The following is a 114267-nucleotide window of genomic DNA, read 5'->3' as shown; positions in this document are numbered from 1 at the left end:
GCTGGAGAATGTTCACAGAGGGTCCTTTCTGCCTGAGGGGCAAGGAGCAAAGTGTGGGAGCTTGGCAAGCTTCCAGATGGAAAGACAGGAGCACTGTGTGCGGCGGCTGCCTCCTCCAGATGAAGGGAGCAGGTTTACAAACAAACTGTGATTATTCGTGGAAAAATAATAACCTACATTTACATAAATTAATACATTATGTCAGGAAGTTTTGTCATTTCTAGTTACTGTTCTCTCATTTTATAGAGAAGGAAACTGAGGCTGAGGTTAAGTGACTCTTCCAGTATCCCACAAGACAAGCTATGAAGCCTTCCTGACTTCCCAGTCCAATGCTCTGCCCTGTACCAGATGATTTCTCAGTCAGGGAAGGACAGATAGAGACAAGGAGAGGTACACTGACTGGGAACTCCCGGGTGAACACCCCCTTTGTGGATACGGCTTGGCCCCTTCTCTATAACTCACATGCTTGGAGCCCTGGGGTTGGATGTCTCAGAGCTGGGACTATACAACCCCCATTTGCAAAACAGGAATTAAAAAATGCCTGTCAGCCCCTGGCTCTGTAAATCTTAAGGCACCCCAGAAATGTGAGCAATCCCACTCACATTGGGAACGGGTTTGGTAGGCAACATTACACACACACACCTTGAAGGGTCTAGCACCCTCCAAAATCTATAAAGAAATAAGGGGGAAGGAAGCCCAGGGTGAGGGAAGAAGACAAAGGATCCATGTGTGGGGGAAGGTTTAGTAATAACAAGGTAGAAGCAGAATTAAAACAGGGATAGGAAAGGGCTGTGTGTGTGTCTACATATGTATACATAAATACATCTTTTCTTAACGATAGCTTGCTTGGGGGTAGGAAGGATGAGAGGGAAAAAAGAGAATAAATAAGGTGTGCAGCAAAGAACAAAACTATTTACAAGGAAATAAAGAAAAACACATTCATGAACATAATTTCTTCTACTAATATGTATGCTTTCTTGACTGTAATTTGTTGCTATATATTTTGAATCCTCCCTGATGTTCTGCTGGGCACATGACAATGTTTTCTTTTGTCTTGTATTCTTTTTCTGTTTTTCTTATTCTGTTTGAAAGAATAAAAAGAAATTTTAAAAAAGAAATGTGAGTAATAATTAGATCTGGCTCTAGATGACTTAAAAATGAATTCTCTTTCCTGACCATCTACCCCTTGGAGGTGAGGATGTCAAAGGTGTGGGGCTGGCTGATCGATGTGAGGAATGTTACAGCTTTCATTCGTCCAAGGACATCCTGTCACCTGTAGCATGTTAATGTGGCGGCCCCAAACAATTTGGGGAAGGAAAGGGTGGTTGGGATGGGGGAACTTGTGAGCACTATTATTACCTAAGTCAAAACATAACCAGCTTTGCAAACACTATTCACAAAATAGCAAAGGCAAGTGGTAAGAACCCTTGTACAGTTTCTCATGTGGCCAAAAATTATCCCTTCCCTAGCATGCTACAACGTGTCTCTTTGGTCCTGATATTACTGGTACTAGAATTCAACTTTTAACTTTTTAATATTCCCTGGGTCAGTTCTAGAGCCAATTCATATAATGGGACCATGTTTTTCCTATGTTTAGTTGGTGGGCAGCAGAGCCTAGTTTTCCTGAATCCCAATACAAGGTGCTTCTTCACTTTGGAGGATTTCTAGAGGGAATGGCAGCTAGGTGATATAGAGTGTTCAAATCTGGCCTCAGACAATTACTGTTTGACCCTGGGCAAGTCACTTCACCCTGTTTGCCTCAGTTTCCTCATTTGTAAAGTGAGCTGCCATAGGAAATGGAAAGAAAACCCCAAATGGGGTCACAACTGAAAAACAGTTCAACAAAGGCAGTTCAGTGTAGTAGCTGGAGAGCCAGCCCCAAAACCAGAAAAGACCAAGTTCAAGCCTTACTTCTGATGAGTTCTAGCTGTATGACCATAGGTACATCTCTCCCCTCTCAGTATGCTAGGTCCCAGCTTCTTAAACTCATATGGGGACTCATAATACTGTGGGAATTAACAAAATTATGATTTATTATCAGCAAATGTTTGATTTAATAAAATATACCTATTTTTATATACCTATACACAGGATCAGACATTTCCCAGACAAAAAGGGGTCATGACTGGGAAAAGTTTAAGAAGCTGTGCTCTATGTAACTGAGACTTTTTAACATTTCAGAGAACTTGCCTCCCCGCATGGGTAGGAGTTTCATGAAATCCTGGGTGTGAAGTCCTACATCGGATGAGCCCCATCCTCTGTCCAAAGGCTCATGAAAACTTCTTAGTGCAAACCTGTGGCTTTCAGGGAGAGTTTTGGAGAAATGTCAGTAAGGGCAAAGTCTTTGGGAGGGTTTGTGCTGCTGTTAGGATGAGACTCTCCACATTGTCTGGAACGCAGAGTGTCTCGTGTTCTCTTCTTACTCCTTGATTGTCTCCAGGTGCATCCTGATATTCATTCCCTTCTTCCATCTGCTTCCTCATCCTTCCAGCGGGGTGAACTCCTGTCAGCCAGCTCCTCCTCATTCCTTCTCCTCGGTGCTTTCCTGGGACCTTGGCTCAGGAGAGAACTCACGCCCCTCTCCCACTTTTCTCCCTCACACACTCCCAGGCTGGCTATTCACAGACTGACATATAGCACAGCTGTGACATAGGAAATACTGACAGCACCAGGCATCTCAGGTCTAACTGGCTGCACCAACCCCTAATAAGTGATAGGCTATGAATAATGGGGCAAACCAACCAAGTTCAACTTATTCTTTTTGAATTTTCTGCTTCTTTTGAATTTTCAACTTCTCTCTTCGCTTTTTTCTATCAATCATTGGAACAATGGAACTTCCAAGGCCAGTGAACAAGAAGGAATCTGGGTCACTTGACTATGGGAAAGACTATTCAGATACCTTTACTGTTCTACACTGAAGTCTTTAGCTGTAATGTCTTTTTTTCCCCTAAATTGTTCCTGACTTTGATCCTCCATTCCTGGCAGTGCTTCTTCTGCCAGCAGTGTCCTCCCTTTAAACTAAAGTTTTTTTTTTTTCCTTTTGCCATTTTTACCACATCCCAGATTTCCCTTATCCTTCCATTATCCCCCTTGCTCTATTTAGTGGATCTTCCAACCTTTGTTGGAATGTTTCCTAATTACAAGCCAGACTTTTGATATCTTACAACTCCATTCCTTCCATTTCTGGCCAAACTGTATATATTGTTTTTTCTTTTTTAATTCCAAGTTCATATCCTGGGTTAATAGGTCCCAAGTTGAGTGAATAATATCCTCCTTTTCGTAAATATCTAAATTGGACTAAATCATCAAGGTTAGGAGGTGGTGAGTGGAGAATGAGCTGATTGGTCCTATTCAACTCTCTACACATTCCAGTGCTTCCTCCAGAGGGGTTCTGTGTGGGATATTGGGGAAAGGGGAACGTGATTATCTTTGCTCCAAGCTTTCCCACAGCCTGTTTATCATGCTTAAAAGAGCAAGCTTGGCTAAGAAATAGACTAGTTGATCAGTGGAATAAATTAGGTTCACGGGACAAAATAGTCAATAACTTTAATATTCTAGAGTTTGACAAACCCAAAGACTCCAGCTTTTTCAATAAGAATTCACTGTTTGACAAAAACTGCTGGGAAAATTGGAAATTAGTATGGCAGAAACTAGGCATGGACCCACACTTAACACCATACACCAAGATAGGTTCAAAATGGGTTCATGACCTAGGCATAAAGAATGAGATTATAAACAAATTAGAAGAACATAGCATAGTTTACCTCTCAGACCTGTGGAGGAGGAAAGAATTTGTGACCAAAGAAGAACTAGAGATCATTACTGATCACAAAATAGAAATTTTTGATTCTATCAAATTGAAAAGTTTTTGTACAAATAAAACTAATACAGACAAGATTAGAAGGGAAATAATACACTGGCAAAATATTTTCACAATCAAAGGTTCTGATAAAGGACTCATTTCCCAAATATATAGAGAATTGACTCTAATTTATAAGAAATCAAGTCATTCTCCAATTGATAGTCATAAATGATATAAACAGACAATTTTCAGATGAAGAAACTGAAACTATTTCTAGTCATATGAATAGTCAAAATTCCAAGTCATTATTAATCAGAGAAATGCAAATTAAGACAACTCTGAGATATCATTACACACCTGTCAGATTGGCTAAGATGACAGGAAAAAATAATGATGAATGTTGGAGGGGATGCGGGAAAATTGGGACATTGATGCATTGTTGGTGGAGTTGTGAACAAATCTAATCATTCTGGAGAGCAATTTGGAACTATGCCCAAAAAGTTATCAAACTGTGCATACATTTTGATCTAGCAATGTCACTACTGGGTTTATATCCCAATGAGATACTAAAGAAAGGAAAGGGACCTGTATGTGTGCAAGAATTTTTATGGCAGCCCTTTTTGTAGTGGCCAGAAACTGGAAACTGAATGGATATCCCTCAATTAGAGAATGGCTGAATAAATTGTGGTATATGAATGTTATGGAATATTATTGTTCTGTTAGAAATGACCAGCAGGATGATTTCAGAAAGACCTGGAATGACTTACATAAACTGATGCTGAGTGAAATGAGTAGGACCAGGAGATCATTATATACTTCAACAATAATACTATATGATAATCAATTTTGATGGACGTGGCTTTCTTCAACAATGAGAAGGACCAAATCAGTTCCGTTTGTTCAATAATGAATAAAACCAGCTACACCCAGTGAAAGAATGCTGGGAAATGAGTGTGAACCACTACATAACATTTCCAATCCCTCTGTTTTTGTCCATTTGCATTTTTGATTTCCTTCCCAGGCTAATTTTACATTATTTCAAAGTCCGATTCTTCTTGTGCAGCAAAATAACTGTATGGATATGTATATATTGTATTTAACATTTACTTTAACATATTTAATATGTAATGGTCTACCTGCCATCTGGGGGAGAGGGTGGGGGGGAGGAGGGAAAAAGTTGGAACAAAAGGCTTTGCAACTGTCAATGCTGAAAAATTACCCGGCATATATCTTGTAAATAAAAAGCTATAATAAAAAAAAAGAGAGAGATTACAAGATGCTTTGCACAGAATATATACATTTCAAAGAATCTATGAGTTTATTCTTCCAAATACTCCCAGCAATAGTGCTAATTATTCTATGAGCTTATAACTCTTTCACCCTTTCCCATTTATCTGTGTCTTATCTTAAAACTTCATGACACAACACACTGGAGTCTTCCTCAGGCTCTCTTGACATTTTATGGACACCATGGAAGCATTCAGGTTGTATTACCTCTTAACAGATTCTGCAACCAGCTCATTTTCTTTTCTATCATGCATTTCTAGAGTCTCCTGTAAGTTATCTCCAGCAGCTCACAGTTGAGAATGTGCTGCAAATATTTTGGAACTATAGGATACCGGGTCTGTATCCCAAAGAGATCATAAAAGAAGGATCTACATGTGCAAAAATGTTTGTAGCAGTTCTTTTTGTGGTCGCAAGGAACTAGAAATTGAGTAGATGCCCATCATTTGGAAAATGGCTGAAAAAGATTTGGTATATTATTATTTTACAAGAAATAATGAACAGGCTCTTTTTAGAAAAGCCGGAAGACTTACATAAACTGATGTTGAATGAAGCAAGCAGAACCAGGGAATATTGGACAGGATAGGGGAAAAGTGAGCAGTTGAGGAGTAACACATATAACCTGAATGCTTGCATAGTGTTCATAAAATGTCAAGAGACCTGAGGAAGACCCCATCATGTTGTGTCAAGAGGATTTAGGAAAAGACACAGACAAATGGGAGTGAAAGTAAGAGCAAGACTGTATGATGATCAACTCTATAGACTTGGCTCTTCTCAGCAATATGGTGATCCAGGATAATTACAATAGACTTGGAATGGAAAATGCTACCTGCATCCAGAGGTAACTGGACAGAAACTATGGAAACTGAATTCAGATTAAAACATATTGTTTTTACCTTTGTCTCCCACCTCTTACAGTTTTTTCCCTTTTGTTTTGAATTTTATTTCCCAACATGATTAATATGGACATATGTTTAAAATGATTGTACATGACAGCAATAAGATTATATGATGATCAATTCTGATGGACATAGCTCTTTTCAACAATGAGATGATTCAGGCCAGGTCCAATGATCTTGTGATGAAGAGAGCCATCGCACCCAGAGAGAGGACTGTGGGAACTGAGTGTGGATCACAATATAATATTTTTACTTTTTCTGTTATTGTTTGCTTGCATTTTGTTTCCTTTCTCTTTTTTTTTCCTTTTTGATCCGATTTTTCTTGTACAGCACAATAATTGTAGAAATATGTACTCAAGAATTACACATTTAACATATATTGGATTACTTGCCATCAAGGAGAGGGAGTAGGAAGAAGTAGGGAAATGTTTCAATGTTGAAAAATTATCCATGAATATGTTTGGAAAATAAAAAGTTTTAATAAAAAAAAAGATTGTACATGTACAACCTATATCAGATTACTTGTCATATTGGGGAGGAAGGGAGGAAGAAGAGAGGGAAGAAGAAAAATGCAAAAGTGAATGTTGAAAACTATCTTTACATGTAACTGGAAAAAATAAAATACTATTAAGTGAAAAAAAAAGAATGTGTTATAACATACTAACAACCTCCCCCTTCCTCAATATTCACCTCTTCCTTTTCCTCTGGTCATTTTGATTCTGTGGAAATCATTACACTTCACAATTTATAATCATATTTGTATCTTTAATTGCATCAAGTGAGATCTAAAAAAGGGAGACACATTTGCTGGATTTGTTTATCCTTGTCCTACACAGGATTCAAATGAAAGAACTGACAATAGATTCTGAGGATCTCCACCTCGATTTGCAGATGACTTTCCTGATTTTTCTTCAAGTCCCAGAATACTAACAGGACCATTATAATGAAATCCATAACCTCTCAGAAGAGGTCAATCTAATAGTCCACAAATAGAAGAAAAAAATTACTAAAGAATGCCTATTGCACAGGCCTATCTCTGCCACATTTTGGCTGTATGATCCTTGCAAATCACTTAATTTTTCTGTGCTCCGGGCAACTAAGACTCTTTAAGTTGAGGAGAATGTACCAATGTGTGTGTGTGCGGGGGGAGTGAGATGGGGAGGACGGGTGTTTCTTTATCTAGGAATTCCTTATAGCAACAAAAAGCACAGATCTAGTTCTCTGTCTATTGAGTTAGTTTATTGACATTTATATCCTGGACAGGGATAGACTTCATGTGGACATTCATGTGGGCCAAAAATTGAGGAGCAGAAGAGCAGCTTGGGTTGTGTTGGGAAAACTTGACAACTGAATCCTGACACAAAAGCCCAATGGCAGGACAAGTATACTCCCAAAATGTGATCTCATTATTAGATATTTACACAGAGCACTTGGCACAGTGTCCTTCACATAGCAGGTACTTAATGTTTATTTCTTCCTTCTCCCTCTCCTCTGTGATATCAGTTAAAATAGGATCTTTATTTGGAAAGAAGTACATTCTTAAAAGTTACAAAAGCTGAATTTCTTTTTAATTGAAGCTTTTTATTTTCAAAACACTTGCAAGGATAATTTTTCACCATTGACTCTTGCAAAATCTTGTATTCCAATTCCCTTCTCCCCACCCTCTCCCCTAGATGTTTAACATGTTTATTAAACATATTTAAAATATGTTAAATCAAATATATGTATACATATTTATACAACTATCTTGCTGCACAAGAAAAATTAGATCAAAAAGGAAAAAAATGAAAGAAAATAAAATGCAAGCAAACAACAGAAAGAGTGAAAATGCTATGTTGTGGTCCAGACTCAGTTCCCACAGTCCTCTCTCTTGCTGTAGATGGCTCTCTTCATCATTGAACAATTGGAACTGACCTGGAAATTGGAACTGACCTGGATCATCTCATTGTTGAGAAGAGTCATGTTCATCAGAATTGATCATTGTATAATCTTATTGTTGCCATGTACGATGATTTCCTGGTTCTGCTCATATCACTCAGCAACAGTTCCTGTATGTCTCTTCAGGTCTCTCTAAAATCATCTTGCTGCTTGTTTCTTGCAGAACAATAATATTCCATAACATTCATATAACACAACTTATTCAGACATTCCCAAATTGATGGGCATCCATTCAGTTTCCAGTTTCTGGCCACTACAAACAGGGCTGCCACAAACATTTTTGCACATGTGGGTCCCTTTCCCTTCTTTAATATCTCTTTGGGATATAATCCCAGTAGAAACACTGCTGGATCAGAGGGTATGCACAGTTTGATAACTTTTTGAGCATAATTCTAAATTGCTCTCCAGAATGGTTGGATATATTCACGACTCCACCAACAATGCATCAGTGTCCCAGTTTTCCCATATCCCCTCCAACATTTCGTCATTATCTTTTCCTATCATCTTAGCCAATCTGACAGGTGTGTAGTGGTATCTCATAGTTGCCTTAATTTGCATTTCTCTCATCAATAGTGCTTTGGAACACCCTTTCACATGAGTAGAAATAGTTTCAATTTCTTCATCTGAAAATCGTCTATTCATATCCTTTGACCATTTATCAATTGGAGAATGGTTTGAACTCTTATAAATTTGAGTCAATTCTCTATATATTTTAGAAATGAGCCCTTTATCAGAACTCTTCAATGTAAAAATTTTTCCCCAGTTTATTGCTTCCCTTCTGATCTTGTCTGCATTAGTTTTGTTTGTACAAAAACTTTTTAACTTAATATAATAAAAAAAATTATCTATTTGGTGTTCAATTATGAGTTCTAGTTCTTCTTTAGTCACAAGTTCATTCTTTCTCCACATATCTGAGAGACAAACTGTCCTATGTTCTTCTAATTTGCTTATATCATTCTTTAAGTCTAAATCATGAACCCATTTCAACCTTATCTTGGTATATGGTACTAGATGTGGATCAATGCCTAGTTTTTGTCATACTATTTTCCAATTTTCCCAATTTTTGTCAAATAATGAGTTCTTATCCCAAAAGCTGGAGTCTTTTGGTTTATCAAATACTAGATTGCTTTAGTCATTGACTATTTTGTCCTGTGAACCTAACCTATTCCACTGATCAACTACTCTATTTCTTAGTCAGTACCAAGTGGTTTTGATGACCACTATTTAAAGAGTTTTAGGTATAGCACAACTAGGCCACCTTAATTGGCATTTTTTCAATTAATTCCCTTGAAATTCTTGACCTTTTGTTATTCCAGATGCACTGTTATTTTTTCTAGATCTGCAAAATAATTTCTCGGGAGTTTGATTAGTATGGAATTAAGTAAGTAAATTTAGGGAATATTGTCATTTTTATTATATTCACTTGACCTACCCATGAGCACTTGATATTTTTCCAACTGATTAGATCTGACTTTACTTGTGTGGAATATGTTTTGTAATTGTGTTCATATAGTTCCTGACTTGTTCCTGACTTGCCCTTGGCAGATAGATTCCCAAATATTTTATATGATTGACAGTTGTTTTAAATGGAATTTCTCTTTGTATTTCTTGCTGCTAGACTTTGTTGGCAATATATAAAAATGCTGATTTATGTGGATTTATTTTGTATCTTGCAACTTTACTAAAGTTATGAATTGTTTCTAGTAGTTTTTTAGTTTTTAGAGCTCTCTTAAGTATACCATCATATCATCTGCAAAGAGTGACAATTTGGTTTCCTTATTACTCTACTTCCTACTCTACTCTAATTCCTTTCATCTCTTTTTCTTTTCTTATTGCCAAAGCTAACATTTATAATACAATATTGAATAGTAATGGTGATAATGGGCAACTTTGTTTCATCCCTGATCTTATTGGGAATGGTTCTAGTTTGTCCCCATTACATATAATGCTTGATGATGGTTTTAAATAAATGCTTCTTATCATTTTAAGGAAAAATCCATTTATTCCTATATTCTCTAGTGTGTTTTTAATAGGAATTGGTGCTGGATTTTATCAAATGCTTTTTCTGCATTTATTGAGATAATCATGATTTTTGTTAGTTTGGTTATTGATATAGTCAATTATGCTAATAAGTTTCCTAATATTGAACCAGTCCTGCATTTCTGGTACAAATCCTACTTCGTTGTGATGTATTGTCCTGGGGATGACTTTCTGTAATCTTTATGAAAAGCTGAATTTCTTTAAAAAGAATTTTTTTTTTAAGCTGATTTAAGACCCGACCCCCACCATCTTGATGCCTTTCCCCCAATATTAATGCACAGGATTGAGAATTGATTTTAGTAACCCTTCATTGGACTAGAAATAAGGTCTCCCAGGTGTCATTCTTAGTTCTCTCCTGGATGGACATAGCAATACCATATCCTTCTTCTTCTTGAATGTCTTTAATTTGGATAAAACTTCATTTTTCACACACATCTTTCACATGAAGAGTTGCCTTCATGCCTACTCTGTGAGCCTAACAATAACAATCTTTTCCAGGCATACAAAAGTGTACTCATGTCCATGTCGTCGTCTGATCCTCATTATATAATATATATTATACTGGGGCCCTTGTTCAGCTTTCCATGGGCTGATTTGGAATTACAACAGCCAAGTTTAAATTGTAAATTCTATTCTCTGTATTCTTCTTCTGTATTTCCCTGGCTCTCTTGATAGGGCTCTTCTACCTTTTTTTTCTCTTTCTTATTGATGCAGACCCTTGAAGGAGAATCCCCATCTGGGGCCTCTCCCTAGATCCCAGATGATGCAGTTGGGAATAAGGAATAGAGGAAAGTGTGAGAGAAAGAGAGAGGCCAGTTCCCACAGCCCCTGGGGAGGTGGGAAGGCCTAGGGAATCTGCACTGACTTCCTGTCCCCCGCTTCCAAGTGTGAGTCTTTCATGCTGAATCTAAGGAGTGGGTGGGGCAGGTTGGGTGGCTCCTTTTAGGCTTCTGAGACAAACATTAAGCTTTTGGTGGATGAGGATGGAGGGACTGGGGAAATTCAAAGGGCAGCAACAAAGGCATCTAGAGGAAAAGGAAATCTCCATTGGCTCATTGTTCAAAGATCATTTTTTGGTAGGCTTCCAAGATTCACCTCGTTGCCTTCTTGCTAACAAAGGATGACATGCATTTTCTATAGATTCTATGGCCAACCCTGACAGATGCCTGCCTTGGGCTCTGTCCAGCTTTCTGAAACTTATCCATGCATCCCACAAGCAGATGTCTTCCAGGAGGCCTTTGAAAGGTGAGAGGGTCCCAGCTGTTCCTACTTTTCCTCCCTAAACAAATCTCATGGGCCAAGAGCAGTGTTGGAGGTGATCAGTTTCTGAGGAGGTCCCTTCCTTCCCTTCCCCTATTCACAGAGTAATTAACCCCAGCAGCTGAATCTACACCCCCCCCCCCCCCCCCACCCGAGGGACCATACGGTTGCCCAGGATCTCCATAGGAGAGCTCTATGGCCTGGATCCATCAGTGATTCTAACTAAGCAAACAGCTGAGTGTGGGAACCTGAGAGGCAGAAGCAGGAAGCTGTTTTGGGAGCAGCTGGTCCAATGTGCTGTGTCCAAGATCTTATGCCTGGAAGATCTGGCCTTCTGTAACTGGTGTCTGCTTCCCTCCCCCCAACATTACATTTCCCATTTTAGCCACAATACAAGGACGTCTGGCTGTGCTCTAGTTCTTGTGTCCACTGGTGCCCCAAGATGAGCCAGGACAACCCAGGCTCCTGATCACTGCTGCCTCCATCTGTTCCCAACACCTCTCAGGGCCTTGAGTTCAGAGCAAATGGGAGGTGGGGATTAAGGCTTGTCCCCTTCTTATCCCTCCCTCCCCTTGCTCACTTCAGAATCTCCATAAAGCCCAAGCACTGCTGCTCTGAGCCCAAAGTGCTAGCTCTTCTCCAGTTGAGCTTTAGGACAGTGATCACAGGCTGGGGCCCAGCTCTCCAGTCTTCCCTTTCACCACCAACATTAAGGTATGTGCCACCAGCCCCAGCCTTCCCTGAGCTTGAGCAGTCCCCTAATGTCTCTGGGGGGGTAGAATTCAGCTGCATCAGCCCCAGCTGAAGAGGAGAAAAAAATCTAGGTCTTTGCAAGTCAAGATTCAGCAAAAACTAGACGTTCCAATGGTTAGAATCAGGGAGCCAAGCATCTGTTGCTTGGGGCTTTGCTGGGTATTCCAGCAGAGGTTAAAGAAGAGGAGTTAGGGAGCACTGGGGACAAGATTTTTCTACTTTCTTCCCATCACTGGGAGGGGAGTGAAGATTGAGAAGGAAATTAGAGAAAAAGGGAAGGAGGAAGGTAGGATTACAGAAAGCAGGGGGAAATTTGTTCATTTGGACAAAAAACTAATGTATAAACATTCAAAACAGCTTATAAATTTTAACTGATTAAAATGTTGTCTCTTTCTCTCTGATGCTTTGGCACAAGGACCCCTATCCATGCTACTTTCAGGTCCAGTGGGATACATGAAGTTCCCTAAACTTTCCTCCCTCCCTCCCTCCCCCTTCTCCCCACCAATGATTTCTTCCAGACAGATTCATATCACAATCTCAAGGAAGGAGCTGAGGGAGAGGGAGGGGAACAGGGGGGTTGGGGGAAGTTATTGAAAGGAAGATGAGGAGAGGGAGCAAAGTTATAAGAAGGGAGTTGTAGAGAGCGCTAATTGGTGAACATGGAAAACAGCAGACAGTGTGGATCAGCCATCCACTGAAAAGTGCTTGTGGATCCATTCTCCAGAGGGTTGGTGCTTAGCATGAGAGGAGAGGGGCCTTAGTTGTCTGACCCTTCTTTTTCTAGCCCAACAGTCAGGGGGGAGGAAGAGACCAAAACCTCCAAGATTTTGATTGTGGAAGACATCTTTTCAGAGCTGGACCGGGGCCCCAGCATCTGGGTCCAGGACCATGTCTGCGAACAAGGACTGGTGGGTACCCCCTGAAGGCGAGGGCGGCGTCTCTGAGAAGTTACTGAGAAAGTCCAGGGAGTCACCATTGGTGCCTGTGGGTGAGTTGGGGACAGGGATGGGGAACATGGCCATTCATGTTCTTGGAGATGTATGTGAATGAATACATCCAGATCGCCCACCAAACCACCAGGAGCTGAATGACTGGAGTAGGAGTGCAAGGAGAGGGAGCCGAGGGACAAGGGAAACACTGAAGCACCAAACTGCCAAGAGGTGGGAGGGAGAGCAAAACCATAGCAAGGGTCAGAGCAGCAAGCACCCATCCAGGTTTGGGGCGGGGGAGAAGGCACTCTAAAAACAAACATGGAGAATTGGAAAAAGTTGTCAGCAATGTGGGGGTACTGCAGTGACTGGAATAGGATGCAGAGGTGTACTTGCTGAAGTGAGTTAAGGGGGTAAGAGTCACAGGGTGTTGTCAGGGGAGTGAGGGGAGAGAGCCCAGGGCCAGGTGGGTCTGAAGTCCATGGATGTCCACTTCAGCTCTGTCCTAACAGCCTAAGAGCCCCACCCCTGACTGGGGTGGGGGGGTCTCTTTGCACAGGCCTGGGGGGCTGTCTGCTGGTGACAGCTTATGGCATTTACCGGCTAAAGGCCCGCGGCCCTCTCAAGATGTCTCTGCACCTGATCCACACTCGAGTGGCGGCTCAGGCCTGTGCTGTGGGAACCATCATGCTAGGTGAGTAGGCATCAGAGCAAGAGCCCCCACACTTCGCTTGACGCTCTGAAACTCAGGGCTGCAAGAGACTGAGCTCCTTTTCCACCCCCTACGGGTAGTCCAGCTTCCCAGGAGGAGCCACGAGTACGGACTGGCCTTCAGGGTCCAGACTATGCAGGTAGAACCTGCGTTACCACTCAGAGAGGGTAAGGGGGGAAATGCAGCCAAGTCCAGGTTTACTTCCAGCTAACTGTAGCTATCACCCAGGTACTTTGAAGCCTGAGAAGCTGGGAGAAGGGAGGCAGAAAACAGGGAGAAAGGGTGAGGGGTGGTCAGGTGTTTCGAGCAGCTGCTGTGACTTGGGGCAGAAAGATGGGAGAGGAAGTAAAACCCCTAGGGATCCTGAGAGTGTGGAGCTCCAGGGCTCTGGCTGCTGCTCCCAGGCCAGCTGCAGGGGGCATCAGGGCTCTGAACCCAAGGGGCTTTCTCTGTCCTTCCCTCTCATACAGGTACAGTGTACACCATGTACTGTGACTACATCAAGAGAACAGCACATGATGCCGAGGAGAAGTAGGAGTTGTACGGCGGCTGGGACAGTCAGACTCCCTTAAATGAGTCCCTTGTATGCTTCCTTATAATAAAGTGATTCTGAGGATAAGCAACAGTCTGTTCTTAACACAGGGAAGCACTCAAGTAGGTGGTGGTGGCAGCTGGTATGAGGGCTTACAAGAGGGGGCTGGGAAGGAGGGGGCAGGCAATTAGGACTTTGGCCTCTTAGTTCACAGGATCATAGAATGAATGCCAAAGAGGTTGTTCAGCCCAGCACTTCTTCAACTTTTTCCATTCACAACCCCTTTCTGCCTGAGAACTTTTTCCTTGACCAAGGGTATATGGATATATAAAATGATTATACAAAGCAAATATTTCCTGATAATAAGTCATAATTCCTGACATTCAGTCAGGAGACCCCAAATGGGGTTAAGAACTCTAAGAAGCTGGGGCCTAGCTTTTCCCTCTCATTTTGGAGAAGAGGATCTTCTGACTCCAAATTCAGAATCCTCTACCATTATGCCATGTGGATTCCTAGGAAGGTTTTGGAACACTGAAAATTTAAGCATAAACGGGGCTCTAAATCAGAGATCCCAGATCTCTCCCTCACCTCCCACCCCCACCCCCTCCACAAAATAAATGACTGATAAAAATGTTAATTTAGGAGAGGCTACAAGCCAGAGCCAGCAGGTCCATCTATGAGATTCTGTATCACTTCACCCAAAAGTGAGTAGCAGGTTTAAAAGCAAGGCTGGAGAGATATTCTAAGAAAAGGAAAGGGATGAAAGGGAAAGCACCAGACACAGACCAGAATGTTCTGTTCATTTACAAACAATGTTTGGGTCAAACTTGTAAAAATAAAATCCATATAAATCCCAGGACAGAGCTTCTCAGGGTTAGACATTTTCCTTCTCTTCTTTCCCCTTGAGATCTGAGCCCCACTCCCTCTTCACTCCCTGAGGAATTGAACTAATAAGCAGAGGCCATGGAAAGACCTAAGAGGTCAAGTGTTCCTTTCTTCCTGGACAGTGTGTTGAGATGGTTTTGCTGACTGTGGAAAAAGTCAATAGCATTTCTTCTCTCTCCTACCCCGCCATGAGCAACATCAAAGGCAAGACCTTGTTCAATACACCAAAGTGGGGCCTCCCAGGTTCTGTTATCCAGGAAGTGCTGCCCATGACGGAGAGTATGGGGAGCTACCAGAAGCATCACCCCACTCACATGGGGTAGTTGAGAACCACATCCTGCTTGGCCAGCTCCAACAACATAGGATCATCGAAGAACTTGCTGATGCTTACATCCTCACTCAGACCCTAGAGTTGGGGCAAGAAAGGCCAGAATGAACCCTGGGGGAAATCTGATCTATGCTCTGGCAGCAAGGGAGACAAAAAAGAACCTATGCTGGGCTCAAGCAAAACGGTGGACAAGGCTGCCTGTTTTAGAAAGAGCAATGATTTCTCATAGGGAAGGGGGGTCTGTCTGTCCTGTTATAGCAAGACATTTCCCAGTGCTGCAGCTGTTAGGAAAGTGGTAGGAATTCCACATACCATGAATACCGCTTTATCTAGTAATCCAATGGGAGAGGAATCCAAAATGGACATTGATTTTTTTTTTTACTGAGAACAACGAGTACAGGATGGGGAGGGAGAAACATGTACCTTTCTACGACGGGTTTTGATCATGAACTCCCGGGCCAAGTGAGGGGCTGGCTGTGGCTCAAGGGGACGGATGACAATGCTTTTATCCAATGGGTCACCAGGTACAATCTAAAATAGAGGAGGCCATAGATAAGAGTAGGAAGCCTCCCATGTCCTGGGCTGCAAACCATCTTATCAGAGCCCTGGAAATTTCTCACATTCCCCCAAACCTCACCTGCCAGTGGTGGAAAACAGATAAAGAGAAGGCTTGTCCCTGGGTGTGGGTCCGGAGATCAGTTTCAAAACCAAATGAGTCAATAGCTGGGATGAAGGCTTTGATGGTATAGAGTGGAGAGCCTGGGATAGGTGCATCCTGTGTCACATGGCCTCTGAGAAAGAGAGACAGACAGAAATTGAGCCCCAAGCCCTAGGAAGATGGGCGAGCAAGCACTAACCATTGGCCAACTCTAAATCTATCCCAAAGATTGTTATATCGTACAAAGAGCTAATGAGGGAGAGTGCTCTCAGTGTGCTCCTCCTAGGGCCACAAGACAAGGAGTAAGAGTTGGATTCTAGCTGGAATTAGGGTTAGAGGCTTTCCTCTGAAAGTCACTGCTCTGACTTTCCCCAACCTGGTGGTCAAGTGTCCCTCTCTGGAGATGATCAAGAGTTAAGATGGCAGAATAGAAAAGGATTTCTCTTTAGGTAGCTGAGAAAGCAGGAAACCCTTTGCTTATTTCTTTGAGGAAATTAGCTCAATGTGCTTGGTCTTGAGTGGGGTAAAATGGTTCCTTTCTCTTTCCCTATTAAAGCTGGGTCACTTCTTCCACTGAGTCTAGCCTAGGATACTAGATTTGCTCACCTGCGCCTGGCCAAGACTGTGTAGACTGCAGAGACACAGTCTGCAGGGGCTTGAACTTCCACAAAGTAGTAAGGCTCCATTAGACGAGGAGTAGCCTGCAATGAAGTCAAAAGAAAGAAATCCTCAGCTTGGGAAGAGGCAAAGAAGGGAGACAGAGAGAATGGATGGGCAAGGCTGAGGTGAAAGGCTCTCCATACATATTCTCAACTGTGGAGTGTCTTTGGGAGATGCCCCCTGCGCCACCCTCCATTAGGCAATTTCATACCCACTGTGTCTGCTCCATACCATAAGGAAGGCAGAATAGACAACCCTCCTGGCGGTGGGAATGATCTGGCCTCCTCCCCGGTGCAGTGGTTCTTGGGCAACGACTGCATCAAGGATCTTGAACTTCACATTGCGAATCACTGAGAGTGAAGAGAAATGGGTGGAATATGAGGTGAAAAGGGCCAAAAGTTGAGAAATTCGGGAGTAGTTCAAGTGATGAATAAATCAGAATGATTGATTACTGTGGACACAGCATGTGACAGAAAATCCTTAGAAGGGAACTCTGTTAGACTATGCAGGGGTTTCAGAGAGATGGCCAGTATGTTTTGATCCAGAATCAGAGATCACATCCTCTCCAACAGTTGGGCAAATTCAGCTACTTCTCTCCACGAAGGCCTAAAGCTTGACCTCCCCTCCCTCTGTAGGTCTGGAGGGCAGCTTCTGGATCCGGGGACACAAGGTTCATCTAATTCTAGCCTGTGCCAGGGAGAGGCACTTGGTGCAGAATGAAGGAAGGAGTTTGGAGCAGGGGGTAGGTCTGCCTCCTGCTTTTTAATCTAGCCCACTGCTCAGGTCTCAGAGACAAGGAGAAGCCTTTACTAGTAAGTAGTTGGTGAACTTACGCTCATCACAGAGGGGTCCTTCTCTGGTACCCCACTGGAAACCTTGGACAATGCTATCCTTCACTGACCCCAGCAAAGCTTTATCCACCTGTAGAGAAACATGAAGGCACTTTAGCTACAACTCTTGCTCATGGGAGCAACAGGCTTAGAGGAGAATAAGAGGTAAATCCAAAGTGGTCTTCCATTTCATGAGATTTCAAAGCTCTTCCTAGGATTGGCAGATATCTCTTCTCATCAAAAGCTGCCCCTTCTCCGTTTAACTCTCATGAGTTAACCACCCACCAGTTCCCCTGTACCTCTGAGGGCAAAGTATCATCCACTAGGATGTTGGGGCCAGTGGCGTCAGGGCCAAAGGCCCAGATGGAACGAGCAGCCAGCAAATCCCAGTCATATTTTGTCTGGAAGAACTCTCCTAGCTTCTTCCTGATAGGAAGAAGAGAAAGTGAAATGGAGATGGCTTCACTAAAATTAGCGTTTCTGATAAAACAGATTTTCAGTAGTCCTCCTCTGGAGGATTATAATTACATCTTTTTTATTCTCTTTCTTGTACATTGGTGGGTTATACAGGTAAAGGGAGGGAAATGCTGAAAGAGCACTTCTTTGACTCTACTAACTTCTTCCCTAGGAGGTCAGTGTAATAGAACTAAGATAAGTACCATTTCCCTCTGTTGCCTGCCTTTTATCTATCCCCTCTATCAATTCTGGATTATAACCCCATTCTCACCTGTTCCAAGTGATCTGCACCACTTCATTCTCTATGTCCTCTGCTAGACCCTTCTCAAGAGGTTCAGCAATCATGGTGATTTTGTTTCTGTGTAGGATAAAAAATGGGTTAACATGGAACAAAAGAAGTCAAGAAGGGCTACTCTGAGTTAAAAGGGGGAGAAAAAAAACTTGAAAATGAGTGTCAAAATGATGCTAAACCAATGAGAAACTAAAAGATATGAAAGGAGAAAATAATGTTAAAAATAAAACAAGTATTTTGATCTACTCCCTACTTTTGAAAGCACTTGTTCTTAAAAGTAGGTTGCGTAGTGGATAGAGCACCAGCCCTGAAGTAAGGGGGACCTGAGTTCAAATCTGACCTTAACACTTCCTAGTTGTGTGACCCTGAGCAAGTCACTTAACCCCAACTGCCTGGGGGGGGGAAGGGGGGAGAGGAAGTAGGTTGTGGGTAAATTCTTAAGATCACCATAACAGAGTAGGAAAGCATAAGGAAATGGAGGCGAGAAGACAGAAAGTGTCTATGGGCATAAGCATTGAGGGAGAAGGGGAAACTTGACTTGCTAAAATCATGATGTTAGAGTCCTTCCTTCTATCCTGTGTGGCAGGAGGCAAAACTGTACTTGTGTTAAAATTGGAGGTAATAACATCCAGGTAAGAAGAAAGCCACAGCCCTACTTACTTTTTATTGGGTGTTTCAGCAAAACACTTGAGGGAAGAAGTTTCTACCACTGTCTCACAAAATGTGACAACTGGATCAGCCACCTAGGAAAGAGAAGATGAATGGTTAGAGGGAGGGCTTGCTGGGCTAAGATAGTACTCTCCCATCCAAAAAGCAATCAGTCTTTCAATGCTTGCTCCTCTTAGGAATTTCCTTCAAAGTAGCAACTAACAACTTTAAAAGAATGATACAGAGACAACTGGCTTGCTTGCTCTACTATTAGAAATCCCCCAAAAAGGAAGTAGAAAAGAAAAAGGAAAGGTAGAAATCTTGTGGAGCTTGTTGTTGTTACTGAAATCCTAACACTAACAGACGAGTCTCCAAAAGGCTGACAGAATAACAGGGGAAGGCTGAAGATCCAAAGTCTTTCTTGAGTCTATTCTTTCAAGTGACTGGAGGGAGATCATAGACATTACCAATCACTAAGAGTAACTCAGAGGAACTTTCTATGGAATGGGAATCAGAAGCTCAGACAAATATAGAACTTAAGAAGCCAAAAGTGACTTTAAAAAAAATTGATACAAAATGAAGTGAATAGAACCAAGAGAATATTGCACAGTAACAGCAGTAATATATGATGATCAACTGGGATTGATTCATCAGCAATTCAATGATTCAAACAACATTGAAGGACTTATAATGAAAAATGCTATCCATTCCCAGAGAAAGAACTAATGATATGTAAGTGCAGATTAAAGCATACTTTTAAAACTTTCTTTATGTTTCTTGTATCGGGAGTTTTTTTGGTTTGTTGTCTTTGCAACATGACCAACATCGAGGTATGTTTTGCATGAATACATATGTATAATCTATATCAAATCCCTTGGCTTCTCAAGGGAGTGAGGGGAAGAGAGAAAATAGGAAAGAGTTTGGAATTCAAAATTTTAAAAAGTGAACCTTAAAAATTGTTATTACAAGAAACTGGGGAAAAATAAAACATAAAAAATTTTTTTTTAAAGACAAGGGTGACTTAAGGACAGACCTAGAGATTTGAAGCTAAAAGGTCTGGCTCCCATTTTCTTCTTACAACCAACCATTGCAAATTTGTGATGGAGCCCTCTGAAGCTCAGCCACAAGAGAACAGAGGGAAGTCCAGCATTATTCCCACTGTTACTGTGCTCCCTTGCCCTTTCAAAAACAAGAGTAGAGAAAAAGGATAACAGACTAATTAAATAACATCCAACAGAAGTGGCACTAAAAGAGGAATTCACAAAAAGGAGCTTCTCTTTCCTAAAGATTATCTCAAAAATAAAGCAATTCTTTCTAAAATTTTAGACTGGGTCTCAACATTGAGACGAGTAGGTACAGATGACAAGTAGGTACAGATACCTTCCCATCAAGCTTCTCTTAGTCCCTCAAACTCCCACTATTCCTTTCTATCTTCAGCATTGTTAGAGAAAAATGTAGTTTTCACTGGTTAAAAACCAGTCTTGGACTAGAAACCGTGTTACCAGCCAGAAAAGACTAGGGAAAAGGACCATTATGTTACCTTGATGTCTATCTCTGAGTACATCTTCCGTAAGTCATGCATCACGCAGTCCAAGTACAGCTCCCCAGTGCCCAGGATCACATGTTCCCCAGATTCTTCCACCTGAAATATAATAGCTCTTGTAGAGATCTTGTTCTGGGGATCTACAATTCCAGAAACCACCGATATAATTATGATTAAGACTGAGGAGGAGGAACTCAGTATTTTATTACCTCTTTATAGGGTCAGCCTTTCTTAAAAGATGACACTTAACAAGTATAAGTGATCAATTCAAACCAAACTTTGGCCAGTTACAGTTGATTAGGGTTTAATATCCATGGGACTGTGTTGATTTTTTGGGGAAAAAAAAAAACCAGAAGCAAACAAAAACACAACCAAAAACTGTCCCATGGTCCTAGCTCTAAGCTAGCCTCAGTCAGTAAAGGGAGCATAATTAGCTCAGCACAACTCAGCAGTACAACTAAGTTAAAGGACAGCAACAGATACTTTGAGAGAAAGAAAGAAAAATGAGCTGGTAGGCATTCTGCAGAGACCCTACTAGAGAGCACTACAAGCAGAAATCAGTACCAGAAAGAGATTAATTAGCAAAGTGATAGGCAAGAGATGCCAATTTGAGGGACAAATTTACTTCTGCCTCTTAAGAGTACCAACATGGAGTCTATGGGAAATGAGTCTGTAGGGCCTGGGACTCACCTTAGTAGTGAGGGATGGGTAGCTCTTGTTCACCTTGCGCAGGCCATCCAGCATCTTGGGTAGCTCGGAGGGGTTGACTGGTTCCACAGCAATCTTGATGACTGAAGTAGTATTGAACTTTAAAGGCCGGAAGATCTGCGCCTGAGATTCAAAATGAAAAGATAGAAGGCCACCTGGTCTAAGTGAAAGCTAGAGAAAGCCAAGGTAGCTGTCATAGAACAGAGGATTGGTTCAGAAAAAAGATCCCTTGAAGCCAGTACTAGGTGTTTTTGCCAGAAGGTCAGACACTTCTGAACAGGTTAAAAATCTACTTCACCAAATGGAGGGTCCATTGACAAAAAGAGGACTCCCTGATCATACCCTTACTTTGAAAAACCTCCAAGAACAAAGAGAAATCAGCGAAGTCTACCTTGGTCAAGCCAGTGTCAGAGACCATTTCCTGCTAAGTCTTTGAGTCTCTGGTGCCCACCACTAACATTGCCTTCAAAAACTATAAACATTGATGACAATCTTGGCTGCTATTTCACAAAATCCTACCTCCTCGTTGCCTCGGGGCTCAGTGATAGTTGCAGTCTTCACAATGGGTTGATCCACACCCTCAATTAAAACCCAGTTGCCTGCAGGAACTCGGTTCACTTCAATGTGGTACCTGGAACCCAACATAGTAATGACACAAGTAGAACACATCAAGCAGTAATTTCTTTCTCCATCCCTTCCCCCAACTCCCTCCCCTAGATAGCAAGTAATCCAATATAGGTTAAACATGTACAATTTTTCTATTCATATTTCCATAATTAATGTGCTGCACAAGAAAAATTAGATCAAAAAGGGGAAAAATGAGAAAGAAAACAAAAAGCAAGCAAACCACAACAAAAATGAAAATGCTATGTTGTGATCCACATTTAGTCCCCACAGATTCCATTTTAGAGATGAAGCAGGAATTTCTTGAGGTGCAACATAGAAAAAGTTAATATAACTATGTGAAAGCTACTCAGCAGGCTACTTTGCCTCAGCACTACTCCAGGGAATGTAAGTAGATTAGAAATAAGGAAATGCAGGCTGGGAGGAAGATAGAGGGTACTCCAATCAAGAAATAGACTTCTTGTGGTCCTTGATACTTCTCCTTTCCCCAGGGCATCCATCAAACAAATGAGAGGTAGTTATACCATACCATACCTGTTACCATATTTCATTTACCCTGGGAGGTATAGCAATCACATGTCGTGACAATGGAGTTGAGCTTAGAGTAAAAAGTGATTTTTAGGGTTAAGAGGGTAGGCCAGGAGTGTCAAACTCAAAGCTTAAACAGGGCCAGTAACCATATAGGAGGCCTCTCCCTGAAGTCCACATGATGTAGAAAACCATGTTGACATTTTTTACATATTAATATGGTTTTACTTGTTTTGTTAAGTATTTCCCAATTCCATCCTAATCTGGTTTGACACCTTTGGGCTAGACTACAGAAAAGAATGAAATCCTTCAAAAAACGGTTCAATCAAAATTCAAAAGTCAAAGTCTTTAGGACCAGGGAAGAGGGATTTATACCATTTCTTTACCACTCTGTAGAAAAACAGACTCCCACCATTTTCCCTCAAGAGACAGCCTTCTCCTTATACCCTGGACAGCACTAGCATTGATGCTGCTGCCACCTGGTGGTACCTGGCAACAGAAATCCACAGCCGGCCTACAGTACAGATCTGGGAATCCTCTTCATCCTCCAAAGTATAGTTTTCCCCAAGCACCTTCACAGGCTGCCCAGCATGGATGGTGCCACTTAGCACCCGCCCAAAGGCATGGAATTGTACCCCGTCGTCAGTGCTGTACATCTTGGTGGTATGGCACATCAGAGGCCCCTGGGAGAGAGACAGAGAGCAGTCCTGCTCACACATGCTCTGCAAAAGAACAGTGTCAGCTCCCCCAAGAGACTGGGCACTGCTCTGTCCAGTCAACAGAAAGACTCAGTGAAAACTAAGTGCAGATAGTTTCTCCATGTATTGGAAGGAAAAGAATGGAGCTCTTTCTGCCAAAAACATGATCCTGATGCTCAATTGACTATATCTTCATGTTATGAATCTACTCAGGATGGGATTCAGGCCAGAAAGGCCAGAATGGAGAAAGCAGTGGGAGGGGAAAGGCCTGAGGAAAAGCAGGGAGAGGGAGAGGGAGTGAAAGCGCTGGCTACCCAGCAGATCTACTTACGTCAGGATCACAGTCACTCATGGCCTCACCAAGGTCTGAGTCTACACCCCCAGTGTAAGTATGCTCAATCTTGGGCTTGGCTCCCACCTTTGGAGAAGGTATATGCTGTACACACATATCTACAAAACCTGTAATGAGAAAGAAATAGAGTATCATGATCATCTCCTCTCCTTTGAACAAAGCCCATCCATTCAGAGAGGGTAAGGAATAGTCAGCAAACAGACATTCATCCACCTGGATGTGGGTAGGGTGATCCTGATGATGATTACTAATATTCACCTAGCACCTAGTTTTTTTCCCCTAGTTCCTCTAACGAACGGTTAGTAGTTCTCCACAAGAACACAAAAACTTCCCATCTTTACTTTGAATCCGAAGTGATTCAATGAGCATCTTGCACCTCCAGGGCACAGGTACTTGCTAACCAACAATACTTGTCTGGGGAGTTTCTCTATCAGTTCATCTAAAACAATTTGTACCAGCTTTGGAGCCTGCTCTCACCTGAGATTTTGGTGATTTTAAGTCTAGGTGCTAATGTCATCTATAATGGACAGGCATATGGCTGTGCTGCCCCCAACTGTCTTCTCAAAGGCCTGTACCCAAGCATTTATACAGGGTGGTCAGGTGATCTCTGGTATCTCTGCACTTACCTGTGAACTCCCCAAAGAACTTTTTGCAGACCAGTCTAAGGAGAGGGCGTATGTTCAGCTTCAGCTCTTCTTTGGTCAGATGGATGCCCAGCTCATCCAGGGTCCTCGGGAGACTGGTGTCCACATCTCCCACAACCTATTACAATATAAGGTTACTAATATAATCAATCAAAGCTGGTTCCAGGATGTGACCCCAGAAAAAGTAAGGGGACAGGAAGCTCTGAGGGAAGGCTAATGGTTTTCTTGTCTGGATGCCAAGAGGACAGTATGACGGACAATGGCGAAAGTCCCTCAGATGACATCCTGGGAACTGAGAGGAAGAGCTCCCCTTCTTCCCCCAGAGAAGCAGCAAAGTTGGAAATCTGTGGTCTGCTCTGGTGAGAGGCCCCTGAATGGTCCCTCACTAGGAAAGAACAGAGCGGCTCTCCCAGCAGCTGGCACCCTGCCTCCCCCAGAGCGGGCTCTCAGTCCTGCCACCTTGTGGCTAACAGCAGCATTCTGCGTTGGTCAGGCAATGCTCCACACCTCAACAAATGAGAAGGGCTTCAAGCTGCAAAGCTTGGGAGGAACCAAAAAAGGTCACTTGGAAATGACCACATGATACTTATTGTGTATCTAATTTATATTTTAATATATTTAACATCTACTGGTCATCCTGCCATCTAGGGGAGGGGGTGGGGGGGGAAGAGGGGAAAAATTGGAACAAGAGGTTTGGCAATTGTTAATGCTGTAAAGTTACCCATGCATATATCCTGTAAATAAAAGGCTATTAAATTTAAAAAAAAAAAAAAAAAAAGGAAATGACCACATGAAGCACAGGGCCAGACATATATTACCCTTCCTCCAAACCGGGCTGAACCTCAATCGACCCCAATGAATATTGGTGAATATATAAATTTCTTTCATTAACCCTAGCCGGTCATTCAAAGCTCCGCTTTATTTTGCATGTTTCCTCTCATATCTCTTAGGCTCCAACCAAACTCTGCACCCTTATTCAGTGTTCCCTTAGCTACAATCTTGCAAAGTGCCTCTGCCCTGCGCCTCCAACCTCTGCCTGTCCCTGGCAGTTTGGTTTGAATATGGTGGGCAAGCCTATTCAGGGTTACTGAGCACTCTTCTTCAGACAATGGAGGCCATGGGGAGCCATGCTCATTACTGATGCTGTGGAAATAAAGTTGCTGCTGGATTCTGTATACAGGCTTTGAGTGTTTCAATGAGCCAGGTTACAGAGATGACAAAGACATCATCTCGCACAAATGTCACTTTTTCTAAGATACCTTTCTTGATGCCTTCAGTTATAATTAATCTCTTTTTCAACTAAACTCAGAGCCCTTTGTATTTTTTTTTAAGCACTTAAATTTTAAGTGTACTAAATACTATTCATACTACAAAGAACTGGAAAAAATTAAATGCCTATTGACATGGGAATGACTAAAGAGACTATGGTACATGCATATAGCACATTACTATGCTGAGAAAAACAATGACATCAGAGAAGCATGGAAATATTTTGAATGAACTGCTGTAAGATGAAGTAAGCAGAACTAGGAAAATAATTTACACAGTGACAACAATGTTAATGGAAAGAATAACAAAACAAGTGAAACTGATTTCAAACTACATGTAAAATTATAAGGACTAAGCTTAGCCCCAAAAAAGAGGTATGAGAGGATAACAATTTTATGGGTGTAGAACACTATATATAACATCAGAGTTTTGTGAAGTCAAATAGCTTTACTGAACTTCCCCCTCCTTTTTAATTTTTTTACAATTAGGAATGATTTTCTGGAAAGAAGGTTATATACTTCCCATTAGTTATAAAAGAGAAATAATACAAAAATCAACAATATCAATAAACATTTACTTTTAAAAATCTGTGAACAAATTCATTCATTCTCATGTGATACACCTCAGAAGAGAAAAAAAAAAAATCTGTTCAGCAAATATTACTGAAGCCTTCTTCCATGAAGCTTTGTCTAATTCCATTCCACTTCATTCTGAGTCTTCTCAGCCTCTGTAATAAGTTTCAATTATGCTTTTTTGCATCTATCGATAAGTAATTCTCTTTTCAATGAGATCACAAGGTGCTTGAAGACAGAACTATTGTCGTATGCTTTTCTAATTTTTTTCACACACTTTTCAGCACAAATAGCTGGTAGTCAATAACTATTGGCTGAAATGAATTCAAGGAATCTCAGGGGATTGGCTTCCCCTAGAAGACTGTTCCTTTATATTCCACTTCATCTTCCCTTCCAACTCATTGGAACCTAGTATACAAAGGTGTTCAACAGATGCTCAAAAGACCAACTGTTATCCTAGTAAATAGTAACACATGGTCAGGTAGACTGAGAGACAGAGGAAGCCACTCGCCATGATTATGCTTCCTTGGCTCAGAAGAGCAGAGCAGACCTGACTGAGCAGGACAGGGATGTGAGGCTATGGGAGGACATAGTGACAAATTCACCTCCACTCACCTGAGCTAAGATCTTATAAAGTGGCTCTAAGACAAATTCCACAAAGCTCCGCTGGGAGCTGCTGGTTGGGGCCTTTTTGGTAAACTTCCGCCTAAAGGATGAAAGAAAAGAGAGCTGAAGATCCTCTGAAGGACAAACTGCCTATCATCCAAAGGGTTCTAAAGCTTCTGGTTTGTCCCGGGAGCTCTTCATCCTGGAAGATCAATCTCTGGACTTCTTATAAGGGAAGGGTTCTCCTGCTGACTGCCTAGTTTCTCTCAGAACCTCCATTTATCAGAGGATACTCAGCCCAGCCCAGCCATGTCCTTGTTCCTGACTCTCCAGGCTTTCTCTACCATGCTCATAAGATGGGCACCCATAACTCCTGCCTCCATCCCCCTCTGATTTTCAGTTGCCATATATGTAGTATCTTTCCTATTGAAATCCAAGTTTTTTAAGAATGAGGACTACCTTTCTTTCTGCTACCTTGTGCTTAGCACAGTGCCTGGAACACAGTAAATGCTTAACAAATGCTTGCTGACTTAAAAAGACACATCACCTTCCTGGTTAGAGTCAATGAAGTTAATCTCATTTAAGAAAGAGAAAAGGAGCAGTTTCTGTTCCTGAATGCTTTTGGTTTAACCTTCATGAGCTCTCTTCCTCCATGTCTTCAATGCCTGGGAAGCAACCTCATTGGGAAAGCAGACCACCCCCTGAGGAAAGGGAAATTATTCTTCATGTTACTTACGTTTTAGGATTGAAGTAAATGTCACCCCAGAGCCTCTTCGCAAACTCTTGGTAATTGATGTCACCTATTAAAACAAAGGTAAAATGATAATACACTTTCTGCTTAGAGTGATTGTTTGAATCCGTTAAATCATCACCACTGGCTCCTAAATAAGAGCACCAAGAATCTTCTTTTTCAGATTTAAAAGATTTGGATCAAGGGAAGATGTGGAAAATCAAGACACAAAAAAGCAAGCAATCCAAAGACAATGAGTAAGAAGAGGTAATAGACCAAGACACATTTTGGAGCCCAGTCAACATGAGAATTTGTTTTTCTTGACTATTTGTACTTGTTTAAAAAGACTTTTTTCCTCCACTGTGGGCACTGTGGGTGAGAGGAGAGTAATGACATATGGAAAGGGCACCAGAAAAAAGAAAAAAAAAGAAAAGAGGGCTACTGAGGCTTCTTTGTAAAAGATACAGAGAACATAGAGAAGTAGGCAACAAGCATGACAACTTGAAAAGCTATAGACTGGGTTTATTATATACTTGAAAATTAAAGTAAGCTGCATAACAGAAGTCAGCAGTTTCATGTACAATCTCTTCTGTTCTATTATGCATACAGAAATGTACATTTTAGGTGGTATTTGTTAAATTAATAAAAGTAAGCATATCTAAGTCAATGAGATTATGCTGAGACCAATACTCAACTCTAAATCTCCCTTGCACTTGCTAGTCCCAGCATTTAGTGGGGCATGAAGGAAAAGCTGACACGTCTGATTTTCTTGCACAGATTTATCCACCCCATCTCTCTTCCTCATTTCTCTGTGATCCATGGGGAAGTTCTGGGCTGCTCCCAATTTTAACAACCTTACAGCTATAATCCATCTCATTTCTGCTATGCCCCTATCCCAACTCTGCATGTACATAGGACCTTGTAGAGCCCAGGAAAAAAAAACAGCCATCTAATCAGGAGTCTGCAATGTTTAAAATGATGCCAAAAAACAAAAGATTGAGTTTTTTCTAGTTGGGTTTTAGGCACTGATCTTGATCAAGAAATACTGAATTACTCAGCCCTTCTAAGATTGGATTCAGTCACTATCTCGCCATCCAGTGACCACCCTTTTCCCCATTTGTATGTCTGATTCTCATGGGTATTAATCCTACCCATTTCCTGCCAGTTTCACTTGTATTATTTTACATATATCCTGTATTTATTTATCTGTGATTGTTTCATGTCCTCTAATAAACTGTAAGCTTTCTCTTTTGTATTTGTATCCTTAATTCCAAGTATAGTGGTTAGGCTTAACAAATGCTTGTTGAGTGAGATAGACAATCCACAAATGCCACATTAATCTGCATCAAACTTCACTTTGCACTTGTAGATTCCCCTCTCAAAAATCTTCCTAGCTTCTGATAGTCTATGGAATAAAGTTCCAACTCCTCAGCCTGATACTTAGGTCCTTCATTTGGCCCCTGACCCTGGTGACCCCACTACTCATCTACAGAACTCTGTTTCCACTACACTGGTCTAATCATCACTACCTGAACGTACCATGTACCTTCGTGTGCTTCCCACGCCTGGAATGCCTTCTCTGTTCTCTACTTGTCAGAGTCTTTCCTTTCTTCCAAGTGAAACCCAACTCTGACTTTGGGGCTTACTCCTTCCTCTGAACTCCTGGGTTACTTACTAGTTATGACTACTGATAACATGAATTTGACTCTTGGCTTTTTCTCTTTGAATTGTTATTCACCCCTCTTGCTCATGTCCCAGTCATTCCCAAGGGTTGGGATTGTGTCATCTATGGCTTCTCTCTCTTCATTCCCAGGGCTCCTGCTACAAATGTGTACACTGACAGTGACAACTAAATGCTGCTGGTATATTCCCCTTTCTGGGCTTTCCAAAAGGACACTTTTCCTGCATTAACACTGAGATAGAGAATGGGAAGTTGTCTTTCCTCTGTCTCAAAGACATCATACAGCTACAATACAATTGCAGAAAGGATTCCCAAGATTTGGTTTCATTTTATCTTTGTTCCACCATTGTAAGAGGTTCTTACTGCCTATTATGAGAAGAACCAATCTGATCTTGGCATCCTACATCAGTCTATACTTGAAAAGCCTTTCTGAAATGAGGTCTGATGTTTCCATTCTTCTCTTTTCAACTATTATAAAGAGCAATATTATTATAATATTAAGAACAGTTGGTATAAAACCAACTTTCTGACCAACAGACTATTATATACTCTCCCTACCATTTATACAGAGTTTAAGGAAAAGTGGGCTCATACTTAGGGTATGTCTTCCCATTCCTTCACAAAAATAAATAGATAAATATTGAGAAGCTTAGGGGACTAGGGAGGCTTAGATAAGAAAGCAACAAGGACCAATTTAGGGAGCTGAAGTAAGAGCTCCTGAGAAGCCAAAAAGAATGTAACAATTCAACTAAACACAGAGAAAGAGGATTATACATACACAAAGAAAACCCAATAGAGTCCTTTTAACAAGCACTCTCAGGACACGTGGCAAATTGAACTGAAAGACCAATGATAACAGATATTCCACATGTAAATGATATGCCCCAAAGTACTCTGTTGGCTTAAGGCATTCCTAGCTTCAGGGTATGCACTATACCAGGAGAGTTTTCATTCTAAAGAATAATTCACCTTTTCCTTGTCACTTATACTTCTCTAATATTCATAATTCACTTTATCCCAAGAAGTGGTCTGGGGAAGGAAAAAGGTATTCAAAATGAGGGTAAAAGTCAGAAAAAAGCTCCCAAAGAGGACTCTGGCAAGATCAGATCAGAATGAGAATGAGAAACTCTGTTGAAATAAAAAAGATAGCTTACCAAAAGTGTCAGCATAGATCTTGGCAAAGGAGCCTAATGTGAAGCAGATGCTGTATTGGGAGCTGGAAAAGCAGACATTGCCCAGAAGTGGAGAGAGGATCAAGTTCTCATCAGTGGAATACATGCTGAAACAGAGATGGCCACAAACAGAATGACAAGCTGGTATGGACACTTGGATGATAGGATAGTATTGACACATAGCACGTAGCTGTGTGGGGGACAGTATCATCACACAATTCAATCACCTAAATAGATTTACATAATGATAGAGTTGTTTCCTAACTCTCATTAACTAGCTGACTTCTTGGATATAGTAATGTTATACATAATCTTAGAAAACGTTAATTGCACAGGACTGAGTGAAATGGCAATTATATTAACAAACTTGGAATATTCACTAACGCAAACACTTCTTCCCAGTAGCTAATCATCTGCTGAAAAATTCTCTCTCCTATGCAGTATCATTTTTTTCTAATATTTGTCTTTACCTTGAATATTGAGAGTATCTAATTTTTTTAGACTGACAAATGGAAACATGATATGAACTTAGAACCATGAGTCAGGTTCTCCTCATTCTGTCTTGATGTAGAATTACATATTTAGAATTGGAAAAAAATCTTGGAGCTGGTTAGGGCAGAGCTAATCCAATAACCTCACTTAAAGATGAGGAAACTGAGGCTCAAGGGAATTTATAGACTTGTCCAACATTATATAAATAAGTAGCAGGATTGAGATTTGAATCTATGTTTTGTCTTCAAAAGTCAGTGTCTCTCCATTTTATCAAAGCCTTTCACCAAATTATTTAACCATTTGGCACCATATTTTCCTCTTTTTGCCTACTGACCTAATTGAGCAAAGTACAATTTTATCTAAGGACTTTCCCTGGTCCCTTGCCAACTCAATCAGACATTAAATCTCCTTGCCACTATACCCATATAGATTCTCATTACTATTCTATACCCAAAGTTTTGTTCTCACAGTTTTACACTTACCCTCTCTCTGTACCCCAACCTACCCTTCACAACACTGCCAGACAAATTGCTCTAGTATTTACACCCACCAAAAGTCCCCTCTTCTATAGTAGGTAAACTTTAAACTCGTTATTAGCCTGACATTCAAGACCCTCTAATCTGATGCTACCTTATTTTCCCAGTCAGGATGACATTTACAAGTTTAACATTTCATAACCATTATGCCAACTGTCCCTACTAAGCAATATCCACTAATCACAGCAGTTGTTCTAAACCTTCTCTTCTCTCCTCACATCTCCCACAAGCAGTCCTTCCCTCACCTTTTAGCCAAGAATCTTCCCTTATACTTCACAAAACATCAAGGCAAGTGGCAGACAGCTTTTTCTTTTCTCTCTTTTCTCATCACACATCCTTGCTGACATTATCCTCAACTATGTCCTCCTTCACTGATGTCTCTGATGAAGAGGTAATTCTTCAAGTTCAACACTTCTCCATATCCCTTCCACCCTATCTTCAGCACACTGCTCTATCAGCCTTACTCTAATTTTTTCTCTCTCTGTAAAGTACTAAATTCCTTTCCTGTTGTTTGTAATCGTGCTCACATGTCTCCCCATCCTTAAAAGCCCCTCACCAGCTCTCACCCCATTTCTCTCCTCTTCTTAGCTAACTTCCCTGAAAAAAGTCAACTGATGGCATTTCTCCTCCCTCTCTTCTGAGCCCTCTGCAATCTGATTTCTAACCTCACCACTCGACTGGAACTTTGCTCTTAAGGACTTTTAAATCGCCAAATCTAATGGCTTCTTCTGAATTATCCTCCCTCTTGAGTTCCTTGTGTGTGTGGAATTAACTGGCAATATGGCAGTTATATTCATGGCAATATACCCTTAAAGTATACTTTAATTGTGATTTGAGAATATATAATAACAAATAACAAAAAGTTACAGGTGTTTGTCCACTTCTGTTTCCTACCACCTCTCAATTAGCATTTAAGTATTTCTTTTAAAGTTGATGATGGCTTTGAATTCTCTAATACAAGATATCTGCCTGTATTGCAGTTCTCTAGTATTCTTTTATTTATGGGTGAGATTTTCATTATTAGAATGTACATCTGGATTTCCCCCAAACAATGAAAGAGAAGGTCAGGGAGGGGCATGGGGGGCTTCTGTGGTCAGGACTTTCTCAGAAGCCTTGACTTCCTCTGGGACTCAGCTCAAGAGCCATCTTCTGTATGTAGCCTTTCTAAGGTCCTTCAGCCCCTAGATTAGCATTCCTGTCTAAAGTTATCTTCCATCTATTCTGTACATCTTATAAATTTCTACCTATGTACAGATTATTTCTAACATTTAAATACAAATTTCTTGGGGGCGAGGACTTTTCTTTGGTATCCCTAGAAATCAGCAAGGGGCCTGATATATACTAAGAGTTTAACAAATGTTTGTTGATTGATTGAACTCATTTTGATCCACATATACTCCTATGAGGCAGATTTATCCTCTTCTTAAAGATGAGAAAGAGGAGGTTAAAAGAGAAAAAAATGGCTCAGTCATGGAAATGTTGCTACCCTCCATGCACTCTGTGGTAGCCAACTTCCTCATACTCTAATCCTGTGCATTCCCCCTTAGCACTCTGAATTGCACAAGCTGCAGTCCCCCAATCACCCTCCTCCTTCTCCTCCCCCCCAAGAAGAATGTTGACTCCTTAGGGCAGGGACCACTATGTTTTGTTTTTGTAATCCCAATGCTTGACAGACTAAATGCTTAATTTAATAAATGTTTGTTGGATTAGAAAAGATTTTAGGTTACCTCAACAGCAATAAGGCAGAACAAGTAAAGAGGAATAGATAAAACTATGATATAAGGCAACAGAAACAACAAGAGTTGCAAAAAATCATTTCAGATGCTAAGAAAATAAAAGACTTGTAAAAGTGCTACTCAGAAACAGTTTCGCAATTCCCTACGATGGAACAACCCTTTAATGGAAAAAGCATTTTTATAAATACATTTGGATGACTATTTTACAGAATCCCAGGGCTGGCAGAGATCTCAAAGGGCCTTTCAGTCCATTTCTCTGCTATCACACAGAACTGTACCTACCCCACTGAGCAGAGTGGATGGTAGGAGTGATAAGAATGTTAGAAGTAGCAGCAACAGTAGCTGACATTTCTATAGTCCTTTTAGGTTTGGAAAATTCTTCATATACATGATTTGATTTGAATCTTACAACAATGCTGTAAGTTAGGTGCTATTATTATTCTCATCTTACAGATTAAAAAACAGCTCAGAAAAGTTAAATGACTTGCTCAAGATGACACATCAATTAAGTGCATACCCCAAACCCAGTCTTTCCTGACTTCAGTGTACTTTGTGGGGAAATTCTTTCTGAATCTGTCTGGTTTGAAGTTAGGCCCATTTACAGTTAAAACAAGAAACAGTTACTAGCTGCCCCTTATTTAATATTTGGTTTACCCAAAAGTCCTCAGACTTTTGTTTAGCTCATTTGGTTGAGTAGCAGTGACAACAAGATTGAATTTATGCTTCAATCCTTTCATGGCTAGGAGCTTATATCCCTAACTTTGATCTCACTACCAAAAAATCTCAAAGACTGCACCCTGTCACTTACGGCCAGCAGCGCATCTTTGTCCATGTCAAACACTGACTCAAGTATATTCCATCCATCTCTAGCATTCTTTTACCCAGGCCAAATTGTCCTGATGATTCCTACTACTGTGTAGCTCTGGGTAGTTCCTTCATCATTCTGGATCTCTTCTTCACATGAGCTCCCTTCCAGCTCTAGATCTCTGACCCCGGGAAATCTTCTTCCTTGTGATCACACCAGCTCACCTCCATCCAGTCCTCCCAAACCACAACTTCAGGCGTTAAGGGTGACTATCTCTCTTTTTTTCCCCACTGAGGCAACTGGGTTAAGTGACTTGCCCAGGGTCACACAGCAGGGTTACTATCTCTTAAAAAACCTCAAAAGCACTAAAGAATGGAAGCACCCTCTAGATGGCCTCCCCCATACCTGATTAATCCATTGACCTCATCCACAATGTGTCGCAGTTTGTAATAGGCATCTGTTGGGGGAAGTTTGAGCTCTAAAATCAGCCGGTCAATCTTATTGATGCACACAGTAACAGCCAGCCTCTCCTGCACTGCATGCTTGATCAGTCGCTCAGTGTTCAGCATCACCTAAGGAACACAAGATTAAGGGAATGGAGAAGCCATGAAAATATAGTATGGCTACAAAGGGCCCTATCTTTTAACATGGTAAAAAAGCAGGAAAAAGCTTAGCCAAAAGGAAACATTATTTGTAAATAAATAAATAAATATGCAAACCAAAAAGCATTAGAGAAATGCTAGTTTTTGTTATTATTACTACTACTTGAGGAAGCACCATTATCTGGCAAAGAACTAGCAGCTCCCCCTCCTGGCCATCTCACCAATGGCACATGAGTGAGGAAGTCTAGAAATAGCTGTGATTTTCTAACTACTTGGCAAGTGCCTGAGGAAACCTTGAACTTATCCATCCAAACATCATATTCTTTCTCAGCAGAGCGTTCTAATTTTTACCACTAATTCAATAAAATCATTAATTTAGGATGAAACATTTAAAATCAATTTATACCTGCCTCCCCCTCCAGATTACAATGTTATCTCATTTCTTAAATCATGTTGAATTGCATTGAATACTTAGTCCCACCCCTTTTAAGAAGTGAAGCTGAATGCAATCCACCGTCCTTAAATCAAGGCAAACCTAGAATTTAATCACACGACTATCTTAAAATCAATAAAACTTCTGAATCTTTCTTATTCTTTTGCTCTGGGAATCTATTTGCTCTGGGAAGAGAGAAAATATGAGAAAAGAAGGGTAAGAAAATATTATCTGAAATGTAACAAAAGCAAATGCTTACCCCCTCGGCTGCATCGATGAAAAGCACTACCCCATCAGAGATGCGCAAGCCAGCTGTTACTTCATCAGAAAAATTCACATGTCCTAAAAAAAAAAAAAAATACCGAAAAAGCAATATGTGGGTACAGAATTAAGTGCTGGTAGTTTTATCTGTTTGCAATGGCTTAAATGAAAGTACCCAGTCCTCTTCCTTCAGGACATTTACTGTAATTATAGGAGATCTCAAGACTTATAATTCCTCCTTTCTTCCCTCAACCCAAAGTTTCCCACAATTCTTGAAATCCCCATTTATAAGATACATTGAATCAGTCATCTTCTACAGAAGTCCTTATAAGATAAGAAGGGGTACACAACTGTACCCACTAACATTAGTACAAATAAATTTATTCAACTAGTTGCTCTAGAAAGCAGAGAACAAAATCCCATGAAAAGGGGATAGAGGGTAGTATGATGTACTGAAAGCATCCAAATCTGGAACTCTGTGCCTTGTTCTCCCACTAACTTATTGTTTGATCCTGGAAAAGTTACAACTTACCTACTGGATCTTGTTTGCCTCATCTATAGTTTGGGAATTGGACTGGATTATCTCTAAGGGCCTTTTTCAGTTCTGACACCTATTTAACAAGCACATTTTCTTGGCCCAGGAGGTGTCAAGGGACAGTTTAGAACACAGAAGAAAGGCTGGAGGGGATCCTGAGCAGTATGAGAACATGGTGTTCTGAGCAGGGAGAAGAGGCAGAACTCAACAAGTGGAGATATTAGGGAAATTTGGGTCCTCCAAAATACCCCAACAAATCTGCTCTAGGGATACCCTATATCAAAAGAAAAAATCTACTGGGAAAGTCATGGTTCTCTTCCAACATATGACACTGGAACAGAAAACAAGGAGTACACTGGATGCCTATAATTGGTCAGTTTGTACTAAAGGAGCCCTTTAAGAGATGCTTTGTTTACTAGTATACATAATATGTAAATAAAAATAGTACAAGAATAGAAATATACAAATAATATAAAAATATTAATATAAATAACTGAATATGAAAAATAAAACGTGAATATATAACAATAAAATATATAGCAATATAAATATAAATGTATGAAATGTAAAAATCATATAAATATAAAATATAAAGTAACAATGTTTCAAATGTATATATTGATTATATAATATGTACTGCATCTTTATTATATTTGCTATTACATAATACATATTACATAATACAAATACAAAATTTTTTATTCATTCCTAGGTAGAAGGGATTTAAGGTATGATGGATGTCCACTGAAAGTGTTCTCTTATTACTGATCTCTTAGCTGCCAATCAATGACCTGTTTTCAGTTTTCATTCCCTATGAACCCCTCTACAACTTTTGATACTGCTGATCACTCTCCTCCATTTTCAGAATACCATTGCCTGCTGGTATTCCTTTTACTTTGGTATTTTTCCTACTTAATGTAGTTTTCTTCTCTGTTTTTTCTGTCTCTTTTGCTGGATCCTCCTCCAAGTCATCCTCTTAAACCTTATACCTGAGGGTATCCCTCTGGGATACCTCTAGGTCTTCTTTTCTTCTCCCTCTATACTACCTACTTCACTTGGTGATTTAAATAACTCCTATGGATTTAATTACCACCTCTAAGTTGATAATTCTCAAATCTACTTATCTTGCCTCAATTTTTTGGCTAACTCCAGTCTCACATAGTTCAATAGGCTTTTCTCCTTCACTATAAAATCATCTCACTCCCTTGCCACATAGAACAGTTTGTTCTATTTTACTGCCTTTCAGACATCTTAAACTGAATGTCCAGTAAACAACTTTAATACAATCTGTCCAAAATGGAACCCATCATTTTTCCCCCTAAACTTTCCTGTCCTCCTATGTTCCTTATTACTTTGGAGGGTAATATCATCCTTCCACCCCTCACTCTCTTAACTTTCTTTTACCAGCTCCCCATCCCCATAGCCAAAGTCTATTAATTTCATTTTTGCAATGTATCTCAAATGCCCCCTTCTCTCCTCTGGCTCTGTATCCACTCTAGTACAGGCTCTTGTCACCTCATGAGCCAATTACTATGACAGCCTGCTGTGGTGTCTGTCTGCCTCAAGTCTCTCCCCACTGCAACTCATCTTCCAATCAGCCACCAAAGTGATTTTCCTAAAATGCAGATCTGAACTTGTCACCTCCCTACTCAGGAAACTCCAGAATTTCCCTACGGCCTCCAGAAACAAATACAAAATACTGTTTGGCATTCAAAGTCCTTTATAAAGCAGCACCCTCTTACCTTTCCCATCTTTTTACACTTAACTCACTGACATGTGCTGTACTCTGACCCAGTGACAAAGACTTCTGGCTGTTCCATAAACAATACCCTCTATCTCCAGGATCCAGGCTTTCTGTTCTCTATAGCTGTCCCCTATGCCTGAAATGGTCTCTAAGTCCAAACTAAAATCCCACCTTGCATAAGAAGGCTTCACAAATTCAACTTTAAAATTCTAGTGTCCCCTCTCTGTTATTTATTTCCTGTTTATTCTGTACATAGCTATATATTTGCTTGAATGCTGTTTTCCCCATTAGACTGTAAGCTCTTTGAGAGCAGGAACTGTCTTTTGTCTCCTTTTGTATCTCTAAAACTTAACACACACTATGTGTTAGGTAGTAGGTATTTAATAAATGTTTACTGTTTAGCTGACACCCAAGCATGCACTGGTCTACTCTGAAAACTGAAGGAACGCAAGAATTGTGGCTCAAATGTCAAAAGGTTAAGGAAAACCATATTAGCCACACTAATATACATGGGCATGCTCACTCACCTGGTGTGTCCATGATGTTGAAGAGGTAAGACTTTCCCTTGGTATCTGGCAGGACCACTGTCACTGGAGTACTTTTGATGCCAACGCCCCTCTGAAAGGATAAATTTAGAAGGCAAGATCAAAATGTGAGAGGGCATTGGGGTTGGGGTCATTCTATTCTGGAGATCTTGTCAACTAAGGATGAACTGATAACCCTATTCTCTCTCTAAAAGCTCCCTTATACACACACACACACACACACACTATGTGATTTTTATCCAAGCTTATTCTGCTATAATCTTTTTTTTTTCCTGCTATGATCTTCATAAATTATTTTTCCCTTTCTTTTCAATGAAAGGGGAAGATTCTCTACCATAAATCTGGAAGAATAAAGAGATGGAAGGCAGCATGAAGGTCATCTTATTACATAAATCTAGGTCTAGTCTCTCCTAAATCTCTCTAATGAGGCAACAAATGTTTTAATCTAGTGTAAGTGACCAGTCCAAAGTTAAAAAACAAACGCACAGTGTCTTAAGAAAAAAAAATAATTTTAGTTGAGGTAGTTTTTAATTTAGAGTTTAAAATCTAATTAATTTCATTTCAAAATAACAGGAAACATAAAAGAGAACAAATAATAGGAAACTATCAGAATTAGATATAGTCCATATTTTTTCATAGACATATACTCACATTTGTATCTATATACATATATATTTAGATTCAGAGTGAGAAGTAGCAAAGCACAATGGTGCACTAGGCTATTTGAATAATCCAGGGGAGAGGTACTGACAGCCTGAACTATGAGTGTTGAAAAGGCAGAGATATGAGAGATGCAGTAGTGACAGAATGGAAGGATGTGGTGAGGGCAAGGATGAGGTTGAATGGGCATGGTGAGGAGGATGGCAGTGCCCTCAGTGCGAGTTGGGAAGTTGGGCTTGAGGGATAAGATGATGAGCTGTTCAGGATTTACTGAGTATGAGATCTCAGTGGGACACGACACAAGGCAGAATATTTACTGAACAGTTGGAGGGGTCAAACTCGAGTTCAAAAAGTCACAATAGGCCTCAATATAAAGATCATCAGTATAGAGATAACTAACCCATGAGACTTAATTAAGATCATCATGAGAAGGTATGAGGAGGGAAAAGGGCCCAGGCCAGGTATTCCATTAGGGGCAGGACAAGGATGAGAGGGGTAGTGAAGGAGAACAGGAGCATCCAGAAAGGTCAGAAAACCAAGAGGAACATCATATAAATCAAAGAAAGGTAAAGAGTATCCAGTAATAAAAGTGGTCAACAGCTTAGCATCAAAAGCAACAGAGATGAGAAGTAAGAGAAAGTTCCTGCATTTGGCAATTAAGAGGTCACTGGAGAACTTTAGGGAGAGCAGTTTTAGTTAAGTGATACAGGTTAAAGTCAGACTGGAAGTGGTGGAAGAGTAAGGGGGAGGAGAGGGACTGGAGGCAGTAAGTTCAGACAGAGAGTAGAGCTTAGGCAGAGAAGGGGAGGGGAAGAGGTAGGGGAGGATCAAGTGAAAATTTTCTAAGGATGGAGGAAGTCTGGGTGTGCTTGTGGGCAGCCAAGAGGGAATCCAGTAGCTAGAGACAGACTGAAGATTAGAGAGTGACAACAAACTTCTGAGAGGATGGGGTCAGGAGAACAAGCAGAGAGGGTTGGCCTTGGGAACAAGCCCATCTCATCATCAGAGACTGGATTAAAGGAGAAGAGCAAAGGGACTTCCTTGAGGATCCGTGTGGGACTAGAAAACACACTGGTAGTAGACTCAGGAAGTATAGTTATAGGACTTCTTCCATCACTACTCAGCATCATTGGTCCACGAAGGAATGAAGCAGATGATATACTCAGGAGGTGAGCCTGGGCAAGAAGTACATGGGCCTTGAAGCAGAGTGCAGAGAAGACAGTACAAAGTTCAGCTAGTTAACTACAGAGTTTGGGAAGGAGGAAAAGGGAAATCAAAGCAGAAATTGCAGACAATTGTATATTCATGTCTATCGTTCTCTATAGAAACATGTACATATGTGTCCTTGAGCACATATATGATAAGACAGAAAGAGAGACTGAGAAAAGGAGAGAAAGGAAAAAGCAATTGTTGGAGAGTCAGGGATAGAGAGACAGAGTGCTCATATTTTTAGAGCAGAAGCCCTGAGTTCAAATCCTGCCTGGCCTTGGTTCTGTGATCTAGAACAAATTACTTCCCTTTCCTTACACTGGGCCTCGGTTTCCTCAACAATGAGACTTCATGACCTCTAAGGTCCTTTCTAGCTCTAAATCTATGATACTTTGTATAGTACAATAGAAAGGGTTCTAAATTTAGAGCAAAAAGATAATGAATTTGACACCCAATTCTTCTAATTCCCGTGTGACCTTGGTCAACCCTTTCTGCCTCTGGGACCATGGACTCGGGATTGTCATGGATGGCAGAGGTCACTGAGTGCAGCCTCATTGTACAAAGTGGCTCCAGCTGGGCAAGTGCCCAGGGTCACACCACTGCTAGTACTGGTGTGAGGAGAATCTGGGCTGGGGTCTTCCAGGTTTCAAGCTCATGACTCAATCCTCACATGCTGCCTTGCAAAAAAAAAAAAAAGCAAATGCTTAGGGCTCAAATATATGTGTATGTCTACACAAACACATTGTATGAAGGGAGAAAGGAAAGAAGAACTAAATACATGGATGACAGACAGAGACAAATTCCTGTCCCACTGACTCACGCCACAGAAGAGCTAACCACAAGAGCACAAGTGACATCACACTTGTATAAGGGGAGTGAGGCTAGATTTAGAGCTACAAAGCCTGAGCTCAGATCCTCAGGCTTAGACTTTGGGAAGATTACTTAAACCTCTGTGGGTCTGTCTTATTATCTGGAAAATGAGAGTCTCCACGTATACTATTTACTTTAACAGGCTATTATAAGCAGCAAATGAGAAAATATAAACAAGAATTCTATTACTATAATATCTTGCAACAAAAATATAAGATGTTACTATGAATATATTTCTGAATGTTACACACATGATTATATCCTCTTTGGTGCATAACATCTTTATCTTACATGCTTTTAATATACTATTAATTTTAAAGCTGTGCTGAATTTCTGCAACTACAGGCACAGATGCAGATAGTCTTGTGTTACTGGCTTTAGAGGCCATATCAAATTCAATCAGAGACAGTGCCTTAAAATCTGACTCCCCATTCCACCCTAAACTCTGAATTATGGTACCACAAGGAATTTAAGATTCCCAGGGGAAATGAAGAGGTGTTCTAAGTCACTCCATGGTTTCATCATTCATCCTCATCCCTTATTGATCTGACAACTGCTGAATCTGGCAAAGTGTTACAAGAGAATAGGAGATGGTTCTAAACACACTTACCTCTTGCTCAGTGAAGAGGATGTCTGTGTAGCAGAGCTGAAAAAAATAAAGGGCTCTCAATGTTATTAAAATTCAGATTCCTTGTCCTGAACAAATGATATCCTAACCTGCATAGTACTATAAGGAAAAAAAAAAAAAAAAAAAAAAGGAATTGAAACTAGTGGAGGTCCCACAGTTAAAAACCAGGCATTTAGGACAATATCTGTCCAATTGGAGAGTCACTAGATATGTAAATAAAATACATGCAAGTGAAGAGGAGTATCCTACAGAATAAGGTGTAAAACCTGGTGCAGCCAGATGGATAAAATCACTCCAAGTCACGAAGGGCCCTTAGGAATGAAGGGAACAGAGAAGCCTTCTGCAGGAACTCTGCATGTCAGAATAGTCAACTGGTATTTCCTGAATTTATTAGCCAATAGGTTCCTTGTCACTCATTTTCTCTTCCTCTTTGCTATCCAATGCCTCCCCTGGTCTCCAGGACAGGTACTAAGGATCTTGATATTAAATATTTTCAAAAATACTTTCCTGCCAGCATTTACTGCAGTGAGAGTTCTAGTTACTGTTGTCCTCATTCAGAGATATTTAGATTTCTAGTGAAAACAAGCCCCAATTATCTGTACACCAGTTAGTAATAAGAAAAGATAAAGTGTATAACTCTAGTTATATTAGGAAGAACATATAACACTCCAGGGTGAGAACAGACTGCCAAGTTGGCAGATGAAGATTCTCTATACTCAAATTAGAATTCATACCACCCTCTCAGAGATCATCAGCAGAATCAACAACTATAAAGCAGCATCTGGTAGTTTCCATCGATTTATAAAGTGAAAGGTAGGTGGGGGAAGGAGATGACAGAAAAAACATCAGAATTCAATCTATGTTATCCACAGTGGTAGTTCTACTTACATCTTGGTCATAGCGCTTCCTGATTTCCGGATGAGTCTGCTCTATTAAACAGTCTACAAAACAAGTCTTCAGGGAAAGAGAAAATGAAATCTGTCAACTACATTGGGAAAGGTATAACATCCAATTACTCCCTTAAAAAAAAAACCCAACATAATTAGGGAAAGGGGAAGAGAAGTGATAGGAGGAGAAAAGGCAGTACTGAGGGAGAAAACAGTATTAACACTGAGGCCAGAGGTTAATTTTCAAATGAAATAAGATGAATTATCTCTCAGACAGGTATCCCCTAGGAAATGAAAACTCGTAAAATTTGGAGTAAAGCAACAAAGCAGTTAAAGGCTCAATCTCTCTTCTTTTCTCAAGCTGTAGACACAAGGCTCAGGAAGGAAAATAACTTATAAACTGTGAGACAAGAAAGCTGGCCATTCACAGTATGACAGATCCCTGGAATCAGGAAATTTATTTACCACCCTCACCCCCACTCAATCCATCCAATTTTCAGGGACGAATAATTAATGAAAATGAAGAGGAATCCAATTCCATAGCAGTTACAAGCCTTTCTTACTTTGCCATGGTGGAGATGTCCACATAAAGTCACATTTCTGATCAACTCTGAGTTGTCCATCAAGTCTGCCAAGAAACTGAAAAGAAAGAAGGGCTGGCTTCAAATGGTCTCAAAAGCAGGGGATCTATGCTTCTTGAATTATTTGAGAAACTTCAAACAACCAAAATTATGCACATTTCAGTTTCATAACATTTAGAAAATGAAAAGAAAAAAAGATTTTCTACTTGTGACTTTAACAATCTGAAAGCCTGTGAAAATGAAAATGTAAGCATCTCCTTTATCTATACAGATATTATAGAGGCAGCTAGATGGCGCTGTGATCCATCCACAGCACAGGCCCTGGAGTCAGGAGGACCCGAGTTCAAATTTGATCTCAGACACTTATTGTGTAACTCTGGGCAAATCACTTAACCCCAACTGCCATGTAAAAAACAAACAAAAACAGATATTATGGCACTTAGGATGGAATGGCTCACTAATAAAGTCATTTGAACAGCAGAACTACACCTGGAAATGCATGCTTTGGAAAACTATTAAATGTTACATATATTGCTTTTTATTACAACTATAAAATAACCATATTTGATTGTTTTTCTATATTCCTTTTATGAAATACACTAACACTAATACATCTAAATGAGTGTTGCCAACTTCAAAGAAATTATTCTAATTAAAATCTTCTTTGGAAGTTGTCATTTGGAATTACCATCTGACCTAGGTCACAAGTTGTACTGGTCACAAACTGGTCCCTTTATTTCATAATTATAAGTCATTTGTATGATTTATGGTATGAGGCAGTCTATTACCAGCCTAAGCTGCAGATGTCTGAACCTTGGATTTGGTCAATGGAGAGAATATCTAGTGACAACGCAATTTGACCAGTATGAAAAGGCAACAGTGCAAGTTCTGGTCTTACAGAGTAGCCTGGAGCCCTGGGATCTTAAGTAACTTATGCAGGGCCATAACATCTGTATCAGTCAGAGAAAAGACCTGAACTTGCCTCTAATCTTGTTTCACACTGTAGCTACAGGTGTCTTTTGATTATTTTCACAAATCCACCCTTGAAGATTGAAGATTTGCTATCATTGAAGATAGTGAAGGACAGTGATGCAGGAAAACCACACAAACAACCCAAAGTGAATGTTGCAAAATTACTAAAGACAAGAATGGCTCCAAAGAAGAGACAGGAGGAAGTATTTCTCCCCACTCTTTTAAAGAGGAGGAAGGTCCATAGGTAGAGACTACTAAATGTTTTTCTTTTTGATGTTTTAACCCATTTTGCTGATTATTTTCTTCTTTTTTTTCTTAAAAAAAAACTTTTGAAATATGAGATGCTTCTCTGGGAAGGAAAATATAGGGGGAAATTTAGGATATACAAAAAACATCAATAGAAATTTGTTTTTTAAAAAAGTGACATGATTTCTGAAGGAAACTCTAAAGGAAAAGCTCTAAAAATGTTTGAGCAATGAGAATATCAGTGCAATTCAAGTACAGCCTTAAGTATATTTTTCAGAGTAAGTAAAATCAAAAGCAGCATGCATTCAATGGTCAGGCCCAATGTTTCTGAACATTATGTCCATCACCTGATGCTGTTCCCATTCCAAGTAAAGTAGCTCTTTCATTAGAGGAGGTGAAAACTTTGCTACTTACTCCATTTCATACACTGTGACAGGTAATGTCTGCTCCATCAGAGAGAATTTCTTGGTTTTTACAGGTTTAATAATCGGCTCTGAGGAAGAGATATAATGAATATGGTTATGTTCAGGCAAAAATAAATATAAATGTCTGTTCCTATATGTGAATTAATAATAGCTAACATTTATTTGACGTTTACTATGTGCCAGATCCTCACAATAGACCTGGGAAGCAGAGGCTTTGATTGTTTCCATTTTACAACTGATAAAGATGAGATTAAATTATTTGCCCAGGGCTCCCAGCTAGTAAGGGTCTGAGGCTGAATCTGAGCTGAGGTCCTGACCCCAGGTAAGCAATCTATCCGCTATACCACCTCTACAAATGCATTTTATTCTCTCATGGACAGAAGTGAAGAGAGGACTTGCCCAGGTTCACACAATCAGTCTGTTTCAGACCTCCCGCTGGCTCTTCATGTTCTATTCTATTCGATAAACATGTTGGGAGCATCTTCTACTACTTGTAAAGCACAATACAAAATAAATTTTAAAAATAGCTATTGAGCTCAGAGAACATACAAAATTGTAGGATAGACAAGATGGGCATATAAAGAATTCTGATCTAGATCACTGCATTCTTTAGAATGGAATAAGGGAACAGGATCACATAAACAATTGATGATCTAAAGATGGAAAAACCACACTAATGGCTGTTTAGAAAAAGAGAAAGAGGATATAGGAGCTGAGTTTTGATTTCAGTTAACTGATGAGGAAAGATGGGATTGAAGGGAAAAAAAAAAAAAAGCTCATTCCTGGCAGGAAATTCTGGCCAGAGAGGGAATTTCAGAGCTCATGATCTTGGGCACTCCAAGCAATATGAAACCAAAGATATAGCCATGTGGGGAGACTACTGGAGTAGAAGATAGCTAGAGCTTCTAGGAGCTGAGAACATGAAATTATGACCACAGATTATTAAAAGGTGTCAGGTGGATTGTAAGACTGCCCCCCCTTCCAAATGCTTTCTTGCCTAGAGGAATTAAAATCACAGAAAGCAGAAAAAGTTAAAAAGAATTGGGTTGGTTTAACCTGGAAAAGAAAAGGTTTAAGGGGAGGGGAAGACTGTCAACAACTGTCTCCAAGGACATAAAAATTATTTTAAGGGGGCAGTTAGGTGGCTCAGTGAATAGAGCACCAACCCTGAAGTTAGGAGGACTGGAGTTCAAATCTGGCCTCAGACACTTAACACTTCCTAGTTGCGTGACCCTGAGTAAGTCACTTAACCCCAATTGCCTCAGCAAAAAAAATAAATTTTAAGGATGTAGACAATGGTGGTAGAGACAGAGTAGCATAATGGATAGAGTCAGCTTCTGAGCCTTAAGAACACAGTATTCACCTCTTAAGTGTCAACCAGTGAAGTCAAAAGAAATTTCACAGACTCCCTTCCCCCCCAAAAACTTATCTTCTATGTTCTCCTAAAGAGAGCTGGATGTGACACTGCTCTTTTCCCAAGCAAACAATCTGATTAGATGTTAATAGACCAAAAACCATTTTGCCCAGCCAACCTTCCCTGAATAATCCCACTTAACTTTATTTACTGTATTGATTGGCACTTGCCCTCAGCACACATTCTTGGTTGCAAGTATATCAACTCACTGTTTTATGACTTTAGCTTGTTACTAAGCATTCATTAAGCACTTACTGCATGCCAGGCACCATACTAAGCACTGAGGACAAAGACACAGACCCTATTCTCAAGGAGCTCACACTCTAATGGAGGACAACAAACAGTCATATGAAACAAGCTATGGGCAGCATAAATTAAAGAAAATCAAATTAGAGGAAAGACACTAGAACTAAAGGGCAATAGGAAAATCTTCCTGTAGAAGTCGAGATTTTAGCTAGACTTGAAGGAGGCCAGGCTAGGGAGGCAGGCAGGCAGCAAAGCCTTCCAAGTATGAGACCATGCCAGATAAACATGCCCAGAGCTGGGAAATGTACTGTCTTGCTTGAGGAAAAGCAGGTGGTTATGAGGAGTTCTGAATGCCAAGCATAGCACCATCCTTGACCTCTCTCCTACCTTTAACGATTAAGAAAAGGCCACTGAAGAGAGAGCAATACAGCTCTTCCTAATTCCCTCCAAACAACTTTAAAATTATGAGTCAAACGATTCTGCAGCAACATAGCCAGCAAAAAGTTGGGATGAGACATTTTTCCAGCCCAAGATAACTCAGGAAGGAGATGATAGTGACATTGGGGATAGAGCTAGTCCTGAGAGCAGGCAGCAGCAACACCAGCTTGGGCTTTGAATGTTGCTACAAAAGCAGCAGAAACAGCAGTCTAGTAAGGGGGCTGAACAACTGGTCAAAAAGAGATCACAATGAATGCCTGTGCTAGCACTGGGGACAGGGCTAAGTGCTGTCTATTTTCCTGTGATTCAGTTCTGGGAAGCAGTGAGGACCAGACTATGGAGAAATGCTTGCATGGGAGCAAGAGCCCCTCATGGATGAGGTTTGAGTACAAATCAGGAAAGCAGTGATCATAACACCTTGGAAGCACCAAAAACTGGCTGTGAAAACCCCCCAGAACTATCCGTGAAGACAGCAGGGCAAAAAAGCCTGAAGCTTGAGATAGTTCAAAGTCAAGAAATAGGCTGGAAAAATTAGCAACCAATAAAAAGAACTTGAAAATTAAAAGAGAAAAGATCACTGGGTTTGGACATTATTAAATCTGAAGAATGGTTCTGGTTGAATGATGAAGTTGAAAGCCAAACTATAAAGAGTTAAGAAGAGAAAAGAAAGTAGAGCATTTGATTAAAACAAAACAAAACAAAACACCTTTCTGAAACAAATACTGCTGATATTATTAACCTCATTTTACAAATAGGAAAGATAAGCTCCAGAGAGGTTAAGTGAGTAAGCTTGAGGGAATATGGAGGGAAACAGGAGGGAAGGGTTTGAATCCCAGGTCCCTCTAACACCAAGGCCAGAACTCCTTGCCTCAGTAACCCAGGACTTAGTCCAGGAACACAATGACTTACCCGTGAGCGGCTGAGTGTCTTCTTCTTGCACAATTGTCTCTACCTCGGGGCCATAGACCTCCTCAGCAGTTGGGTAGTATTTCTTGTCCTCATGCAATACCACCTCCATCCCAGGGTGATCATCATCATGGTCTCCTATGTCATCATCATCGTCATCATCATCCATCTGAACACAAAAAGGGAATGAGACTAAGAATGACCAGCACTTTTTTAAATTCAATATGAATGAGGAATAAATAAGGGAAGATACTTTTTTTTTTTTTTAAAGCACTGATCTCATTCACCTTATTACTTCTTGTCAGTTAACCTTAGTCAGTTAGAGAAGGAAGCTAATGTAGCCAGTGTGGCAGCTTCACACACTATACGAACCACATTTCCCTCCATTCAGTTTTCTTCTGTTTATTTTCTGGGCTTTCTTTTTATTCTGTCTCTTTATAGCAAGTACACCTGCTTAAGCCTAACAAGACATATCAACAATGTTTATTACTGGTCACAAGCAGGAATGACCAGATGAAAGAGAAAAAAACTCATGAAAATACTAATGGAAAAACAACCCACAGTATATACCCTCTTGACAATCAATAGCATTGTGGGAATCTCATAGAATATTATTCACTACTTGTAAATTTCTGGAGTGTAGATAACGTATTGAATTCTAGCAGTATAATTATCTACTCTAAGTTCCTACCTGAGATCCACAGACAGGAAACTAAGGTCCAGGTTTAGAACAACTTTACAGTTTCCCTCTCAAACCCTTCTCTCTTCTCAACTAATACTATCAAAGGCACCACCAACCTCCCAGTCATCCAGAGTTCACAGCCCTGATATCAACTCTCACTCTGCCAGAATCACATCCTATCCACCTACTACAAAACCTCTCCCAAATGTGCCCTTCTCTCTGCTCTGGTTCAGACTTTCATCAACTCTTGCTTGGACTACAAGACAGCAGAGAGAGCATTCCAAATGGTGCTCCTGTCCCAAGCCTCTCCCCACTCTAATCCATTCTCTCTCCAGTTAGGATTTCCTAAAGTGATAGTCTCACCATATCACTGCCTCACCACCTACTAAATAAAGTCCAGCGACTTCTTATGACAAAGATTAAATATAAACTGTGTTTGTCAAAGGGCAGTCTTCAAACCTGCCTCCTACCCCCCCTTCGTAGTTTGTCTTCTTACATTTACTGCCTCTTAACTTACAGCTTCACTAGCCCTCATCTGTTCTTTACATCCCATAAGGTTGCTCCCATCTCAGGGACTTTACCCTACCTGGGCCTCCCCATGCTTAGAATGCTGTTTTTTAGTTTCTCTGGTTTTCTTCAATATTTGGTTCAAATTTTATCTTCTACCAGAGGCCTTTCTGGCTCTTACATGTTAATGCTTCCTTCTCTGTTCGTAGTTTATATATACCTAATTATTTTCACATTTGTCTCCTCTAGTAAAATGTGTTTTCCCCTTGCCTGCCTTTTATTTTCTTCTTCATTTTCTTTTCTGGTTTGATTTGATTTTTCTTGTACAGCAAGATAATTGTATAAATATGTATGTATGCATATGTTGGATTTAACATATATTTGAACCATGTTTAACATATATTGGATTACTTGCCATCTAGGGGAGAGGAGTAGGAGAAGGTGAGGGGGAAACTGGAACACAAGATTTTACAAGGGTTAATGTTGCAGAATTATCTATACATGTGTTTTGAAAAATAAGAAGCTTTAATAAAATTTTTTTTTAAATCCTCAAAAAAAAAAAAAAAAAAAAAAAGTATTCTCCATGAGAACAGGAACTGTTTTTTGCCTTTCTTTGTATCCCAACTACTTAGCACAGTTCCTGGCTCATAGTAAGTGCTTAATAATAAAGTATAATTAATAAGTGCATGTAAACTTTTAAATAAATTTTTTTCTTCTGATTTTAACAAATACCAAAAAAAAATGGCCATCTGTATATTTTACACACATACATATTTGTTGTTTGGTCATTTCAGGTGTGTACAACTCTGTGATTGCATTTGGGGTTTTCTTGGCAGAGATATTAGAGTAGTTTGCTATTACCTTCTTCAACTCAATTTACAGATGAGGAAATTGAGGCAGCCAGGGGTGACTTGCTCAGGGTCACACAACTAGAGTCCGAGGTCACATTTCAATTTAGGAACATGAGTCTTCCCGACTACTGTGCCACTGAGCTGCTCACATATATGTATATATTTGTATACAGAGAGCAGAAAAACAGGATTACACACAAAACTGGAGCTCATATATATAGCTTGTTTTTCTTTTTAAGCATATGACTGGATCAATCTATAGCTTTCAAAGCTGTCCTGTTTGTCTGGCCTTCTTTCTGCTCCACTTTTTAAAGATGCCCCAATGACCCTCTTTTCTTTCTTTGCTATCTTCCCCATATCCCTCACAAGAAAAAAAAAAGAAAAAAAAGAAAAGCAAACATCTTGTAACAAATACACATAATTAAGCAAAATAAATTCCAATTAGTTGAACCAGCTAACTTTCATTTAAAATCTTAATAGACAAACCTTGGAAGTTATTTAATCTAATCACAGATAAGTAAATATACAAAATATGTATAAAATAAGTACAAAGTCATCTGGGAGAGGGCATTAATTCCTGGAAGAAGTGTCACTCATGCAGAGTATGGAAATGGAGTGATAAGTTGCAAGAAGAGAATGTCCCAAATAAATGATTATCCAGCATCTACTTGAATATTTCCAATGAGGCACAGTTCAGTTAACTACTGAGGCTATTATATTCTTGAATATGAAAGTTCATGAAAAACGGTAATTGGGTAACATTTAGATTACAGTATATAAATGTATAAGGAACTGTGTAAGATATTTGTATAACTTTATACAATTACAATATAAGGAATTATACTGGAACGTATAGGAATAAGGTATATTATATAATATTCCCATAAGGAATGTTTCAGAAAAGATTAGAAAATTGGTATGTACTGAACAAAGTAAGAACAATTTATGTGATTATGTAAAATAAAATAGAGGCAAATAATTCTAAGCAAGGGAATGACTAATCAGGACTTTTAAAAGACAGAGGATGAAACAAGCTTTCCATCTCCTGGCAAAGAGATGGATTAGAACACAAAGACACAGGTTTCAGAAACAGCCTATGTGTAAATTTTTTTTACTTCATTGTACTCTTATATTACAAGGGAAAATCTTCTATATGGAAGCAGAGGGGAGTGAGAATCGGTGGTAGTAGTAATAATGTGAAAGGAATGTCAACATAATCTATAACATTACAGTTTTCTCTAGTCTAATGCAGCATCAAATAGCTTTTATGTTTATAAATAAAAATTGAATTTTCTATTTCAATTTCCAGTCTTTATTAATAGGGAGGGGAAAATACTTGTTATAGGTATATTTCTTTCATTGTAAACTTGTATGTCTTTTTGTGACTAAAGATGAAAATAAAATATTATACTGTATACACTTTTGAATTACAAAAGTCAACAAAACATTAAAAAATCCACAAATGAAAATAGACAAGGAATGTAGCTTTATTATCATCATGTTAAATTTAATATACTTTTATAGAACACAAACTGTATGTATTTTAAGTTCACAGTTTTATATACTACACTTTTTAAAATTTTTCTTTGGAAAATTTTCTTTGGAAATGTTCATGTTTATTGATATTTGAAAATTCAAATAAAATACAGTAACAACAGAGAGATTCAACTTATTCTGTTCGGTCCTGGAGTAGGTATACTAGGAGGAAAGAGAAGTTATAAAAAGATAAATTTAGACTTGACATCAGAAAAACCGTCTTTGTGATGAGAACCATCTAACCTCCAAAGTAAGTAAATTCTCCTTGGAGGGTAGAAGAGATAGGACTATTTGTTGCATATGAAATAGTTGGAATTTAATCCAGGTATAAGTTGGACTAGGTTGCCACTGAGTTTTCTTCAATCTCTAAAACATTCTTCTGATTCTATGGAATTATCCCAGACAGACTAAAAAACAACTAATAGGTAGGTTTTAAAATTCCAAAACAGGAAGTCAAAATGGCAGATCAGGGACAGTTACCAGCTGAAATCTTCCAACACTCCCTTCCTAATGACTTTAAAATAATGCCTCAAATGAAATACTGAAACAAAAAGTTGGGATGAAATATTTTTCCAGGTTAAGAAAACTAAAGGTATGCAGGAGAGGTCTGTAACATGAGGGTAAAGGTCTGTCTGGAGTTCACCAACACAATTAGCTAAAGTGGCTGAAGCAGCAGCAGCTGCCATTTTAGCTCTCATCCTAGAGACAGAGAGGGGACTAGACAACTGCTCAGAAAGAAATGATCAGATGCCCTTTGTTGACGCTGAGTACAGTTGGGGCTTCCTGGCAATATACAGTTCTGGGTCCCAGTTCCAGGGTGGAGAGGAGTGCTCTTTTTTTTTTTTTGGGGGGGGTGGTGGTGCTAGTGATCAATCACAAGGGAGCCTTGGCCCCAGTTCCAAAGCAAAGAGGAGTTGCTAACATTTGCAGCTGAAGAGGACCCGGGGCCCTGAATAAGGACGAGAGCACAGACATCACTCCACCCTGGAAGCACCAAAAATTTGCAGATGTCCCCACAACTAGTAGATCTGAAAAAAAAAAAAAAGGCAGCAAAAACCACCTGAAGCTTGGCACAGTGCTTCTCCACCTTCACCTTCCAATTTTAACATAAGGGTTAAAGACAAGAAATAGGCTGGAAAACTGAGCAAACAAATTAAAAAAGAATTTGTTCTAAAAGTTTCTAGGGTAGCATGGAAGACCAATGCATAAACTCAGTAGCAAACAACAATGTGATAACAGCACCCCAAAACCCTCAAAGAAAAATACTAATTAGACCCAAATTAAAAAAGAATTCCTAGAAGAATTAAAGAAGAACATAAGTGGTAGAGGAAAAACTGGGGAAAAGAAATGAGAGTGGTACAAGAAAATTATGAGAAAAGAATTAACAGCTTAGTAAAAGAGGCACAAAAGAAATAATGAAGAGAATAACACCTTAAAAAACAGAATCTGCCAAATGGTAAAAGAAGCACATACATGTATGCTTGTGTACACACATGGCCCCCCTCACACCACTGAAAAGAAAAACTCCTTAAAAAATGCAATCTTTACAGCAAGAGTCTCTGATAAAGGACTCATTTCTCCAATATACAGAAAACGGAGTCAAATATATAAGAATATAAGCCATCCCCAAATGATAAATGATCAAAGCATATGAAAAAATAGTTTGCAGAGGAAGAAATCAAAACTATCTATAGGAATATGAACAAGTGCTCTAAATCATTTTTGATTAGAAAAATGCAAATTAAAACAACTCAGGCACCACTTCCAATCTGTCTGATTGGCTAATATGATTTAAAAAAAAAAAGATAAATAAATGTTGGAGAGGATATGGGAAAATTGGGACACTAATGCACTGCTGATGAAGTTGTGATCTTATCCAATTATATGGGAGAGCAATCTGGAACTATGCCCAAAAAGCAACCAAATTTTTCATACCCTTTGAACCAGCAATACCAACACTAGGTCTATATCCCAAAGAGATCATAAAAAAAGGAAAAGGACCTAAAATTGTACAAAAATATTTACAGCAGAGAAACAAATAGCAAAATAATTAGAAATCAGAAATAAAAAATACACTGGAAACAGAAAGAGTTAACATAAAGGGTTTGAGCAGAATCTAATATGCTTTAGCTAAAGAATAAAAGGTAGAAATAGCAAGCATAATCTCAGACAAGGCAAGAGCAAAATAGACCCAATTAAAAGAAATAATCAGGAAGACTATATTTTGTTGAGAGGATTATCAAAAAATTTTTAACAGTAAGTTTCTCTAATAAAGACCTCATTTCATATATAGAAAACTGAGTCAAAGTAATAAAAATAAGAGACATTTTCAAATAGAAAATTGGTCAAAAGATATGAACAAGCAATTTTCAAAAGAAATCAAAGTTATATATACTTAATATAAAAAAAGCTCTAAATCACTATCAATTAAATAAATGTAATTTCTTTATAAGAAATAATAAATGAAGGGCAGCTAGGTGGCGCAGTGGATAGAGCACCAACCCCGAAATCAGGAGGACCTGAGCTCAAATGTGGCCTCAGACATGTAATACTTCCTAGCTATGTGACCCTGGCCAAGTCACTTGATCCCAAATGTTTCAGGGAAAAAAAAAAGAAAGAAAAATAATAAATGCTGAAGGGGATGGGAGAAAATAGGCATATTAATACACTACTATTATAGTTTCAACTATTCTAATCATTCTGGAAAAAAATTTGGAACTAAGCTCAATGGGTGATAAAACTATGTATTCTCTTTTGACTGAACAATGCCAGTACTAGATCTGTACCCCCAAATAAGTAAACAAGTTGTGGCATATGATTGTGATGAAATACTACTGTGCTGTAAGAAATGATAAAGGGATGTTTCAAAGAAACAACAAGACTTATATGAACTGATGCAAAGTGAAATTTGAAATCTGAGAGTTCACTGTGCACAGTAATAGCAATGTTGTAATGATGATGGACTGTGAAAGACTTGGCTATTCTGATCAATACAACGATCTAAGATAATTCCAAAGAATTCATAATGGGAAAAAATGCTATCTACCTCCAGAAAAAGAGAACTAATGAATACTGGGTATAAATTGAAGTATAATTTTCTCAGTTTGGGACACTAATACATTGTTGGTGGAGCTGTGAATGAATCCAACCATTCTGGAGAGCAATCTGGAATTATGCCCAAAAAGTTATCAAACTGCATACTCTTTGACCCAGCAGTGTTTCTACTGGGCTTATATCCCAAGGAAATACTAAAGAAGGGAAAGGGACCTGTATGTGCCAAAATGTTTGTGGCAGCCCAGTTTGTAGTGGCTAGAAACTGGAAAATGAATGGATGCCCATCAACTGGAGAATTGCTGGGTAAATTGTGGTATATGAATGTTATGGAATATTATTGTTCTGTTAGAAATGACCAGCAGGATGAATACAGAGAGTCTTGGAAAGACTTACATGAACTGATGCTAAGTGAAATGAGCAGAACCAGGAGATCATTATATACGTCAACAACAATACTGTATGAAGATGCAATCTGATGGAAGTGGATTTCTTTGACAAAGAGACCTAATTCAACTTCAATTGATCAATGATGGACAGAAGCAGCTACACCCAAAGAAAAAAAATACTGGGGAATGAATGTAAACTGTTTGCATTCTTGTTTTTCTTCCCAGGTTATTTTTACCTTCTGAATCCAATTCTCCCTGTGCAACAAGAAAACTGTTTGGTTCTGCACACATACATTGTATCTAGGATATACTACGACATATTCAACATATATAGGACTGCTTGCCATCTAGGGGAGGGAGTGAAGGGTGGGAGGGAAAAATCGGAACAGAAATGAGCGCAAGGGATAATGTTGTAAAAAAACTACCCTGGCATGGGTTCTGTCAATAAAAAGTTATTTAAAAAATAATAATAATAATAAAAAATAAAATAAAAATAAAAATAAATTTAAAAAAAGAATTAATTAAAAAAATTTTTTTTCTCAGTTTAAGATTTTTCTTGGTTTGGTTCCCCCACCCCTATATGGCTAATATGGAAATGTTTCCATGATTTCATATACATAATTGATATTATATTGCTTGTCTTCTTAGTGAATGGGAGAGGGGGAAAGGAAGGAGGAAAAGAATACTAAAAATAAATAAATAATGAATTTGAAAAAGATAGACAAAATTCCAAAATGTCATATCTCCTGAAAAATTTTCATCACTGAAAGAAGAAAGGAAAGGAAAGGATTTCAGATTCTCTATCTTGGCAGTTAGGTGGCACAGTAAATAAAAGAACTTAGCTTAGCGTAAGGAAGATCTGAATTCAAACATTAAGATACTAGTGCCTAACACACTAAGATGTGTGACTCTGGAAGACCTAGTTTCCTCAACTATAAAATGGAGATGGCAACAGCACCTACCTCCTAGGAGTATTATGAAGATAAAATGAAATTATATCTATAAAATGTTTTGTAACCTTAAAGGCCTATGTAAAGGCCAGCTATTCTTTTTTTGGAGGGAAGGCATTTGGGATTAAGTGACTTGCTCAGGGTCACAGAGCTAGTAAGTGTTGAATGTTTGAGATTGAATTTGAACTCAGATCCTCCTTACTTCAAGGTCTGAGTTCTATCACTGCACCATCTAGCTGCCTACCTATTATTTCCAGTGGCAAAATTTAATTGCCCCCATCCTGGAGGGAGGGAGGGAGAGTAAACTTTATTTTAAAGTAGTCTTACCTCATCAAGATCTTTGGCTTCTCTACCCAATTCATCATCATCTTCATCAGAATCTAGCTCTGGTCCAATATAATTCCCAAACTCATCATAGAGGTCTGTGTCCATGATGCTAAATATCCATAAGGAAGAAAACAAAAATGAGTAATGTCTGGGCAGGAAAAGGAGGATTCTATATGCTCTTTCTTCTGGTTATGAATAACTATCTTTAAACTAGTCTCTATTTCAGAGATTATTCAAAATGAACATGCATCTATTCAGAACTGCTAATTTTTGCCCCTTCCTACTTCTGTTATGCTAGCTGCAGAGCAAAATACAATTACCATGCTGTATGTTTCTTGAAGGCCAATAAATAAAGCTCCCTATATTTCTGTACTATTTCCCCTACAGAGCAGCTCCCTCCAAGCTCCTCCCCCTGTAAGAAATACCAACTTAGCATTAACTATTTTCTAAGATTAACCTGTTTGATGGAAACTTTGTGAAGTTTAAAAGTACTATTTGGCTTCCTAGAATTTTTACATTTTCAAAATACTTTAAGAACTGTTCCCATTTCATCCAAACTTATAAGTTCCATAAAGCAAGAATTGACTCATTTATGTTTTGCATCTCTCCAGCAAACAGCAAAGTGTCTTTCATATAGAAAGTACTTAATAAATATTTCTTCATTTATATATACTGTCAGCGTTGCTTAATTGACTAATTTTTACTCAACCTACTTTTTTTCCTCCCTCTTTCTTTTCTGGCATGGTTAAGTGGATAACAAAGGGATACATTTGGAAGTGCAGGCAATATAAAGACAAAAGACATCAACAAAAAAATTTAAATCAAACATTTATTGAATCAATTTTGAGTAAAGGCATGAACACGCCTCTATGTCCCTTACTAGGCTTCTCCTCCAGTGCTCCAAGGCAATAAAGCATCACTAGTTCTACAACTGGCCCACCAGAACTATATTAGCTCAGGCAAGTCCTAGCCAGGCTAGAAAAATGTCTTATACCGAGTACAGTTCAAGAATGAGATTAACTGAATATTCAATAACAGAGGGTATGTTACATAGTAAATCACCAAATAATGACCTGTTTTATTTTGCTTTTAGCTAGCTTACCACTTAATAAACTTTCTTCCAAAGTTTGTCAGGATTTAAATGCAATGTTTGTATGAAAGAACACATCCTCTCGGTATTGGGGATTAAGGACTCCAAAAGCCTTAGAGTAGTTTAAAACAACTAAAGCTTAAAGATACTATATATATATATATATATATATATATATATATATATATAATCAGTAGCACCCTGAATAACAGAAGCAGACTTTTTATCTGAAGGCCTTGGATTCACTGCTCTAACACACATGATGAGGAGGGGGTGGTCTAGTATAATTAGTTAGACCTGAATTCAAATCCATTTCAGAAACTGACCAGCTGTGTTTGCCTTTGAGAAGTCACAACCTGACAGTCTCATTTTCCTCATCTGTAAAATGGGGATGATAACAGCCACCTACCTCAAAGGATTTCTGTGAGGAACACATGAGGCGACATATAAGGCTCTTTGTCAATCTCAAGGTGCTTTATAGCCGTTAGCTAAGGTGATGATGTCACTTAACTCCTTGGGACCTCATTAGGAATAAAGTACTTAGGACTTGGGAATTATGGGGAGAAGAACCTTAAAGCATTTGGATAAAATACACATCACTGTTTATTTAATTCCACAAATGCTCATTTAAAGTGTCTATTAAGTTTCAGATGCTGAAGCAAACTGCGCGTTTGTGAGGCGTCGGGCTCTGTGCAAAACCGCAACGACAGTTTCTGCCCTCAACAAGCTTCCATTCTATTGTATTCCTTGCATGAAGGAAGAGGCGCGCAGCAGTTAGGAAACCCGCCCACGGTTCCCGCCCGCCCAATCGGTGACACGCCGGTCCCCCCCCCCCCCCCCCCCCCCCCCCCCCCCCCCCCCCCCCCCCAGCTCCGGGCCCGGCCCACTCATGCCCGCTTCTCGCGGGGGCCCGAGGACCGCGGGCTGAGGAGAGTCCGCTCGGTCCCCTAGGCCTCAGTTTCCGCCTCTGAAAGACGGAGGAGTTTATTTTTAAGATGCGCCCCCTCCACCTCTGCCGGCCTCGGATCCCATCCGGTCCCGCGTACTCCCCGAGTTCGGGCCGGTACCTCCTCACCTGCGGCTTTAACTCCCGGATTTCGATACCGCGCTTTCTTCGCCAGATGCGCCGGAGCTTGCGCCGCTCGCTAGGAAGGACCCCCCGGCCTCCCGAAGATGTGCCAGACCGTATGCGACGCTCACCAAGAAGGACCCCACGCGACATCGAGGCCACGCCCCCTTCCGCCGCTGCCCGCCCTTATGCCTGAGTCGCCGGAGTAGGATAGTTCCATTCCAGCGTGACGGGATGATTTGAAGGGGAACCCGGAACAGGTCGGAAGTGAAAGCTTAACGGCCTAGGCGAGATCGAGAGAGCAAACGCGGCGTTCCTCTGATCAGGCGTCTCCGACGGCAACTCGGACGGGGAAGGGCCTCCGGCTTGATCACGTGGTTTTCTTGCGTCAAATGGTTGCTACGCAACCGCCTCGGCGTGGCTGGAGACAGAACCGCCGCGGTAAGAGAGGGAGAGAATCAGTACTTTTCTTGGGATTCGGGGTTTAGGAAGTGGCGATGGCTGGTTAGGAAATTAGGGTCGCCTCCGTCCTGCTCTGCAAGTTCCGAGGCGGTCGGAACTGGGCCAAGAGCAGGACGCCTGGGCTCTGTGGGCCCCCCACCCCGACGCAGCCTTTCTGATGCGCCCCTTTTGGGGGTGGCGGAAGGTCGCGGTGCGGGGGAAGAGCGCTTGCTCTGCAGTCGGGGTCGGAGAGGTCTCCCTGTGTCACCCCGGGCAGCTCACCCCGTGTCTCGCGTGGATTCCCCGGGCCTGGGCGGGGCCCATTCTGAAGGAGCTTCCCAAACAGGGGGACAGATGGGCGCTGGTCTTAAAGCTCTGATCTGTTGGGCCTTGCGGAGGGCAAGGGAGGCCACAGTAGTGTTGGGCTTTGGGGGGGGCTAGCTCGGACTGAGACCGAGGAGAGAAAGGGACTAAACGTACAGTGCGATTCAGGAAATGTTTGTGCAACCAATAACCGGTGCGAGACACAGCCTCTGGGCTGTCCTTAATGGTGGATAGAACACTGGACTTTCAATCAGGGTAACTTGAGTTTGAATACTGCCTCAGACATGTGTGACTCCGGACACTCTGAAGCTCAGTTCCTCATCCATGAAATGGGCACAATTGTATTTGTCTCATAGTGTTGTTGTGAGATATATAGGTTTACACCTATGTGTATGTGTGTGTGTGTGTGTATGGACAATATATGTGTAATGCTTTTTGTAAACCTTAAAGAATTATGTAAACATTATCCATTATTATTTCTAATGAAACAATGCAGTGAGTTGGGACCGTGGACCGTTGCTGCATCTTTTAGATCCTTTCTCTTTAAAATGAAGACATTTAATTTTTGTACTCTTCCCTTGGAGATGAGTGATAATTTGGATAGAGTGCTTCAACCTTTTAGGGTGGCAAAGAGTTATCATGATGAGTAACTTTTTCCCGTAGCAAGGACTCACTGCTGTGCTTCACCTCTTTTTCATTCCCAGGTTCTGGATATGGAAAAGACTGACACCATTGATTTTAAGGCTCTGGAGAAGGAGTTACAAGCTGCAGTAGCTGCTGATGAGAAATATCAGAGAGAGAATGCTGCCAAGTTCCGGGCCGTGGAACAGAAAGTGGCTTCCTATGAAGAGTTCAGGTTAGCTCACGCAACTTTTTCCCAGAGCTGTCATCCCTGCATTACGTGGCCCAGTTAGCCTAGACAGTTACAGCACCACATTCCTTTTGGGGTTCAGGAGCCATGAGGGCAATAGCTTCATACCTTCACATCTGGTGTGATTCTTTCCTCCAATTCTATCTAATTATTCTTTGCCCACAGGGACATTGTCCTTGCATCACACCTGAAGCCTTTGGAGCGGAAGGACAAAATGAATATCAAGAAGACAGTGCCTTGGAACTCTCTTGTGACAAGTACCACTGCCCAAAAAGGCATCACTCATGAGGAGAGCACTGATATTTCCCAGGTGAAATAGCCATTTCATGGTCCCTTGGAAAAGCCTAACTCTAACATGTAGTACTTCTCTTTCTTAATTAACTTTTACAGAACTTTAACTAGTAGAAAGTTTCCCTAGACAAAATTCAATCCAATCAATCAGTACACAATAGCAATATCAATAGTGTGTGCCAGCAGGGGGTCTTCAGGGGCTCAGTGTCCCAGAAGACAATTTTACTAAGGTTCTACTGTACCATAAGGTACAGAACCACTTGTGTGTGTAGTCATACTTACAGGGGATGGTCTGTCTTTCAAGAATTGTAAGGGTGCATATGTGCCCTAGGCATCCTGAGAATCTCAAGGAATTGATCTTCTCTGGGGAAGAGGCATTCCCTAGCAGGTCATTGCCTTGAGGGAAAGCCCCATTCCCCTTGTATTTGAGAAATCCAAATCATTTAGGTTTAGAATACACAGACTCTGGGCTGTGACAAGTACAGGGTAAAGAGCCAATTCATGATTTGGATAAGGAGACAGGCTGTCAGAGCTCGGCCAGTCAGAGATGCCTCTCAGATTCCACCACTCTGGCCAGGTTCTCTGTACTCTCCAGAACAGAGGTGCCAAACCCTAATAGAAATGGATTGTATTGTGTTATATGTTCCCAATTCAACAACTGTTTACATGCTAGCAGAAGCTGCACCAAGTCCAGTTGAGGGAATGAGGACTCCAGGGGCTCAGTATCCCAGAGGATATTCTGCTAAGGACATATGGTATAGAGTATGGTCCCACATAGTGACGTGTGCAATTGGATGAGGAGACAGGATCTGTCAGCTCTCGGCCATTCAGACCTTACCTCTAGATTTCCGAGGCCTGTGGTCAATTTCCCATCTTAAACAGACTATACCTGCTTTTCATAAATGTCCATTATGCAATGCAAAACCCCGTTGTTAATTTCAGACCCTGTTCCCCAAACTCTCCCTTGTGCCTGAGAAGGGGCAAGTTTGAAACAGCCTGTGTCATGTGAGGAAGGGTTTATTTTTCCTAAGATAAATTGAGTCAGTAGAAAAGCTACGAATAGAGCCTGAAAGTATTGACTCCTAAGTGTCCTGGGGGGCTCTAACTCTGTTCACTCTTCCCTTTGACCTAGAAGGGAGATTGTCAGCCTGAGACATCAACAGATTTCTACAGGACATGGCGTCGCTGCCTGCAGAGTGGACCAGAGCGCTACCAGGCCCTGCTGCGGCTTGGGGGCCCCAGCCTGGGCCACCTTTTCCGGGCAGATGTGGGGTTTGGACTTCTGGGCGAGCTGCTGGTGACACTGGCAGAGAATTTTAAGCCAGCGGACTGTGCTGCTGTGCTGAGAATCCTTCTTAGCCTGTCCAGGACTGGCCGTTTTGGCCTCAACTTGAACCTGCTGAGCAGTCCTGAGAGGGAGAGCTGCCAAAAATTATTTCAGAAACTCCAAGGTTCGGATGTGACCAGGCCCACAGAGGAAGAACTGAGTCATAGTGAGCAAGAGCTGCTGAGGCCGTACAGCAGGAAAGATGGGCATGAGAAACTCCTCCAGGAGCTCGCAGAGCTGTACCAAATTGGCTAGGGGTGTTCTCTTTCTCAGGCTACAGGGCAAACCCACCTCGATAGTGGGGGTTTGTTTTTTCCAGACAGCCCTTAATAATGCTGGCCATCTTGCTGTCTGATCCCAAAGTTTTCCTCTTCATCTTGTCACTTCACAACTGTGACAAAAGGTTGTTTCATCCATCCTACCTTTAAGTAGCTCTGTTTAAGCTATATGACTCCAAACAGCCAAAGGCTCCTATGGAAACATTAGAAAATCACAAAAAATTTGGCTTCTCATCCTTGAAACCTATTAAAAATGGCACTGTGGCCTGAAGATTAAAATCCTCCATCCTAATCCTAACCACCGATTCATGCAAACAGAGTTTTAAAATCTATGATTATATTCATTAATGTCTACAAGGATTCACTCCATGCCAATAAAGATATTTTATTGATACTTTGATACCTTATTGGGGGGAATACCATTTTTCCCCAAGAACTGAGTTTTTCTGAGTTGTACTGTGGGGAATCCTGAGTTGTCAGCAGTAGTTTGTGAGGTTACCCAGGCTTTGGAGGGAGGTTCAGACTTGCTAGGCTATAGACATACTTATTTTTATTTCTTTTCTAGGATTTATGAAAGAGAAAAACTTTGTTCTCAAGGAGATAGGATGAAGGTTGTGGGAGAAAAACAATCAAGAAGTATTTATTAAATGTCTGCTATGTTTTTGCACTAGACAATTTAAGAACTTAAACAAAGGATTTTATATTCCATCAAAAAGATTACTATCTAAGGTGGTTAGGGAAGAGATAAGGAAAGGCTTTGTGTAGAAGATGGTGTGGGCTTAAAGTGAGGAGTTCTATAAGGCAAAAAGGCAGAAGGGGCATTCTGGGTACAGGAGCAGGCAATTAAAAAGATACAGAGAAGGGAGATAATGCCAGGTGTGAGAAATATGGGAAAAAACCCACTGGTTTGACCAGATTAGCATGCAGGAAAGGAAGTAATATATATAATGGAGCTGCAAAGATAGATTGGGGCTAGATTGTGAAGGGTTTGAAAAGTTAACCAGAGCTTGTTTTATCTTAGACATAATAGGGAGCCACTGAAGTTTATTGAGTAAGGGAGTAACATAGTCAGACCTGAGCTTAAGGGAAATAACTTTGGCATCTATATAAACCCACATAGTAATGGGAAGTTGCTGGTTTTATGTGGGAGAGTAAAGTTGTAGATTAGGGGAAAGGTGAGTATAATAATGGATAGTAGGAATGACAAATTTAATAAGTAGTTAATTACTTTTATTTGGAATAGCACCAAAATTTTTGGTTCCTAAGACCAATGGATGACTATTATCCTTTAAAAGTGAGAAAGCCATGGGTTTTAAGCATGGGTTCAAGATTGGTGTGGAATGAAATGAGTTAGGAAGACTAATAAAGAGGATAATGTAAAAGTTCAGGCAAGAGATGATAAGGACCTGAATTAAAGTGATGCTTCTATGAGGATGGAAGAGGAGTCATACAAAATTTGTTGTACACATAGATATACATATTAAGATCTGTCAACTGATTGGTTATAGTGTGGAGGGGGAGGCACAGGAGTCTAGTATAGCTCTGAGGTTGCGAACCAAGGAGAATGGAAAAATTATAGTGCCATTGACAGAAGTAGGGAAAATTTTGGAGGAAAGATGAACTTTGTTTTGAACATGTTGAGTAGAAATGCCTATGAAACATCCAGTTTGAAAAGCGAGCCAGGCCCCTCTTCCCACCTCCTTCCCATCTAATTCTGGCTTTATCAGTGGAAGCCTTGTCCACACCAGAGGAGAGACTAGGGCTGGATAAATGGATCTATGAGCCATCTCCATAGAGGTGATCATTAAATCAGGAGAGATGATTTGTTATCAAAAAGAGGAGGAACATCCAGAGTTAAGGAAAGGATCCTGGGGGAGAAGGGAAAGGGGTGAGCCAGCAAAGGAAACTAAGGAACGATCATTGGAGGAGAACCAGGAGGGAGGAATGCTGTGAAATCCCAGCATACAGATCGGAGTATCCAGAGAGTGTGGTGAGCAGCATCCAGGCTTCACAGAGGCAGAGAAGGCTGAAGTGATACCAGCCCATCTGGCCACCATCCTATCACCTCCACGCAGGCATTCTAGAACAGAAGGACTGATTCTAGAATGATTTTATTTTTCATGAGAGAGGGTCAGGTCTAAAAAAATTCTAATTTTCAATTGGAATAGTAACAAAGGAACATTCCCAGCTGGGCTCTGGGTCCTTGAGAATGAAGCTGGGGGAGTGATTCCCTGCTAACCCAACCCTGTGGGGAGCCCCTTGTAGCCCACCTTCTCTTCTCCCTCGGGCTTCCCCAGCATGAGCTTGGCCCATCTCCTGCTGCTGCTTTGGAGCTGGGGAAGCCTCCGGGCTTTCGATCTGGTAGAAAAGGAGAACATTTTTCAGAAGGTCCCGTGTCCCGCCTTCTTGATGTTTGACAACGCGGCTTACCTGGCAGACATGACCTTTGAGCTGCCCTGCCGCTGCAAGCCCGAGGAGGTGACCGCGGTGGTCTGGTACTACCAGGAGCACATAGGGAGCCTGCACACCAGAGTCCTGACGGACTTCGACGGGCGCGTGATGGTGGACTCGGGACAGGTGCGGGTGGGCAGCAGCATGCTGGCGCGCTTCAGCATCCGCATGTTCAGCCTGCTGGTGTTCCGGGCCCAGCCCGAGGACTCGGGGCTCTACCTCTGCGGGACGCGCCACGGCGACTATTTCTACGCCTACGACGTGGACATACAGAGCAGTCAGGAGATGGTGGCGGCGTTCACTGACAAGGGCCAGGAGCCTCGGGAGGACGAGGAGCTCGGGGACCTGCACATCTTCACCACCTTCTGGGAGTGGACGCGCTGCGACCGCTGCGGGGTTCGGGGGGAACAATGGCGGATCGGGCTCTGCTACCTGGAGAAGCCGGGCCTCTCCTCCCGGTTCCTGAAGAACGTGCCCGACGTGGTGTCTTGTGGCTCCCAGGCGGTGCCAGGAAACCTGCGCACCGCGGCGGGCCGCCGCCGTCCGCCCGAGCTGATGGTGCGGAGCTGCATGGTGCCCTGCAGGAAGGAGGCGCAGAGCGGGCTGATGGCCATCTTCACCTTCATCTCCAAGCTGGGCAGCAAGCCCTGGGTTCCCAAAGTGCCCATTCAGTTCCACAAGCAGAGGCTGGGCCACGGGCTCATCATGTCCTGCCCGGGGGCGCGGCCGGAGCACGCCGTGGCCTGGGACAAGGACCGCCTCCGCCTGTACCGCACCAGCTTCCTGAAGGGGGTCAACCGATCCATGAGGGTGTTCATCGACCACGGCAACCAGTTCCACATCCGGTTTGCCCAGCTGAACGACAGGGGCACCTATTACTGCTGGCGAGACGGGGAGATGGTGGCCGGCTTCCGCGTGACCGTGACATCCCGCGGCCGCTACTACGCTTCTCTCTCCGACCCCGAGACCCAGTACGCCCTGCAGGCCGCCTTGGTGGGCTACGTGCTCATCACGGCCGTCTTCGTCCTCATCCATTTATGCCGCTGCTGCTGTTATTTCTTTGTCTGCTGCCCTGAACTCTAGACTTTCCCCTGAGACCTTGAAGACCAATTATTTATTGAATACATTAGTGAAATGTTAGAATTCTAACGATCCTGCACCATGATGGGAAGGAGGCAGGAGCACCCACGGTTGGCTGTAATTCCCCAGCCTACTATGGAATGAACAGTATCATGAGCACAGACTAGGGAAATGGGTCTGGGGTCAGAACCGGGACTTGCTCTCCCTTCCCCTAAACGGGGGGGGGGGGGCTGAGAGATGGGGGCTTAGAGCTTTCCTTAAAGATGGTGGGGGGGGGGGGGGGAGAAGGCTTCATGGATGGCGAGGATCTGTGGAGCTGCTGCTGCTTTTGGAAAAAACCTCAGCCGCCACTGGGTTCTTCTAAGTTTTAAAAACATCTTGTTTGTAAACTACATTAGCTCAGTGTAAGCGGTCCCGAATGATGCTGCACGGGAAGGGAAGGGCAGGAAGCGCTCGGTTATGCTCCCCACTAATGCTGAATGAAGAGTCCTATTAGCACGGATGGGAGATGGAGAGGGCCAGAGGCTCCGGGGTAGGCTGATGTGAGGAGGCTGGCGCGGTCCCCTCCCCGGGGGAGAGCCAAGAGGTGGGCTCCCTTCCCTCCTGTTCCCTGACCTTCCCTTAGGCACATCGTTAAAAGGCAGCTCATTAAAGCCAACTGAATCCATGAGTGCGACTGACAGCATACGTGATAGAGCACCGGGCTGCGCGAGTTCTCTCCCAGCTCTGTCCTGCCGCAGGCAGCCAGGCTTGGCTAGCTTCAAGGCCGGACTCCGGAGGGAAAACGGAGTGGGCTTCTCACGGAGTAACAGGGACACACAGCTCGGGCCTTTTTCTGGGCCGCCAGCTAGGGAAGGTGGTGCTAAGAGACCTGACTCACGGGCTGAGGTGCGAACCCAACGATATTCGTTAGGGAGGTTGGTGATGGGGCACATGTGGGGCCCAGATCTGTGAACCAGCGCTGGCCACCCTAGTTAAAGGGGATGGAGAGGAAATCGGGTGGGCTAAGTGCCCAAGGAGACTGGCCAGCAGCTCTCAGCTGTGATGGAAGCCAAACGGGGGAGACAGCAACGCTTGCTCCTGCCCCGGTTCTGTCCACAGGGCTTCCCTCTCAAACATAACTCAGGTGCTCACTCTAGTGAATGCAAACCGCTTTATTAGGTATCCTCTGCGACTGACTAGGTTAAAGTCAGCAATGGCGAAGCAGCGAGGTGACAGAACTAAAATAAAAAGCCATGGTTGAAGAAAACTCGAGCAAGAGGAAAGGTTCTCCATCATCTTCCAAGGTCCCGCCTGTTAGTGTGAAGTGGGGGTCCTGGAACATATGCCCCCAAGTCACTTCTTAGGCTACCCATATTCCTACACTACCAACCCTTTGCTCAGCAAGACCTTCTACAGAATGCTAAGGAGACACACTGGGCCAAATGCTACATTTAAATCTAAGCCTTTTCAGCCTAATCTTTTCCTCTGATTCTTTTCCTCAGTTTTCCAAGGCTGATATGTGTGGGAGGGAGCGAGCGGTCATTAATACATTAGAAAAACAGCTAATCAGCAATGTGAGAGAGAGGGATAGAGAATAGATAGTATCATCCAAGCAGCCTCTGCAATGTGTAGGGAGCACCAGTGGTACTTAGCATGGGTGTCTATCAGAGAAATTACTGGGGGAAAGAAGCACTCCACTAAATTTGACTTGAAAAACTAAAGTTTAAACTTATACTAAGAAATGGGAAATTATTGACCGTCCTATTTGAATTTATGAGAGAAAAAGGAAGGAAAATCAGGATTGGGTTTAGAATCTAATTTATATAGAGAAGAAATGGGGGGAAATGGGGAAAGATGAAGAGCTATTAGAGGTGGGATGGCATAAAAAGGATTATAAGATTCTAATTGGACAAGAAAGGGGCCTTGGAAAAAGATATGTGCTCCTCTACTCTTGGTAGTCTCTCTCAGTGTACTTTCTCTAACAGAATCTAGCATTTGTAAAAGGATGGTAACCTCTTAATTGCCATGAACCAGAGGCAAGAGGAAGCTAATGAAGCATGAGAGGAGTTCTGGTCTATGCTCTGTCTACCTGACTCCAACTGAAGAAAGGGGGAAAAGGAAGAGAAGGTTTGATTGAACTAGGTTTTCACCCTAGGGCTTCTTAACAGATCAGAATCTCAAGTTTTTATTTGAACTTCTTCAGACCTCTCTTGACCCAAACCTGGGAATTAGCTGGACAGCTCTCTCCCCGTTCCCTCCCTACCTCTGATCCTCTTTCTCCCGCTACATACACCAGAAACTTTCCTACACTCCAAAATACTCTGCTCCCTTTCCCTCCCAATTTGAAGAGCTAAGAATGGAACTCCAAGTAGCTTTCTCCAAGTTTAAGCACTTTCCAAGCCTTACTCCCCTTAAATGGTTTTATTGCAACCATATTTTGGGGGAAGATACTGTAATATTGATTCTCTGAACTTTACTTTGTGACTTTTCCAAGGTGACTTAGTAAATGGCTTGTGAGCCCATGATTAGTTTCCCTAAAGTGAAATGGTTGGGCTAAATAGTCTCTAAAGTCCCTTCCAGCTCTAAATCCATGATCCTAAGTATGAGGGACAATGGGTATGAGTAACAAGGGACAATATATCATATTACCAATGACTCCTAAAGTCAAATATGAGGATATTTAATTCTACCAGAATTCAGAAGGCAAGGGAAAAGAATATTGGATTTGGAGTCAGAATACCTGGGTTCAGATCCTGGTTCTAAATGTAGCTGTGTAACCTGAGGCTCTCTGAGGCTTAGTTTACCCTTCTTTAAAATTGGAATTATAATTCTATCTACCTCACAGACTTATTGCAAGCAAATGTAAATTGTAAACCTTAAATATAAATATATGTGTGAGTTACATAAATGTGAATTATAAAGAATAACAGTACTATCTCTATAAATATCTCCAGCCTCTCCCAGGTCAGGACCAGAAAACAAGAGATCAGCCCCTTGCCTTGTCCTGAAGACCCCTGCTTTCCCCTTGACAGTTTTATTTTTTCTTTTGCAGCTTGATAATAAGGGATCCAGACAAACCCCCCACCCCCACAACCTCCAACACCACCTTTCTCTCTCCTAAGTCTAGGAATGACAGCTCTGAACTTCTTGGTGCTCTGGCAATAGTTGCCATAGAAACAAGGATGTGGGGAGGGTCAAGGGGGAGCAACCTCCAGCAATGTACTCCCCTCTGATTCAATCTCCTCCCTACTAGCCTAAACCAAACTGATTTCTAAACACCTCTCACATCATCCCCTTATGATTAGTACCAGAAATATGGACACTAGAGGTTTATCCTCTCCAGTTAGTAGGAAAGGAGGGACTGAAGAGTGGAGAAATTGTGACTGCCGACGGAAGCCTAAGACAGACAAAGCTGCCAAGATACTGGGAGTGGGGAAAGGGATTTGTTCTATGGCACTTGTGTGCGGTTAAATCTCCTACAACTTCTCACTTAGGGACCAAGGAAACCACTCTATCCCCTGTTGTAGAGGCTCTCTGGAGGAGCCCCAGTTCACACATCTTTGTGCTCCTGTGTGGATTCCTTAATGACCTAGATGGAGAGAAATAGGACATGTTTGATGGAAGAGAAAGACAAGGCACAGTTAGCCCAAATTATCTTCTACTGGCAGAACCTTTCCCCTGACTTAGGAAACTGGAACCTGTCTCCCTAGACTCCCCCTTTCTGCTTGTATCTGAGCCAAATGTGGGAAGAGGACACTCTTCAAATGCCTTTACTCTTCACTGAGATCATTCATCTAATGGCTTGTATTTCTCTGGGTTCATTCAGGTTCTGGTTCTAACACTAGCCTTGTGACCTTGGGAATACCATCTAGACACTTCGAGCTTCTTTTTATTCTTCTTTAAAATAGGGATAATATCTTTGCTAAAGGTTATAGATGCAATCTTGGTCAGGGACAAATTGGGAAGAAGGGGAAAAGTGGGCAGCAATGTGGGCTTCTATCTTTTAATTGCTTTCCCTTCCACATTATTTCTCCCCATGAGACACTAGTCTACTGCTCTCCCCTTCACCTTGGATCCCAGGAAACCCCTAGAGATTGAATTATCATTGTACTGGGCTGATGGGAAGGATTTCTCCCTATTTCCAGTCAGTTACCTCTCCATCACGCATCTCCACTGTCTTTACCACAATGCTTCTCTTGAGATGCCCCTCAGATACAGACTTGGTGTCCAAGCTAGTCTCTGCAGGCAAGAAAAAGCCACTTTTTATAGGCAAGTCCTTCTAGGCACCAGGATCCCCATCTATCTTAGTCTACTACCTATTGCTCAGTCATACAAGCTGAGCTCCAAGACAATATTCCGTTCTCCCACCACCCCCACGGAAAACTATCTTCTAATTTAAAAGTGGAGGACAAAGGTCACTGACTCACAGAAAAAATGAATCAGGGATCATAATGAAGTTAAAAGCAACTTCATTAGTTGTTTCTCCACCTCTTGGGAGAAAGATAAACACTCTACTTGCCTGTTTTTTAAATTAAGAACAGGGAATATAAAACTTTATTCAATATAAGAAAACTTCTTGGGAATATAATTTTCCTTGCAGGCCACAGTACAATATAATGAGAGAGATATGAAAACCAAGCCAAGGTCAAGGGGGGAAAAATAGAGAAAAACTGTGTATATTGGGGAAAAAAACCCAAAATGGGCAACAAAAGACATTGGTTTAATCAAGTCCTGACCTTATTGCTACCTCTCCATGTGGCCTTGATCAGAGTTGACCCTTTTGACTTGAGTTGCATTTTAGTTATAAAATGAGGAATTTGTTCTTGATGATTTCTAAAGTCCTTTCACTTTTGACATCCTATGGAAACGATCTTGGTTGAGTCCTTGGACAATCAAGGATATAAATCTTCTTCATATATGTACTGGAAAAAGTCTTGGACTTACAATCACATGGTATTGGTCAAGTCAATTCAATTTATATTAATTTACTGGGCTTCAGTTTCTTTATCTGTAAAAATGAGACCACTAGACTAAATGTGCTTTTTTTTTTCAATTCTAATTTTTTTTTGAAAAGGCAGCTGGGGGACTTGCCCAGGGTCACACAGCTAATAAGTGTTAAGTATCTGAGGCACTTGGGATTGACACCTCTGTTCCATACAATCTATACAATTTTCTTAAGCATAGATCTGACCAAGTCTTTCTCTTAATAAGTTTCAATAGTTCACTATTGCCTCTAGGATAACATTTAAATATCTGTGGTTAGTTTTTGCAGTCTTTCTAAGCCTGACCAGGCTCTATTCTGTCTTTTTAACTCTATTATATTAATTTTTTCTCTTCTTGTACTTACAGTCAATTTCTTTTCTGTTCCTCACTCCATTCCCCAGTTCCATGCATTGGCCATCTCCCATGCTGGGGAGATGCTGGGAATCCTCATAAAATCCTCTTTTACTTCAAGCACCACCTACCTTACCTGAAGTCTTAGTTGATCTATTACTAATCCCCTTCAATGACCTTGTATTTATTTCTATTTAATTTTTTTAATATATGCTCTGTGTATTCAGAATATATGTATTTGTATTTGTATATGTGTAAATTCTGTGTATGTAAATTATGAATTTATTAACTGGTTTAAATGTAAACTCTTTAGAGTAGAGTTTGTTTTATTCTTTGTTTTTGTCTCTCCCGAGCCTGGCACATAGTAGGTACTTAACCAGTGCTAGTTGATTGATGGATAATTAATTGAGTGATGGAATCCAACCCTTTCATTTTACAAGTTCAGTCAGGGAGCCAAGAGAAATGAAGCCTGATCTCTATTTATATTATGTTGAATATTAAGGATAACTATTATTTTGAGACTTCGTGGAAATTAGTAACTTCTCTTTCTCCATTACCTCATTTGTAATTTTTATCCCTTGCCTTATAATTAATGAGATTTTCCCGGAGTGAAAACATTCTTGCTGTTTAAATGGAAAACTCTACCAAGGCAAATTCCAACTCTAAATCATAGGAAAGTTTCAGGAGGTAGATAGTGGTTGGATGACTAGTCCATGAATCACATTGTAAGTGAGGAGGTGGGATCTGAATCCAAGTCTTTCTCTTCATCGCTGCCATTATGAATCTCTAGCTACCTTCAAGTCCCAGTTCTAGTTCTGATGCTTTTCTTGATTCACTCACTGGCTAGTACTGTCCCCCTTCCAGCCCCATGTTGAAATGATTGTGTATATATATTATATTTCTTTTCTGTGAATATGTCTACTCTTCTACTCCTTGAGGACAAGGCCTGTCTAGCTCTTTTATTTGTATCCCAAGCATCTTGCATGGTACCTGTACACAGTAGGTAATTTTAAAATGTTTGTTGATTGTGCCTAGACTACAAGTCCAGAACTTTATCTGCTATATTACACTGCCTCTTCTTCCCTGGAGTTATTGGAGGAACCCCACATAATCAGGAGATTATGTGAGATGTGGGATGGGGGGCAGTGAGGGAAGCTGAGAGACTGCTTTCTGTACCTCCCTCAGACTCCTAAAAATGAGCCTCAGGTGGGAGAATAGGGACTAAGAGCCAAGAGGGAGACTAAAAGTTATTCCATAGGTCTACTGAAGAAAGATTATCTAGGAACTTCCTTGGGATACTCTGATGATCCCTACAGGGTGCCTATTAGCAGGAAACCCTGGTGCTCCCAATTGCCCTTGAGGTTGAGACTTTGCCTCATAGACATTAGGACAGAAAGATCGCACTTTGCTACCTCAATAGCTGCATGGGACAAACTAGGAACCTTCCTATCAGGGAGCTCAAAGGGTCTCCTCCCTCTCCAAGACTTCAATACCCACCCCATTCCCTTATTCCACTGACCTCTGATTTGCAGATTGGAGAATGTCTGTACTGGGATGGTGATGCTAAAAGGGAGCAGAGAATGAACAATATGAGCAAGAGTGGAAAGGAGAGAAATGCTGCAAACTTTCTTTGCTCTCTGGGAAAGTCAGGGTAGGAAGTGAGGATCAAAACAACCTTAGATGCCTTTATTTGTTTTAGTCACAAATAGCCAGACTTATTCCATCAGTGACTGGGACATCTGAGATCTGTGTGATCTCTCTCCAGGATCATGGAAATGTGTATGCCCTGGTTTCCATGACTTTTGTCTAGCCGCGTGGCTTCCCAGACAGATAATATCAGACACATCTTGGTGGTGAATTGAGGGGATTTTTAGGATCAAAGCACATTTTCTTCTTCTGAGTCTGAGATGACTCCCCAGTAGAGAGAGACCCAGGGAAAAGGGAAAGAGATGACTTTGATGAGATAGAGTAGGGTTAGAAGTTTGGGGGAAAGAGGTATGAGAAAATCCTAAGGGAGGAGAAGGAGAAAGCAGATGAAGAATTTTCAGCAAAAGTTGAATTATGAGTGGAGAAAAGTGGGGAGAAATGGGAGAGAAGATAAGGAGTGATGGGAAGGGTGATGGGGTGTGATGATAGAGAAGGAGAGCAATGATAGGTATGGAGGTAGGTCTTGAAAAAATGGGAAAGATAAGACCAGGGAGGACTTTGGATTAAAAAAACCCCAAAGGTTACAGAAAGAGGAGAGGGAGAGTATTGTTCATGCTAAAAAATTAGATTCTAGCTACATCCCACGTCATTGATGGGCAAGGAGAGAGTCATCAGGAGCCAAATGGGACAAAGAGCCATGAAAACAAAGTCAAAGGGTCCATAAGTTTGGATAAGAATAGAGTGAGTAGGTTAGAACTGGCAGAAACATAACTAGGGCAGGGTGATGGAGCTTTGTCCTAGGGTACCAAAATTTAAATGATAATGATAGTATTGGCATTTTTGTAGCTATGGGATAAATGCACCTTTCCTTGCCCCTTCCCCATGGCAGCCTCCTAGCTACCTTTCAGGGCCCATTCAGTCACTCCAGGGCTTCCTGCCCTGGACATTGGAATGGCTATTTAGGTTCCAAGGACGGACCTCCCGGCGGGCTCCAGGGCGCGGAAGTCTCTGCACCCCGGCCGGCGAGCTTACCGGCTCTCCTCCCCTTCCAGCAGCTTCCTGTAGGTGGCAATTTCGATGTCCAGGGCCAGCTTGACGTTGAGCAGCTCCTGGTACTCCTGCAGGTGCCGGGCCATCTCGTCCTTGAGGCTCTGCCCTTCTTCCTCCAGCCTCAGCAGCGCCTCCTGGTAGCCCGCCGCTTCCCGGGCGTGCCGCTCCTCCAGCTCCCGCATCTGCCTCTCCAGGGACTCGTTCTTCCAGACAAGCCCCAGAGCTCATGTCTACGGGGGACCCAGCCAGGGGCACCTCCCTGGGCACCGCCCCCGGCCCCTCCCTGAGCCCCCCCGGCCCCCTGCGGGACCCCGTTCGCCCCCTTCCTTGCTCACAGTGCCACGAAGGGACTCCAGGTCGCAGGTGAGGGACTGCAGCTGTCGCCGGTACTCGTTGGCTTCGTGCTTGGCCTGGCGCAGCAGCTCCACGTTCCGCGCTGCAGCATCTGTCAGGTCTGCAAACTGGAGGGGATGGAGGAAAGAAAAGTCAGCGGGGCTGGGGAGGTAACTCGGGGGCTGGCACTGCAGGCACCGGGGAGGGGAAAGGTCAGATTCATGGAGGAGTGCCGACAAAAAAGACAGAGGTCTGGTGGGTGGGGGCAGATTCCTGATTCCTTCCTCAGGGCCCTCCCCAAGTTCCATTTACCCTAAACCACCCTCCCACTCCCACCCCAGCCCACTGATTCTCCTGCTTCCATCCTCTGCCCCCTCAGAGGAGCAAAGAGAGTCTTACAAAGAGTATTTCTGTTGGGGAGGAGACAGAGGGAAATGTCCTGGGCCGAGCCAGGGCACCTGGGAGCCAGAAGGAAAGGTCTGAGAAGCAGGCCTACCTTGGACCGGTACCACTCCTCAGTCTCCTGCATGTTACTGGAGGCCATCGCCTCGTACTGGGTTCGGATCTCACGCAGGGCAGCAGTGAGGTCTGGTTTGGTCACGTCAAGTTCCACATGTACCTGATGCTGGGCCAGCTGCTCCTGTAGCTCTCGAAGCTCCTGGATTGGGGAGGGGAGAGGTCAGAGGAAGGACCATCCCCAGCTACTGGATCTGACCGACTTTTCTTTTCTTCTATCTCATTGATTCCTCCTCTTCCCTGCCCAGAGACTGGAGGGTTGGAGATGATAAAGCATGGGGCCTGGGTATGAGTTGGGGAAAGAGGAATAATCATGGCCCTAGCAAAGCTAGGAAAGAATCTAAGGTTCTAAAGCCATGGGATGCCTCCTTTCTCTCTTCTCTTGTCCTTCCCTCTGGGGCATAGGACAAGACTGGCATGGTGATGGTGAGAGTACAGGTGATGAGTACATAGGGTACATAGATGAAATTGTGTGTGTATGTATATGTGTATGTGTGTGTGAAAGAAAGAGAAAGAGAGGGAGAAAGGGAGAGCGAGAGCGAGAGCGAGAGCAAGAGAGAGAGAGAGAGAGAGAGAGGGAGAGAGAGAGATACAGAGACAGAGATAGAGAGACAGGTATAGAGAGAGGCAGAGGAAAAGAGAGACAGAGACCAAAACAAAATGACACAGAGACAGAGAGACAGAGACAGGGACACACACACACACACACACACACACACACACACACACAGAGTCCCAGAAAAATGTGTGTGTGTACATGAGAGACAGGGGGAGTAGAGCGGAGAAGAGAGACAGAGGCAGAAATAAAGAAGGTGATACAGAACTCAAGAGATTGTGTGTGCATGTTTGTGGGAGACAGAGAGGGATATTGTAAGAGTCAGAGAAATAATGAAAGAGCAGAGAGAAGAAAGAAGCAGCTTGCCCATGGCCATGACTATGATGAGCATTATCTACATGTATACATGGGCACATGTGTATAACTGTCCTGTGTGTTTGGGGGCTCAGGGAACAAAAGGAGAAGGGAAATCCTGGTCCATCCTGGTTTTCTCACTTCTTCATGAATCTTCCTGAGAAAGCGGATCTCTTCTTGCAGAGACTCAACCTTCCGTTCCAGATCCAGGCGGGCCAGAGAAGCTTCATCAGCCTCCTGCGTCAGGGAGAGAACAACTAGCTCGGACCACAGGATATCCCTTTCCCCAATGCTACCCCCCACCCGCATACACATACATACACTCTCATTCTCCCTCAGCTCTGCCCCAGCTTCTGTTCTCCAGGGACAGGGCTCTTCACTGGGACAAGGAAATAGGACGGAGGATGAGAACAACAAGGTGGAAGCGGTGGAAGCAAGCCAGGCAAAGAGAAAGGGAAGAGCTTTAAGGAAGATGGATTAGGGAGAGACAAAGGCAGGAATGGGAGATGGGGCAGAGGCAAGGGGCAAGGACAGGCTGAGCATAGGGGGTGCCACCTTTACCGTTTCCCTCCAGCCCCTCCAAGTGCCCAGACCTGTCTGTAAGCTGTTAGATTGTTCTCTGCTTCCAGCCGAAGGTTGGTTTCCTCCTGGAGCCTGAAGGGAAGGGAACACACATTTATACAGTGCTTAGTATGTGCTAGGTGCTTTTTACAAATATCCTCACAACAACCCTGTGAAGTGGATGCTATTATTATCATTCCTATTTTTATAGTAAAGGAAACTGAAGCAAACAGTCACATAATTAGGAAGTATTGGAGGTTGGATTTGAGCTCAGGATTTGGAGTTTGTGATTTCAGGTCCGGGACTCTACCCATCTATTTATGTAGCATAGTGACCCCAAATTGCCCACGAGATATTTGAAAGCTACAAAGAGAAGGACCATAAAAATCCTCTGGGGTAAAAGGAAGTTAAGGAGAGAATAAAATCTTTAGCCTCGACACTGTATAAATGCTCCCACAAAACACACATTGAATAGAATCCTACTCATAGGTTTTCGGGACTGAAAGGGACCTTAGCTGTCAGCTGGTCCCATTGCTTCATTTGCCAGATGAGAAAATGGAGATCCAGAATGTGGGACTTGCCCCAAGTTATACAGCTCGTTAACGGATTATTTTCACACATTATTCCACTAATGCATCTATATCTCTATACACCATGATAAATACACATATAAAACACTCCCTCCCCTCCTTTTCCCTTCCCGCTCTCTCCAATAGTCCAGAAGGTTCTCTGAAGGGGTTCTTCCTATTGTCCACTCAACCTTGGACACCACAGGCCACCTGAGTACGTCTATTAAGAGCATGTGAGCAGATTGTCGACATGGCCCTGGAGTGAGAGCATTTCTAAATCTGGTTATCAGCTTGGCCCTACCCTATCCACTACTCAAACTCCTGCCTAGTACCTCAAAGTCCTATAGACTGGCTCCTTATCCCAGCTCATTCTTTGGACTTTCCATCTGATATTTTCCAATCTATCCAGGTAATCCAGATATCTCTGAGAACATGAGGGATAGTCAGTCTCTAGTAGGGATAAATTAATGAATTGAATGGCTAAAGGGCCGCCAGATTGTTAGAAGTGACCATGAAGAATGATGTGAACCGTGGTCTCACACACATCCTGCCACCTCCCTCTACCCTCACTCTTTAGTCCTCTCCCTTCCTTACTCCCCAGCCTGCCCAAAACTCCTTCTCCTTTCCAGGCTGCCTTCCTTAATTTTTCCCTCCATTCCTCAGGTGTTCCCCTAACACTGATGCTCACAGCTCACCCAAGGGTTCATCCTTGTCTACATTTTGGGTGTATCTTTTGGATGTAACAAGGACACCTCTTCTTAAATTGGGGGAAACAGACCATAACCTCTTAGATTCAGAGTGAGAAGGGACCCCAGAGATCTCTAATTCAGCCCTTTCATTTTGCTAGGGAGGAGACGGAATGTCAGAGGGTCCGACCTGCCCGGGTACCCAGTACCTCACCATAGTATTATGCTCCTGCGAGAGCCACCACCCCATCCAAGCAAAGCTGTGCCCTTCCCGCTCCCTCTCTCCTAGGCCGGCCACTCACTCACTTCTGTCTCAGAGTGGCCAGGTCTTCAGCCAGGTTATCTCTCTCGATCTCTAGCCGGGCACTGCTGGCAGTCAGCTGGTCCAGCTGGAGCCGGAGCCGATGCAGCTCGGCTTGGTAGACGTCGGCAAGCTTGGTGGGCTCCTTTCCCCGAAGCTGGTTGAGCTCCCCTGCCAGAACCTTGTTCTGTTGCTCCAGAAAACGCACCTTCTCGATGTAGCTGGCAAAGCGGTCGTTGAGCTCCATCATCTCGGCCCGCTCGCTGGACCGCGTCTCTTTGAAGCTGGCATTGAGAGCCTCGGCCACTGAGAAGTCAACCCGGGTGGGAAGCGGAGGTGGCATTTTGCTTGGGGAGAGCCGGGCCACTGGCGCCAGGCGGCGGGCACCCGGGAAGCGAACCACAACCTCGGAGGCGTATGAGCGGCGGGCAGAGGAGGTGAAGCGCCGTCTGTCCATGTTGGCCCTGGATCTGCCTGAAGCAGGGGGCCCCGAGGGGGCTTTATAGAAAGGCACATCCAATTCCACCGCCCCAGCCGTGGGTTTTTGGCACTGCCCATGTTTACTTTGGCACTGTCCCTTGGAACGGGATGAGGCATTGGCCAAAGCCCCCTGGGGGAGGCCTCTTTTCCCGCTCTCCCATCTCATTATTCTGCTGAAGGGAAGAGAGAGAGAGAGAGAGAAAGAAGGTCTCCCTGTGCTTGCTGGTGTTTGTATTCTCTGGGGAATTGGAATAAAAGTGTTCTACTGTGACTCACCTCATCATCTTTCCTACTCCAAACATAGGGTTTCTTGAGGACATTCCCTTTTCTGAACAGAGGCCAGGATGCTACCATTCCCCAGGACTTTCTTTCCATCCCTATTTCCCTCTACCCCAAAAGTTTTGGACATACAGCTTGGTCAGGGTCTATCCTGGCTCCTAAAATCTCGAAACAGAAAGGGACCTTCAAGATCTTTTAATCCAACCAGTCATTTTGGGGAAGAGGAAACTGAAGTCCAGAGAGGTCCTCAGTTACATCCAAATTCACTTAGATACCTGGTAACAAAAATAGCACTAGAACTCAGGCCCCCTTGACTTCTGTTCTGGCTCTTTCCATTTCTCATGATCCTGGAACCTTGTCTTCCTTCTTGACAGAAAGGGAGAGGAATGACTTTGGGGGGGGGGTGTGGAAGTTGGTCAAGTATGACCAAGGGGAAGATCTCAGACTCCCCTGGCCTTCTTGCATTGGATCCATGAGCCTCCTCTGCCTGGGTAAGTCCCCTCACCAGAGGCCAGAACTGGACAGCTCCACAAAGCATTACAGATGGTCCCGCTGCTGTGCTGTGCCGAGCTGTCTCCCAGGGAGAGTTCCCAGGGTCCCTTCCCCAGCACTCCATCCTCTCCCTTCTTCCACAAATATCTCACTGAAGATTTATGGTCCTTGAGTTCCCACACATTGAACCCTCTAAGTTCCCATGCAGAGGGGCTAGGGACTGGTACCCTGGGAAGTATGGGGATAGAGAGGAGGAGAACTTTGGAAACAACAAGTTAGCCCTTAAGGTAAACTTTGGCCTTGTTCCTCTCCCCTGTCCTGGGACCTCTGGTTCCCGTCTTGTCTCCAGACCTCTGTGTTCTTGCTGAAAACAGGATTCAGGCTCCAGGCTCTGACTGCCTGGGCTTCTGAGATAGGCATCCCGCCCTGGGCAGCCCCCCACTCCCTCACCCCACCCCTGCCCCAATTATTCTCAGGCTGCTGATTTTTACTAGCCTGGGCACCGGCTGAAAGGATTCTTGTTCTGGGTTTGGGGTTTGGGAGGAGAAAAATGTCTTCTCTCCAGGAGGCAAGGCCGCTTTTATCCCAGGGACACAAGACTGCCAAAGCAGGGTGCTGCCCAGGCCCCGGCTCAATGGGCTTCTCGGAAAGAAGCGGAGTCAGGCTGATGAGCAGTAGGCAGTGGGCTCTGTGCCCACCCTGGAGTCATTGTGCCTGTGCCAAGGTGAGTCATACAGCGGGCAAAAGAGGCTGGGTAAGGGAGAAGGGGCGGGGGAGTGGGAGCAAGGAGACCAAAAGCTACAAGAGAAATCATCTCCAGAGAGAGGCCCCAGCGCCAGCTTGCAGAGGGCTCACCCTCCCCAACTTTTTCCCACCAAGCCAACTTGACTCTCCCCACCAGAGTTTCTCTGAGAAACTTGGGGGAATCTTGAGTCTGTCTCACAAAACATAACATTGTCTCCCATTAAAGCTTGTTCTACAGGTGGCCATGTCAATGGCACCAGCCTGGGTTGGGGTCAGACCAGGGGATTATCCCAAATGCCCATGGGGAGGAAAAGCAAGATGGTGTCCATGGTTTCAGAGCTTATGCTCCCCAAAGATCTGGAGAACTCTGGGTTAGGGCTCAGGAAAGGTTTAGGTTCTTTCCTCTCCTCCCAGGAGGAAAAGGGCCGCCTGGAAGGTATTAGGGAGTGAGTAGCACCGGGAAATTTGATTTCTAAATCTCTGGACTTTGTCATCGTTTCTTAGAGAGAAAATGAGGACATTTTCAGTGAGATTCAGCAGATTATACTATGTATATACTCCTCTCACCAACACCCTGCCAGTTACATCCAAAATAAAGCCCAATATCAAGATGATATCAAGTACAGTCAAGAAGCATTTATTAAGTACCTGCTGTGTACAGTGCCAGGTACTGTGCTAAGCACTGGAGTGACAAAGAATGGCAAAAGACAGTTCCTGCCTCTAAGGGGCTCACATTCTAATGGGTTAAACAGGTACAAGCAATATCTATCTGTCTGTCTGCCTATAAATATAGATATATTTATGTTATTTAAATTATATATAATAATAAATTAATAAATATCTAATACTTAATACATCATGTATTTATTCACATATATGTCATTAGATATGTTTTCACTGGGTATATTCTGTGTTCTGATGTTCACCTCCTGATTGCCCTGCATTCCTTTAAGTCAGTTAGAATCCCATTTCTTCAAGTGCCTTTCCCAGACCTCCATAATTAATGTTTCCTTCTGATTTATCATATATCTAGATTTAGATTGATCTGTCTGTCTGTCTATTTACTTCTGGCTTTCTTGTTTATATATATTTATATATATATCATATATAATATACATTATATATCTACCAGTCTATACATATATATTCACATATAAATTTGTCTTCCTATCTATAAATACATATATACTTATAAATATATCTATAAAAAGAGGCAGAGACAGAAAAAGAGAGCGAGAGAGAGAAAGGGAGGGAGAGAGAAAGAGAGAGAGAGAGACATGATCAATTAGAGGGAAGGCACTAGATTAAGGGGAATCTGGGAAAAGCTTCTTGGAAAAATGGGATTCTAGCTAACCTAAAGGAAGCCAGGGAAGGCAGGAGTTGAACATCAGGACACTGAAGACACCCAGTGAAAATTCACAGAGTTGCACAGTAGAATGTCAAGTTTGAGAAACATCAAGGAAGCCAGTGGAGGGAAATAAGAAATCCCGCAAACACGCTAGGTAGCTCTTCTTGGTTTTGTAATAATCATGATGGATTAGTGACATAGGAAGAGCCTTAAGAAATCTCCTCTGCCTCTCACTGTTTTTCTGAATCACTGCCTGTCTGCCAGTGACCTGCCCTATCACCACATCTGAGGGGTATCTTGGGGAGCAGTCCCCCAGCTTCCTGATTCTTGCCTCATCGCCTCTGCCCTTCCCTGAAGCTGTGCTCTTGTTCCTGCCTCCACCCTATATTCCATTACCAAAATACATGTCACCCAAACAGACAGATTTGTCTCTGAGCTCTACCCAGCAGGACAGATACATCCCAAACTACAGATGGGAACTCTCAACTTTACCTGGCCACTCTCTTTCAAATTGTCCTCTGCCTTCCATCTTGGATCTTTTCCTGACAATATTCTCGCTTCACCCATTCTCTCTTAGTCTAGAACTCCAGCCTCATGAACATCAGGTCAGCAAGGGCAGGATTATGGAGGAAGGCAGTGGTTAGCCGAGGTTAGCAAAGGTCTGGACACTTGGTTATATATACATATATATATAATATTAGAAGTGGAAGGCACCTTAGAGATCATTTAGCTCAGGCACACCCTTAATAAATGCTTGCTGATTTACTGACATCTTGTTCAACCCTCTCATTTAAAAAATAAAAAAACACCTGGGGCTTAGGGATATTGTCACAGCACACCGGAAAGATCTCTGGCTGTGGAATCAGAGGACCCAAGTTCAAATTCTGCCAATGGCACTTATTTGTGTGACTAAAGGAGAATCAAGGTTTCTTCTTCTGTATAATGAGGGTCTTGGACTAGATGACGTCTTGAGAGTTTTTCCAAGTTTAGACTTATGACCCAAGTGAGTTGTCCCCTTGAAGAGACAAAGAACTCAACAGAGCTTGACTGCCTGTAGGCTACAAAGGGTCCACAGGTTCTGGTTGGGAGGAGAATTAGTAAATAAGTGCAGAAGCTGTTAGCCTGGCTCCTTTGGAGACTGACTCTAGAGCCAATCTCTTGGCCAGACACTGACTGAGAGTGAAATATATAGTTGGCAGCTAGATGGCAGTGCCCAGCTGCCCAGACTGGAGTTCCAGCTTAGAGAAAACATCCTTTTTTTTTAAGGTGAGAATTTATTTTATTTTTAGATTATACGTGTACATTCATTTTTTTACATATGTACATATGAGTCATGTTGGGAGAGAAAAATCAGAACAAAATGAAAAAAGCATGTGAAAAAAAAACAGAAAGGGAAAAAAAGTAAAAATAGCATGCATTGATCCACATTCAGTCTCCATAGTTCTCTCTCTGAATGAGGATGGCATTTTCCATCCAAAGTTTATTGGGATTGCCTTAGATCACTGAATTGCTGAGAACCAAGAGAGGAAACATCCTTAAACAAAACCCATTTCATCCTTTACAGTAAGTAACTTCTCAGTTTCTGACTCCAAAGGGGTTTATTCCTTGTCTTTAACACCAAATACAGTTCCACCTGATGTCTTCCTATTTTCAACAATCTAATCTACCCTCAGAGGAAGGGGATCTGCTACCATTGAGAATTGGAAAAAATGTACTTGGAGTCAAAACAACCTGGATTCAGGCCTTTTCTTTGACACGTATCTCTAAGCAGGTCACTTAATTTTTCAGTTTTGCCAGGAATTCCCTATACCTACAAGAGCAGAGATCTGCATATTATTTTATTGTTTTAAATGATCACTTATTACTAACATTTTTAAAATTTTCATTTCCAAATACTTTCCTTTCCTCCTACCCACTCTCTCATTCACTGAGAAGGCAAGCAATATGATATCAGTTATACATGTGAACTCACAGAAAACATAATTTCCATATTAGCAATATTATAAAAAAAAAGACAAGAAAAAATTTTTAAATGAGAAAATTATGCTTCAGTTTGCACTCCGAGTTTATCACTTCTCTCTCTGGAGGTGAATAGCATTTTTACATCACAAGTCTCTTAGAACTGTGTTGGATCATCTTATTGATCAGAATTGCCAAGTCTTTCACAGCTGATCATCATTACAGCATTGCTGTAATGTCCTGGGTTTTTCTCATTTTACTTGGCATTACTTCATATAGCTCTTGTCATGGTTTTTCTGAAACTACCCCCTCATCACAATCATATGTCATAATTTGTTCAGCCATTCCTCGGTCAATAGTTATCTCTTCAATTTGTAATTCTTTGCCATCACAGAAAGAACTGCTATGTTATTTTTATATACATAGATCATTTTCCTTTCCCTTTGATCTCTTTGGGATATAGACTTAGTAGTGGTACTGTTCAGCCAAGGGGTACACAACTTTATCATCCTTTGGGTATAATTCAAATTGTTCTCCAGAATAACTGGAACAGTTCACAATTAAATTAATAATGCATTAGTGTACTTGTTTTCCCCATCCCCTCCAGCATTTATCATTTCTCACAGATGTGAGGTTTTCATTTGCACTTCTTTAATCAATAATAATACAGAGAACTTTTATGACTATAGATAACTTTAATTTCTTCTTCTGAAAACTGTCCATTCATATTCTTTGACCCTTTATCAATTGGGGAATGGCTCTTATTTTTACAACTTTAACTCAGTTGTCTATGAGAAACTTCTTGTAAAATTTTTTATATTACATCATCTGTGGTACCTTTTAGCAAAATGTAGTTTCCCTAATTATCTCTTTCAGTTAAATCTATTTTTGCTTTTGCTTTATCTGAGATCATGATTGCTATCCCTGTCTATTTTTCTTCAGCTAAAACACATTAGATTCTGCTCCATTCCTTTAAACTGTGTATGTGTATTTTCTGTTTCAATTGTGCCTTGGAAATAACATATTATTGTATTCTAACTTCAAATAGATATTGCTATCTGCTTCTGTTTTATGAGTAAGCTTATCTCACTCATAGTAATGAAAACTGTATTTTCTCCATTCCATTTTCTTCTATTTTTTCTTCTTTCTTTTTTATCTGTCCCTTCTCAAAAGTCTATTTTGTATCTGACAATTGCTTCCTTAATCCACTCTGCCTTTTATCATCCCTCCCTTTTCCCCTTACTCCCATGTGTATGTACATTTATGCATGTGTGGGTGTATATGTTCTTCCCTCTTTGAACCAATTCCAATGATAGTAAGGTTCAAGCGTTGCACACCCTTTCATTTTTCTCTTCACTATAAATATTTTTCCTTGCATACCTTTTTAATGAGAAAAATTTCCCCACTCAGCCTCTCTTTTTCCCCTTGTCACCTTCTGTCTTTCTCACTCCTTCACTTTTTAAAAAAAATCATCTCGAATACAGAGAGGTTTGGAGAGACTTACATGAACTGATGCTAAGTGAAATGAGCAGAACCAAGAGATCATTATATACATCAACAACAATACTGTATGAAGATGTAATCTGATGGAAGTGGATTTCTTTGACAAAGAGACCTAATTCAGTTTCAATTGATCAATGATGGACAGAAGCAGCTACACCCAAAGAAAAAACACTGGGAAATGAATGTAAACTGTTTGCATTTTTGTTTTTCTTCCCAGGTTATTTTTACCTTCTGAATCCAATTCTCCTTGTGCAACAAGAAAACTGTTTGGTTCTGCACACATATATTGTATCTAGGATATACTAGGACATATTCAACATATATAAGACTGCTTGCCATCTAGGGGAGGGGGTGGAAGGGGGGAGGAAAAAATTGGAACAGAAGTGAGCGCAAGGGATAATGTTGTAAAAAAAAATTACCCTGGCATGAGTTCTGTCAATAAAAAGTTATTATAATAAAAATAAATAAATAAATAAAAATAAAATAAAAAATAAAAAAATCATCTCAACATAATTGATACATCCCCATTGCCCTCTGTTTATGTAGACTCCTTCTAACTGCCCTAATAATGATAAAGTTCTTAGGAATTACATGTATCATCTTCTTACATAGGAATATAGACTGTTTAATTTTATTGCATCCCTTATGATTACTCTTTCACGTTTATCTTTTCATGCCTTTCTTGAGTCTTGTGTTTGAATGTCAAATTTTCTATTCAGCTCTGATCTTTTCATTAGGAATACTTGGTAGTCTTCTATTTCATTAAATATTAATTTCCCTTTGAAATGATTATACTCATGTAGATTATTTTTGTTTGTAATCCTGCATCCTTTGCCTTCTGGAATACTATTCCAAGCCCTCTTCTTGAATGTGGGAACTGCTGAATCTTCTGTGATTCTGTCTATGATGCCTTGGTATTTGAATTGTTTCTATCTGGCTACTTGAAATATTTTCTTTTTGACTTGAGAGCTCAAGAATTTGCTATAATATTTCTGGAAGTTTTCATTCTAGAATCTCTTTTTGATTGGTGGATTCTTTCAATTTCTATTTTACTCTCTACTTCTAAGATATCGGGGCAGTTTTTCTTGATAATTTTTTGAAATATTATGTCTAGACCTTTTCTTGGAGCACAACTTTCAGGTACTCCAATAATTTTTTTTTTTTTAAGCTGAGGCAATTGGAGTTAAGTGACTTGCCCAGGGTCACATAGTTAGAAAGTGTTGTGTCTGAGGCCAGATTTAAACTCAGGTCCTCCTGACTTCAGGACTGTTGCTCTACTCCAATAATTCTTAAGCTACCTCTCCTAGATCTATTTTTCAAGTCAACTGTTTCTCCAATTTTCTTCTACTATTCTTATTTATTTAACTCTTTCATGAATTCTTGTTGAGCTTGGGTCCAATTAGCACTTTTGAAGGGTTTTGGAATCTGTTTTCACATTGTCCTCTTTTTTCTGAGTTTATGTATTGATCTTCCCTGTATTTCTTTCTTGTAGAAGTGAAGGAGTAGGAACGAAGAGATGTTAGAGATATGTCTATCCTGGCCTCTTTGTGAGCTACACACTGAAAACAGTTCATTATTTTTAATTCCAAATCTCCTTATTTCTCTAATTTTTTTAATCAATCAATTTTGTAACTTCAGAATCATCCTGGACTCTTATAATTAGATTATAATCTCCTGGAGGACAGGTCTATTTTGCTTTTCTTTAGTATAGAAACTTATACATAGTAGACACTTAAGAAATGGCTGTTGTTTTGTAACTCAAACATTTAAAAGACAAATGTAAACAAAAATTTGTTTTAAATATAACTGGGGGAAAATATTAAATAAATAAATCAGATATCAGAAATGTCTATTGTTGATTGTTTGATTGTTTGATTCCCTTTCTCAACTCAAGTAGTCATCACCCCAGTTCGTCCCCGACTCCCCCTATCCCTAGATTATTTTAACATCCTCCTAATTGGTTTTCCTTCTTCAAGTCTTTTCCCTCTCCAATTCATCTTTTCCACAACTGCCAAACTGAAGTATATTTAAAGCCCAGATCTGACCAATAAATGCTTGTTGGCTGATTGATATATTCTCTTGCTTAAAAATCTCACTGAATTGCCTCTGCCTTTGGGATAAAAGAGAAATGCCTTAACTCAGCATTTAAAGTTCTGTACAGTTTGACTCTTATCCTCATCTTTCTAATCTTATTTTATACTATTTATTTATGTATGCTTATTTTATCTCCTTCATTTATTCTTTATTCAAGCCAGACTGAACTATTAGCTGTTCTTTAAATTTCCATTCAGCTTTTATCTCTAGTTTTCATTTATTTGCACAAGCCATTCCTATGCTACAAATACAGCATCTCCTCGACCCTATCTCTCGGGATCCTTGTCTTCCTTTGAAGGCTCAACTCAGAAATTACTTCTTGTGTAAAGCCTTCCCCAGTCTCTTCAGTGGTTAGTATTCTCTCCCATATCAATATTTTCTTGTACTATTGACATATATAGAATGTAGTTTCTCCTCACCCTGTAGAATGTAAGCTCCTACCTGCATGGTGGCACACTCTTGTACCTTACAATAAACATTTCTTATTTCTTTCTTTCTTGGGTTTTTTTTTTTTTTTTTTTGCTGTGGCAGTTGGGATTAAGTGACTTGTCCAGGTCACACAGCTAGGAAGTGTTAAGTGTCTGGGGTCAAATTTGAACTCAAGTCCTCCTGACTTCAGGGCTGGTGCTCTCTCCACTGCGCTACTAGCTGCCCCAGACACATATTTTTAAGGACCATAAGTCCTTGAGGGAAAAGATTATTTTTTTTCCCCTTAAATTTTTTTTTTATTTAATAGCCTTTTATTTACAGGTTATATACATGGGTAACTTTACAGCATTAACAATTGCCAAACCTCTTGTTCCAATTTTTCACCTCTTACCCCCTGCCCCCTCCCCCTAGATGGCAGGATGACCAGTAGATGTTAAATACATTAAAATATAAATTAGATACACAATAAGTATACATGACCAAAACATTATTTTGCTGTACAAAAAGAATCAGACTTTGAAATATTGTACAATTAGCTTGTGAAGGAAATCAAAAATGCAGGTGGGCATAAATATAGGGATTGGGAATTCAATGTAATGGTTTTTAGTCATCTCCCAGAGTTCTTTCTCTGGGCGTAGCTGGTTCAGTTCATTACTGCTCCATTGGAAATGATTTGGTTGATCTCGTTGCTGAGGATGGCCAGGTCCATCAGAATTGATCATCATATAGTATTGTTGTTGAAGTATATAATGATCTCCTGGTCCTGCTCATTTCACTCAGCATCAGTTCATGTAAGTCTCTCCAGGCCTTTCTGAAATCATCCTGTTGGTCATTTCTTACAGAACAGTAATATTCCATAATATTCATATACCACAATTTATTCAGCCATTCTCTAACTGATGGACATCCATTCAGTTTCTAGTTTCTAGCCATTACAAAAAGGGCTACCACAAACATTCGTGCACATACAGGTCCCTTTCCCTTCTTTATAATCTCTTTGGGATATAGGCCCAGTAGTAACACTGCTGGATCAAAGGGTATGCACAGTTTGATAACTTTTTGAGCATAGTTCCAAACTATTCTCCAAAATGGTTGGATTCGTTCACAACTCCACCAACAATGCATCAATGTCCCAGTGGAAAAGATTATTTTATCTTTGTACCTCCAATGCCTTGGATAAAAAAGGCAGGAGTTGAATAGAATTGTGTCATTTACAAATTGGATGAGCATGCTTCCTATGCCTTTATATGTGACTGGCAGTGTCAAAGGCGGATCCCTCTATCTCACTCACCTGATCTCCTGATTCTTATCAATCAATGATTCACCACTCGAGTTCTATTGTTCAACCAATTCTGAAATTCCCTAATTATGTTATTACTTGACTACATACCTCTATCCTGTCCACACAGACACGAATGGGGGGGGGGGGGGATTCTGCCAGATGCTTTGCAGACACCTATGTATATTGGCTTGGTGGTATCCTTCGGGACCCATGTTATCCTTTTCCCCCTTCCAGGTCCTGCAAGCCTTTTCCCGTTCTCCTCATCTGGCTTATTTTTTTCTTTCACCACCCATGACCTGATGTCTAGAGCCTCCTGAGTCCAAGACTGCTGTTCTCAAGTGCATGGCCTATTAGACTGGGGTCTCTCTGAGGGAAGGGATTCGCTTAACTTAGGGGCTTTCTGATGGGAGAAGTGGAGTCTCTCCCATATACAGGAGACTCCAGAAGAGCTCCCGGGAGCTCTCCTAGGTAGAAAGATTCTCCTCAGTACGCTGAGAGTAAGGATTGGTTTCTCAAACCACAAGGCTTGTTGGTAAGGGGACCGGGTCTTTTCCCTCCTCTGGATTCCCATCCCCTTCTAGTTCCCAGCACAAGGTCATTTTATCTTGTTTGTTTCCAGAGGCTGGCCCCGAACTTCCCGCAGAGCTTGTCGGGGAAGGGAAGGGTCGAAGAGAAGATGTGAACAGGCCTTCTCCCTCTTCCTTTCTCTCTAACTCTCCCTGAGCTAATTAAAGACATAAGCTCAGTCACCTTCGTAGGTTCCCAAGGGTGGCAGAGGGGGACTGAAATGCGGGGGAGCTGGACTGGGGGGGGCACGGGCGCCACAGGGGGTTAATAAACTCAGAGACTTTTTTCCACCCCCAATCCAAAACCTTTTGACCCTGCGCTCAGTTTTTAAATTGCTTCTCTCCCCTTCTCTTTCCCAGCCCACTGGCCTCCTCCCTTCCTCCACCAGAAAGGGGGAGAGGTGCGGGGGCCAGATGTGCGACTGGCGGGAGGAGAACGGCGGTAACAGCAGTGGCGGCAGCCTCGGTGTTATTTCCAACCCAGCAGCTCTCCAAATTAACAGGAAGGAGCGAGCGGGGAACTTAGTGCCAGGGGGTGAGCAAGGGAGGGAGGTCTCCGGGGTGAACTGGAAAAAAGCTTCTGTACATCTTCCCAGAGAGACTTCCTGGGAGTCTTCGCTCACGCGCCCCGCCAGCCCTAGGGATAAACTCGGCTTCCCAGAAGGCGGGTCCCCGAAGCCCTGACACGCCAGCCTGGTTCTTCCACCTCCTCCCTCTCCCCTTCCTTCCCCTTGCCTCCACGCTCAGCCTTGACTCTTCCCAGCGGGTGCAGGGGGAGATGTAAAGATTCTTTAGCAACTACTAGCGAGCAGCTTCAGAGCACAACAGAAAGGAGCATTCCTTGAGGAATGGGATGCCCTAGATGAAGGGGTCAGGGAAGAGAGGGTTGCCTGGGAATAAGGTCTCCTGAGTTTATGTCAATCAAATAAGGCTTCCATAATCTCCTTCATCCCCCTTCAGTGAGAGTAGAGCTCCTTGCTGGGTAGGATAATAGGACTTTAGAGCTAGAGGGGTTTTAAAAGATCACCTAGTTCAGTCTTCTCAGGAAGTTGAGATCTAGAGAAAAGAATGATCTGCTTAAATTAAAATGGCAGAACAAGGAAGTAATTCCCAGGGTCTTCTGATTTCCAATCTAGTGGTTTCTCTCCCCCCCACCCCCCATAATAGATAAGCTTAATTGTCTACCATGTTCTAGGCTTTCAGTCAGGTTGCACAGTGGTTAGACCACTCATTGGGCTTGGAATCAGGAAGCTCATTTTCATGAGCAGCCTTTGTGAACATACTTCCTAGATGTGTGATCTGGGCAAGTCACCTAACCCCGTTTGCCTCAGTTTCCTCATCTGTAAAATGAACTGGAGAAGGAAAGGGCCAACAACTCCAGTACCTCCGCTCAGAACACTCCAAAATGGGGCCAGAAAGATTTAGAAATGATTTAACAACAGAGTACCAGGCATTGTGCTAGCACCTGGAGAGAAAAAGGGCCCCAAATGAGGTTGTCCCTAATCGCAAGCAGCTTCCATTAGAGATCTACAGGGGGAGGGTTCAACATGAACATAGGAAAGCAGTACAAATGACTTTCCTCTTGGGAGGGGGGAAAAGGGTTACTACTTCTTCTAGAGGCAATTTATTGGAATAGGAATTTATTGAGTAGGGGAGTGACAGTTAGGTCAGTTTCTTGGTGTGAGAATGTCAATCTGTCAGCTATGTAGAGAATGAACTAGAAAGGGAGAGACAGAAGACAGATAAAACAATTAGAAAGATACTAAAATAGTCCAAGTAAGAGGAGAAAGGGGCTGCACAAGAACAGGGACTCTATGTGAGGAGAGATGCAAGATACATTGTGGGGTAGTGTGACAAGCCTTGGCCACTTTGGATGTGAGAAATAAAGAGGGAAGAGCAGAGGCTGTTAACGTGGCTGCCTGGAAGGATGATGGTGCACTTCACAGAAATAGGGAATTTAGGAAGGATGGATTAGAGAGCTTTCTCCAGAAAAGAGAAGGCACAGAGCTAGTCAGAAGAGGAAGTCATTATGCTGTGATGAAGGAATCATCTCTACAAAAGGTGGGGTGGCAACAAGATTAGATGAGGATGTAGGATGAGACAGGGCAACTTTGCCCAACTGGGGCACCAGTGAATGGACTGAGGCACTGATCAACAGATCTCACAGATGACTCTTTTTGTGTGAGAATAATCCAATCTTGGTGCCTCAGAGCTACCCACGGATGTCACTGCTGGAACTCTGCTGTCAACACAATGCCTGCTTTGCACTTGCTCCCCTTGGCCCCTTGCTGGCTTTCTGTGAGACTCTGCAACCAGCCAGACTTAGTGGCACCCCTCACCAAGTACATTGGGAGGTAGGGGGCTGTGGAAAAAAACCCTAGCACTGAAATCAAAGGACAAAAAAAAGTTCATTTTGTAAAGAATCTTAACACTTTTTGATTACCAAGAGCAAAGCGATGACAGCTGCTTCTTCAGGATTCTAAGATCCTCCTTCCAGCCCAGCTGACTCGTGTCCCCTCTCCCACCTCAACCCCACCAATTTCAGCCCACTCTATTCTACTGATGCTAATTTCTGGCCAGATGTTCTGCCATTTACACCACTGGTGAACAGTCCTTACAATAAAGTTTCATTAAGACTAATGGAGTAAGCGAAGAGGAAAAGCACTGGCCTTTTTGAAAGAAATGAAATTTTATTAGTTTCAAGTGCAAACAGTAACTGGAACTAATGACTAACAAAAAGCTGCCAAGTGAAAGAAAGCCCAAATAAATAGCTCGTTTGAAATAGCATTATTTGCATACTAACAATGTCCTGAAAAATCTTTTTGGTTTTATTAAACAGGTTAAATATACCTCTTGGAATAGTGTTTGTACCATGAATTTACTAAACAAGTCCTTTGTCCATGAAAGAACAAAGGTGAGCTTCATTCCAGGTCTGGTTGAATGACCACAAATTTTCAGTCAACTCGGTCCAAATAAATGAATTTTAACTAAACTGAATTAGCTGGATTTGTTTTTAGTCTGCACTTCCTTATTCTGGTGGGAGACCCTACCATTAAGTACAAGTTTTAGCAAACACAACCTTGAGGGTCACTGTAACCAGAATAGACAGGCACTTAATAATTGATTATTAACTAAAGGAATAAAGAAGGGTGTTTAATAAAAGTCTTGGAGTCTGATTAGCAGGGCTGAATTAGTTGTGTATGCTGCTTTTTAACCCATATTCTTCCTATATTCTTCAAGAGATAAAACTCCAAGTTTATGCAGTTTTCCCCAATCTCACCAAAAGCAATCAAGGAGAAAAGGGTAAATTGGCCTGGAAAGGACACAGACAGAGAGCGTGAAGACAAAAAGGCAAATATTTCTACAGCCCAAGAATTCAGGAAGAGCTGAAAGAGCTGGAAGAAGCCGGAAAACTTTTTTTTCCAGTCACTTCACTTTACAGATGAGGAAATAGATCCAGAGTGGGGAACAAGTTTACTTTGCTTCTAAGTGGCAAATGGATGATTTTTGTTTTTAATATCTAAATTTCTCCATATAATTTTTTTGAGTATTCACAGTTTATTAACTTTTTAGATAAAATTCCAAATTACTTTTCTTTTTCTCTTTCTTTCTTTTCTTTTTTTTTTTTTTTTTGCTGATTTATTTATTTATTTAATAACTTTTTATTGCCAGAACCCATGCCAGGGTAATTTTTTACATTATCCCTTGCACTCACTTCTATTCCAATTTTTCCCCTCCTTCCCTCCACCCCCTCCCCCAGATGGCAAGCAGTCCTATACATATTAAAGAGGTTACAGTATATCTTAAATACAATATATGTGTGCAGAATCGAACAGTTCTCTTGTTGCTCAGAGAGAATTGGATTCAGGAGGTATAAATAACCCCAGGAGGAAAAACAAAAATGCAAAAATTTCCTAGTGTTCTTTCTTTGGGTGTAGCTGCTTCTGTCCATCCTTGATCAATAGAAACTGAGTTAGATCTTCTCTGTTGAAGAAATCCACTTCCATCAGAATACATCCTCATACAGTATCGTTGTTGAGGTATATAATGATCTCCTGGTTCTGCTCATTTCACTCAGCATCAGTTCATGTAAGTCTCGCCAATCCTCTCTGTATTCATCCTGCTGGTCATTTCTTACAGAACAATAATATTCCATAACATTCATATGCCACAATTTACCCAACCATTCTCCAATATAATTTTAATTAAATTTAAATTTCTGAATGTACTCTTTTAAAAATATGTCCACATAATTCTTTTTGGTTTATCCTTCATTTTTCAAGAGGACGATTGGCATCATTATCCCCATTACCAGACTCTCTTCCAGTGTAAGCTGGAAGTTCAGTAGCAGGACAAAAATCAAGCCAATAACTTTGGCTTGGGATGCAATGGATGACCTTGATGATTTCAACCCATCAGTCTTCTTCACAGCTGCTGGAACAAATTTTCCTCATCCACTCATTTTGCCAAGGAAAGTCTCCACTGCTTCAGGTGTATATTCTCCTAACTCACTGATGAGTCTGAGGCCTATTCATTCCCCTCAACTTGGTTTAATCCATCTGCTGGGATTAATGCCAGATTAATGCCTCATCTGCTGAGGCATTTTTCCAGGGTGTGGCCACTGTCCAAGGAGAGTCACAGTGAGTGCCAGGTGGAACCAAAGGTAGATGAGTAGCCCTGAGAACTCCTCAAAGCCTTAAAACCAGGGTGCTAGTTCTCCCGGAACATCCCACAGAACTCTTTAATTGGTACAATATTGGGATTGAAATTTCCTCTACTCCATGCAGCTGTTTTCTGTGACTCACAGGCTAAGTTACCCTGAAGCATTAAGACTAAGCAATCTTCCCATGATCACACAATTACTTGTGACAGAGGCAGGATTGGAACTCAAGATTTTTGAATTCTTGAATTCTAAAGTATTAGACTTCTAGCCATGATGCTATATATATATAAAAGATATTTATCTAATACTCACTACATGAAAATCGCTGAAAACAAAATAACCTGACCTACCTCTCGATGTACTCACTGGGGCTAGAAAAACCATCTGTTTTCAAGTTAACCCTTATCTGGTATTCCATCACTTACTAAGCACACATGGTTTGTCTGTGATGAGTAGCTATGTGGGGGGGAGTTGTTTACAAGTTTACCATCTACTAATATTGACAACAGTTCCTTTTGTGGTGGCAAAGAATTGGAAATTGAGGGGATGCCTAACAATTGGAGAATGGTTGAACAAGTTGGGATATGTGATTAAGCTGGAATACTATTGTGTTGTATGAAATGACAAGCCGGATAGTTTCTGAAAAACCTGGGAAGTCTTATATGAACTGATGCAAAGTGAAGTGAGCAAAACCAGGAGAACATTCTACAGTCACAGAAATATTGTCAGGATGATCAAAGGATACTCTGATAAAGACAGTTACAAAGGATCCATGATGAAAATTGCTAACCATCTCCAGAAAGAGAACTGAGGAACTGTGAATGCAAATTAAGCATACTTTTTTTTGGTCTGTGTTTTCTTTTGCAACATGTCTATTATGGAAATGTATTGCATGATTTCACATATATAATATCAGATTGCTTGTCTTCTCAAAATGGGAGAGGAGCTAGAGGGAAGGAAAGAATTTGGACCTCAAAATTTTAAAAAATGAATGTTAAAAAATCTTTAATTTAATTGGGAAATATTTAACAAAATAAAGCTATATTTACTGTCTACTTTAGTAAGGAGAACACATGCACATAAGAATGAAGAATACTTTAATATATATGTGTGAATATTAAGTATAAATTGATGACAATAAGAGCATGGGAGAGGAAGAGAAGACAGTTTCAAGGAATCAGGGCCAATTAATTAAGGTATGCGAGATGAGGAGCTGTATTGTCAGTTGATCAAGTCCAGAATTCCAGGACAAGCACGGGGAGAAAGAGCCAAACTGATAAGCACAGAAGACACATCCCATTCTCAGGACCCCTTGATGATGGATTTGCCTATGCTGGACCGGATACCAGTCTGTGAGGCTCCTCCAAATCCTAGTACTGTGTCCTTCCTGTTCTTCTGGCTGCCTATCCATCGAGGGCTGGAGGAGGGCTCTGGAGAAGAAAGAAGGGAATGTATAAAAAACAAACAAAAGACAATGTATAGAGAGCCTCCATTTTGGGCTCCCTCTTGCTCTTCCCCTTCCATTTTTATGTACCAGCTCTTTCCTTAAGGTGCTTTTAAGTACTTGGAGATTCTTGTTTATTGAACTGAGAGATGAAGGGCAGGTCTTTCAGTGACTTTTTCTACCCTTCATCTGCTACTTCCCTGGCATTGGTTAAACCTCCCCACTCACTCTTCCAACAGTTACAAGAGATGGCAAGGGTACCTCCTGGCTTTTTCAGAGTGCTACTGTGGAGCCTGGCAATTCGACTCCGGCCCTGGGGTACAGCCAGTGCACAGGATGCTGAGGACCTGATGAAAAAAGGAAATAGGTCAAAGATGCTATTCTCTTCCCACTAAAGTGGGGACTGGAAATCCCCACAAGACATTATTTCAGCTTAACATAGCCCTGGGAAAGGAGGTGGGCAACTGGATACTACCAGCAGCTTTCCAGAATCAGTAAGAAAAGTAGTGACACTGTCCAGTCACTGGATTCAGTTATGATTCAAATGGAATGGCTTACCCATAAGAAGAGTGACTAATCAGCCAGAAGACTACTGATACTCAGCAATATGATCATCTGAACATCAAATTGCAGGGAAATGCCTGAACAAGTAATGGACACAGATAACTTGCCCTGAGAATTTCATGTGCATATGGGAACTTGGCTGTCTGCCAAACAAGGTGCGCTAGGGGGAAGAATTCAATCATAATTTATTTCAGATATCAGAACCAGCAGGGCACAATGTTACTGGGATTCTGATTCTAGCTTCTCCTTACCTCAAAGGGTGTCTCCTCTTGCGGGCAGAGCCACCATGAAAGGAAGATGCTGGCTTGGGGCCCTTCATGGTGAATAGTGGCATGGACCCCCTAAGGGAAAAGGAAGGTGAAGATCCTCAGGTCAGAAAGGAAAATAAAGTACTCAGCGAGTTTTTCCTTCTTGTCCACATCCTAGCCCTAGCACTCACTGGGTAGGGGATGAGACTAGATGACCTCTAAGGTCCCTTTCAACTAAGATGCTATGATTCCTTTCTTTTCCTTCAATCCCTTTGCTGACAGCTGAGTGACAGGCCCGTTCTGGGAGAACATCCAGATGTCAGTTTCTGACATGTCCTGGGAACTGGAGTTCAAAAAAACCTCTTTCCATTTGCCCATCTCCAAGGTTAGTTTCTGATGGAATTAGTGCTAGAGTTGGGGGTTGGGGTACTGAGGTAGGATAAAATCTTGTCACTGTTTGAGGGCCCCAAATTATTCTGTCATATTTCAACTAGATTCAATAGCCTTGAGATACCTCAGAAACCAAGTTGATCAGGGTGCTGCTCCCTGGTTAAGCAGACACCCCATTTGTTTGGGTATTGGGGGATGTCTCTTGCATACCCACTGAAAAAAAAATCAGTGGAATAACTTTTGCTGGAGATTGTGAAATTCCCCTCACCTTATCTGGGGATGAAGTGGAAAAGAAAAATTGCAATTGTGGCAATGGTCATAAGAGAAACAGAGAATGGGATATTGGGAAGAGCACTTGAAGATCTGATTTCAAGTCCTGACAGCTGCAAGACCCTAGAGAGGATGCTCACCCTCAGGAATATCAGTTCCCTTATCTGTAAAAAGTGGGTGATTGTGGTTGCACCATTTATCTCACAGGGTTTTAAGGAGAGCACCTTAGAGTGACCCAGAAATGTGAGCTACTACTGCTGGCAAGAGTAACAATAGGCAAGGTTTAGTGGAAGGCTCTGGCTGGGTTCCAAAAATTTTACAAAAGTCTGCTAACAGGGTCACGTTGGTTTTCTTAGTGCTCCTTCCAGAATTTTACTTCAGCTCCCCCAGCTTGTCCCCTCCTCTCTCCCCTCCCCCTCCCAAATCAAGATTCCATAAGTCACCCAAGGGAATAATTAGAAACTAGTTCTTGGCCAAGGGCTTTGAGACACTGGCAGCAGACCTTGCTGCTTGACAGAAAAGAAGCCTCCAGGGAGACTGATCCCTCCAGCATACCCTGGTGTCCTAAGACTGGGAAGCAGAACAAACCAGGATGAAAGAGAAACTTGGCAGCAAATTTCCAAGATAAGCCTGTTCTTTATTTCCACTTGTAGAATCACAGAATCTCACAATTGGATATGATCCTAGAGGGCATCATTCTAGCCCAGTGTGCAGCTAAACAAGACTATATCACAGACCTGACAAGGTCTCCTCCTTTGCAGGACCACCTCAAATGGGATCTTCCCAAGGAAGCCCATTTCATTTTTTGGATAGTTCTGATTATTAGAGGAAGTTTTTCTTTACATCAAATTGAAATCTGCCTCTCTGCAATCCCACTTTACTGAATCTAAATTTGTACTTTAAGGCTGGGGACAATAGAAGCAGTAAAATCCACCTTTCACATGATATTCTTAAACATAATCACCATGTCTGCTCTTAAGCAATCTCTATTTTCCAGGCTAAACAGTTCCATCAAATGCTCCAGATAATATTGTCTAAAGACTATTGCCCACCTTGCCTCATCTTTCCTTCAACTGCTCTCCAGCTTTTTCACATCTTTCCCATGATAAGACACCAAGAATCCAGAACACTCTGGCTGTGGCCTTCTCAGAACACAGAACAGCTCTGCTGTTAGACGGCTAATCCTAATACTAGTCTTCCACTTTCTGAATGCAGTCCAGAACCACAGCCATTTTTTCTGGGTCTCTTAACACAATGAGCTTGTAATAGCCCCAGATCTTTTCCCAGTAAATTCCAATCTAGCCCCATACTGAAGCTGATTTTTTGAAACCAAATGTTTAATATTTTATACTTAGTCTGACATTAAATTTCATCTTAGTGGCTTTGGCCCAATGTTCTACTGTGGAGGTATTTTTGGATCATGACTGTCAAAGTGTTAGCTAGCCATTCTTCTGAGGCTGGTGTCATCTACAAATTTAATAAGCATGCTGTCTCTGTCTTTACACACCCTTTGGACAGCTATGTTGAATGCCACAAGGCCAAGTGAAGCTCCTTGGAACACTCTACTAGATACCTCCCTCCAAGTTAACACCAAATCATTAATGACTACTCTGGTTACAACTATTCAATCAGTTCTAAAAACTCCTGATTGTATTATTCTATAACCTTAAACCGTACCAAAAGGAATTCCTGAGCTACTAACCTAGAATCCCTGTCCTAAAATGGAAATTAGAGTAATTTAGCAGGACCTATGGTTGATGAAGGCTCCATATGATCACTGATTTCTTTTCCAGATGTTTACTAACCATTCCTTTAATTAAACATTCTAGAATTTTGCTAGGAATTTAAATCAAGTTTGCCAGTCTGTATAGTTTGTACATTTGTTCCCACTAGTCTTGTAGAGCTTCTTTCCTCTGTCCATAAGCTTTCAAAAATCACTCAACAAACACATTTATCAAGTTTTTCAGTGCCTAAAGATGGAGTTCTTCTAGGCCTGGTACCTTGAGTTCAAATCTTTCCTTTTCTACCCATTAATCATCCCTAGTCTTTGTGCTTTTGGCACAGTAGTCAGAAGGGACAGTAAGAAAAGAGGCCTACCTGGGAATGAAGGGTTTATCCATCTTGTTCAAGGCAGCAGGGACATTTTCCCAGCTGAGGAACTCAGAGGCACTAGGCTTCGAGAGGGTTCCTTCAGACAGGTCAAAAGTGGCATTGAGGTCTCGGGTAGGTAGGCTAAGAGGAGTAGAGCAGTTCTGCATAGAGGATGGGCCCAAGGGCACCCGGCTTTTGACAACAGTAGCTGAGCAAAGATGGGGAAAGGAGGTAGTGGAGGCAACCTCCATCTTGGGGGTGCTGAGTCCTGCGGAAGGCCCTGCCTGAGGCAGAGAACCTTTCCCTGCATGGGGCAAAGACTTCTTTTGACGTTTGGCCTCCAGTTTAGAGGAAGAATGGCTGTTCAGCTCAGGTGAATTTGGCTCATCTGATCTCCTCCTCTTCTTTCTTGGAGCCTGAGAGCTTTGGGGTGAGAGGGTTGAAAAAGGTGGGAGCCCCAGAATGGGCAAAAGCCCACTCTGACGTCTTGCCATGGTTCGTGTTGTTGGCCCAGAATATGTTGGAGGTGCTAGATGTAGAAAAGAGAAACATTTAGAGTTGGAACAGAACCTGAGCTCAAATAGGCTGAGGGGAGGAACACAAGAGACCCCAAAGAGCACATCTAAATGTCTTACCTCCTCTACACCACACTTAGATCCTTCCGGGCCCTCCCTGGCAGGGAATGTTTCTATATGCTTTCATTTGACTATGGATAAACTCACAATCACATTTTTAATTTTCCCCAACCTAGGGGTCAGCCTTCTACTCTAGTCCTTCATTTGCTACTCAGGCCACTTTGGTCACACATGAAGGGTAGCCAATCTTTCTTATTTTAATTGTATTTTATTTTCCAAATACATGCAAAGATAGTTTTCAACATTCACCTTTTCAAAAGTTTGTGCTCCAAGTTTTTCTCCCTCTCCTTCCTGCCCCTCCCACCCCAGCCAAGATAGCAAGCAATCTGATCTAGGTTAAACATGTGCAATTTTTCTAACTATAATTCCATATTCGTCATGGGTGAATCCTTCTTTGTAGACAATGTGAGGCAGTGGCCTGAGCTTCTGAGATAGTACTCACTTGACTCTGAGGATTGTTCCTGGGACAAAAGTACCACTCCAGCTGGATCAGGAATATCAGCTTCACCCTCCCAAGGCACCATCTTCTCATCTTGAACCAGCCGCTGCACTGCTTCAAACTCCAAGATCATGTCTGGTGTTAGGAGACTGGCTTCTTTGAGAAGAGAATATTGCCGCTGGGCTACATGCAGCACCATCAAGGCTAGCCTGGGGGAGTGAAAGGAAGGGTTCTATCATTCTCACTCTTCCCATTCCATGCCAATCCTAATCTAGGTTACTGATGAAAAAAAAAAAATCCCAGATCTATCCCATTCATCTGCTTTCTACTTGCTGGCCAGGAATTCCCAAATGAGGGCAAGAAGATTACCTATGTTGATCTTCTGGACCCTAGCTTCTAAACTGGGAGTCATGACCCCATAAGGGTGCCCTAACAAAATGTGGAGGTTGTGAAATTATGATATAGTATCAGTAAATGTTTGACTTATAGACCTATTTTACATACCTACATACCCAGGATCACAAAAATTTCTTGGGCAAAAAGGGGTCACAAGTGGAAAAAGTTTAAGAAGCCCTGTCCTAGACTAACCATTATTTCGATCATTGCTTTGCTGTAGCTCTCAGTTCCTTCCTTACCATGCCTCAGTTTTTCCTTTGGCCAAGCCAATGAACTCATAAAGAATGCAGTTAACTCCCATTGTTCATTATGGGGCTTTGCACATGATAAAAATGCAAGTATGTCTCACTTTATGGAAAAGGCAATAGTTATGGTTCTATACAAGTGGGTTAAAGCAAATTTTATTGCCACTACATTAAAGGATTTAGTTGTTTAAAGGAAATTATTAGAATGTGTGGATTATTAATGTTATGAAGTTATACTATTAGCTGCCAAATTTCCTTAAAGTGATACACAGCTATACTATGACTTCTCAATTAGCTGTATAGGATTCTACCCATGGCAAATATTTTTTCTAGAAACGATTTCCACATGTTACACTTTACTCTTCTGAGATACCACTTTTGACATCAAATGGTTCAGGGACAGCTCATGGAACATATCACTGTGAAGGCAAAACTGCTTTAAAACACAAACACGTATAAGTATATGCTAGGGATAGACTAATACCTAGTATCTAAGGGCAGGGATAGCTGAGTTTGAAAATGCTCATCCTTAGGATGGCCATTGGGGGAGATGTGTTTTGTGGGACATAGTAACTCTTTATGACCATCTACTAAGCCAGGGGTCCTCAAACTACAGTTCGAGGGAATCGACTGAGGGAATTATCCCCCCTCCCAGGGCTATGAAGTTTCTTTTTTTAAAGGCCCACAAAAAAAGTTTCTGTTTTAGTATAGTCCGCCCTCCCAAAACAGTCTGAGGGAAGAACTGGCCCCTATTTAAAAAGTTTGAGGACCCTCATTGAGAATGGTTGAATAAATTGTGGTATATGAAAATTATGGAATATTACTGTTCTGTAAGAAATGACCAACAGGATGATTTCGAAAGGCCTGGAGACTTCAAAACTGATGCTGAGTGAAATGAGAGGACCAGGAGATCATTAATACTTAAAACAATACTAGATGATAATTCTGATGGATCAGGCCATCCTCGCAAACAGATCCCAAATCATTTCTAATGGAGCAGTAATGAACTGAATAGCTTACCCAGAAAAGAACTCTGGAGATGACTAAAAACCATTACATTGAATTTAATCCCTTTATGTTGCACACCCATCTTTGATTTCCTTCACAAGCTAATTGACAATAATTCAGAGTCTGATTCTTTTTTACACAAAAAATGTTTTGGTCATTATACTTATTTTATTAATTATATTTTAATATATTTCTCTACTGGTCATCCCCATTTGGGAGGTGGGGGGTAAGAGGTGAAAATTGGAACAAGAGGTTTGGAATTGTTAATGCTGTAAAGTTACCCATTATATATCCTGTAAAAAAAGGCTATTAAATAAAAAAAAAAAGAAATGACCAACAGGATGATTTCAGAAAGGCCTGGAGGAACTTTTAAAAACTGATGCTGAGGAAATGGCAGGACCAGAGACATTATATACTTCAACAAAATAGATGATGACCAGTTCTGATGGATCAGGCCATCCTGGAGATCAACCAAATCATTTCTAATGGAAAAATGAACTGAACTAGCTATGCCCAGAAAAAAAATTGGGAGATGACTAAAACCATTACATTAAATTCCCAATCCCTATATTTATGCCCACATGCATTTTTGATTTCCTTCAAAGCTAATTGAAATAATTAGAGTCTGATTCTTTTTGTAAGCAAAATAATTTTTGGTCATTATACTTATTGTGTATCTAAGTTGTATTTTAATATATTTAACACTACTGGTCATCCTGCCATCTAGGGAGGGGTAAGAGGTGAAAAATTGGAACAAGAGGTTTGGCAATTGTTAATGCTGTAAAGTTACCCATGTATATATCCTGTAAATAAAAGGCTATTAAATTAAAAAAAAAAAAAAAAAAAAGTTTGAGGACCCCTGTACTAAGTTATAGAGTATTTGGAATAAAATGGAATTTGGAATCATAGCATAATGGGAAGAGTATAGGGGGAAAGGAGTGTCTCAACTTTGTCACTAACTAGCTGTGTGACTGAGCAAATTATGCTTTGTCATGATTTTAATCTCAAATTCTACACTTGTTAAGTTAAAGGGATTAAACTAGATAGCCTTTTAAAGTCTTCTCCATCTCTGAAACGTTAAGATTTTATATCCTAAAAACAAAATGACTTTGAAATTTTTAAAAGTTAGACTTTTTCAGATTCTCCCTCTCTTCTGATTTATATATGTCATCTTCTCCGTTAGAATGTAAGCCTCTTGAGGAGGGGACATTTTGGCCTTTTCTGTGTATCTCTAGTATCTACCACAGTGCCCAGGATACAGGAAATGCTTAATAAGTGCTTGTTGATTGGTTGACTGAAAAACTGTAATAATCTCTTCCCCTTATCTCTAACTTTTGCTTTCTACAGGCTTGTATGCCTATAATTTCATTTTGTCCTCTTATTAGCTTATTATAGGTAGCTATGACAAGGATTATTTTCTCTATAGTTGAGGAAACTGATGCATACTGGAGAAGACCTAAAGATAGAATGTAACTTGATTATAGTTCACTCAGCAACTTTGTTTCAGAGACAGAATTAGAACTCAAGGCTGTTCCTATCAAAGTACATCAATTAGATAAACTATCCTATTGGTAGAACTTGGCATTCTCTATGTAGCATAGAGGGGTGGGGGCTCAGAGAAAGAAGGCCAAGGAAGGCATTCTGCCAACAAGTCCCTCCCTCTCCTGAGGCCCTGCAGAGCTGACAGCAGGAGACAGATAATGAGCCGCTGATTATTCAGACTGCAGTGTTTTTTGCTGACTTGGGAACAGACACTCCCCAACAAGAAATAAAATTAAACAGGCCCTTCTGTCCGGAAGCTTTAAATACACTGCCAAGCATAAAGCATGTTGGGAGAGGCTGGCAGCAAGGAAGCCAAGTGGCACAGGATTGATGCACTGGAGACCAGAAGAGAAATACTAATAGTAATAATAGTACAGTCACATATCTATGATCCTTACAAAAGAGAATCACAGCATAAATTAATTTGAATTCTTTTTTGATTTGGGACTGTTTTTGTATTTATACTTAAATACATATATTCCAGATATTCAGTGGGTCCAAAATCAATCAAATCCAATCACGGAGCCACAGGGTGAAGATTTAATGCCGGAGGAACTAAAAAGTTACCCATCTGTTCCAACTTCATGTTGAAGATAAACAGCATCACTCCTCAGCCTAAAAAGCCCAGTACTTGAAGTCAGGAGAATCTGAGTTCAAATCGGTTCTCAAATACTTACTAGCTATGTGACTCTGGGCAAGTCACTTAACTTTAATTACTCTCTCCCAATTCTCCTCTTACCCCCCCCCCCCCAAAAAAAATAATAAAAACCAATTATTAGTCTAAGTAGAAGTTTCCTTGCTCTAAAATTGCTATCTTTCTGACTCACACCTTCTCAGAGGACAAAGACAAAATGCACTGTTTAGATTACAGAAGCCCTTTCCTTTCAGCACATGAAACCCTGCTGGGCTACAGGCTTTGTGGAAGAGTGAACATAAATAAAGATGTGAGACATAAACAGAGTAGGTGACAATATCAACAAGAAGTGGAGTAAGACCTGCCTCAGATAACTAACAACACGGCAAATCCGGAGTTGATTGTAACAGAATCCTGCCAAGTCTTTCCTATATACCTCCCATTTTAAATTCTAGGATAGATTTTAAAAGAGACCTACCTCTTGCTCTTGTCTTCGTCTACCTCTGGTGGTGTGAGGCTGCCTAATCCTGGCTTGGGTTCTAGGGCCAAGATAGGAGGCTGCAGCACCTGATGGAAGGCAAGCAGTTACACAGACACAGAGAGCCTATGATACTTTTTTCCCCTTCAAGTTGTCTCTTACTCATTAATCAAGCAACTCTTGAATACTCTCCCCTCACCCCCACCTCCCCTTCCTCTAAGCTGCTCTAGGTTGATCAGAGCAAATTTAGATACTAAGCTAGATTATTTTTTAATATCCCTCAGTTCCTCATTTTATTCACTACTTTGTTATATATTTACTCTTGATCTACAGATAATATAAATATAGCAGTCTGATTTTGTTGCATGTCAGCACTTTGCAAAGGACGATATTAGTGTCTCTTTACACTGTAAGATGCTAAGGGGGCAGGGTCTTAGATCTCTGAAAGCTTTTTTTTTCAAATTAAATTTTATCAATTTAAAAAATCTATTTTCTCACTCTTCTACCACTAAAAACAAGAACAAACCCTAAAACTCTTATAAAAAATTTGCTTAGTCAAGCAGAACAAATTTTTCCATTGGTCAATTCCAAGAAGTTTTTGTTTCAATGTGTACCCTGAGTTCTATGTAATCTTTTAATAGAATAGTCAGCCCAGAACTATATACAATCAGGCCCCTGGGTCAGTTTTGTGAGGATGCTGATATATATTTGAATCTATTTGTCTTAGGATAGAAAAATTAGCACCTGAAGCTTTGCCTTGTCCCTCTATCCTTTGGAGAGATTCAGATGCCCCTAAATAAGCTAAGGCTGTTCTAAAGGCAATTCTATTAAGGGGACTTTAGACCTGAGGGATCCTCTTGCCACCTGGGAACAAAGAAGAGGATGAAGGAATCTTGCCCAGTGTCTCAGAAGCATTTGACCTGCCATTCAATTCTCTGAGCCCAGCTTCAGAAATAACTTTTTTATGGTGCTTTCATCCCTCCCATTCATTGGTTCCTGTGTTTGAGAAATAATGAAGAGCTTCATCACCTTTTTATCCTCCATTTGGGTCTCCATATTCTCATCTTGGGGAGTTCCAGGGTTTGAATAGAGTTCTAGCGAGGAGGATTGACTAGAATGTTGGCTCAATGAAGATGAGTCAGGAAGTCTGGGGCTAAGGGGAAACAAAGGCTAAAGTGAGAAGCAAGAAAGATAGAGAACAGAGAATGTACACATGGTAGGCTTTAAAGGAGATAAAGCTAAGCTTCCTGGTACCAGAGTAGCATACAATGATCACTGATAGAGCTTCATCAGCCAATGGGCATTAACCATGGTTTTCTAAAAGGAAGATGATTATTTTCTTATTCAAAGAACATTAAAATCCTAAAATCTTAAGTTCAGTATGCACAAAAAAAACCTATTTAGGTGGACTGAGGTCTGGGCTGCAACCTTGACTACAAATAGAATCCTAGTTCCCTAACTACCTTTGCTAGCATGTATTCTTGCACTGATACCAGAAAAAATGGGGAGAAGGACTTGAAATATGGTTAAGCTTCCCCTCTTCCCACCGTAGATAGGGATTGGAGACGGAGGATGCTTACCCTGGCTGCAGAGGATTAGTGCAAAGAGATGGCTTGGGCAGCTCCGGGAGCTCTTGTGGGGTGTTCCTTGTTCCTGCTTCATACACTTGGAGTTTCTCTCGAAGGACAGCCACCTAGAACACAAGCACCCATAACCATCAAAGCCCTAGATCCGGCTAGAAAGCGTAAGTTTAGCATGGGAAGAGGAAAAAGGAGGGGGCAAGGAAAGCAGGTCTTCATCCATGCAAGGATTCTCTCTCCCTCCCACCAGATCCAGGGGCCCTGAAGCCCCCAGATCTTTACCTCAGCCTGAAGCTGCTGGCAGATGGTAGCATACTGGCTGATGTGACAGTTCAAGCTAATCACGTTGCTCTTGAGCTGGAAAGAGGAAAGCTGTAGTTACATACAGGAGAGCGTCCCCTTCCCCCCCATTCCCAGCTCTCTCACAGTTTGGTTATTTTTCTCTTGTGTTTCTGTCACCATGTCTTAGGTATATACTCTATTTCCCACTACAGTGGGATCTCCATAAGGATGAAGACTGTTTTTAATGAGGCTTTAAGTTCCCTTTGTCCACCTCTTTTTTCCTTGCCTCTGTCTCACATTGACACTTTTAAGTGGGACCCTCATTCACAGTCTCCCTGTAACCCAATCCCCTCTATCTACAATGACCTCTGCCTGCTCTGTCTGCTGGGTAGATACCCACCGAGAGCTTGATCTCTTTGGCACGGTCAGCATACTTGAGCGTGTTGTAGGTATCCTCATAGGCCAGGGCTGAGGGACTGATAGCAGCGATCATCACTGTTCGGCAGTTCCCTCCTATTGAGTCCTTTAGCAAACGGGTCAGCTTGCTGTCGCGGTATGGCACATGGGACTTTCGGCCCTTTAAGGATGCAGGAGAAGACATTTGTGTTCAAGATGGACAAGCTAAAAGAAGTCCCTGATTCTGAGCTAGAAGCAGCCCCTAGAAAGATCAGTGCTCAAGCCTAAATTATAGGAGACCTGAAGTTTTTCCCTCCTCCTATCTAAGCCTCGAACACAGCGGGAAAGCAGCCAGGAAAGGTGACTCTGCTTTCAGAGTCAGATACCAGCTCTCTCCCACCACCCAAACCCTCCCACATTCAGCTCTCACATTCATTTACCTCATAAGGACATAGTGCCTGGGGATTACCTTTGCATCTGCCAAAGCATTGAGGACGTTGATGAGAGCCAGGAGCGAGCGATTGATATTGGCACCCTCCCGAAGCCGCTCCCCACTGGCATGAGTGTTTGATGCCCTTTCCGAGCCTGCCAGATCAATCAGGCTCATCTTGGCAACCTGCAAGGTCTGGGTCAGTCCTGGAACACAATCCTGCTGTTTCACATAGATCTAGAGGAGTCAACAAAACAAGAGGTGGGTGGAACAACTAGGGAGGCAAGGAAGCAAAGAAGGATGTCGATCCCTGCTCAAAGCCCCAAGGCTCTTACCTGAAAGACTGCATGTGAACGAGAGGATGTGGCGTTAGCATCAGTGGGGTGCTGCGTACGATTCCGGTTCCCTCTGCTCAACATTTCCAGAAGCTGTTCAGCTGAGGTTGGCTAAAGAAATCGTACTCAGAAAGGGCTTGCAATAGTGACACAACCAGGTCCCTGCTTTCCACCTCAATATTTGACTAGCTCACTAGCCCCAGGACCCTTCCTGGCCAGCATAGGGATGTTCCTTGGGCCTGTTTCCTTTTTTGAAACTTATGGTATTCCCAGATAGTCTTCTAACTAGTCCACAGCAGGAAAGGCAAGGCAAAAGTTAAGGTTTCCCAAGAAAGATGGGACCGATTTTTCCCATTTGTCCCCAATATCAAACCTGATGGAAGGAGAGTCCTGGAACCACAACACCCTTGTCTGGGTCTTCTCTGATAGTTAGGGGGCCCTTAGGATCTAGGAGGTCATATATTTGTTCATTATACACCTAAAAAGAAAAGAAGACCAAGAATTGGTGGTGAAAGTGGGTGGGAAATCAGGATTAGTAAAGTGTATAGGTTCAACCAAGTAGTTAGAATCAGGGGGTGGGAAAGTCTCTGCCTGAGTTGTTAGGGTAAGCATTAAGAATGAGCAAAAAAGGATTACTTTAGCTATCTCTGAACAAGTTTTTTTCAGATATTAAGAGAAGTTAACCCTTTTGTGATTTTATGTCTAATATATCTGTAGGATAGATGAGGATGGAGGGCAGTAGGTGAGCTAATGTTACCACTAGATTGGAGAAAATTGAGATTGAGATCCAAAGAAAGAACTTGGCTCAAGTCCTCTAGAAAAGCAGTGAAAGATATGGAACCTGAATTCTGATTTTCTGCCTCCTACACTTGGCCTCTTTGTGATTAGAGGACAGGGGAAATGTTTACCTCCTTGTTCAGAGGCACCAGAATTTATTGTGGTCCCTAAGATTGTCTTCTTTCTCGAGAAAAAAGAAAGAACAGTGCAACTGTTCAGAAGAGGTGGAATTGGATAAATGTCTACAACACAGGAAGAAACTTGGAGGGACAGAATTAAATGGGTGAGACTTTAAATGTTAAAGTATGCTTTTACTCAGTTTTTCCCACATGGCTGCTTCCATCTGCCTTTGAGCCTCTTAGTCTCAACCACTGTCTACCTCTCCCACTGCCTACTGAAGCTCTCTACTGAGAATTAGTTGTGAGGCAGGAAAGCTTACCAGCTAGGGGTGGGGAAAGCCTGATTTAGAAAGGTCAGAAAGAGGTCTACTCAGAACTCTAGTTTTCCTCCAAAGTTTGGGGATAACAGGGTGGGGCTACCGTACCTCCTGGTAACTGATGAGAACCTCATAGCGTTTCTCCTGCCTGCGGGCCTCTAGACGCTGATAAAGCTCCATCATGGTCAGGTACATGATGCCAGGGTCCCCCTCTCCTCCCAGCATGGTGTGTGTCTTCCCTGCTCCTGTGGCCCCATAGGCAAAAACTGCAGGGAGTAAAAGGAGATGCCAGCAGTGTAAGTCCTCCTCCATTCTCTCCACAGGAAAGGGTGCAGTGTTCTGAATATTTCCAAATGCCAGTATACTTGTTCAGATCTCTTCTTACTATTCCTCTCTTGCCTCCTTCCCTTATTTTCTAATTCTCACCCTACTTTAGGAAGCTTTCTCTGATTACCATTCTCCTGGTTACATTCACTTTGGTCAAATTTCCATTTCCTAACACTGGGGTTTATCCCTGTAAGGCTACAATTATTGAACTTGCCTATCACTTCTTCCTCTAACTTTCCTCCTAAATTATAAGTTCTCCAAAGATAAGACTGGACAGAAACATAAAGAAAACACCTATACAGATTGTTGAAGCTCTGTGTTGGAAGAGAAACAAAAGAAAAAAGCTTCTACTCTCAGTATCCTTGTCAAACAGATGAAAATGAACATACTCTATGGCAGTCATCTCCAAATTTTGAGTATGAACCCCCAATATGTGTGTATGTATTTATTTATACCTGACATGCATGTATTTCTGTACAATAATTATCTGCAATATAAAACTTATACAAATAGAAACATTAAAAAGTATATTTGATCCTAGAATTAACAGGTAACCATTCAAATTTGAGTAGCAGAGTGATATGGTCAGAAAAATTACTTTGGCAGTTGGGTAGATGAAGTGGAGAGGTAGGACTTGAGATAAGGAAATCTGAAATAGGAGGCCATTTCAATGGCCCCTCTGAGAGATGATGAAAGTGTGAACAAGGGTGGTGGCTTTGGGAGTGGAAAAAAGAGGAGAGAACCAAGAGATATCATAGTGGTATAAATTACAAGATTTGGTAACTGACTGGAGATGTGGGATGAATGAAACGAGTTGAGAATGAACGTTTCACATGAGTAAGGTTTAGTGGAAAGTGTCCTGGATATGAAACAGAGCTGTCCAAGGTCTGTAACTTACTAGTTTTGTAACTTAAGGAGCTCTATTTCTTTCTTTCTTTCTTTTTTTTTTTAATGAAGCTGCATTTATTTATTTTGGGGTTTTTTAAAGTGGTATTTTATTTTTTCCAAATACATGCAAAGATATCACATCACTTTGTGTTCCTAATTTTTTTTTCTCTCTCCCTCCTTTCGTTTCCCTAGGACAGCAAGCAATCTGATATAGGTTAAATGTGTGCAATTTTTCTAAACATATTTCCATATTTGTCACGCTGAGAAAAAAAAAAAAAACAGGTCAAAAGAAAAAATACATACGAAAGGAAAAAAGAAACTCACAAGCAAACAAAAAGGTAAAGATACTATGCTTTGATCCATGTTCAGTTTTCTCCCTAGATGTGGATGGCAACTTTCCATCCCAAGTCTATTGGAACTGGGGCTCTGTTTGTTAATCTGTAAAATGAAAGGATCCAACATCTCTTTCAGCTCTAAATCTATGATCCATGAACCTGGGCACCTGGAAAAATGACAGTGCCTCAATAGTAATAGGAAAGTTCAGAAGAGTAGACTTGGGAGAAGTATAATGTAATGAGACATGATACTTATCAGTCAATAAACATTTATGAAGAACCAACTATGTGCCAAGCACTCTGCTAATTTAAGTGCTGAATATCACAACCTAGCCTTATCTATTCATCCTGTCTGACTCATTCTCTCCCATAAAAAAAAAAAAAAAGAATATGGATGGAGGCAGGGCTCTTACTGACTTCTGCCTTAATTTGCAGTGTCTATCTGATGAGATACACCTGCTTATCATGGATTACCTGGATCATATGAGATGATCTGGAGGGAATAATGGAGGAAGAAGAGCAGAAAACTTTGCTTGTAAAACTGTTATAGGTGTCAGGGTTGCAGTTGGGACTTTGGATCTCCAATCATAGCCATCAGAGGTCAGCAGAAGGGTGACTACAGTGATCATAAGTAAAGAGGATGGCATAGTGTTGTGGACAAGTCCAGTATTGGCTATCATAGGGAAGGTAGAATGCAATCCATTTTCTCTTTGATTTGTTAATCGTATACCACTTCTCTCAGGGTCATGCCATAGTCCCCACTTTAAAGACTCCTGCTCTAGTAGACAGAAACAATCCCTTCTTCTCAAGAAGTGGATAAATAAATATAATTAAAATTGTATGCACTTTTACTGTATTCCCACCAGGACCTAATATTGCGCTCTATATACAATACTGCCTGCGTGACTCCTTACCTGAGCAGTTGTACCCCTGGAGGACACCATCTAGGATGCTATGGGTAGTGTGCTGGAATACTTCTTGTTGAGTGGCTGTCTCAGCAAAAACCCGATCAAAGACAAACTTCAAATCTTTGCCCTTTTTCTTGGGACCATCTTGGACATTGCCTCCCCACTTCACACCAGGGAAACCTCCATCTGGCTCTTCAGGGTCGAAAATTAGCATTCTCCCATCCACCACATGAACCACTGGCCTACGATGGCTCTCCAATTCCTTTGGAGTAGGAGGTCTTACTCGAACCACTACCCTTACTGTGCTGTCCTCTTCTGTCATCACCATGACAATGCTTAGAGAGAAACAGAGTAAGGTTAAAGATTAGGTTCCTTCCAGCTCCAAATCTAAAATCCTGTGATCAAATTACATCTCCAGATATGAATCAGGAAAATTCTCTACTCCCTCCTCTTTCCAAAGAGCTTATCATTCAGGAACCCCCATCAGTTCTCCCAATTATTGACTTTCTTCAGTTTTAGTTCTGTGATACCTTAACCTGGCCCTTTGGCTTTGGCCCACTCAATGTGTTTGCAATTCTCCACACATAGCTTGTTTATTCCTCCCTTATGTCTCCAGATGCCATTTCTCTAGTTGAATTGCCCTTTCCCTCCTCATGGTGAACCTTTCTCTCTTTAGAATCTGGCTTCAAACTTGCCTCCTCAAGGAAAAATTCTTACTAATTCAACCCCACTTGGATCAATCGTTTATCCTGCAGCTGTTTAGAGCTCAATACTCACTTTGTACTATATGATTTTATACTTGTTGTTATGTTGGTTTGAATTATTCTTAAATAATTTTGTGAATGTGCTGTCTGGGTCACACAGTCAGTAGCTGCTGAGCTAAAACTACAACTCTGATTTCTTTGCACTCTATCCAGTCGCCTTATGTTCATTATCTATTTGTGTCACTCAGGAACAAATCCCTGGAAGACTTCCTGTCTCTGCCATCCCAACCCCCAACAGCCACCTATTTCCTAAGTAAACTGTACAACTATACAAGAAATATGTTTTCTATTTCTCTTGGGTTGCTGCCCCCACAAAACCTAGTAAACATCTCTACAGGAAGTACTAAATGAAACAGTCTCAAATATTCCATTCACTCTAACAAGCATTTAAATGTCTGCTACATGCAAAGTACTTTGCTAGATTTGCAGCTAGAAAAATAAGTTGAAAAATGGTCCCTCCCATTTGTGAAGGACTGCACATTTGAAGATGACTATAAGTCCCTCAAAAACGTATCCTTTTGTTTCCCTATATTCTCTCCTCCAGGCTTTCAGTCTCTCCTAGAGAACAAAGATGACAACATGAAAGCTCAAGGAGAATCTGGGGCATTCCTCAAAGAATTTAGAATTGACTGGGCATGGGGAGAGGCAGTGGGTGGGAGAGTGGATAGGGAGATGTTCTGGGTTCTATGTCTCGGGGAAATCACTGAAAAACAATGAGGCCATATTGTGAAGTAGAAAGTATATGGGACTTGGAGGCAGGAGAGGGATCAGAGGTCTAGTTTCAACTCTGCTGATAAAAGCTGCGTACCTGAACCTCCTGGGCCTTAATTTCCTTATCTTTACAATGAGGAGACTAGATTCCAAAATCTGTTTGGCTCCAAGGTGTTATAATGTTTTTTTCTTATTGTACATATACCTAAGAAGGGCAGCAGTGGACAGAGTGCCAGGCCTGGAGTCAGAAGTCATCTTTTTGAGTTCAAATCCAAAATCAAACACTTAATACCTATGTGATCCTGCTCAAGTTATACAAGACTGTTCTTTTCCATTTTCAATGAGCTGGAGAAGGAAATAGCAAACTACTTTCATTTCTTTGCCAAGAAAATCCCAAATGAGGTCACAAAAGTTGGACACAACTGAAAAAAAATTCTGAACAACAAAAAGAGATAGGAAGAACACGGTAATCCTAGGTTGCTCAGGTCAACAAGTGAGATTTGGACCCAGGCTTCTCCCTATATTGAGATGCTAATTCCGAAAGCTCACCTGCTAGTCTAGAGACTATACAGTTATAAAGTTAGAAGGGACTTATGAGGCTACCAATCTTTTCTACAACAGTTCTAACAAAGATCAGCCAGGATCTGCTTTTATACTTCCACTTAGAGCCATCTCACTACTTCCTGAGGCATCATCAGCCAAGCGTTCTGGTATGGATGCCTCAAATGGCTGGGCAATTGTTCCTTAAACTGCAAGGAAGTATACATCTCTGCAGCTTCTAACCCATTGTTCCTGGGTTTATCCTCCAGGTCAAATAGAAAAAGTCTAATCCTTGGTCCACTTGCCAACCCTTAATATATATGAACATGGCTACTATATACATCCTTCTAAGTCTTTTCTTTTCCAAGCTAAACATGTTCAGTCCCTTCAACCAGTCCTCATGTTTTCCAGTTTTCTTGCTGCCTGGTTATCCTCGTTAGGACATGCTTCAATCTATCTCTTTCCTAAAATTAATTGCTCAGAACTGAACACAGCATTCCACATTCATCCTGACCATGCTTTTATTTATTATTAATTTTATGTGGTTGTGATATCAAATCGGTCTTGATTTTAAACATTTCCTCCCCCAAATAAAGGTCTTAATATCTAACAACAGTAACCCTTTTGTATAGTTCAGTTTTCTACCTAGCAAATAGGCTGCTAAGCTTTATATTCTTGAAATACTACTACATTCCCTCTACATATCCTAAGAATGTTCTTTCACTCATATAGTTCCATTTCTTTCCTACCATAACATGATATACTGAAAAGGTTGTGGCTGGCTTAAATGGTCTGAGAACCACTGAAGCTATACATACATGGGCTGGGCTAAGCCACGCCTATCTCAGCCACTCACGTTATATTTTAACTAAGAAGCGGGCCACACTGTTACCAAATTACATACTTAATGAATTAAAATGGATATAGTAACTGAGTTTAATAACCTTTATTATCTCTGTCTTCCTCTTACTGCCTTCAGAGGGGCTAAGAAATAGTCTGCTTGCCTAATGAGATATTTTTCCTCTCCTTGGGACAGAGCTGTGGGTATGACAATTTGTGTTGTTATAGCCAACAAGCCTATATCTTTCTTCATCCCTAATCTATATTTAAATTGGGGATGGGAAATGGGGGGGGGGGGGGAGAGTGTCCTGACAAGCCACCTCACTCAGGGACATCAGTTTTCCTCTCCCAGAGTCAGAGAAAACAGCTGCTGCTCCCTCTTTCCCCAAGGGGACTGTAAAGATTAATGAGAGTATGTTTGCCAAGACTGCTTTCATCTGAAGCTGGAAAGAATATCTGAGCCCAAAGCACTAGGAAAATGCTACAGTCACATCTCATTTCTAACCTGGAGCAGCTCATTAAAACTTAGAATTCAGTGAGGGGCAGAGATAGGAAAGGAAAGCCACAGATACAGGTCATTTTCAGGATCATGAGTACTGCCAACCCTCCAATTGATGCAAAAGTTTATTTCTTTTCCTTTCCAGGCATGGCAGTGGGGACAGCACCAGATCTGGAGTCAGACAACCCAAATTTGAACCCTGGCTCTGTACTTACTATCTGAGCGACCTTGAAGAAGTCACTTGCCCTCTTCTGATGAAATGAGGGGTTTGGTTTCTGACTCTAAGAAGCTTTAATGTTCTAAGGGAAATTGACAACAATTCCTGATCAACTTGGAGTCATGAAAGCATGCCTCTCCTATTTATACTATGGGGCAGCTAGGTGGTGCAGTGGAGAGAGCACCGGCCCTGAAGTCAGGAGGACCTGAGTGCAAATCTGACCTCAGAAACTTAACACTTCCTGGCTGTGTGACCCTGGGCAAGTCACTTAACCCCAATTGCCTCAGCAAAAAAAAGAAAAGAAAAAAGAGAGATACTATGAAAGGAATGGGAAGACAAAAGGGGTCAAGGAGAGGGAGCTCAGTCACAAAAAAGGACCAAGCACTTTGCCCCCAGGACCTTTAAAAGTTGGAGGAAAAAGATGTACAGCCTTTCCCCTCTTTATAACAAATTCTATAAAAGTTGGTGTACATTATCTCATTCTCTTTCCTAGATTTCTAGTCATCCAGGGAGGAAACCTCAAAGTAATCCTTAACTCCTGGCTCCAACTATTCAAGAGGCAGCTAGGTGGCACAATGGATCCCTGAAGTCAAGAGGACCCGAGTTCAAAAACAGCCTCAGGCACTTAACACTAGCTGGGTGATTTTGAAGAAGTCACTTAACCCTAATTGCCTCCAAAAATAAACAACCTCCCCCTCCCCCCCCAAAAAATATCCAATCAATTGTCACATCTCTGAAAACATTCCTCTACAACATCTCTGGGAACCATCCCTAACTGCCCTCCTCACCTTTTACCTGGCTACAACAATAATCTCCAAATGGTTGCCTTTCTGTCCCCTTCCCATCTTTAGGATACCTCCCCATTCTAATCCATCCTCTACACGGTGGCCAAATTGATATTCCTAAATGTCACAAATCTTTGTCACCCCCCTACTCCATAAATTCCCAATTGCTTTTAGGATCAAGAACAAACTTCTTTGTTTGGTATTTCAATAAGTCCTTTACAACCTACCTTCAAAACACAGACAAACCAAATGTCCTCCTCATTGTCCTTCATGTATTACATTATCTCCCTTCTCTTATTATCTTTGTACTGGCTCTCCAAGGTTGGGGTGTATTCCCTCCTCACCAGCTCTTAGAACTTCTTCTAAGTTCAACTCAAACTCCATCT

At 41.5% G+C, this 114267-nt stretch overlaps 6 protein-coding genes across 11 annotated transcripts in view; 3 read left to right on the top strand and 3 right to left on the bottom strand.

Annotated features, from left to right (window-relative positions):
* Positions 1-11400: 11400 nt before the first annotated feature.
* HIGD1B (HIG1 hypoxia inducible domain family member 1B) lies at positions 11401-14236 on the top strand. Of its 3 annotated transcripts, none has more exons than XM_023502479.2 (4): positions 11401-11937; positions 12829-12964; positions 13465-13599; positions 14088-14229. In XM_023502479.2, the coding sequence occupies exons 2-4, from the start codon at positions 12865-12867 to the stop codon at positions 14150-14152; spliced, it is 300 nt and encodes a 99-aa protein (XP_023358247.1). In that variant the 5' UTR covers positions 11401-11937; positions 12829-12864; the 3' UTR covers positions 14153-14229. The 3 variants fall into 3 exon arrangements, with proteins under 3 accessions (XP_023358247.1, XP_023358246.1, XP_031821856.1); XM_023502478.2 differs by having other exon boundaries at positions 11499-11937; positions 12761-12964; positions 14088-14236; XM_031965996.1 differs by lacking the exon at positions 11401-11937 and adding an exon at positions 12507-12703.
* A 706-nt stretch (positions 14237-14942) lies between these two features.
* EFTUD2 (elongation factor Tu GTP binding domain containing 2) lies at positions 14943-57791 on the bottom strand. 2 transcript variants are annotated; one of them, XM_031965993.1, is made up of 28 exons: positions 57663-57791; positions 55498-55606; positions 47208-47373; positions 44190-44268; positions 42540-42615; positions 41978-42043; positions 41072-41107; positions 37705-37795; positions 34897-34979; positions 34008-34174; positions 30016-30140; positions 27187-27250; positions 26460-26550; positions 23986-24121; positions 23339-23466; positions 22799-22992; positions 21677-21788; positions 21140-21280; positions 20447-20548; positions 18919-19001; positions 18238-18324; positions 17810-17936; positions 17514-17601; positions 16912-17030; positions 16627-16721; positions 16000-16153; positions 15786-15893; positions 14943-15440 (listed from the first exon to the last, which is right to left on the bottom strand). In XM_031965993.1, exons 2-28 carry the CDS (start codon positions 55600-55602, stop codon positions 15345-15347), a joined length of 2919 nt encoding a protein of 972 aa, XP_031821853.1. In that variant the 5' UTR covers positions 55603-55606; positions 57663-57791; the 3' UTR covers positions 14943-15344. The 2 variants fall into 2 exon arrangements, with proteins under 2 accessions (XP_031821853.1, XP_031821854.1); XM_031965994.1 differs by lacking the exon at positions 57663-57791 and adding an exon at positions 56997-57326.
* A 90-nt stretch (positions 57792-57881) lies between these two features.
* On the top strand, positions 57882-61582 carry CCDC103 (coiled-coil domain containing 103). 2 transcript variants are annotated; one of them, XM_003768425.3, is made up of 4 exons: positions 57882-58097; positions 59126-59277; positions 59458-59602; positions 60716-61582. In XM_003768425.3, the coding sequence occupies exons 2-4, from the start codon at positions 59135-59137 to the stop codon at positions 61163-61165; spliced, it is 738 nt and encodes a 245-aa protein (XP_003768473.1). In that variant the 5' UTR covers positions 57882-58097; positions 59126-59134; the 3' UTR covers positions 61166-61582. The 2 variants fall into 2 exon arrangements, with proteins under 2 accessions (XP_003768473.1, XP_012403899.1); XM_012548445.2 differs by lacking the exon at positions 57882-58097 and adding an exon at positions 58126-58676.
* A 1706-nt stretch (positions 61583-63288) lies between these two features.
* On the top strand, positions 63289-65988 carry FAM187A (family with sequence similarity 187 member A). Its single transcript, XM_003768426.2, has one exon. It carries the CDS (start codon positions 63487-63489, stop codon positions 64720-64722), a length of 1236 nt encoding a protein of 411 aa, XP_003768474.1. The 5' UTR covers positions 63289-63486; the 3' UTR covers positions 64723-65988.
* On the bottom strand, positions 65859-77098 carry GFAP (glial fibrillary acidic protein). The gene is made up of 9 exons (XM_031965995.1): positions 76614-77098; positions 75085-75145; positions 74633-74728; positions 73562-73723; positions 73068-73193; positions 72715-72935; positions 71555-71598; positions 68855-68940; positions 65859-68290 (listed from the first exon to the last, which is right to left on the bottom strand). Exons 1-9 carry the CDS (start codon positions 77063-77065, stop codon positions 68252-68254), a joined length of 1287 nt encoding a protein of 428 aa, XP_031821855.1. The 5' UTR covers positions 77066-77098; the 3' UTR covers positions 65859-68251.
* A 16429-nt stretch (positions 77099-93527) lies between these two features.
* Positions 93528-114267, bottom strand: part of KIF18B (kinesin family member 18B) — a 22007-nt gene continuing 1267 nt past the window's right edge. For both annotated transcript variants that reach the window (XM_012548441.2, XM_023502475.2), the window contains exons 2-16: positions 109532-109860; positions 107176-107333; positions 106228-106332; positions 105855-105965; positions 105559-105756; positions 105094-105270; positions 104694-104768; positions 104412-104524; positions 103861-103984; positions 102832-102920; positions 98532-98737; positions 97461-97983; positions 94707-94796; positions 94153-94238; positions 93528-93877 (exon numbers count right to left, since the gene is read on the bottom strand). In XM_012548441.2, coding sequence (XP_012403895.1) covers positions 93750-93877; positions 94153-94238; positions 94707-94796; positions 97461-97983; positions 98532-98737; positions 102832-102920; positions 103861-103984; positions 104412-104524; positions 104694-104768; positions 105094-105270; positions 105559-105756; positions 105855-105965; positions 106228-106332; positions 107176-107333; positions 109532-109853 — 2505 coding nt within the window. In that variant the 5' untranslated portion in view covers positions 109854-109860 and the 3' untranslated portion in view covers positions 93528-93749. The remainder of the gene's footprint in view (positions 93878-94152; positions 94239-94706; positions 94797-97460; positions 97984-98531; positions 98738-102831; positions 102921-103860; positions 103985-104411; positions 104525-104693; positions 104769-105093; positions 105271-105558; positions 105757-105854; positions 105966-106227; positions 106333-107175; positions 107334-109531; positions 109861-114267) is intronic.

The sequence above is a fragment of the Sarcophilus harrisii genome, chromosome 4, assembly GCF_902635505.1.
Source record: "Sarcophilus harrisii chromosome 4, mSarHar1.11, whole genome shotgun sequence".
NCBI classification, from domain to species: domain Eukaryota; kingdom Metazoa; phylum Chordata; class Mammalia; order Dasyuromorphia; family Dasyuridae; genus Sarcophilus; species Sarcophilus harrisii.
The sequence above is the reverse complement of the archived record's forward strand: the minus strand, read 5'-3'. Positions and strand labels throughout refer to the sequence as shown.

Excerpts from the sequence above, each read along its gene's own strand:
- EFTUD2 (XM_031965993.1), bottom strand. The coding sequence starts at position 55,602 with ATGGACACAGACCTCTATGATGAGTTTGGGAATTATATTGGACCAGAG. Across the intron at positions 44,269-47,207 it reads AGACACTCAGCCGCTCACGG|AGCCGATTATTAAACCTGTA; the intron begins GTAAGTCATTGT and ends TCTCTTCCTCAG. Across the intron at positions 34,175-34,896 it reads TCATCGATGCAGCCGAGGGG|GTGATGCTGAACACTGAGCG; the intron begins GTAAGCATTTGC and ends TGTGTTCCTTAG.
- FAM187A (XM_003768426.2), top strand. The coding sequence starts at position 63,487 with ATGAGCTTGGCCCATCTCCTGCTGCTGCTTTGGAGCTGGGGAAGCCTC.
- CCDC103 (XM_003768425.3), top strand. The coding sequence starts at position 59,135 with ATGGAAAAGACTGACACCATTGATTTTAAGGCTCTGGAGAAGGAGTTA. Across the intron at positions 59,278-59,457 it reads GCTTCCTATGAAGAGTTCAG|GGACATTGTCCTTGCATCAC; the intron begins GTTAGCTCACGC and ends CTTTGCCCACAG. Across the intron at positions 59,603-60,715 it reads AGAGCACTGATATTTCCCAG|AAGGGAGATTGTCAGCCTGA; the intron begins GTGAAATAGCCA and ends CCTTTGACCTAG.
- GFAP (XM_031965995.1), bottom strand. The coding sequence starts at position 77,065 with ATGGACAGACGGCGCTTCACCTCCTCTGCCCGCCGCTCATACGCCTCC. Across the intron at positions 75,146-76,613 it reads CTGGCCACTCTGAGACAGAA|GCTCCAGGAGGAAACCAACC; the intron begins GTGAGTGAGTGG and ends CCTTCCCTTCAG. Across the intron at positions 72,936-73,067 it reads TGGAGTCCCTTCGTGGCACT|AACGAGTCCCTGGAGAGGCA; the intron begins GTGAGCAAGGAA and ends CTTGTCTGGAAG.
- HIGD1B (XM_023502478.2), top strand. The coding sequence starts at position 12,865 with ATGTCTGCGAACAAGGACTGGTGGGTACCCCCTGAAGGCGAGGGCGGC. Across the intron at positions 12,965-13,464 it reads GTCACCATTGGTGCCTGTGG|GCCTGGGGGGCTGTCTGCTG; the intron begins GTGAGTTGGGGA and ends CTCTTTGCACAG. Across the intron at positions 13,600-14,087 it reads TGTGGGAACCATCATGCTAG|GTACAGTGTACACCATGTAC; the intron begins GTGAGTAGGCAT and ends CCTCTCATACAG.